The 144,179-nt window shown below is 42.2% G+C and overlaps 3 protein-coding genes and 1 non-coding gene across 10 annotated transcripts; 3 read left to right on the top strand and 1 right to left on the bottom strand.

Moving 5' to 3' along the window:
* Window positions 1-30,473: 30,473 nt before the first annotated feature.
* Window positions 30,474-30,632, bottom strand: LOC136129416 (small ribosomal subunit protein eS27-like). Its single transcript, XM_065885673.1, has one exon. It carries the CDS (start codon window positions 30,630-30,632, stop codon window positions 30,474-30,476), a length of 159 nt encoding a protein of 52 aa, XP_065741745.1.
* A 5,090-nt stretch (window positions 30,633-35,722) lies between these two features.
* LOC136129353 (small ribosomal subunit protein eS10-like) lies at window positions 35,723-36,303 on the top strand. Its single transcript, XM_065885580.1, has one exon. The coding sequence runs from the start codon at window positions 35,754-35,756 to the stop codon at window positions 36,252-36,254; it is 501 nt and encodes a 166-aa protein (XP_065741652.1). The 5' UTR covers window positions 35,723-35,753; the 3' UTR covers window positions 36,255-36,303.
* Window positions 36,304-50,138: 13,835 nt separating this feature from the next.
* On the top strand, window positions 50,139-50,211 carry TRNAR-CCG (transfer RNA arginine (anticodon CCG)). The gene has a single exon. It is a non-coding gene; the product is annotated as a tRNA-Arg (tRNA).
* A 10,807-nt stretch (window positions 50,212-61,018) lies between these two features.
* CNOT10 (CCR4-NOT transcription complex subunit 10) lies at window positions 61,019-124,672 on the top strand. Of its 7 annotated transcripts, none has more exons than XM_065884619.1 (19): window positions 61,019-61,172; window positions 73,091-73,185; window positions 74,123-74,284; window positions 79,302-79,452; window positions 81,908-82,050; window positions 85,160-85,246; window positions 85,801-85,884; window positions 87,372-87,489; window positions 90,640-90,789; window positions 92,557-92,759; window positions 97,457-97,578; window positions 98,532-98,708; window positions 99,875-99,955; window positions 114,185-114,298; window positions 117,753-117,883; window positions 118,445-118,480; window positions 118,677-118,804; window positions 123,175-123,250; window positions 124,215-124,672. In XM_065884619.1, the coding sequence occupies exons 1-19, from the start codon at window positions 61,151-61,153 to the stop codon at window positions 124,364-124,366; spliced, it is 2,232 nt and encodes a 743-aa protein (XP_065740691.1). In that variant the 5' UTR covers window positions 61,019-61,150; the 3' UTR covers window positions 124,367-124,672. The 7 variants fall into 7 exon arrangements, with proteins under 7 accessions (XP_065740691.1, XP_065740690.1, XP_065740692.1 ...); XM_065884618.1 differs by lacking the exon at window positions 61,019-61,172 and adding an exon at window positions 67,948-68,149; XM_065884620.1 differs by lacking the exon at window positions 61,019-61,172 and having other exon boundaries at window positions 73,093-73,185; window positions 99,878-99,955; window positions 124,215-124,366.
* The last annotated feature ends 19,507 nt before the right edge of the window (window positions 124,673-144,179 follow it).

The raw sequence follows: 144,179 nt of genomic DNA, 5'->3' as shown, positions 1-144,179 counted from the left end.
TTCCCTGGTGGTCCAGTGGCTCAGACTCTGCACTCCCAATGCAGGGGGCCTAGGTTCGATCCCTGGTCAGGGAACTAGATCCCACATGCCGCAAATAAGAGCCTGCATGCCACAACTAAAGATTCTGCATGCCGCAATGAAGATCCCACATGCCACAACTAAGACCCGATGCAGGCAAATAAATAAACATTAAAAAAAAAAAATGAAGGCAAGGAAAAGGACGTTGGGTCGGGCATTTCTGCTGCAGCAGTCAAATTATAATCATTAGGTGGTTGAATGAATGAGCAAAGAGAGCTAGGTTTATGATTCATGATTTAAGGTGCTAACATTTAAGGCTGACCTTCCAAACTTCAGTATGCATTTGAATCACCAGCGATCCTGTTAAAATGAAGATTCTTATTCAGAATATTGGAGGTAAGGATGGAAATTCTGTATTTCCAACAAGCTCCCAGATGATGTGGGTGTGTGGACCACACTTTGAGTAGAAGCGTCTAAAGCATCATTCTTAACATTATTGATGTTTTCTCCAACAACTGGAGGAAAGCAGCTGATGCAGCTGGAGTAGTACACGGGAACCCAAAGGCTAGGGGTGCTTTGGTGTCTGAATTTGGAGTGAGTAGAAACTGGCTAAAGTGGAACGTACAGTTTGCTTCAACTGAACCTAATACAGCAACTTTTCCCTTAGAGCATCTGCCCTGTCTGCAGACAGACTGAAATTCCTTACAGGAGAGAGCTGAGAAACAGGGAGCAGTTCAGGGAAAGCGGGTGCCCTGGATGTCATGGTCTTGACTCAGAATTCTTGTCTACTGTCCTGCCTAAGAGAACAGACCTTGGCTGTACTGAGGCAGGAGTTTAACTTTGCACTGCCTTGGGAAGTGTCTATGGAAGCCCCTTGGGTAGGGTCAAGACCATGGCCTTGGGTAGGGTCAAGACCATGACCAAAGGCCTATGGCCCCAAGATATCCACCTTCTACCACACATGGGTAGAACCAAAATTACAGCATCACAGATCTCTTGCTTTGCTTTGCTCCCACCTAGCCCGCAGACTTCCCTGGATCACAGAGAGCTTTTGTTGTATGTGAGGGCCCATATGTTCATCCACTGCCCATCATTACTAGTTAAGTCATTGCAACAGAGCCAGAAAATGAGAGACAGCTAGGATATATTTTAAACTCCTGGGAAAATTTTTTAGTGAAGAAAAGTCAAAAGAGAATTGTGGGATAAAAAGATACTATATATCTCAAATATTTATTTATTTACTATTTTTATTTTTAAAAAAAGATTGAAAAACAAAATTTTGGCTACACCGCACAGCGTGCGGGATCTTAGTTCCCCAAACGGGGATCGAACCTGCTCCCCCTGCAGTGGAAGGCAGAGTCTTAACTACTGGACCGCCTGGGAAGTCCCCTGAAATATTTATTTTTAATAAGTTTATAATTTAACATATACACAAAATGCAATGATTGAACATATATATAAGGTCAAAGGACAAAATCTGAGGCCCTTTGTGACGTTGAGGACAAAGCCAGTGCCCCTGTCTGCTCCCTGCGATAAGCCTTGGGAAGCTTGGGGCCAGACGCCTGCTCCACCGCCCCATTCCCAATGTGCTTAGGTGGGCTCAATGGCATGAGCTAACAATTGTTTATCCAATGTTTACCCTTGTCTTCTTCCTCACTCACAAAACTGCAATTTTGTCTCGGGGCAATGTGCCAGTTAAAATATGTCGTCTCCCAGTCTCCCATACAGGTTAGGGCAGACCAGGTGACCCATTCCTAGCCAATGGGATTTGGTCAGCAGCCTATTGGATGGGGCTTCCGCAAAATTATTATTTCAGTGATAGAGAAGGAAAGACTCAGTTGACATATGGATTTTGCCCTTCTGACTTCCTTCTTTGAATATAGATGTGATGCCTGAAGGTAGTAGTATTTTGTAGTCAAGAGAATGAAAGTCAAATGCTAAGGATGGAAGAGCAGAAAAGTGCAAGAGATCTGGGTTCCTAAGGGCACTGTGAATTTGCTATATTAGGCTTAAACAACCTACCTCTGGACTTCTCGATATATGAGATAAATAATTCTTTATTTGGGACTTACTGTCACTTCCCAAGGAGGTGTTGGGCTGGTCTGGTACTCCAGTCATGATAAACACCAGTGATATCTGTATAATCGTCACTGAAAAATCTCTCTGTGTAAATTGAGCTGTAATCAAGTGTGGCCTCAGTGGCTTCTTCCAGGAAGCTGGGAGTGTCTGACTCCATTGGAAAGCCTGTGTGTTCTCCAAGGACCTGTCAGGAATGGAGTTTAGGTCAGTAGTGAATTCTAGACCAGTGGTCAAGTCCAGGGGTGGTGTGGGGAAAGTCACAGCCAGGGCGAATAAGGCAGAGAGGATCAGGGCTTTCCTGGGCGAGGTGCAGAGGGCGAGTGCGGGGTGCTCTCCAAGGTAAGCAGGAAGGCAGGCAGGCCCTGCGTGTGACCCCCTTTCTGATCCTCTCTTCGTTCTCCCCACTCTTCACCCCTTTCCTTCCCTCCTTGCATGGATCCTCACACGTCCTATTGCATTACCTTGAAAGCCCATCACAGAGCAGTGATTTACTTTGCCAAGCGGAAGACAGTGGCAAGTCATTGCATAATCCTCTCCGACGTTCAGAGTTCCTGAGCAGTTGCTCTGGGGGTGGATGAAGATAACCCACCGTTTCAGTTTTTATAACGCATTCAGGAGTGAGAATGTTATTTTTAGGGCACAATCATTTCAAAGCTCTTGCTGGCTTGGGAGGAAATGTCTCCAGTGCTTTAGGGAAATGACGTAGGTTCTCTTTTCTTTTCCAGCCACTGTCCAGAATGAGTTCTTTCTTTGTAGTAACAGGAAACGATTCATTGCTCATATCCAACTGAGAGTGTTTCAAACCATTGGAATTTAGGGTACTTTCCTGCTTTATGGCCTATGCAGTAAGTGAACTTGATACCCCTAATTCCACCTTGGTTTGGGGAGGATAAAGTTGATGTCTTTTATTCCAAATGGCCCAGAGCATTGTCAGGTATGCATGGAATGAGGCAAGGATTTTGGTGCACGAGGTTTATTGAGGACCACAGTAAGGGAGAGGAGAAAGGAGGGTGGAGAAACAATGAAGCAGATGCTCATCAACAGGTCTCTGTCATGGCCCCTGCGGCTTCATCCTCTGAGGACTCCTAAGGTCCTGGAACATGTCTCAAAACCATCCCACTGAGGGTGGAGAGGTGGAGTGTGTATACACCCACTCCCATCCCTCAGGGACTAAGGGCTGAATGTGGGGCATTAATTATGTGATGCCTCTGGTCTGCCCTAGAGTGGACTGAGCAGCCCCACTTCCCAGGGTCAGAGACTGTCTTGGACAGAGAGACTAGGAGGTTCTCCACGAAGCCGAAGGACATATGGGTGGGACACTGACAGCACCTGTGACAAGGGTCAGGGTCTGATTTGTAAATGAGCCATGTGACCCACATTTAAAATATACAGTATGGGGACTTCCCTGGAGGTCCAGTGGTTGGGACTCCGTGCTTTCACTGCTGAGGGCCCGGGTTCGATCCCTGGCTGGTGAACTAAGACCCCACAAGCCTCTCAGCCAAATACACACACACACACACACACACACACACACACACACACACACACACAGACAGTATGGACTTCTGAACAACTATTTTTGCCTTGCAAGGTCTATTTGCTTTTTTTTTTTTTTTTTTTTTTAATTTTTGGCTGCATTGGGTCTCCGTTGCTGCATGCAAGCTTTCTCTAGCTGTGGCGAGCGGGGCCTACTCTTCACTGCGTTGGGTGGGCTTCTCATTGTGGTGGCTTCTCTTGTCGCAGAGCACAGGCTCTAGGCACACGGGCTTCAGTAGTTGTGGCACTCAGGCACAGTAGTTGTGGCTCGCAGGCTCTAGAGCACAGGCTCAGTGGTTGCGGCGCACGGGCTTAGTTACTCCGCAGCATGTGGGATCTTCCTGGACCAGGGCTCGAACCCGTGTCCCCTGCATTGACAGGCGGTTTCTTAACCACTGTGCCACCGGGTAAGCCCTGGTCTATTTGCTTTTAAGTAAAGAAGCAGAGAATCCAGCTGTAGGTATTGGCTGTGGAGCAAAAGCAAATTGGAATTGAAGCCTTTACCATCTGCAGTTCCCATCCCCCTTCTCCAGCTCCACCCAAAGTAAATGAGGTCACCCTCCCTCTGTAGAGTCAGCACAAGTCTGGGCAGAAGATGACGCCATTGACTCTCAGCTGAAAACCGAGACAGCAGCATTTGCAAGAGTCAGGAAAGAACAGGGCTCAGACTCTATCGTCCGTATCTAGAGAATGCAGGGAACAATGCTAAATACCTGTGATGGCCATGACAATGAAGCCCACCGAGTCAAAGATGTCCAGCGGATGCTTGGTGCCTACACTAGAACTCCTGCAGACAAATAAGAAGTCCCAGATATGTACTGTTTTAAATACTTTTGTTTTCTTTTTGTTCATAAAAATAATACATACTTCCGGTAATTTTACAAAACTTAGAAAATACAGAATAAGGTAAAGAAGGGAAAAAATCAACTGTAATTCATGTTCTGATCTTGTGTATATACATAAACAAGATAGATAAATCTATATATAAAGAAAATTCAGATCTTTTATAATATAATCATATATTAGAGCCTGTTGGGATCCTTTTACATACATGGTTCTATATCCTGTTTTTCATAAAGCATATCATGGGCTGTGTGAATCTGTATGCCTTTGACAAATTCACAATGTCTCTGTCATCTGAATCTTATTCCATCACCTGGATATGCCATAAACCATCTGGCCATTCTTCTATGAATGTGTGGTGAACACCTTTGTGCTGACAATCTGACCTCTGGGTATTTTGTTGGGATGTACTCTCAGGTGTGGGATTGCAGAGTCAAAGGGAATGAGGCCAAGAGTCTGGGGACCAAGTGAAGGGGCGGCCTCCACTCAGCAGTCCCTAGAGAGAATCTGTGACAGAGATGACTCTCTTGGCTAAGGAGTTGCAGGAGTTTAAAGGACCCCCAGGCAGGGTCCTCAAGTTTGAGGGAACCCTAGAGATAGCCTCCTCCCACACCCTCTTTGTTGTTTTTCAGATAGAAAACTGAGTCTCCAAGAGGTTAAGTCATTTGCAATTTTGGGGCATTGTCTACCACTTCTGGCCTATGTGTAAGCTCTCAACAAGCCCCTCTGAGAGCAGCCCAGATGGACCAGACTTGGCCAGGCCATCAGGCTCCAGACTTGGGTTGTTTTTAGAAATTAAATTACATCATGACACAGAAGATGGAATGGCCAGGTGGCTGGCTGCCCAGCTAGAAGGAAGGCTATGTTCTTCTGGTGCTTGAGAGCCTGAAAGGGTACCTCCTTCCCCATCAGCTGACTACATATAATAGGATAAAATATCTCTTCCTTCATTTGGAAAAACCACAAGGCTTGGTGAAGTGCCTAGGGGCAAAAATAAATCAGGAGGAACACCATGCATTGGGTCAGAGTGAGTCAATGAAACCCACACTGGGAAAGGCAAAGACCTTCATGAAGGCAGCTCATTCTTTGCTTGTTTGTTGAATGAAGATTTGGAATCCAGGTATGGTGTGTATTGCAGACACTGTTAGAGTCCTGCTCATATACCCTCAGTACACACCGTTCCCAGATATAGCAACCACTTCCTACTACAAGCACCTGAGAAGCGTGACTTGAGGGCTTTCTCTGGCTGCAGGAGTCTTGCTCAGGCCCATCTGAACAGGCAGGCTAGAAGGGCAGGAAGCCATCTCCTGGAGCAACCATCAACCAGTGACCAATGGGAGTTGGTGTTTAAAAATCCCTGTTTCCTTGCCTTGTGGGTAGGACATCTTTGTTCTCTACCATCTCACACAGGTCCCAGTGTGAGTGGGTCACAGATGCCTGGAGCAGTAACCTGCTCATTAACATACCCTGCATTGGTTGGTTTTCCTTCTGTCTTACTTTCCTACTCCTCTACCATTTCTCCTGGCATCACCCCCAACTCAAATCCTTGTGTCCATGTCTCCTTCTAGGGGAACCCAACCTAAGAGAATGTAGCCCCTTGAGATTTAACTGTAGGAAATCTTGATATGAGAAACTTCGATCAGCGGAGTAGACACAAACTGATACAGATGTTAAAATTGGCAGACAAGGACATTAAAATCATTATTATAATTATATTCTGTATTTTCAAAAAGTTAGAGCATAATAAGATGAGATATGGAAAATATTCTAAAGTCCAATGGAACTGCTAGAGATGAAATAGAGAGAGGAAAGCAACCAAGATAAACATCGACAGTAGATGAAGATCCCAGGCTGACAGGCAGAGGTCAAATTATAATAGCTAGGATTAGGTTCAGTTACATAAAACAGGGTAGGGGGTGGTAATTAGCAGTACCTTAAACAGGAGAGAAGCTTATTCCTCTCTCATGTAAAAGAAATCTGGAGGTAAGCACTGCATAACTAAAAGGGCAGCTGCACTCTGCCATTGGATTCAGTCTGGTCTTTCAACCCTACCATCTTTTGTGTATAGCTTTCATCCTGTCATGGCCCAAGGTGGCAACTAGAGCTCCAGCCATTACATCCACATTCTAGGCGGCAGAAGGAAGGAAGGGCAGGGGAGCAAAAGGAACCCTTCCTAGCAGGTCAATTCCATTTAAGCAGTCTGCCAGGAAACCTCATAGAACTCTTCCACTTAGATCCCATTGTCTAGAATTTCATATGGCAGCCTCAAGCTACAAAAGAGCCCTAGAATTATACAGTCTTAGATGCTAAAATCAGAGTGGTGCTATTAAGTAGGGAGCAAAAGAATGGGCTGTTGGGTCAGATAACCAGCCCTCTCTGCCATACCAAGAAAGATCCAAGGCTTAGAGATGTTTGGTGCAGAGGGCTGCAAGGTGAAGGACAGAAAACAGGGGTTAGTTGAATGTTTTCAGAATAACTGAACCATTTAGATCTCCACTTTGCATCTACCTCGCACATGTGGAACACAGGCAATCCGGACAAAAAAAATTTTAAAGCTCTGTATCAGTTATCATGGCTGTATAACAAACCACTCCAGATTTTAGTGGCATAAAATAACATTCATGTATTATTTCTCACAATTTTATGGGTTGGCTGCAGTCAATTGGCAGCTTCACCAGGTCTGGGGGGTCTAAGATGGCCTGGAGCCTTGGTTCTGGCTGTCGTTTGGCCCCCTCTCTGCATGGTCTCTCATCACTTCAGTAGTCTAGCTCATGCTTCCAAGAGAGAGAACCTGGAGGCTGCAAGGCCTTTTGAGACTGAGGCCCCAGAACATGCATAGCATTACTTCTGCTGCATTCAGTTAGCCAAAGCAAGTCACAAGGCCAGACCAGGTTTAATAGGTAAGAAATAGACTTCATCTTTTGATGGAAGAGCTGCAAAGCCATTGTTAAAGAGGCATGGACACAGGGAGGTTTGATTCATTGGGAACCATCCTGTTAACAATCTGGCAGAGACTCTAAAGAAACTGACTAAACTGCCTGGAGGGCTCCCAGAATGAAGCTGTCCTCATTCTGGAATCTTGAGATCTTATTATCTCAAGGCCTACTCCCTTCTTGTTCATTCTAGAGCAAAGTCTGCCCATAAATAAGCCCTGCCCACTTCACCTCTCAGTTGAGGACCAAAAGAAAGAGCGTGACATATACACCAGCAGAAGGATTCAGTACCAAATACCTTGAAAAATCTATCCAGTCTCTTACTCTTGGGTATGTACAGTTAACAAAGGGCTACGGAAAACATTAAGAAAATTTGAAACATGAAAAAGAAAGACCACGTCAAAGGTACAATTAACCCCAGAGGAAATGGAGATAAACTAGAGAACAGAAGGAAGCATAATTTAAAAACAAAAAAACTTAAGTGACTTCAAAGAGATTTGAGAAGCTATTATATTTATAAAACAAGAACAGAATACTGTGGGGGAAAAGAAACAGTCAACAGCACAAGAAAAATCTTTGGAAGTATAATGGCAGATATAAAAAATTCAACAGGGCTTCCCTGGTGGCGCAGTAGTTGAGAGTCCGCCTGCCGATTCCGGGGACACGGGTTCGTGCCCCGGTCCGGGAAGATCCCACATGCCGCAGAGCGGCTGGGCCCGTGAGCCATGGCCGCTGAGCCTGCGCGTCCGGAGCCTGTGCTCCGCAACAGGAGAGGCCACAACAGTGAGAGGCCCGCGTACCTCAAAAAAAAAAAAAAAAAAAATTCAACAGAGTTTGAAAGAAAAGGAACTCTTCCAGGAAATGGAACAAAATCAAAGAAATGGAAAATAGAAGAGGTAATGAAGATAGAAGACCACCCTAGGAAGTTCAACATCTAAATAGTAGGAAGTCAGTAAACAGTGAAAGTTGAAACCAAAGGAAGGAAATTATTAAAGAACTATGGAACAAAATTTCCTACAAAGATATAGGTCCTTACTTTGAAAGAGTCTTCTGAGTTCCTGGTCTAATAAGTTGTATTTTTTTTTTTAAACCCAAGTCTAGGTACCAAAAGGAAACTTCAGAACATCATGGATTAAGAGAAGACCCTTAATCTTCCTAGGAAGGTAAGAAACAACAGGTCACAAATAAAGGAAAAAATTAAAGCATCCAGGGACTTTCCTGGTGGTCCAGTGGTTAAGAATCCGCCTTCCAATGCAGGGGACTCAGGTTTGACCCCTGGTCGGGGAACTAAGAGCCCACATGCCGCGGGGCAACTAAGCCCGCGTGCCACAACAAAGAAGAACCCGTGCGCCACAACTGAAGACCCAGCGCAGACAGAAAAAAAAAAAAAAAAAAAAGATTAAGGCATCCAACTTATTATCAGACATGAAAGAGCTTAGAAATTTTGCCTCTCAAGTATCCTTTCTGCCAAAGGAAGATGTAGTATATAGGACACAGTGGAACTCCCCAAGGAGTGCTATGAAAAGAAACTCCAGCTTCTCAGCTGTTCAAGCAGCCTGAACACAACCAGTTCACCTTAGATCAAAGACTCAGTGAGCTCTCACAAGAATATTTTTAAGAAACATGGAATACATTTCAAACAATAGGAAAAAGGAAGAAGAAGCTAAATGATATTAGTCATGTAGTAAAGAAAGCATATATTTCTTCTTTCAACAGCAAAAGAGAACCAATTAGAAACATTAGAAAACAAATGTACAAGATGTATGAAGAAACGAAAAATCGCAGCATGATTTTGAGGAACTGGGAATGTAAGTGTAGTAAACTGATTGCTTTAACGACCCAATGGTACTCCATTGTATGATTAATACCAGTTTATTCATTTTTCTGTTGATGTACTTTTGGGTTGTTTCCAGTTTGGGGCTATTGTGAATAAAGTTAATGTGGAAATTCTTGTCTTTGTCTTTTGGTGTGAATCTCATTCTTAACTCGGGTCTTTTTAACTTGCTGTTTCCTCTGCCTGGACCACTTCACCTCTAGATCTTTCCAAGGCTGGCTCTCTCTCACCGTTCAGGCTAGCTATCAGATGGTGGCTGGGGGGGACAGGCTGTGGGCTGGAACACTTGGGGGCTGGCTGGGCACCTCTTTCTCTTACAGTTTCAGCACCTCTCCGTGTGGTTTCTCTTTGTGTGCTGGTTTGAGTTTCCTCATAGTGTGGCAGCTTCAGGGCAGTTGGACTGCTCCCATGGCAGCTGACAGTCTCAAGAAAGTATTCCAGCAAACAGGGGAAACTTCATTGCCTTTTACAACCTAGTCTTGGAAATTACATGGCATTGCTTCTGCTGTGTTCTGTTGGTTACAGGTAACTCACCAATCCACCTCAATTCAAGGGTAAGGAATATACACTCTACCTCTTGATAGGCGAGTGATAAGAATCTAGATGAGCCATGTGGAATGGAAGATATTACTGCAGCCAATTTTTGGAAAATACACTCAGCCATACTGTCCATACCCTATGTGATTTTTTCCATAGTACTTTTTATTATTGGATATTATTTTATTTCTTTCTTTGTTTTTGATCAGCCATCACCCTTTACTAGAATATGTGCTCTAAAAAGGGTAGGAACCCTCTCTTTGTTATTCTCTGTCCTCTTACCAGTACTTGAATAGTGCCTGTGAAACCGAGTCCCCCTAAAACCGAGTTCTCTTGCGTTTATGATTAATCTCTCTATCCAAAACCCTGTTCCTTTAGGATTGAGGGATAGCAAAGAAAATGGAGGACTGAAACCAAGCAGGACCCTGTGGGGCCTTCCCAGGTAAAACTTCCTTCCATATGTCCCCCATTTCTTGCTCATAGAAGAAAAAGGCTTTAGTCTCCTAGGCATTCCCCAAGTTCCAAAGAACAAGCTCAAGCAATTAATGATCAGGACAACAGAGTCATAGGACTCCTAGCTCCTCCTAAAGGGATATACTTAACAACCTGGTGCATATCTTGGAGTTCTTCTGCAGAAACTAAGACCCCCTATGCAAGTGGAGGATGGTGACACTACATGCTGACCACAAGCACACAGATACTAGACTGGTTGGAACCAGAAGCCTTAGATTCCTGAAACATCACCCTGTTACTTCACCACCAACCAATCAGAAAAAACTCCACGAGCTCATCATGCATCCTCCCACCCTCTCCCCTAACACTGTCTTTAAAAACGCTTGCCTGGAAGCCATTGGGGAATTTGGGTCTTTTGAGCATGAGCTGACCTTTCTCCTTGCTTGGCACCTGAAATAAACCCTTACTTCACTGAAAACACTTGCTGTCAGAGTTTGGCTTTCTGCGCTGCAGGCACAAGAGCCCTTGCTTGGTGGTACCTGCACATCATATTCAACATGTTTATTGAATAAAACAATAAGACTTTTGAGACAGGGAACCAATAGATGCCTGTTAATAAACCAAGTAACAGAAGCACAGGCACATTATTTAGGGATGTGGACTTTATCACTCAAAGAAGTAAACTAGAAAGAGTTAAAGGAGTTTGCCTGTAGGGTTCAAGATGGGAAAGAAAGGATGGGACAGAGGGCAAATACTTTACTGCAGCACTTGTGTATATGGAAAATTTTTAAATGCATGTACTTTTTTTTCCATTTTATTATTATTTTTTAACATCTTTATTGGAGTATAATTGATTTACAATGTTGTGCTAGTTTCTGCTGTATAACAAAGTGAATCAGCTACATGTATACATATATCCCCATATCCCCTCCCTCTTGTTTCTCCCTCCCACCCTCCCTATCCCACCCCTCTAGGTGGTCACAAAGCACTAAGCTGATCTCCCTGTGCTATGCAGCTGCTTCCCACCAGCTATCTATTTTACATTTGGTAGTGTTTATATGTCCATGCTACTCTCTCACTCTGTCCCAGCTTACCTTTCCCCCTCCATGTGTCCTCAAGTCCATTCTCTATATACAAGCAGCTCATGAAGCTCAATATCAAAAAAACAAACAACCCAATCCAAAAATGGGCAGAAGACCTAAATAGACACTTCTCCAAAGAAGATATACAGATGGCCAACAAACACATGAAAGGATGCTCAACATCACTAAACATTAGAGAAATGCAAATCAAAACTACAATGAGGTATCACTTCACACTGGTCAGAATGGCCAGCATCAAAAAATCTACAAACAGGGCTTCCCTGGTGGCGCAGTGGTTGAGAGTCTGCCTGCCGATGCAGGGGACACGGGTTCGTGCCCCGGTCCAGGAAGGTCCCACATGCCACGGAGTGGCTGGGCCCGTGAGCCATGGCCGCTGAGCCTGCGCGTCCGGAGCCTGTGCTCCACAACGGGAGACGCCACAACAGTGAGAGGCCCACATACCGAAAAAAAAAAAAAAAAAATCTACAAACAGTAAATGCTGGAGAGGGTGTGGAGAAAAGAGAACGCTCTTGCACTGTTGGCGGGAATGTAAACTGATACAGCCACTATGGAGAACAGTATGGAGGTTCCTTAAAAAACTAAACATAGAACTACCATATGACCCAGAATCCCACTACTGGGCATATACCCTGGAAAATCATAATTCAAAAAGAGACACGTATTACAATGTTCATTGCAGCACTATTTATAATAGCCAGGACATGGAAGCAACCTAAGTGCCCATTGACAGATGAATGGATAAAGAAGATGTGGCACATATATGCAATGAAATATTACTCAGCCATAAAAAGAAATTAAACTGAACTATTTGTAGTGAGGTGGATGGACCTAGAGTCTGTCATACAGAGTGAAGTAAGTCAGAAAGCTAACACATATATATGGAATCTGGAAAAAAAAAAAACGGTTCTGATGAACCTAGGGGCAGGACAGGAATAAATGCATGTACTTTTGCTTGTTTGATAGTAAAATTTTTTAAGTTAAATTTTAAGAGGTTATTGTAGAAAATATGGAAAAATTGGAAAATATGCAAGACTAACAAAGCATTATTTGCAATCCCACCACCCAGAGACAGCCACTCTAAACACTTTGGTCTATTACCTTCCGGTTGAAAATAGTCTGTATCTTGCCTTTTTATTTTCTTTGCATGAATTCTATCATGAGAATTTGCTCTAGAGCAGAAATGCTGGCTGGTAAAGGTAACTTAAGGATTCCTTTACTTCTTGTTTCCCCTACTTAAAGGTCTGCATAATTATGCCCTTTCTTTTCCTCTCTCCACCCTGACAATCGTGTTTAACCCACTCTTTCCCCGCCTCTCCTTGCCTCTTATTCAAAGACCTCGTGAGTTCATCACTGTCTCTTTCTCCTCAGCCACAGGACAGCAGCGTGTGTCTTGGTGACTTATTGCTACACAACAAACTACCCAAAACTCACTGACTTAAGGCAACCATTTTCAGCATTTTTCAACAGTTCTGTGGGTCAGGGATTTGAGCAGGCTCAGCCCCATCATCTCTGCTCCACCTGATGTCTGTTGAAGCATAATGTCCACCACGTCCAATGCCTCAGCTCAGAGCACTGGCAAGGCTGGTGGCGAACAGGAGTGGTTACATTGGGATCACATGTCTGGGGCTTTAGCTTACTCTGGCCCCCTGGTGCCTGGCTTCTCTTCCATGTGGTCTCAGGGCTTTTCCCTCTTCACATGGTCTCTCCAGCAGGGAGGTCAGTCTTCCTGCATGACCGCAGGGCTCCTAGGAGCTTGCGTCTGGAACTCTGCCTGCATCCTGTTGGCTACAGCAAGTCACAGGCCCAGCCCAGACGCAAGGGGAAGGGAACACACAGGGCATGAACACCAGGAGGCATGGGTTACTGGCGGCCACCAGTGAGTCACATGGATATGAATTCAAATCCTGGCTCCTCAGCTTGCTAGCTGTATTTCTTTGGCCTAATTTCTATACTTCTCTGAGCCACCATTACCTTCTTTATCCATAAAATAATCAGGATATAATTCCTTCTGGGCAGAATCATTTTATGCATTGAATAAGAAAAACATGTATTATGCTGCATGTAATCACTGCCTGCAGTTTCATAGGAGGGACTTAAGCATTACAAAGATGTGCAAACCATAAACTTGATAGAACCATAAGAAAATAAGCTCCTGGTAATCTGAAGAAATCTTTGGGAGGGCTTTAGACTTCCAAGGAACCAGAAGTTGGAATCTCAAAAAAATCGCAAAATACGGTGATTCCAGTATGGTTCCATGGGTGAAGAATTTCTTCTCTCTCTTCTGTCTGGAATTACTACTTTCTTCTATTTGCCAACCTCTTGGCTGTATTTTAAGTTTAATCCTTCTCTTCTTTTTTTTTTTTTTTTTTTTTGCGGTACGCGGGCCTCTCACTGCCGTGGCCCCTCCCGTTGCGGAGCACAGGCTCTAGACGCGCAGGCCCAGCGGCCATGGCTCACGGGCCTACTCGCTCCGCGGCATGTGGGATCTTCCCGGACCGGGGCACGAACCCGTGTCCCCTGCATCGGCAGGCGGACTCCCAACCACTGCGCCACCAGGGAAGCCCAATCCTTCTCTTCTTATCTCTCTTGCTGACTAATTTCCTTTGCCTAGTAACCCCTTGTTCTATCCAAAAACCTGGAGCCACAAGAAGCCCTTCCCATGGTCATCCACCTTCCCCTCTAGAAGAGAAATCCCTTTAAGCCTCGTCCCCATAACTGTGCCCTTTCTCCTGGCCTCCTGCCTTGTCACTTCCACTGTGAGGCTCCTCTCCAGCAAGAGATTTGAGAGCAAATGACCTTTAACCCAATGAGAGTCCCCCTCCTGCAATCTCCACTAATCTTCTTAGGTGTTAATATTTAGCCTTACCTGGTAATACCCAGGTGCTGGTAAATGCAGCTGCCCACAGCCTTAGCAGAGAACCTTTTGGAATGCTTCCCTTGCTTCTTTCCCCTGCCTGTTTGATGGAGATTTCTGTTCTGGCAAGAGATCAGCAGAAGTGATACCCCTTTTTCAGTTGAAGGAACACACTTTGAAAGTCAAAGATTTGTTGAAGCACACAGAAGCTGTTTCTCAGAGTTGCTCTGAGGTAACCCACAGGATAATTAGCACATTATCAAAGGCCTGAAATGAATGTACAGTGAGGAAGGTGATCAGTTCTCCTCCCACTTTGGAGGGCAGGTCTGGCGTTGGGGGGAAGCCTTAGTTTCTGCCTGTCTAAGATGCCTCCAGAAGATGCTGATGCTGCTGGTCTGGGGACCACACTTAGCCAGGAAATGCTACTAAGTAGCAAAGAAGGCGAGAGAGAAGCGATGGACATCTTCCTGCAACTCTGAGAGGCAGCAAGCAACCCTCAGTTTTTCCAGGCATTTGCGTGCAGCTAAGACCCTGGGCTTTGGGGCAGATAGAGCTCTCCACCCACTGGGTGGTCTTGGGCAAGTCACTTTACTTCTCTGAGACTCAGTTCCCTCATTTGTAAAGAAGGGGGTGGGGTTCATACCTGCCCCACTGAATTGTCCGGGAGATTTTGAGACACAGTGTGTAGGATGGCCCAGCTGAGTGCCCAGCACATCTAAGCCCTCAGTAACCGGTACCTGGTCTCACTATTGCAAGGGTGAAATCAAGAGACCTAAGCAAGAGTCCAATGTCTTCAGCTTTTCCATGTTGCAAGTGAGGACGTTGCTTTGTCTTCACAGGTCCCAAGTTAATAAACAGCAGTGTTCGTGGGTGTGCTCCCAGCGTTCAGATGGCTGCTCTGCTTTGATGGGTACACTTGAGCCACCCCAGGGCAAAATGAGGTAATGCTCTGGAGTCATGAAGAGAAGCCTTCTTTCTCATGAGCTGTCACACCCTCTGATGTGAAGGTGTCTTTCATAGACTGTTTTCTATTATTAAGTTCATGTGACACCTTTGCCACACACAGATCCTTCTCCAATGGCAGAAAATGAAAACATTTCACAGTTCTTATTGGTTCAAGTCCATTTTCTGCTCCTACACACACAAAGCATTTTCTTTGAGTCTACGTGCCTCATTTCCAAGCCTCTGGTTTTCCCAGACATCCGCATTAAGCAGCAATACCTGCAAGTCCTTCAAAGGACTTATTCTGTTTGCTCAAACCTTCAAATTGCTTTGCAATAACTAGAGACTGCTCTGCTGACAGGCAGGAGGGAGAACAACCCAGATTTCTTTCTCTGGGTTTCTGCTTGTTTTGACTGTTGCAATTTACACCCACATTTTGTCTAACTTTTATTGATGATTCAAGAGAAGCCACCACCAGCAAAACCAGTTGTTTTGTGTCAGAGAACAGCCTTCGACGGAGGTGATTTTCTATGATGATGGCGACAACCTGATTTCTGGAAATGAAATTTCTAGAATTCTCTCTCAAGATGCCTGGGAAGAGCATACAGCTGTATGGTTCATTCATTACCTTATATCCCCAAATTTATTTCTCCTTCCTTACAGAGCTAGTTTGTTTTACCAGTGTAAAAAAAGACTTTATCATGAGCACACTTTCTCTTCATTTAAGCAAAATTCCTAAACTGCAGTTGCTACCCTTTCTAACTTAAGAGATCAAAACTGGGCAGCGGGAAGTGTAGAGTTTAGAGCTGTTAAAGAAAGGCAATCAATGGAGTAAGTAATAGTGACATAGGGACATCAAAGATGGTGCCCAGGGCTTCCCTGGTGGCGCAGTGGTTGAGAGGCCGCCTGCCGATGCAGGGGACACGGGTTCGTGCCCTGGTCCGGGAAGATCCCACATGCCGCGTAGCGGCTGGGCCCGTGAGCCATGGCTGCTGAGCCTGCGCGTCCCGAGCCTGTGCTCCGCAACAGGAGAGTCCACAACAGTGAGAGGCCCGCATACCGTAAAAAAAAGAAAAAAAAAAAAAAGGTTTACTTCACTAGCTGGGAATATGTATTCACCAACATGATATGTATTTCAGAAACCTCCTAAATTCATGTTGAATTAAGATTTTTACCTTAGGGACTTCCCTGGTAGTCCAGTGGTTAAGAATCCGCCTTCTAATGCAGGGGACGTGGGTTCGATCCCTGGTGGAGGAACTAAGATCCCACATGCCGTGGGGCAACTAAGCCCACGTGCCACAACTACTGAGCATGCAAGCCACAACTAGAGAGAAGCCCGTGCACTGCAACGAAGATCCTGCATGCCGCAACTAAGACCCGATGCAGCCAAAAAATAAAAATTATAAAAAGAATTTTACCTTAAAGCTATGTGACACTAATTAGCATACTAAATGTTTTCCATTTAAGAAATAAAGATAGACCATGAGATAGGCTAATTAGTTAGGAGGAAACGTTAATGAAGAAAAAAATATGAGCAAAAGCAAGAGGCATGCAGATTTGTTTTTCCTCCAGAGACCATACATACTCAAGCAATGTGGATGAAATTTCCTCATTTTCAACCCTATATATTTATCCAAATCAGATAGATAGATAGATTCAAGGTGCTCTTCTCCTTCCTACAGAGAGCTGTTTATTGAGGCAGCAAATATTTCTTGAGTGTCTAACCCATGCTGGGCACCATGCTAGGTGCTGGAGGCTGTGAACAAGACAAACGAGTAGTAGTCATTCCACATGCTAATATAGGATATTAGTTAAGAGTCTTCTGGTTACAAGAAACAGCTACTCTAGCAAATGTAAGCAAAAATGGGAACTTAATGGAAAGCTATTACTGGAAGAGTTAAACATCCAAACCCTGGATAGGGCAGAACCAGGAATTCATGGACCTTCCCCTTTGGGCAATGATGTCATTATGGTGACTCAGCCCCAACAAGTCCCAACTGCTGTGTCTTTCAGGTCAAGTTTCTGAAGAAAGAAACTCATTGGCTCAGCTTGGGTGCAGTGTCTATCCCTGGTCCAATTAGCCATGGCCAGAATGGCCAGCTCATGTGGCTTGAACCTGCCCTGACATATTTGAGTCTTCCCAGAAACTGAAAGATTTTGTGAGTAGAGCAGACACTCATTAGCTTCTATATTTTGTAGCCGTAACATTTCAATAGGTTCAGGGTTATATTCAAAATATTTAACAACTGCTATGACCCAGGCAGTGACTAGTCCAAGCAATGCTGGTTGTAGGCTAGAAATAAGGTCCAGGAGGGTCCTTGCTGGGTCAGGCATTAACCCTGTAGTTACTGGGTCATAGGGAGGTATGGGGCATACTATGGAAAGGGCCAGAGTGGCCCTGGAAAGGTGGGGCTTTGGGGAATTTTCCTAGAAGGTCAGGTGCCCTGGAAGTAGATTCCGAGATGCAGATTTACATGGAAGTGATTTATTAAGGAAATGTTCCCAGGGAAGGCCATTAAGAAAGTGGATGAAGCAAGACAGGGGAGGAGAGGAAGCCAAGCAAGGGTGCTATATTGGGGTTCTCCAGAGAAACAGAACCAATGGAATACACAGGTACAGCTGACCCTTGAACAACATGGGTTTGAATTGCATGGGTCCACTTATACGCAGATTTTTTTTTGATAAATATATATAGTACTACATAGTCAGGGGTTGGGTGAATCCACAGATGCAGAAACACAGGGCTGTCTATGGGACTTGAGAATCTTCAGATTTTGGTATATGCGAGGGCTCCTGGATACTGAGGGAGGAATGAATATATATACACATATATGGTTCCGTATATATAGATATGGAATTGGCTAACATGATTATGGAAACTGAGAAGTCCCACCATCTGCTGCCTGCAAGCTGGAGACCCAGAAAAGACAGTTGCAGTCAATCTGAAGACCTGAGATTCAGGAGAATGGGTGATATAACTTCTAGTCAAAATCTGGAGGCCTGGAAGCAAAGACCACTGATGGTGTAAGGCCCAGTCCTTGACAGGAGAAGACTGATGTCTTAGCTACAGCAATCAGACAGAGATAGAATTCTCCCTTCCTCTGTCTCTTTGTTCGCCCTTCCTTTGTTCTATTCAGGTCCTCAGCAGATTGTGTGAGGTGCACTCACATTGGGGAGGGCCATCTGCTTTGCTCAGTCTACCTATTCAAATCCTAACCTCATCTGGACACACCCAGGATAAGGTTCAACCAAATATCTGGGCACCCTGTGTCTCAGTCAAGTTGACGCTTAAAATTAACCATCACAGACGCCCTCAGGGATGCCTCATCCCAGATGCCACAGCCTGGGAATGTGGACTCTTTCACTGGAATAGATTCATGTCTAGCAGAGAACCTTGCACAGTTTAGGCTTTCACTAATAAACAAACGAAGTTCTGGATTGAAGCTATGCTGCAGATATCTCCCAACCAAAGGCAAGGCAGCCAGCCGCTTGTTATCTCAGCACTTCTTGGTCACTGTTTCATGGCCACGTTGGGCAGGGATCTCCTCCCCAAGCACGTCTGGCTCTCTGTGCCTTGGCTGAGCAGCTGCTGCAGAGTAACAGGTGCTGGAGGTGAAACCACCCAGAGAGTCAGGTGGAGGATGAAGCCCTGACATTGTACCAGAGGGATCAGGGCAGTGGCTGCTTACCAACTCGTTCAGAAGTATTTCAACATTTTGACAACCAGTACAGCCAATCAAGTGTGTGCCAGGTGGATGTCAGCCCTAAAAACAATGCAGGGTATGGCAACCCGAGAGTGAGACAGTGAATAGCAATCCAGTCTCTTCAACTGGCTCGATGTCAGTAGGCCACATTCATCTAAGGCATTAGTTCTCTTAACTCTAAAATAAAAGGGTTGGGGTAGATGATTTTACTTCCAATCTTCTATAGACAATTTCTCCCCTAATAACATTAAGAACTGTCTTCACTGTGTCTAGACTCTGCCTAGATTTTGAGATTCAAAGATAAATAATATATGCAGTGGACTCTTGGATCTTTCCCTTTGTTTCTAGACTCTAACTTCACCTTCCTATTTGCTGCTCTCTGTTTGGGGGACGCCCCACACGTGTGGTCTTAGTGGAAAGTCTCGGCAGCTTCCTAAAAGGAAGGTCCTCCCTGATTAGCCCAACACAGACAGAGGGCTTGGCCCTCTGGATCAGCTGGCTGCTTTCTCCTAGAGTTTGGAATTTGGAGTGAATGACACCTGGAGGAGGGGACGGTTTGGAGGTCACTCCTTGCAGGCAGCAGGGACTTGCTGACTACACTCTTCTAAAGTGTGGCCTCTGCTGGGGTTCCCGATGCATGGTCTCCTGGAGCCCCTTAGGCTGCACCTTTTCAAGCCTAGCTGTACACACTTAGTTTCCATTCTGTATCATTGCTCAAGAGTTGTTGGCCTGCCTCTTCCCATTTCTAGACAGTAGATGCCTTGAAGCCTGGGACTGTGGACTCTTCCACTGGAGTCACTCATGTCCAGCAGAGACCTTTGCACAATTTAGGCTTTCACTAAGAAACAAATGAATAAAAAGTAACAAATCATGGTACAGACAAAAAGGAGCTGGAAAATTAGCCATGGAATTTTTTAGAAAACTCTATTCTGAGATTAATACACAAGTACCTGAACAAACAACTGTGTTTCTGCAAAGATTTTTTTTTCAAATACTGACGAAAAGACTCATCTATGTGCCTGTATCTTTGTCCAGCTCTTTATCCAATAATAGTTTGTTTACCTGTGTGCAATGACCTTGCTTCTAGGCCTAAGGCTGAGCTTCCCAGGACTATTGTTTTAGGCAATGTTTATGCGCAAGTTTTTCTTTTGTTCCTTGTGGGTAAAACAACTTAGTAACCATAAAATGAGAATCTGAAGCATCTAAAAATCAACATCTTGAGTGGTCTTCCATCCGTGTCCACTCTTAGCAGGACCCAACAAAAACATCCCAAACAGACTAGCAGATACAAACTATTATATACAGAATGGATAAACAACAAGGTCCTACTGTATAGCACAGGGAACTATATTCAACATCCCATGATAAACCATAATGGAAAGGAATATGAAAAAGAATGTGTGTGTGTGTATATATATACACATACATGAGTCACTTTGCTGTACAGCAGAAATTAACACAACATTGTAAATCAACTATACTTAAATAAAATACATTTTTTTTAAATCCCAAACAGATGAAAACCTGTTTGCTTTGAAGACACACAGCAAAGAAACTGAAAGAAAAAAGAGTGAAACGTGTGCCAAGCAAGAGAGAGATTTCTCCTTATACTTTCTTTTAAATAATAAAAGATGAACTCATTATTATCCCAAAATCTCTTGAGGCAGAAATTCAGGCACCCTATTATTCTATAAAATCAAAATGACAGCATCCTTGGAGAAACAGTTGCCTGGTAACTCGGAACAGAGGGTTGTCTTTAGATTCCTCTAGAATCAAGTGTATCTAATTTGGTTTTTCTGTTGAGCTCATTTCCTTCCCTACAATCCCAGAACTGAACAATTTAGGGGGAAGAATTCCACTCATAAAAAGTCTCTTCTCCTACAGAAGATATTTTTAAGAAGTACAGCTCTCTTCATGAAGTTGAATTGTTCTGTTTTTAGGACTGTTACATGAACATATAAGAAAAGAAAAGGAAAAATGCATTAACATGTAAAAAAAGGAAAAATGCCAACTGAGAGGAGGTTTCAGACAGAGATGTATGTTTTGTGGCTGAAAGCCAGACACCAGTTTTTTTCTTTTTTTCTTTTTTTTTGGCCGCGTTGGGTCTTCGTTGCTGCGCGCACGCTTTCTCTAGTTGCGGTGAGCGGGGGCTACACTTCGCTGTGGTGCGCGGGCTTCTCATTGCGGTAGCCTCTCTTGTTGCGGAGCACGGGCTCTAGGCACATGGGCTTCAGTAGTTGTGGCATGTGGGCTCAGTAGTTGTGGCTCGCGGGCTCTAGAACGCAGGCTCAGTAGTTGTGGCGCATGGGCTTAGTTGCTCTGTGGCATGTGGGATCTTCCTAGACCAGGGCTCAAACCAGTGTCCCCTGCATTGGCAGGTGGATTCTTAACCACTGCACCACCAGGGAAGTCCCCAGACACCAGCTTTCTAAGAGAATAAATTAATTCAGAATCTCACCTAAGATGAAAGTATAATTTACTCAGTTGAAAGATGCTTTGCAAACTCCTACCTCTTCGTTGGAGCAAGAAGATTTGTCCAGGTAGGCTCTTACTCACCAAGCTCAGAAGCCCTAAGTCTCCCCTCTTCTGAATTAGTGATGTGGGCCCAGATCCTTTTCCTCTCTGCACTTAGATAAAAGTGAATGAGGTAATTGTATCGCTAATGATTCTTTTGCTTATAAGCAAGAGAACCTGAGTGAGAGACCTTACACAAAAGGGAAACTACTGGAAGGACTGGGATAACTCACAAAAGGATAACCAAATAGCTTGGGAGTGGGCGGGAATCAAGGTGCTGGAAGTTAAGAGTCAGGAACCACAGAAAGGTCGAGAAGGAGAAACAGGCTAGCAGGAGCCCATGATGAGAAAAATGAACTTCAATATCTTTGTATTGCTCACTCAAGATTCATAATCCCTGGAGAGAATGTCACATTGGTGGAGTTTAGGTCAAAAGCCTGAGCCTGCTGTCCCGAGGCAGTGAGAGGAAGAATCTACTGGAAGGATGCTCCACAAACCCCTTCAGTTTCCAAGATGGAAGGTCAGGTACCTAGCTTTAGTCACGTCAAGACTGTCCACGATAGGGTGATGGGAAAGTCATTTCCCAAGAAGAAACTCTGGTGCTATTAAGAAGGGAGGATGAATGCTAAAAAGCCAGAAAACGTTCACCATTGTCTTAGGTTGGGTTCCCAGAAGCAGAGACCGAGGCAGAGATTCTTATACAAGTGACACCTCGAAGTCATGCTTTCAGGAGAAACTTGTAAAAAGATAAGGGAAGCAGGGGAAGAGGCTAAACAGAGATGAGTTTTCAGCTGAGGTCTAATTTCAGCCTGATCCCAGTTCTGGAGTCTGAATGCCACCACAGTGTTGTCCCCTTTGAGGCAAGGGGACAGTTTTTGTATCCTCGTATCAGTCAGTCATTGGCTGCCTGATGCCCTGAGGGGAAATAGCACTTTCCAGGCATTTCCCAATAAGGTGGCTCCCCCTGGCCAAGGATAAATCTCCAGAGACGGGTATAAGCTTGAGCCAGTATCAGCAACACTTAGAATAGCTGGGAAGAGGGGAGCTAGCACAGTAAACGGGATCAGGGCAGGGCACCAGCAGTGTCTACTACAACCATAAAAGTAAAGGCAAGGTAGTTGGATTTGATTCACTAAATCCAGGGTTTCCCATCTGTAGACTGATGTAATAATCCTGGGACTGCTACTAATTCTGAAACAGATCAGATGAAAGGGATCAATTATTGTGTGACTGTCTCATTGGGGAAAATAATGTAATGAACAGAGAGACACCAACAGACAGAGTAAGAAGAGGTAAAAAATTATTTAAAAGAAACAGATAATGACAACCGAATCAAAAAATGGGCAGAAGATCTAAACAGACATTTCTCCAAAGACATACAGATGGCCCAAAAGCACATGAAAAGATGCTCAACATTACTAATTATCAGAGAAATGCAAATCAAAACTACAATGAGGGGACTTCCCTGGTGGTCGAGTGGCTGAGATTACGCACTTCCATTGCAGGGGACACGGATTCGATCCCTGATCAGGGAACTAAGATCCCGCATGCCACATGGCATGGCCAAAAATAAATAAATAAATAATAAAGATCTTAACACTCTTAAAAAGAAAGTTATTTTTTAAAAAAACTACAGGGCTTCCCTGGTGGCGCAGTGGTTGAGAGTCCGCCTGTCAATGCAGGGGGCACGGGTTCGTGCCCTGGTCCGGGAAGATCCCACATGCCGTGGAGCGGTTGGGTCCGTGATCCATGGCCGCTGAGCCTGCGCGTCCGGAGCCTGTGCTCCGCAACGAGAGAGGCCACAACAGTGAGAGGCCTGCGTACCGCAAAAAAACCCCCAAAAAACAAAAAACGAAAAGTAGAGCTACCGTATGATCCATCAATCTCACTCCTGGGCGTATATCCAGAGAAAATAATTCAAAAAGACACATGCACCCCAATGTTCACTGCAGCACTATTTACAATAGCCAAGTCCTGGAAGCAACCAAAATGTCCATCGACAGAGGAATGGATAAAGAAGATGTGATACATATACACAGTGGAATATGACTTAGCCATAAAAAAGAATGAAATAATGCCACTGGCCGCATCATCATGGATAGACCTAGAGATGATCATACTAAGTGAAGTAAGTTGGACAGAGAAAGACAAATATATGATGAACTCACACGTGGAATCTGATTTTTTTTAATGATATAATGAACTTATTTACAAAACAGATTCATAGATTTCAAAAAAAACTTATGGTTACCAAAGGGGAAACATGGTGGGGAGGGATAAATTAGGAGCTTGGGATTAACCTACACACACTATTATATATAAGGACCTACTGGATAGCACAGGGAACTCAACACTCTGTAATAACCTATATGGGAAAAGAATCTGGAAAAAAATGAATATATGTATATGTTTAACTGAATCACTTTGCTGTACACCTGAAACTAACACATTGTAAATGAACACTGTAAATCAACTATACTCCAATAAAATTAAAAAATAAATAAAGTATCAGCCTTCACCAGTGAATGATGCAGCTTGCCCCAAGATCCAGCACATGAATTATCAGAATGAAACAGAAATGTACCTCAAGCCTCTTATACGCTTTCCTACAAAAACATAACTCTTTGTCAATATAACTAGCAGTTCTTAATTATGAGATAAAATAAGGCGGAACAATATAGAACAATATTAAGAGAAATAAAAATGCCTTCAAATTAAGTACCTTTTCATCTCATCCTCTTAGGTCATTAATTACCACTTTAACTTTATCTTGGCCTGCCTACTCAACTACAAGGAGAATACTTAACTTTCTTTTGGTGGTTCAAGTGTCGAAAATGTCCTTAGCCTGGTATAGAATTTTTTTTTTTTTTTTTTTTGCGGTACGCGGGCCTCTCACTGTTGTGGCCTCTCCCGTTGCAGAGCACAGGCTCCGGACGGGCAGGCTCAGCGGCCATGGCTCACGGGTCCAGCCGTTCCGCGGCATGTGGGATCTTCCCGGACCGGGGCACGAACCCGCGTCCCCTGCATCGGCAGGCGGACTCTCAACCACTGCGCTACCAGGGAAGCCCAGCCTGGTAGAGAATTTTTTCAGAAAATCACTTCTAAGTCTTCTCCTGCTGATCCATCTAATAACCCTACTTAGGTTTTATTGGAGGAGGCAAAGTGTTAAGAGTTTCATCACTTCTCTGATTAGTTCCAGAGGATAATAACAGCTCCTTTACAAAAGTAAACCATTTTTCAAAAAGAAAAAGGTAATGAAACTTACGGATATAGTCAAAGGACTGACACTAAAGGAGAAAGATTTACAGGAAGAAGATCACTGAAAAAAAAAAGAAAAGAAACTAATAGACTTTCTAATGCACTTGAAGGAATGCATAAAAAAAACATATATCAAAGAAGTCTCATAGACCTAATGGGGAATTTGAGAATAATTAGTGATAAATGCACAGAAAACTAAGCAAACAAAGAAAGAGGCTACTGATAATTCCAAAAAAGAACAGAAAGTTGTACAAGAAAAGAAATATAACTATGATTAACATTTACAACGTGAATAAACAACACTGCTCATTAAATTATGATTGACAGCATTAATGAGTAAAGATATCTCGTCTCAGTGACCTAAATATAAATGTAACTAAAATCTGGCAGATACCTCTCTCTCTCTCTCTCTCTCTCTCTATATATATATATATATATATATATATATATATAAAACATTATATATATTTATATATAATGTATAATTTATATTATATAAGATATATTACATTATATATCTATATATTATATATACAAGAATATTATATATAATATTCTCATGAGAATAAGTATTTTGAGCCTCTCTCTTGATTATACCTGGTAATAGAATGGCCAAATACATATATATATGTATATATATATACCCACATACATACACCCATTAGATACCAGTAGCCTCCACACAGTTTTGACAACAAAAATTTCTCCAGACATTGTCAGAACATTGTCAGATGTTCCCTGGCGAGCAAGATCACCCTCAGTTGAGAACTACTGTTCCAACCTTTTTATTACATTTTCTCTACTAAATGGTGAGGGTTTTATTTCTCTGACTTAAAACTGATTCAGAAAGCCATAAATTATGTCAAAATTTGATAAATAAAATATTAATGTAATTATTTAGAAACCTGAACCAATAAAAGAATAAACAAATTAAAGTATTAAATGCAGTTGCTCCTAGAGAGTAGGACAGAAGGACAACAAAGGGTGATTTTGAACTTTTTAATATGATTTTATTTTTTTGATGTGTATATATATATATGTATATATAGCTGACCAGGCCAGGTAGAAAGTTCCAGAGAGAGGCTTGAAATTCTTATTCTCATAAGAGATTAAAGAAGTGCTTATTCTGATCTTTTGTTTCTAACCTCATCTAAGCCATGTTCTCTTATATTTCACCCAGAGGCAAGTATGGCTCTCATCTAGCTTGAATCATATAATTATTTCTTTTCCAAGATGACTCGAGGCTGCCTCGTCCCTAATGGTTCTGGGTGGAGAACTGGCTTACCTGGTTATACTTATGTAGTAGTCAGAGAAGACAGGAAAAAAACACTCTGGTAAAGATTATATGAACATTGGGACTTCCCTGGTGGTCCAGTGGTAAAGAATCCACCTTACAATGCAGGGGATGTGGGCTTGATTCCTGGTCAGGGAACTAAGATCCCACATGCCGTGGGGCAACTAAGCCCACGTGCCACAACTACTGAGCTTGCACGCCTCAACTAGAGAGCCTGTGTGCTGCAAACTACAGAGCCCATGCACTCTGGAACCCACACGCCACAACTACAGAGCCCACGTGCCCTGGAGCCCGCATGCCACAACTAGAGAGAAGCCCGCACGCTGCAACGAAAGATCCCACATGCCACAACTAAGACCCGACACAGCCAAAAATAAATAAAATAAACAAATTTTTAAGAAAAGATTATATGAACATTAAAATAACATTAGAGTCCCTGGATCTGCATGGGTTGTCTCCCTCCAAAAATGAGGCGGAGGAGGGAGTGGGGGCGGTTGAGACCTTGCTTTGCTGATGTGTGTCAATGCTCCTTATTTTATTAGGCTGTCTTTCCTCAATCTCCATCCATCCGTATCTCCCTCACCTTGTAGTCTCCAGCACTACCTCTAACTCATCTTTGCTCCCCCAACCATAGCAACTGAAACAAAGTCTTAGGACTGAATTTCTTAATTTGCTTGATTGACTAGTTGTGATTATGCTCCAACTGTTTTGGAAATGCATTCATCTGACATATGAACAAATAATAGAAGACAGTTTTCAACCCTCCAAAACATAAAGAGATCGAAATGTGTATTTTTACATTTTTTTTTTGATTTGCATTTCCCAGATTACTAATAAGCATCATTTCATGTGCTTGTTGGCTGTTTGTACATCTTCTTTGGAGGAATGTCTACCCAAGTCCTTTGCCCATTTCAGAATTGGATGGTCTTCTTATTGTTGAATTGTAAGAATTCTTTATATATTCTGGATACTAACCCCTTATCACAAAATATTTTCTCCTGGGACTTCCCTGGTGGTGCAGTGGTTAAGAATCCGCCTGCCAATGCAGGAGACATGCGTTCAAGCCCTGGTCCAGGAAGATCTCACATGCTGTGGAGCAACTAAGCCCATGCGCCACAACTACTGAAGCCCATGTGCCTAGAGCCCGTGCTCTGCAACAAGAGAAGTCTTTCAATGAGAAGCCCCCGCTCACCACAACTAGAGAAAGCCCATGTGCATCAACAAAGACCCAATGCAGCCAAAAATAAATAAATAATTTCCCCCATTCTCTAGGTTGTCTTTTCATTTTCTGGATAACGTCCTTTGATGCAGTGTTTTTACTTTTGATGAATCCAATTTATCTATTTTGTTGTTGTTGCTCATGCTTTTGATGTCATATTTAAGAATCCATTACCAGGGACTTCCCTGGTGGCGCAGTGGTTAATTAAGAATCTGCCTGCCAATGCAGGGGACACAGGTTTGATCCCTGATCCAGGAAGATTCCACATGCTGTGGAACAACTAAGTCCATGAGCCACAACTACTGAGCCCACGTGCCACAACTACTGAAGCCCTCAAGCTCTAGGGCCTGTGTGCCGCAACTACTGAAGTCTGTGTGCCTAGAGCCCGTGCTCCACAACAAGAGAAGCCACCACAATTAGAAGCCTGCACACTGCAATGAAGAGTAGCCCCCACTCGCCGCAAATAGAGAAAGCCCACGCACAGCAAGAAAGACCCAATGCAGCCAAAAAAAAAAAAAAGAATCCATTGCCTGTGTTTTCTTTTAAGGGAGTTAAAGTTTAGCTCTTATATTTAGATTGTGGATTCATTTTGAGATAATTTTGTATATGGTGTGAGGTAGGGACCCAGAGTCATTCTTTTGCATGTGGATATCCAGTTGTCCCAGCACCCTTTGTTTTATTTTTTGTTTTGTTTTGTTTTGGCCATGCTTCATCTTGCAGGATCTTAGTTCCCTGATTAGGGATTGAACCTAGGCCCCAGCAGTGAAAGCACTGAGACCTAACCCCTGGACCTCCAGGGAACTCCCCCCAGCACCCTTTGTTGAAGAGACTATTTTTCCTCCATTGAATGGTCTTTATACCTTTGTCAAAAATCAGTTGGCCATAAATATGTAGATTTACTTCTGGACTCTCTTTTCCATTGGCCTATTGTCTATCCTTATACCAATACCACACTACTTTGGTTACTGTAGCTTTGTAGTTTGTTTTGAAATCAGGAAGTTTGAATCCTTCAACTTTGTTTTTCTTTTTCAAGATGATTCTGGCTCTTCAGGGCAAGTATTTCCTTTTAGCTCTAAAGTCAATTTCTGCTTATAGCCAGGTTTGTGACTGTTTCCGGACCATTATGGGTGCTCAGCCATGATGACATTATTTGGAATAATGCCATTTTTCCAAACAAGGCATTATTCCTCTCAACAGAAAGAGATGTATCTGGGTCTTTGTGGAACCACATTTAGTTCCTGAGAAAAAAATTAAGTCAAACAAGATTTTAGTTTTAGTTTTTTGGCATCATACAAGTGAAAACAATACATTTATGGGCTGAAATATTTGTCTAAATAGAAGACACAGAAATCCATTTTCCATAGTTTAGACATAATTCTAGACACTATGGCAAGTCTAACATGGTGGACACAAAGTCAAGGTTTGAATGATATTCTTGCTTTGTGAGGGTTGTAAGGCAGGTCCATTTGAACAAAAACCTTGTGTGTACACTTTTCTTCTTTCGCCCCTCCCTTTCCATTGCCCATCTTGCCTTTTCTTCTTCCTAACTTCCTTCCTGGTCCTATTCTCACACCTCCTTCTCTGAAGAGCTTTCTACCCTCCCTCTCTTTTCCTTGCCCTGCCTTCTCCTCCTTGCCCTTTAAAACTCCCACCCCCTGACTGAATCTCAACTCAACTTTAGGAAAACAAGTTAGTCAAACTGATCCTCAGAAAGTGGTGTCAACAGCTAACCCGCTAACACTCAGCCTTCAGTGTTCATCTGTTAGCCCAAGGAGAAGCCAGCAGGTAGAATAATTGCAGATTGTCTAGGAAAGCCATTTGAGTCCCTCTGGATCTTTCATAAAAGCACTCCAGTGAGCCTATGGTGCGTATATTTTGAGACAACCTAGTACTCTGTCTCAGTTTTCTGTTTTTCTTTAGAGCAGAACCTGGACCATCACATGTGGCGGGGAGTGTTGTAGAGGGAGATCTAGGGCTGGTTCCTTCAGGTCCCACCTTAGTCAAGTCCTGAGCCCTTCCTTTTACTCCATCAGTGGATCCCTCTGGACATCCAAGTTTTCACTTTCTGCTCTGGGCTATTGTGCCATGTGTTGTTCACACAGGGTCATTCTTCTTGGATGACCAGCGTGTTTTTTGTTGCCTGCTGCCTGTGACTGGCCTTCACTGACTCCCATAAGAAGGACTCTGACCTTGATGTAGATTCCCCTTACTTGTGGCTTCCCAGCGGTAAGGAGGGCTGCCTGCAGTTAGAGGTTCTATTCTTGGAACTTCCTCTCCCCAAAGCACTGTGGTTCATAGCCAGCTGCCTGGGCTGGTATTAGACCACCCCTCCTTTTCATTTCACAGGGACAGGACCCCTCACACAACTTCTTGGATTCCATTTTGTTTGTTTGTTTTGTTTTGTTTTTTTAGTTCATGTATATTTCTAATAGGTATATTGGATCCTGTGTCCCAGTCAGCATAACTCTCCCCAGTTTTGAAACAGTTCCGATAATTATCTGACCTCACCTTCTAAACATCACTTAACTCTAACACGAGAGAAACGTCTGCAGTTTGTCAGGAGCAGAACTTGACGGGAGAAGAGAAGAACAAAGCCCATAATTATAATAAATATGCAAGAGCACAGCAGCAGCATTTAGGATCTTTAAAATTATATTCAGGTCCTTTTATGTCTCACTTATTTCACTTAGCATAATGTCCTCAAAGTTCATCTGCAGCATGTATCAGAACTTCCTTCCCTTTTAAGGTTGAATAATATTCTGTGGTATGTACATACCACGTTTTGTTTATCCATTCATCTGTTGATGGATATTGGGTTGTTTCCACCTCTTGGCTATTGTGAACAATGCTGCTATGAACTTTGGTGTGCAAGTATTTGTTCAAGTCCTAAGTTTTGATTATTTGGGGTATATACCATAGAAATAGATCATATGCTTTATCATACCTCCCTATGCTATTCCATTTAGCTGCCTATTCTTTCATCAGAACGATACCTTTCTTTTTTATCCTGCATGTTTTTTGTTTTCTTTTGTTTTGTTTTTTAACATCTTTATTGGAGCATAATTGCTTTACAATGGTGTGTTAGTTTCTGCTTTATAACAAAGTGAATCAGTTATACATACACATATGTTCCCATATCTCCTCCCTCTTGCATCACCCTCCCTCCTACCCTCCCTATCCCACCCCTCTAGGTGGTCACAAAGCACCGAGCTGATCTCCCTGTGCTATGCGGCTGATTCCCACTAGCTATCTATTTTACGTTTGGTTATCCTGCATGTTTTAATAATTTTTTTTCTGTATCCAAAATGTGTTTATCGGGATGGTTTCCCATTCATCTTGATTCAGGGTGATTTTAGTGCTGCTTCTGTCTGAAGGAGCAACCTTCTGTAAGCCTTGCTTTTCCTCCTGTAGGCTGGCAGAGGACGGCAGAGCAGCCAACACACAAAACTACTGTTTGTGCATGGCTAAAGACAGTGGTGATTTTATAGCATCCCGGGCATTTCACATCCATGAAATAAGAACTGGGGCTCTGCACCAGGCACTTCTTCTTGTGTTTCATCTTCTCTTCTGGAGAGGGATGAAGGAAATCCTTTGCAAAAGGCAAGTTCTCATGGGAAGGTCGTCACTGCCGGACAGGCTGTATGTTTTAATATCTGATAGGACTGGTCTCTGAACTCCACCCTCCCTCCATTTCCTTTACTTTTTCTGAATTACATTGAGTATTTTCTCTTATTAATTTATTGGGAACAACTTTAGAAACTGATACATTACCACGCTAACAAAAGAGACACCTTTGTTTACAGCCATTCTTTTTTTATTTTTTGGCCATACTGCGCAGCTTGCGGGATCTTAGTTCCCCGACCAGGGATTCAACCTGGGCCTATGGCAGTGAAAGTGCCAAGTCCTAACCACTGGACTGCCAGGGAATTCCCTGTCTACAACCATTCTTTATATATTCCTTACTGTATTCTGATGTAGTTCATATGTGCTCCAAACATCCATGGTGATTTATACTGGAAGTGGTGTGCATGCAATTTGTGATTTTGTTGAAATATTATTGCAATAGCTTTAGAAAAGCAGTTGACACACATGAAAGTGTTAATTTGAGTCAACTGATACCAAGGGATAATGCTTGATTTATGGTAAGAGGTTTCATCGAAATATTTCTCCTAGCTGTCACTTAGCAAAGGTAATTGCTTACTAAGCTAGTCTCTTTGCATAAATTTCAATTTTCCAGCATTTGATTAAACTTGACAATTGGGATTCTCCATGGAAACAGTGAAGCAAGATGCTACACCTTCCAAAAAACATAAAAATAGTGCTCTCTCCTTTGTTGCCTGGCAGCAATACTCCTTGTTTTTACTCACAGGAGAATTTATTTTTGCTGATTGGCATAACTTTGGCAGGGAAAGGGAAAGGACAAAATAGTTCTCTCAGCAATCAAAAATTGATAGGGCAGTTTAACCTTTTCCTTTTTTTAAAGACCCAGGTGAGGTCTTCATAACTTTAAATAGCATAAAAAGCATATACTATACAGAAGCATAAAGCATATAAAATATAAAGGCAGAGTGAGTACGATCAGAGAGGAGCCTTCAGTAAGAGTCTTTGAGGACAAAGGATCTTTGATTAAGGGACACACTAGATGAAGCAGTTGCGGTTCTCAAGCCGTGTGGGTTCAAACTGCATTTATAAGGCTTAACAATAGGTCTTAGTCTAAATTTCATTTTATCTCCCATCCTGGTTTGTCCCTGTGGTAGATAATATTTTTGTTCATGAGTCTTTCTTCCCTCCCCATCCTCGCCATCGCTTACTACAGACGGAGCACACTTCTCTAACTCACTCACTTTGGGTTTGGCCTAGAGAATGTGGGTGAATGTAACAAACGTCATGTGTGGGTGAATGTAACAAACGTCATGTCTGACCAGAGGCTCTACATGAATTTGTGAAATTTGGCTTGACCTCCTGCACATTTGCTATGAGGAGAGAATGCCCTGCATAGCCATTGCCCCTTCAGCCTGGGTCCTGGAATGAGAAACACGTGGAGCAGACCCAAATCTAAGGTCAGGGGAAGCCTGGCCACCCACATGCTGTGTGCAGACCAGCGAGAGAAAAATAAACATTTGTAGTTATAAATCACTGACATTTGGGAGCTGATTACTATGTAATATTATTACAGCAAACACCTGACTAATATGGTCATCAAAAAAAGAAAGTGGTTCTGAAGAACCTAGGGGCCGAACAGGAATAAAGATGCAGATGTAGAGAATGGACTTGAGGACACGGGGAGGGGGAAGGGTAAGCTGGGATGAAGTGAGAGAGTGGCATGGACATATATGCACTACCAAATGTAAAGTAGATAGCTAGTGGGAAGCAGCAGCATGGCACAGGGAGATCAGCTTGGTGCGCTGTGACCACCTATAGGGGTGGGATAGGGAGGGTGGGAGGGAGGAGATATGGGGATATATGTATATGAATAGATGATTCACTTTGTTATACAGCAGAAACTAACACACCATTGTAAAGCAAATATACTCCAATAAAGATGTTAAAAAAAAAAAAGATTGTTCCTATTAGTGCCTACTGTGAGCAATCATACAGACTTTAGAATGTGCACACTGGGTTCTGATTAGCTGTTCCCCATCTTTCCAGTCATCAATCAGATGGAGCAGTCTGATTAAATGACTGGCTTGGCCTGACGACGCTGAGGGTGTTCTTCTTTTTTTAATTAATTAATTTATTTTATTTTTATTTTTGTCTGCTTTGCATCTTCATTGCTGCTCGCGGGCTTTCTCTAGTTGCGGCGAACGGGGGCTACTCTTCGCTGCGGTGCGCGTGCTTCTCACTGTGGTGGCTTCTCTTGTGGAGCACGGGCTCTAGGCGCACGGGCTTCAGTAGTTGTGGCACGTAGGCTCAGTAGTTGTGGCTTGCAGGCTCTAGAGCACAGGCTCAGTAGTTGTGGCACACGGGCTTAGTTGCTCTGCGGCATGTGGGATCTTCCTGGACCGGGGCTTGAACCTGTGTAGCCTGCATTGGCAGGCGGATTCTTAACCACTGCACCACCAGGGAAGTCCGCTGAGGGTGTTCTTGAAGGTGAGATTCATTTATTCATTTCTAAAGTCTGTATTCATAAACTAGGGACAGATGTTCTAGGAATTCTATTGGTGGAAAAATCAGTTTACAAAACAACTTGTATGTTCTCATTTAGGAAATTTTGAAACATGCACTGGCAGCTCCAGAATTTCTATATAGAATTTCTATATAGGTGGGCTGGATAGCAATCTGATTGGAAGAGAGTTGGGGGTGAGCATAAAGTTTTGACATTTCATTTTTATACCACTTTAATATAATTGAAAAAATTCCCAATGGGCCATATCAAAGAATTACTTGGAGGGAAGCTGATGAAGATGGTGTGGGAACTTTAAGGCCCCATACTCCCAGATACTCCTTGGCCCTGACAGTGCCTATATTAAGTGTATCTATAAATACACAGAGAGAGGGCTGGAAGCATAGACACCAAAATGAATGGGAGTTATAAATGGAAAGTGGAACTTGGGGAAATGTTTACCCTCTTCTTTGTATCTTTCTGTATTGTTTGAATGTTTTGCACTAAATATATATTATTTCCCCCAAAACCAATGAAGTTATTTTGCACAAAGAAAAAGAATCCTACTGACCTCTACTTTTTCCCACATCTTATTTTTTTAATTAATTGATTTATTAATTTATTTTGGCTGCGTTGGGTCTTCACTGCTGTATGCGGGCTTTCTCTAGTTGCAGTGAGCGAGGGCTACTATTCTTCATTGTGGTGCGCGGGCTTCTCATCGCGGTGGCGTCTCTTGTTGTGGAGCATGGACTCTAGGTGCGTGGGCTTCAGTAGTTGTGGCTCCTGGGCTCTAGAGCACAGGCTCAGTAGTTGTGGCGCACGGGCTTAGTTGCTCCACCGCGTGTGGGATCTTCCTGGACCAGGGCTCGAACCCGTGTCCCCTACTTTGGCAGGCGGATTCTTAACCACTGCGCCACCGGGGAAGTCCCCCCACACCTTATTTTAATCATCTAACTGGTGCCCCTAAATTCCCAAATTTCGGTTCTTCCACAACGTCTTACCCACCTTTTAGCTTCAGTCAGTCTCTGAAAACAACCAAGTGTAAAAGAAACAACATGGGTATAAAAAAGAGCCCTGGGGACTTCCCTGGTGGTCCAGTGGTTAAGACTCCATGCTTTCACTGATGGGTCCGGGGTTCAAGCCCTGGTTAGGGAATTAAGATCACACAAGCCTTGAGAGACAGCCAGAAAAAAAAAAAAAAAAAAAAGAGCCCTGCTCTGTCGCGTAAGATTCCAGTTCCAGCTCTTCTCTTCTCTGTAGGACCTCAGCCTCCAATATGCAAAGGGAAGGATTGGAAAAAAAAAAAAAAAAAAGGGAAGGATTGGGATAAGTAGGGGTTAGAAACTCAAATGCCTAGAGGAGCCAGGGAGGGACAAATGATACAGGGAGAAACTGATGCCCAGAAAGATCCTGGGCCCAAATGGGGCTGTGCTGGACTGGAGGAGCCCACCCACCCTCAAGGAAGCATCGCTGCAGGTCCGAGGTTGCCAGGCTTTCCTATGTATCCAGGCACTGGAAGTCGGGTTTTTATATGGAATCTCCTGATTTTTGAATATTAGCAGATGCACTTTAAAACGTTTTGTGAATTCCTTGCAGGCCCTCACCTATGAATCCCTCTGGCACATGGTGAGCTGACCCTGGCTCAGATGCTCTTTAAGGCAGGGGTCCTCAACCCCCGGGCCGCGGACCGGTACCTGTTAGGAACCCGGCCACACAGCAGGAGGTGAGAGGCGGGGGAGCGAGCAAAGCTTCATCTGCCGCTCCCCGTTGCTCCCCATCGGTCTTACTGCCTGAACCATCGCTCGTATCACCGTCGGAACCATCCCCCCCACACACCCGGGACTGTGGAAAAACTGTCTTCCACGAAACCTGTCTCTGGTGCCAAAAAACTGGGGACTGCTGCTTTAAGGCCCACTGTTTCACGCTCCCGTAATCCACTCAGGCGCCACCTAGTGACGGCGACTGTCACAGCTCCCAAGAAGGCAGGGCAGGAAAAGGACTTTCATTTTTTTGGCCTCGCTTGGTGTAGCATGCGGGATCCCAGTTCCCCCACCCCGAACCCCAACCAGGAATCACACCCACGCCCCCTGCAGCGGAAGTGCGGAACCTTAACCACTGGATCACCAGGGAATTCCTGAAAAGGACTTTTTAAATAGATCGATTAGGAGGTAATTTATTTGTATGCCCCCAAAATTAATTTTCTAAATGACTTCCTAAATGGCCTCTCAGGTGTAATTAGAATATAACCGGATAGATCAAAATCATACACGATTTACTCACAGCTAATTGGGAACATAGGATTATGCAAGTGAATAACATTTATTACTTATTACATTCCAGGCGCTGTTCTGCTTTAAAGTATTATTTCATCTAATCCTCACCATAATCCTATGAATTAAGTACTATTACTACCCTGATTTTATCAGATGGAGAAACTGATGCCCAGAAAGATCCTGTAACTTGTAACAAAGTCACACAACCGATACCCCTTCCTTTCCAGCTCCGACCCCGGACACAGCAGCCGTCGCGATGTTGATGCCCAAGAGGAACCGGATTGCCATTTATGAACTCCTTTTTAAGGAGGGAGCGATGGTGGCCAAGAAGGACGTCCACATGCCTAAGCACCCCGAGCTGGCAGACAAGAATGTGCCCCATCTTCACGTCATGAAGGCCATGCAGTCTCTCAAATCACGAGGGTACGTGAAGGAACAGTTTGCCTGGAGACATTTCTACTGGTACCTAACCAACGAGGGTATCCATTATCTCCGGGATTACCTCCACCTGCCCCCGAGATCGTGCCTGCTAACCTGCGCCACAGTCGTCCTGAGACTGGCAGGCCACGGCCCAAAGGTCTGGAGGGAGAGCGACCTGCAAGACTCACAAGAGGGGAAGGCGACAGAGTCACCTACAGATGAAGCACTGTGCCCTCTGGTGCAGACAAGAAAGCCGAGGCCGGGGCTGGGTCAGCAACTAAATTCCAGTTTAGAGGCAGATTTGGTCGTGGACGTACGTGGTCAGCCACCTCAGTAAAGTCTGGAAGAGATTGTTTTGTGTTGAATTAACGTGTAGCCAGAAAAGATTTTTAAAAAAAGTCACACAGCCCCTTAGTAGTGGAGCTGGGATTGGAACCCAGGCAGCCTTAGTCAAGAGGGTATGCTCTCCTAGATAGAAGCTAGATTAAGGCATCATGGTTGTAATAGTCACTTCAGTTGCAAATGACAAAAAGTAAAGCAAAAACAAGGCAGGGTTAGGGTTTCTGGATGTAGAAATACCTGGAGTCCAAACAGCGGCATCTCTCCCCTCTGTCCCCCACTAGATTCTGCCTTCTTCTGGTTTGTCTAATCTCAAGAAGGCACAGGACAAACATGGTACCTTCTGGCACCACAAAGCAATAGGAAAAGAGCAGTTGTTTAGTGAAAGGTCCTGAAAAAAAAGGCTCACGTTTTAGAGAAAAAAAAACTGGATCCCTACCTAATACCACGCACAAAAGTGAGCTCCAGACAGATTAAAGACCTACATGGGAAGATAAATATATAAATTTAAAATGAGAAAATGTGAGAGACTGTCTATGTTGAGAAGGACTACAGTGAAACTCAAAAGCACACGCCATGGGCTTCCCTGGTGGCGCAGTGGTTGAGAGTCCGCCTGCCGATGCAGGGGACACGGGTTCGTGCCCCAATCCGGGAAGATCCCACATGCCGCAGAGTGGCTGGGCCCGTGAGCCATGGCCGCTGAGCCTGCGCGTCTGGAGCCTGTGCTCCACAACAGGAGAGGCCACAACAGTGAGAGGCCTGCGTACTGCAAAAAAAAAAAAAAGCACACGCCATAGGAAAAAATTGATAAAACTGAGGACCTATTTGTGTTCAATGAAGAACACTATGGAAAAAGTTAACAAATAACAAAGATAAGAGAAGACAGTTGTAATGTCTAAAACTGATAGCTGACTAATATCTAGGATGTAAAAGAGACTCTTGCAAATCAACAAGAAGGAACCCCATGGGAAAATGAGCAATTAATAGGAGACAAAGCAAAAAGGCCTATGCTGGGATGCTCAAACTCACTAGTAACTAGAGAAACACAAAAGGAAACAGCATTGAGAGTTCACTTTACACTTTTTAGACCAGCAAAAATTAGAAAGATGGATAATGCCACGTGTTGGCTGGGATTAGGGGCATAGGGTCCTGCAGGCCCCGCGGGCAGGAGTGGTGCAGATGTTCTGAAGAGCAATCGGGCATTTCTTAGTGACATAAGAATATACACACCCTGGGCCACAGAATATATCCCTGGTTATATGTGCCAAAGGATTTTTCATCTTGGCCCATATGGAAACCAGGATGAGAGCGTTTATCATAGTATAGTTTGTGTTGACAGACAATTGGACACAATCTAAGTATTCATGCTGTGGGAGTGGAAACAAAAAACACAGCGGAGCCCCACACAGCTGCCCCCGGAGCAGAAAGAAAGAGAGACTCAGGGCAGGTGAGGCAAGGTGCAGTCAGGCTACACTTGCTCTCAGCAAGTGCCTGCAGCAACCTCTGGAAGAAGAGATAGGTGGGGAGGGGAAAACCGGGGCAGCCACTGCCTGGGGTTGCCAGACTTAGCAAATTGAGATGAACTTGTTTTCACCCCGAGAATGTACTCAGAGTTATGGATTTTCAAGGCTTTTATTTTTTATAAAAAGCACCAAGGAGCTTTTTCCCCCTGCATGTACAAACCCCCGCAGAGAGAGCAATGATGTGTTTTATCTGCACAGAGGCTCCCACTTGGACAAACTCCCCAAGGCAGCGGTGAATTCCCAGGATGCAACGCCCCTGGAGCAAGGTCCTGGCTCCATAAACCAAGACATAAGTGTCTGATGACTGTCTGTGATGATCTCGCTCTTTAGTGACATTGGGTTCTACCCTCCTTGTGTTTCTGGATATTTTGATGAAAAGCATGAACTTGCCTGAGTTTGAATCGGCCCCACCCCTTACTAGCTGTGACCTCTCTGTGCCTGAGACTTCAAGTCTCTAAGACAGAGATCAAAACACAACCTACATCATAGGTTTTTGGTAAAGAGTCATGAGTTGGTTCTGTAAAGTATTTAAACTGCCAGGCACAGGGTAACGGGTATAAAAAAAATACTGGCCATTATTATCAAGGCCACTTGGGATTTCTGATTCTTGGTCCAGATTAACCCAGATCTGTTTTATATCCACCAACACCACCTACCTCTGGTAATAACCTAGTTCTATGTTACACACATGCACAATCCAGTCCAGCCACCCTCCTTGGATGGGAGGGAAAACTGTGTGCGTCCAGCTCCTGGGGATTTAACAAAGCCAGAACCTGTTGCCTTTTTCAAATATCCCACAGGGCAACATATAATAAATACTAGTATTAATATTATTCCTTTTTTTACAAATGGGGAAACTGATGAACCAAAGAATGATATAAATAATGAAACTCAAAGCATTCTCTGACATAAATTGTACCAATGTTTTCTTAGGTCAGTCTCCCAAGGCAATAGAAATAAAAACAAAATTAACAAATGGGACCTAATCAAACTTACAAGCTTTTGCACAGCAAAGGAAACCATAAACAAAACAAAAAGACAACCTACAGAATGGGAGAAAACATCTGCAAACAATGCAACTGACAAGGGCTTAATTTCCAAAATATACAAATAGCTCATACAACTCAACACCAAAATCAAACAACCCAATCAAAAAAATGAGCAGAACGGTGCTGGCCAGAGGCCTCTGGCTGGCCATCTGTCCTCACAGCACTGGCTATTGTGGACAGAAATGTGGGAGAGCTTTCCCTGGCTCTCTGCGTTTGATTCTTCCTGGACTTGGAGCCCTTGGGTGTTCTGTACAGTAAGTTGTGCTGTGGGCTGCCTGGCGCTCTGGACTGTGGTGTGAGGCCAGAGAGAATGGGGTTCAAGAGCCACCTGGTTTTTCTTCTGTGATGCCGACCTCGCCTTACTCCCTGGCCGTCATCTCTTGGGGCTCCCACATGCTGGGGGTTAAGGGAAGGTCCCCAAGGGGTGTAGAGCTCCATGGAGACGCCCGGTGGGGGCAGAGGCTACGCCTCATCAAAGGGCAGCAAGCGAAGTTTGCCTTTTCCTGAAATGCTGTTGTGAATAAAGAGATTGATCCTTGACAAAAAAAAAAAAAAAAAAAAAAAGTGGGCAGAAGACCTAAACAGACATTTCTCCAAAGAAGACATATAGGCAGTGTCATGTGTCAATAGGCACATGAAAAGATGCTCCATGTCACTAATTATTAGAGAAATGCAAATCAAAACTACAATGAGGTATCATCTCACACCAGTCAGAATGGCCATCATTAAAAAGTCTACAGGGACTTCTCCGCTGGCGCAGTGGTTAAGAATCCACCTGGGGCTTCCCTGGTGGTGCAGTGGTTGAGAGTCTGCCTGCTGATGCAGGGGACACGGGTTAGTGCCCCGGTCCGGGAAGATCCCACATGCTGCGGAGGCCGCTGAGCCTGCGCGTCCAGAGCCTGTGCTCCACAATGGGAGAGGCCCCAACAGTGAGAGGCCCGCCTACCACAAAAAAAAAAAAGAAAAAACCACCTGCCAATGCAGGGGACATGGGTTCGAGCCTTGGTCCGGGAAGACCCCACATGCTGTAGAGCAACTAAGCCCATGCGCCACAACTACTGAGCCTGTGCTCTAGAGCCTGTGCCCCGCAACCGTAATGAGAAGCACACGCACCGCAACAAAGCCCGCTGAAGCTGAAGCCCGCTTGCTGCAACTAGAGAAAGCCTGCATGCAGCAACAAAGACCCAACGCAGCCAAAAATAAATAAATAAATAAATCTATTTTTTTTTAAGTCTACAAATAATAAATGCTGGAGAGGATGTGGAGAGAAGGGAACCCTCCTACACTGTTGGTGGGAATGTAAGTTGGTGCAGCCACTATGGAGAACAGTATGGAGGTTCCTCAGAAAACTAGAGTTACCATATGACCCAGCAATCCCAGGATATATATAATCTTGGGCATTTATCCAGACAAAACTATAATTCAAAAAGATACATGCACCCCTATGTTCATAGCAGCACTATTTGCAATAGCCAACACATGGAAACAAACTAAACGTCCATTGACAGATGAATGGATAAAGAAGATGTGGTACATATATACAATGGAATACTACTCAGCCATAAAAAAGAACAAAGTAATGCCATTTGCAGCATCGTGGATGCAAGTAGAGATTATCATACTAAGTTAAGTAAGTCAGAAAGAGAAAGACAAGTGCCATATGATATCACTTATAGGTGGAATCTAAAATATGACACTAATGAACCTATCTACGAAGCAGAAACAGACTCACAGACATAGAGGACAGACTTGTGGTTGCCAAGGGGGAGGAGGGTAAGGGAAGGATGGACTGGGAGTTTGGGCTTAGCAGATGCAAACTATTATATATAGAATTGATAGACAACAAGGTCCTACTGTATAGCACAGGGAACTATATTCAATGTCCTGGGATAAACCATATGGAAAAGAATATGAAAACATACACACACACACACACACACACACACACACATATGGCCAGGAATGTCTCCTGAGCCACTAGCTTCCTATATATATATATATATATATATATATATATATATATATATATATCTGAGTCACTGTGCTGTACAGCAGAAATTAACACAACATTGTAAATCAACTATACTCCAGTAAAAAAAATAAACAGTAATGAAACTCACACCACTCATTCCCAGGAGGTGAGATTTAAACCCAGATATTTTGATGCTACAGACACTCCCTTACCATCCTTCTAGAGCTGGAGCTCTCCTGCCTGCATTTCTGTCCCTCCCAGGGCTCTGCTCTCTAAGGCAGCACAGGAGGTGAACATATCCTCAGGCCTTTGCCTTTTAATTGGCAACACCTGGAGCTACAAAGCCCTTCAAAGCCCAGACAGGCTGAGGCTACACTGATGAAATTAGTAGGCAGTGGTATTAGGATTTTAGGATTGAGCATCCAGCCTGGCAACTTAGTCTTCCTCCTAAAGCAATCACTGCAGTAACGGCTGCCCAGTTAAGACCACTGAATAATGATAATAATAACAAACATTACAGAGTACTTAATTAGGTGCCAACCCCATACCTAGTGCTTCACCTGTCTTATCTCATTTAGTCAGCTAAACAATTAGTTGGGTACTATTATTATCCCCTCCCACTTTTCAGATAAGGAAACTGGGGCTTAGAAAACTGAAGTTAAGGTTGTCTGTAGCCAGGAAGCAGTGTGCTGAGACATGCATCAGTGAAGTCTGATCACTTGTTCCTGTAGCATTTTATTTCCAGAATGTCTCCTGAGCCACTGGCTTCCCCAATATCTGCACCCACCATCACCAGGACTACCAAAAAAGGAAATCAAATGATGGGCTTGATAAGACATCGAAAACATTATTTTACGTTTCCAAAGCTGTACTTGTTCCAATGGGTGCTAAGTGGGAAGGAAAAAATAGTGTTAACCTCTTCATTAGTGAGTCCTCCCCACCAGCCTGATTCAGCCCCCTACACAATAGATACAATTACACTGAACAACTGTGTGTTTATTTCCATGTCTAGACACAGAGGTTGCATTTGAAAACAAAAGAGAAGAGAAAAAGGAAAGCACCCTGCTGTTTTTTTAATTCTTTTTGTCAAACTTTTTCTCTGCCTGGATGCCCTTCTTGTGATCAGGAGAATATCAAGACTTTTAAAAACAAACAAACCCTATTGTAGAGGAATTGGTATTAATTTAGGAGTAAAACAACAATTATTTAAACAGCCTCTAGTCTGAGTAGAAACAAGTCATTTTAAACCTTAGAGGATTCACCACCTGCCAATGCAGGGGTCACGGGTTCAATCCCTGGTCCGGGAAGATCCCACATGCCACGGAGCAACTAAGCACGTGCACCACAACTACTGAGCCTGCACACCACAACTACTGAAGCCCCCGCACCCTCGAGCCCATGCTCTGCAACAAGAGAAGCCACCACAATGAGAAGCCCGTGCACCGCAACGAAGAGTAGCCCCCACTCGCTGCAACTAGAGAAAGCCCACACGCAGCAACAAAGACCCAACACAGCCAAAATTAAATTTAATTTAATTTAATTTAAAAACAAAACAAAAAAAAACCTTAGAGGATTCAGAAAATCGTGAATGGATGCTAAAGCTAGTGATATAGTTTCACGAGGAATAGGTTTTTTACATAGTGTCAGAGTACCTCCCCACAAATTACATATTGATTGTAAAGGGGCAAATAGTAACTTGACAGTGGCAAGACCTGCCAGACAGCAGCTTTAGCACCCAATCCAAGTTCACATCACCAGTATTGAGACAAAGTGACACCAGGAAAATTGACAGCATGTGCCTCCTGAAATAAGGCTCTGAGAAAGGCAACATCATTTCTGCCCCAAAATGCATGACCTGAATCTAAACATGAAGGAACTGCAGACAAGCTCAAATGGAGGACAGTTTACAAAATAACTGGCCTATATTCTTCAAAGGCATCAATGTCATGAAAGACAAAGACAGATTGAAGAACTCTTTTCAGATTAAAGAAGAACGAGGTACAATTGAGTGGATTTTAGTTTATTCTCAGAGGTTTGCAATCCTCATTACTCTCTGATTCCAGGACATTTTCATCATCCCCCAAAGAAACTCTCAAACTCATTAGCAGTCACTCCCCATCCCCCTCCTCCCAGCCCTGCAACCACTGATCTACTTTCTGTATCTATGGATTTGCCTATTCTGGACATTTCGTATGAACAGAATCATAGAGTATGTGATCTTTTGCGACTGGCTTCTTTCACTTAGCATGTTTTCATGTTGTAGCATGTGTCAGTATTTTTCTCCTTTTTATGGCCAAGTGACGTTACATTGTATAAGATACACCACATTTTGTTTATCCATGCATCAGTTGACAGGCTGTTTTCTTTTTTTTTGGACATTTATGTATAAGTATTTGTGGGAATATTTGTTTTCCCTTCTCTTGGGTGATCCATCTAGGAGTGGAACTGCTGGGTTTTAAGTTTTTGAACTGCTTTTGAAAGTGGCTACACTATTTTACATTTCCAACAACAATGTATGTTCCAATTTCTCCACATCCTCACCAACATTTTCTATTGCCCATCTTTTTTATTATAGCCATCCTAGTGGGTGTGAAATGGTATCTCATTATGGTTTGACTTGCATCTCTAATGACTGATGACGTTGAGCATCTTTTCATGTGCTTATTGGCCATTTGGATATCTTTGGAGGAACTTCTGTTCAGATCCTTTGTCCATTTTTAAATTGGGTTGTCTTTTTTTTTTAACATCTTTATTGGGGTATAATTGCTTTACAATGGTGTGTTAGTTTCTGCTTTATAACAAAGTGAATCAGTTATACATATACATATGTTCCCATATGGGAACATATGGTTTTATGGTTGAGTTGTAAGAGTTCTTTTTATATTCTGGATACTAGACTTTTACCAGATACGTAATTGCAAATATTTCCTCCCACTCTGTGAGTGATCTTTTAATTTTCTTGATAGTGTCTTTTGATGCACAAAAGTTTTTAATTTTGATGAAGTCCAACGTATCTGTTTTTTCTTTGGTTGCTGTGCTTTAAGTATCATATCTTAAACCACATATCTATGTAAGACACCATTGCCTAATCCAAGGTCACAAAGATTTATACCCATGTTTTCTACTAAGAGTTTTATAGTTTTAGCTTCTTTGGATTTTGAAGGCAAAATTATACCACCTTTGAATGTGCTGCTCCAGACCACTTGCCTTAAAGAAGCCAGTTTTAAGTGGGGTCCCAGAGCAATAAAACTGCAGTGAATCCAGGCTGCAGTACAAGCCACCCTGCCACTTGGGCCTTTTGACACAGCGTAGCACTTGAATGTTTTTGGTAAATAAAAGTACCAGACAAAGCCCCAGTAGGAAAATCATAGTCTAAATAGGTACAATTTTGGAGCAAAGACATGCCCTCTTCTGCTATTAACTATTCTACTTTTGAGAAAAAGTTTCTGGTTTGTTACTAAGCCCTGATAGGACCAGATGCTTGGCTGTGAGAAATCTGGTAACTCTATAGACTGGGTGCTCTCTGACCTGCCAAGCCATGAGGTCAGGTGTGTGCAGCAGCATTGCATCCTCAGATGGTGGTGGTACACGTACACACGAGAGCAGATTGGAGCAGGTCTAAAAGGCATACGCAAGGTGTATACGTGTATGGCTAGGACTTATTCAACACCTATTTCTCCTTTGACACCCACTCCTGTTGCATTGCCGCCCCTCCATCAAGCCACACCATGACCTCGTGGAGAGTTTCCTAGGACCAGGTTTGGATAAAGAAAAAGCTCATACCTGGATTACAGATAGATCTGTACACGTGTTGACTGATTTGTGAAGATCCCTTCAGAATTCCTTCTCCCATATGTACATTTCCTCTCAAGGCTGCCCACCCCAAATCTTACTCCACTATCATTTCTTGCACAATGGTCTTGCTTGAAACCACCCCAGTGTAGTAAGCTGTAGCTGCTTCTGTCAACAGAAAGCCCCAAGTGGACATAGATGGCACATGACAAAGGCATACTTACCAAAGTATAGCCGAGGCAAAGGCTGGAAGAGTCTCTACTCTGAATGATCTCAGGTACAAGCCTGGCCAATAAAATTTCTGTTCAGAAAACACCTTGAACCAATTAGCTTCTACATGACTCAGGCATACACTTGGGGTATTTGGTAAATCCATTACTCTCTAGTATTTGATCTTTTTTTAAAAATTGAAGTATAGTTGATTTACAATGTTGTGTTAGTTTCAGGTGTATAGCAAGCATTTGATCTTTTTAATCTATATCTTTCTGGTGTATAATTATAACCACAGGCTAAATTAAGCAATTTTGGAAGCAATTCATCACTTTCACCACAGTATCCTCCTAAAAAAACTATGGTTTTCTACCAAATAGTTTTGTGATCATTGGATTTTTGAGCAATTGTTGTAAAGGATAGTTTTTTAAACACGGTAAAATCGTGACACTCATCAAAATATAAAATAATAATAGGTCAAAGATTTTATTTAACTCGTTAACAAATTAGAGGACTAATAAGATATTATAACTGGGTCAAAGGATAATACAAAGAACCACATATATAAGCAATTGGTAATAATGAACTTACAAATTGATACACAATTGTAAGAACGTGGGGAAAGAAAGAATTCAATTGCATTTCCACCTATCAAACTTTACTTGCATGCCTATGGACAAGAATCATTTGCATTGCCATCAGTTATCTACAATTTATGAATTTACAAAAGAGCTCAAAGACAAGAAAAGGCACAGATACTCCATAGAATTAGATGACCCAGCAGGGTGTGTTCAGATAGTGTCTGCCTATTTTTCCACTGAAGACACCCAGTAATCATTTTGCTCCATTTCAATGATTTTCACGGTTTCCCCTACATTGTCTAGTTTAACCTCCTTATTTCACAGATAAAGAAAAGGAGGCCCAAACAGACTCGCAGATATGGAGAATGAACTAGTGGTTACCAGTGGAGAGAGGGAAGGGGGGAGGGGCAAGATACAGGTATGGGGATTAAGAGATACAAACTACTGCGTTTAAAATAAATAAGCTTCAAGGATATATCGTACAGCACAGGGAACATAGCCAATATTCTATAATAACTGTAAATGGAACGTAACCTGTAAAAATTGTGAATCACTATGTTGTACACCTGAAACTTATTTAATATCGTAAATCAACTATGCCTCAGTGGAGTTCCCTGGTGGTCCAGTGGTTAGGACCTGGCGCTTTCACTGCCGTGGCCCAGGTTCAATCCCTGGTTGGGGAACTAAGATCCTACAAGCTGTGCCGTGCAGCCAAAAATTTTTTTAAAAATGTTTTTAATTAAAAAAAATTATGCCTCAATAAAAATAATTAGGGGCTTCCCTGGTGGCGCAGTGGTTGAGAGTCCGCCTGCCGATGCAGGGGACGCGGGTTCGTGCCCCGGTCCGAAAAGGTCCCGCGTGCCGCGGAGCTGCTGGGTCCCTGATATATATATATATTTTTGTTGTTGTTGTTGTTTTGGTTTTTTTTGCGGTACGTGGGCCTCTCACTGTTGTGGCCTCTCCCGTTGTGGAGCACAGGCTCCGGACGCGCAGGCTCAGCGGCCATGGCTCACGGGCCCAGCCGCTCCGCGGCACGCGGGATCTTCTCGGACCGGGGCACGAACCCGCGTCCCCTGCATCGGCAGGCGGACTCTCAACCACTGCGCCACCAGGGAAGCCCAATAAATGATTTTTAAAAAGAAAAAGAAAAGGAAGACTCGATGAAAATAGCAGTCATTATAATATATTTGCCACAAAGAAGGGCAATCATGTTGGAAGCACTGGCTTCTCCAGACAGTGCTGGACCTGTGCTTCTGACCTTCTCATAGCCTCCTTCTGTCACTGTGTTCGTTTATTTCTACATGGACTCTAACCCCTCCCATTGACCTCTTCCTTTTCATTTCCTAATATCATCAATTAACCAGCCTCCATCTTACCCTGGGTCAGGGTGACTGTCTAGTTTGCCTGGTGACTTCACATAGCTAAGCTCAACCACTGTCATTTTATTTGCCAACTCTGGATAAAGCCAAAACCTTATATCGTTGCTGCATTGTGTATATGAATTACTATCTACAGATAAACCTGAGGTTTATGATCAGAAAACGAGAATTGTTTTTAATCCCACAAACCAAAAGTAGGTTAGCCCTCAGTATCTTTTCACACCTTGCTGGTTTCTCACTTTCTGTTTTCTCTCAAAATAGTTAAACAGAATACAAACCAGCAGGGGTTGCCCACAGTTGTTAGCAGGACTGCTACCTCTCACTGAAACTGACCTGTCAATCCTTCCCTCCCCTTTCCCTACTTTAAAGTCCTCTGCCTCCTATAATACCCTGCTGGGGGCAAAGTCCTTCACAGAGTGGCCAGTGTACAGTACAAACAGAGCCTTGACACATACTGCGGGCTGAAATCAAGAATGGTAGGGACGTGGAATGCAAATCAAAACCACAATGAGATATCACCTCATACCTGTCAGAACAGCTATCATCAAAAAGACCATAAATAACAAATGTTGGCAAGGATGTACAATAAACTTGAAAATCTTGTACACTGTTGGTGGGAATGTAAATTGGTGCAGCCACTGCGGAAAACAGCATGGAGGTTCCTCAAAAGCTAAAAATATAACTACCAGGGACTTCCCTGGCAGTCCAGTGGTTAAGACTCCGAACTTCCACTGCAGGGGACATGGGTTCGATCCCTGGTCAGGGAACTAAGATCCTGCATGCCGCACAGTGCGGCCTAAATAAATAAATAAATAAGAACTACCATACGATCCAGCAATTCCACTCCTGAGTATATATCCAAAAAAAATGAAAACACTAATTCGAAAAGATACGTGCACCCCAATGTTCATAGCAGCAGTATAGCCAAGATATGGAAGCAACACAAGTGTCTATAAACAGATGAACTGGTAAAGAAGATCTGGTATATATATATATACAATAGAATACTACTCAGTCATAAAAAAGAATGAATTTCTGCCATTTGCAACAACATGAATGGATCTGGAGGACATTATGCTCAGTGAAATAAGTCAGACAGAGAAAGACAAATACTGTATGTCATCACGTATATGTGAAATCTAAAAAATAAAACAAACACATCAATATAACTAAACAGAAGCAGACTCACAGATACAGAGAACAAACTAGTGGTTTACCAGTGGGGAGAGGTGAGAGGGAGGGAGACAACAAGGGGTAAGAGATTAAGAGATACAAACTACTATTTATAAAATACATAAACCACAAGGATATATTGTATAGCACAGGGAATATAGCCAGTATTTTATAATAACTTTAAATAGAGTATAAGCTATAAAAATTTCAAATCACTATATTATGCACATGAAACTAATATAATATTGTAAATCAACTATACTTCAATTAAAAAAATTTTTTTTAATGGTAGGGACATGAGGTAAAGCAAAATTGTCAGGACAGGAAATCAGATAGCAAGCCTTGTCCGTTTGCAAGTGCACAGGACAAGGTGTATATAGAGAGAGCTGGGTCTGATTTCCCAGCACTTGCTGCAGTTGAGCAAGGTCCAGCTGCTGGCAGGGTTTATAAAATACGGCTACAATCACCAAAGGAAGTTAAACAGTAGCCAGGAGCCAGAACAAAGTTACCCACAGGAGAAAATATCTTGATTTATTTCCGTTTGCATTACTTGCTATAAATAGCATGGCCTTGGCCTCCTTGTACTGCCTAAGGAAAGGGATTTGTGGCCCTATTGTTCTTCCTCCTGTTTTATTGATAAATGAAAGGGCAAAGGTGGAAGACATACTCCCAGTTGGCAAAGCTGTGAGACTAAACCAGCTGGACTGAGGAAGAGAGACTTGAGATTGGCGGGCACCAGGGTCTCCGGTACTCCGGAGAGAAACAAGTCATAGAGGAGACGTTTCTGTATAAAGACAGTGGCTAATCCATGCAACAGATACATCCTTTCAACAGATACAGACTGAATGGAGGAGCAGAGTGAGAGATCACAACCAGTCTCTCTATATGGTTACTTGTGTATATCATTCAGTCAAGCTCTTGAAATTCATATTGGAACTGGACCCACCATGTTCAAACTTGACAGTCCAAAGGGAGGTACTATCTTGGTCAGATCACATATTCTCAAAGCAAGCAGTCTTGAAATGCTGAGCCTAAATGTATAACTTGTAATGGGATGTCACCTGGCAGATGTGGGAAATTTATGTTTTCAAGTTAGGGATGTAGGTATGTACACCAATCCCAAAGGTCTAAACTCACGCTAATACACGTGTAATGAGAGCCACATATGTGGGAGGTGTGTAGAGAGTCGGGGACCATGAAGGCCATGTCCAAGGCCAATTCTGAGGCTTAGTATGATGAGGTCTTGGAAAAGGTGCAGCAGTGGCTGTGGAAATGGGCAAAGGTTGTAAGAGGCATTTCCCAAGAATGGATGGTGAAAGACGCTTCTAGCTTTTGAACCTGTATGCAGGCAGCCAGGCCGTTCATCTGGTCTAAGGATCTGCTGGACGATCCCAGAGACTCCAATGCACTGAGCCACGTCCTGTGTCCACAACTCTGAGTTCAGGAACTTTGTAGACCAGGCGGCTTACCTGAGGTTGGGCAGGGTGATGATCAGCCATGCTGAGGGTACGTAAATGGTGCCCCAGAGTGAAACCCCATAGTGTTTAGCCCCAGGACTGGTGAGGGTCACCTGGCCCAGCACATACCAGGTTGATACATACACACAGCAGTCTGGGCCCAGGAGGGGTCAGTTGAGCTTCCTGGAGGCTGAATGTGACCCTGGAGACTCAGATGTTCCCATCTGCATATTAACATATTATTATATCATAACAAATATATACAATCAAATGTATATACATACATATGACTCTTCGTTAATATCTATAGCCTTATTGGTTTGTAAATAGACAGGGTCTGTGTTCATTTTCATTCTCCATTGAATTGACACTTTAGCACAGTACATTCCATAACTATTTGTTAAATGTGCAAATCAGTGAATGCAATTCTTATTTGGGGTGATTTTTGAAATATTTAGTAGCAAATATGGCATAGGCACTTTTCATTCAGTACTGGAGTCATCTGTAAACAACCAGCATAACCATACACATGAACACTAACCATATATCAGTATTAGCCCTGACGACATCACAATACCAAAATTTCTAATGCAAACTTATGGTTTTCATTCTGAGTTATTACAGGATTTACGTGGGACCATAAATAATGAAATAATAAATTTAAATGACACAAGCAAAAATAAAATCAGATCTATTTGCTTAATTTCATTTAGAAACTGAAGCAGTTAAGATTAGTTTCAGGGACTTCCCTGGTGGCGCAGTGGTTAAGACTCTGCGCTCCGAATGCAGGGGGCCCAGGTTCGATCCCTGGTCAGGGAACTAGATCCCACATGCATGCTGCAACTAAGAGTTCGCATGCCAGAATTAAGGAGCCTGCATGCCGCAACTAAGGAGCCCTCGAGCTGCAACTAAGGAGCCCAAGAGCTGCAAATAAGGAGCTCACTTGCCACAACTAAGACCCGGCACAAGCAAATAAATAAATTAATAAAAAAAAGATTAGTTTCAGCTTTATGTGATAGAACACCCAAATTAACAATGAATAGGGGCTTCCCTGGTGGTGCAGTGGTTAAGAATCTGCCTGCCAATGCAGGGAACAAGGGTTCAAGCCCTTGCCGGGAAGATCCCACATGCCATGGAACAACTAAGCCTGTGCGCCACAACTACTGAGCCTGTGCTCTAGAGCCCGCGAGCCACAACTACAGAGCCCACTTGCCACAAGTACCGAAGCCCGCGTGCCTAGAGCCCGTGCTCTGCAACAAGAGAAGCCACCACAATGAGAAGCCTGCCCACCGCAACAAAGAGTAGCCCCCACTCGCCGCAACTAGAGAAAGCCTGTGTGCAGCAACAAAGACCCAACGCAGCCAAAAATAAATAAATAAAATAAATAAATTTTTTTAAAAACCAAAAAACAATGAATAAGCCTTGCATGCAACACACACACAAATGCAGTCTGGAACTGGTATGGAGCGTCTATGATATCATCAGGAATGCAAGCTCTTTAAGCTTTCCACTCCTCTATCCCTTGGACTCTTGGCTTCAAGATCTAAGATAGCTGTTAGAGTTCCAGCCATCACATTTACATTCTAGGCAGCAGGATGGAGAATTGGAAGAAAAAGAAAAAAGAGAAAAAGAAGACATGTAAAAACCTTTTAAAGCAGTAGTCCTGTGACTACACCTAGCTGCCAGGGAGAGTAGGAGAAGGGAGCATTTGATGAGTGAAAATTATAGATTGTATGACTTTTTAAAAATATTCAATGCTTTATTTTTTTTATTGGACTATAGTTGATTTACAATGTTGTGTTACCTTCTGCTGTTCAGCAAAGTGAATCAGTTATACATACACAAATATCCACTCTTTTTTAAAATTCTATTCCCATACAGGTCATTACATAGTATTAAGCAGAGTTCCCTGTGCTATACAGTAGGTCCTTTTTAGTTATATATTTTATACATATCAGTATGTATATGTCAATACCAATTTCCCACTTTATCCCTCCCCCCACCACTGACTGTATGACTTTGGAAGATGAACTCATCTGGGGTAGGTGACTAAGAGTCTCTACTTCAGAAATGTTCACATTTTACATATTTCTAAAAGGTGGGGGGTGGTAACTGAAGTTCTCAGGAACTTAAGAAGTTGATTACCAGGGGTGGGTGGGTGGAAAAGGGTAAAAAGAGAAGATAATGGGAATGGGAAGTGCAGGTGAGGATAGGGCTACAGTTCTCTGAGAATGCCTTTTTTTTTTTTTTTTTTTTAATTTTTGGCTGCATTGGGTCTTCTTTGCTGCATGCAGGCTTTTCTCTAGTTGCTGCAAGCGGGGGCTACTCTTCTGTGCGGTGCGCGGGTTTCTCATTGCGGTGGCTTCTCCTGTCGTGGAGCACGGACTCTAGGCGCACAGGCTTCAGTAGTTGTGTCACTCGGGCTCAGTATTTGTGGCTCACGGGCTCTAGAGCACAGGCTCAGTAGTTGTGGTGCACAGGTTTAGCTGCTCCGTGGCATGTGGGATCTTCCCCGACCAGGGCTCGAACCTGTGTCCCCTGCGTTGGCAGGCGGATTTTTAACCACTGCACCACCAGGGAAGTCCACACAGGACTTTAATTTCAAAAAGATTAAGGACTGCAGTTGATTAAAACATATCGAACATATAAAAAATATATGAGTTCAGAACAATTTTTTAGAAAAGAAATAGTCCTAGAGATTGTTGGGACATCAACTTACTCCTCGGAACATCAATAATTATAGGGGAAAGAACTAAGCATTCATCCTACCTTTCTGATATAAACTGAATTTCAGTGTAACCAAATATCACTGTGGACAAGGGAAAGTTTTTCACTGCAGAAGAATTCTAGCTAGGGCTAAGACTAAGGTAAGGCAAGGGAGATGCCTAGTGTATAAAATTCACGGAGGCTCTCAGCCCTGATTCTAGTTAACGGAGGCAGGAGTGTTGAAAGTCGAAAATTGTTTCAACTATTAGTGAAATAACTGATTAAGGCAGTGAGCATTAGTGCTTCAGAAACCACTAGGAGAAAGGCTGGTAGGAAATGTATAAAAATCAGACTGTCAGGGACTTCCCTGGTGGTGCAGTGGTTAACAATCCACCTGCCAATGCAGGGGACACGGGTTCAAGCCCTGGTCCGGGAAGATCCCACATGCCACAGAGCAACTAAGCCCGTGTGCCACAACTACTGAGCCCAGGTGCTGCAACTACTGAAGCCCACATGCCTAGAGCCCGTGCTCTGCAACAAGAGAAGCCACTACAATGAGAAACCCGTGCACCGCAACGAAGAATAGCCCCCCGTTCGCCCCAACTAGAGAAAAGCCTGCGCACAGCAATGAAGACCCAACGCAGCAAAAAAAAAAAAAATCAGACTGTCACTATCTGAACCCAAGGATCAATCTTAATGTCACCAAAAATGAGACAGAAAGTATAACCTGCCTCCAGACAGTGATGCAAAAAGTACACAGCACCACCTAGGAAAGATTCTCAGGGAAAAGTTTTTTTGAATCATAATATAATCAAGCCTTTAAAGCTGATCTCCAGTCCACAGGAAATATTGAGCATAAAGGATGTAGTCCACAAGGAAGCAATATACCAGATCTCAAAGGAGGGATCTTATATTGGACTCTAATTTCATCAACCAGTCAATGAAAGAAAAAATAAAAGGGTAGGGGACTGTTCTAGATTAAGAGAAACATAGGACTTAAAAGACTTATAAGAAACACAAGAGACATAACCAAATAAAAGAGATCTTGTTTGATCCTGATTCTAAACAGAAATTACAGAAAGAGTATTTTTATACAATAGAGGAAATTTGAGTATGGCTTGGTAATTGAATGATATTAAGGAATTATTTTGAATTGTGTTAGATGTGATAATGGCATTGTGGTTATGCAAGAAAGTATTTTGGATATTCCTTTTGGGGTGCATACTGAAGTGTTTAGAAGTGAATGGTATGATGTCTGGGACTTGCTTTAAAATATTCCAGCAACAAAAACATAAGAAGGGGACAGGGGAGATGAAATAAGTCTATGACGAAATGAAGCTAGGGGATAGACACATAGGATTCGTTATACTTTCAAATAAATTCCACCTTATAGTATGTATCCTAGAGAAGCTCTGGTAACAGTGCACATGTCCAAGGGTGGTTCTGCAGCTGTGTTTGTAAAATGAAAATTGGAAATGAGTCTGTCAATAAGAGAAAAACAGTGATAAAGTGATAAGGGACTGTCCTTTCAGCAGTCCGTTCCTGCTCCTCCTGTTTAATAAAATCCTGATTTTACTTATCCCCCACATAAATGTTTTATGGATGCATTGTGATGAATCCAAGGCATAAGTTGGAATCTCTTTTGCCAGTAATTGATCCAGTGGTGGGCAGGCTACCAACTTCACCGAGGAGAACTAAGGGGAGATTTTGGTGAGAGACTTCTGAGAAAGATTCACTGTACTTCATTGATTCTAAGACACACACTCTTTTGTTTCTGAAATTATCAGGATTCTCACAATCTCTGTCAGATGGCTGCTATGGTGTGATTGTCGTTCCCCACGTGTGTGCAAACGATCTGAAAACCTACCATTCGTGACTTCTGGTAAGATCCAGAAAGTGCCAGAACTGAAACCTGCAGAATGGGCCTTCTTGAGACAACAGTGGTGATTCTGTGAGGAGACTGCTGTCCCGCCAGTGTTCCTGAGGGCACAGAGGGTGATGAACACAGACAGGGAAGGCACTGAATTGAAAAGTAATTTAGAGTGGAACTCTGGCGGGAAGACGTTCTGAAAATACCTTAAACAATTTAGTTCATTTCTATTTTCTTGTTTTGTATACTCAGGAGTAATATATAATTTAAAAAATTTTATGTCTAGGTCTCGAAGAGCTATTTATTTAAACATAAATTCTAAGGGATAAGAAAGCATTAAGTCAGTTTAATTGTCAGCACTCTTTATTTTTAGTAGTAAATTGATAGGATCTTGGGTTTGATGAAATGTGGTACCTATTTGTTAGAGAATAAGGCTGGAAAAGGAAAATTCTTTTCCCCCTTCCTCCACTTCCTTTGGATACCGCGACAGGCAAGGGTATGATGCTCAGAGCTATGGCCATTATCTTGGGACCACAAGAGGAAGATAGAACTCCAGGGATGCCCAACTGCATCTTGACACTGCTGAGTCACTGACTTAGCAATGGAACAGTCTACCTGCAGATTTCTCATCAGTGAGATATTTAATGCCTTTATTATTTATGAGACTTTTCTTTTTTAGCTGCACTGCGAGGCATGTGGGATCTTAGTTCCCCGACCAGGACTGAACCCAAGCCCTGTGCGTTGGAAGTGCAGAGTCTTAACCACTGAACTGCCAGGGAAGTCCCTATGAGACTTCTATGTAGGGATCATGCTACAAAAGTATACTTAAGTGATCATCATTTAATGGAATACTATAAACTATATATGTTGTTTAATATATATATAATACATTTATAATGTTTATATAAATATATTATATATTTAAAATGAATATTATATATTATGAATATATATTTCAATCTCAAAAATGTAGCATTGAGTTGAAAAAGCAAGTTTCAGGGAATTCCCAGGCAGTCCAGGGGTTAGGACTTGGCGCTTTCACTGCCGTGGCCCGGGTTCAATCCTGGTTGGGGAACTAAGATCCCACAAGCTTCATGGTGTGGCAAAAAAAAATTTTTTTTTAATTTAAAAATTATTTTAAAACATTTTATTTTATTTTTAAAATATTTATTTATTTACTTACTTATTTGGCTGTGCCAGGTCTTAGCTGCAGCACATGGGATCTTTGTTGCCATGTGCAGTATCTTTTAATTGCAGTATGCAGGCTCTTAGTTGCGGCATATGGGATCTAGTTCCCTGACCAGGGATCAAACCCAGGCCCCCTGCATTGGGAGTGCAGAGTCTTAACCACTGCACCACCAGGGAAGTCCCTTTTTAATTTTTTTAAATAAAAGAAATTAAAAAGCAAGTTTCAGAATGACACTGTCAGTATGATATTTAAAGTTGAATGAATAATAATAAATGTTGTTTATGGGTATATCATGTTTTAAACATGGACTACAAGGACACATACCATCTTCAAAGAAGTGGCTACCTCTGGGAAGAGAGTAAGGGAAATGCAATCAGGAAGGGAATATAAATTGGGCTCATCTGTACCAGTAACGGTTTTCAAAAGAAAGATCTGAAGCAAATGTGGTGAACGTTGACATTTGTCAAATCTGAGTGGTAAATAAACTTGTCATAATATATCTGTACTTTTCTGTGTTCTGAAATATCTCATCATGATGATGATAAAATTTTAACTACTCAATTTTCCCATTATTTATAGTTGAATAATCTTTCTGAATTCAGGTTTTAGAGAGTAATAAAAATATGTTTAACATACATATTTTTTTCTTCACTTATAAATTGGAAATGTCCTCAAGGAGAAGGCACCAATGAGTCATTAAAAAAAACAAAAAAACAAAAAACAGGACCGGTGGTCCAGTGGTTAAGACTCCATGCTTCCACGGCAGGGGGCACCGGTTTGATCCCTGGTGGGGAAAGATCCTGCATGTCACAAGGTATGGCCAAAAATAAAAACCCCAAAAAACCCCACTCTACCTTGCTGGTTCGACACAGAATTAGATATTGGTAATGTCTGCACAACTTTGTGAATATACTAAAAACCATGGAATTATATACTTTAAAATGGTGAATTGCATGGTATGTGCTCATATCTCAATTTTTTAAATTAGTCATTTTCCAATAACAATAACTTATTATTTTTCACCATTCTGGGGGTTGACTGAGCAGTTTTTCTTTTCTTTTCTTTTTTTTTTTTTTTGGCTGCATTGGGTCATCATTGCTGTGTGCAGGCTTTCTCTAGTTCTGGCCAGTGGGGGCTACTTCTCATTATGGTGGCTTCTCTTGTTGTGGAGCACAGGTTCTAGGTGCGCGGGCTTCAGTAGCTGCAGCACGTGGGCTCCGTAGTTGTGGTGCACGGGCTTAGTTGCTCTGCAGCACGTGGGATCCTCCCGGACCACGGATCGAACCTGTATCCCCTGCACTGGCAGGTGGACTCCCAACCACTGCACCACCAGGGAAGCCCCTGAGCAGTTTTTCTGCTTCATATGATGTTAGCTAGGATCACTCATGTGACTGCATTCAGCTGGCAGCTGGATTGGGCTAGAAGGTTCAAGAAGGCTTCATTCTTATGTCTGGAACCTTGGTGCTGGTTGTCACTTGGGACATCTTGGCTCCCCTTCTCATGGTCTCACTCCAGCAGGACAGCCTTATAGCCTTACAGCATGGTAGCTGAGTACAAGGGAGGAAAAGTGGACACTGCCATGCCTTTCAAGGGCTAGAACCAAAACTGGCTCAGCATCACTTCTGCATTCTGTTGGTTGGAGCAAGTCACAACTCATATTCAAAGCAAGGGGAAGAGCAGCAATGTTCACATTGGGATGGGAGGGACTGGTGACAACCATTCTTGGAGACAATCTTCCACAAGTGGCAAGGACCACATCGGGTTTGAGGCACTGTGGGTACACAGTGGTACCATCACTAGCTGGTACCATCACTAGCTGGATGCGAACTGACTCGCCATGGCTGGTGACCAAGCAGAGTCCCACTGAGATTTTTTTACCTCCCACTTTTTTTTTTTTTAATAAATTTTTATTTATTTATCTATTTATTTTTGGCTGCGTTGGGTCTTTGTTGCTGCGTGTGGGCTTCCTCTAGTTGCGGCGAGAGGGGACTACTCTTTGTTGCGGTGCATGGGCTTCTCATTTCAGGGGCTTCTCTTGTCGCAGAGCAAGGGCTCTAGGCCCACACGCTTCAGTAATTGTGGTGCACGGGCTTAGTTGCTCTGCGGTATGCAGGATCTTCCCGGACCAGGGTTCGAACCCGTGTCCCCTGCATTGGCAGGCGGATTCTTACTCAATGCGCCACTGGGGAAGTCCCACACCTCCCACGTCTGAATTAACTCTTCTCCCTCCCTGTAAACGAGGGAGAGCTGCCAATATGGAAAGGTGAGAGAAGAGACCCAAGACGTTTTCCACATAGGCGAATTCTAGAACCTTTAAAGCTGAATGTAACAGTTAAGATAATAGTTGTTTGCTAGTCTTGTTACTTGGGAAAGTGGGTTAACACCTCATTTTCCATATCCGTGAAATGGATAACGTCCAAGAGGTGGGACCACGTGTGAGAAAGTGAAAAATGGCTCTGCTGACAAGCCTGGAGACTTAAGAGAAAAACAATTCTTCTAGCAGAACACTCCCAGCAGGACATACACTACACTCACAGAATATGAACATGTTCAGAGAAGGTTACACCATAATTGTGTTTGGGACAAGACAGAAATGAAGCCCTCCATAAGCACAAAAATGAGGGAACACCTCCTTCTTCTAACATGACTGATGCAGCTCCTTGACCAATGACAACTCTCTAGCCTTGCTTTAATCCTCCTGCCTCCTAGATAAAAACTACTGGATAAAAACTAAGACTCAATCACTGAATTGTCTGTTTCCTGACTGCCTCCAATCCAAAACTGCCAACCCCTCAACTTCCCTAATTCCTCTTTAAAATCATCCAGCAAAAGCCCAAATTCTCTCAATTTCCTTTTAATTCCTTTTTTATTGAGAGGCTCCTTACAGTGACTAGATCAGTAAACACTGCAGGTGTCTTTTTATGTGGGCTCTAACATACTCATCAAAAGACATACTAGGGCTTCCCTGGTGGCGCAGTGGTTGAGAGTCCGCCTGCCGATGCAGGGGACACGGGTTCGTGCCCCGGTCCGGGACGATCCCACATGCCGCGGAGCGGCTGGGCCCGTGAGCCATGGCCGCTGAGCCTGCGCGTCCGGAGCCTGTGCTCCGCAATGGGAGAGGCCACAGCAGTGAGAGGCCCGCGAACTGCCAAAAAAAAAAAAAAAAAAAAAAAAAAAAGACATACTAGAATATTCATATTGGGCTTATTCAATATAGACAAAATACCCAAATACTCAACAAAAAAATGAATACACAAATTATGGTACATTCTCATAATGCAACATTACATAACAATGAGAAACTAATTTCACTCAATGACACGGATGAATCTTGTAAGGTTGAGCAAAAGAAGCTAGACTCTAAAGAAAATATATTGTGATCCACTTTTATTGAGTTTAAAACTCAATCCAATGGTGTTAGCCATCGGTTCGTAACTACCCTTGGGCAGGGATGGGAGGAGACATAAAGGGGGCTCCTGCATGCGGGTAATGTGTTGTCCTTCCTCTGGGTGCTAGTTATGTAGATATGTTTAGTTGATGAAAATTCAAAAAACTGTGCTTATGCTTTGTGCATTTTCTGTGTATATGTTAATATGAATTTTTTAGAAGGTTTTTTTAAAACATGAGCAACCATGTCAAAGGGACATAGGAGCAAACCTGAAAAGGTTTCCAATTAGCAAAGCTGAAACAATTTGAGCAACGAAATAATGTAGTATTGGATTATAACCACAATATAAAATAAATGTCCATGTAAAGAAGATGTGGTGTATATATGCGATGGAATAATATTCAGCCATAAAAAGAATGAAATAATGCCATTTGCAGCAACATCGATGGACCTAGAGATTGTCATACTAAGTGAAGTGAGTCAGAGAGAGAAAGACAAATATCATATGATATCACTATATGTGGAATCTAAAATATGATATAAATGAAGTTATTTACAAAACAGAAACATACTCACAGACATAGAAAACAAAGTTATGGTTACCAAAGGGGATAGCAGAGGAGGGATAAATTAGGATTTGGGATTAGCAGATACAAACTACTATGTATAAAATAGACAAACAGCAAGGCCCTACTGTATAGCACAGGGAACTATATTCAACATCATGTAATAAAACATAATGGAAAAGAATATGAAAAAGAATAAATATATGGATAACTGAATCACTTTTCTGTACACCAGAAACTAACACAACATTGTAAATCAACTATACTTCAATTTAAAAAAAATACATAAGTCCATACAGACATAAATATATAATTGAATAAGTAACTAAATGGAGAAGAGACGAACCTCCCTTAGAGAATATAATTTATGCACAGACCCCCCATGGCAGGAGGCAGAGCTTAACACTCCCCACCATTCGACTGTGAGCTACATTTAATGATTCCAAAGAGTAGTGTGTGGAGGTGACTTAAGAGCAGAGAAGCCTGGCAAACACTACCTGAGCCAGGTGATCAAGGTCAACATCATCAGTAAGTCATTCTGTTAGCTCGTACTCTTGATTTGATGTGATGAGAATGGCAGGTCACCTCCGTGGTCTTTCTCCTAAAAACCTGTAACCCTAGTCTAAACCATGATAAACACTGGATACACCCAAATCCAGGTCCATTCTTCAAAAATCTTGACCAGGGCTTCCCTGGTGGCGCAGTTGTTGAGAGTCCGCCTGCCGATGCAGGGGACACGGTTTCGTGACCCGGTCCGGGAAGATCCCACATGTCGCGGAGCGGCTGGGCCTGTGAGCCATGGTCGCTGAGCCTGCGCGTCCGGAGCCTGTGCTCCGCGACGGGAGAGGCCACAGCAGTGAGAGCAGTGAGCCCGCGTACCGCAAAAAAAAATAAAAATAAAAATAATCTTGACCAGTATTCTGCAAAGCTGTTAAAGTCATCAGGAACAAGGAAAATCTGAGAAGTGATTACAGACGAGAATAGCCTAAGGAGGGAATTCCCTAGCGGTCCAGTGGTTAGGACTTGGATGCTGGCCCAGGTTCAATCCCTGGTCGGAGAACTAAAGATTCTGCGATTCTGCAAGCGGTGCAGCAGAGCGCAAAAAAAAAAAAAAAAAAAAAAGCCTAAGGAGACATGAATAATTTAATGTGGTATCTTGGACAAGATCCTGGAACAGAAAAGCGACATTGACTGAAAAAAGTTTTTTTCATTTTTTTAAATGTTGAATTTAGTTAATAGTAATGTACCAACCAAAGTTGTTTCTTAGATGTGACGGATGTACCACAGTAATGTAATAATTATTCAAGATGATCACAACAGGGGGAACTAGGTGAAGAGTATACAAGAGCTCCATGTATCATTTTGCAATTTTCCTGTAAATCTAAAACCTCTACAATAAAATGTTTCGTTTTGTTTTCAAACGGGGAATCGCAACTGTGCCTTCTCACAGAGCTGAGAGAAATCATTAAAAGTGTACAAGCCAAGTGCAAGGCTCAATGCTTACCATATAGATGTCAGGTGCAGTTACTGTGGTTTTATGTAAAATGAGGGACAAGAGCTCGGATACTCGAGAATTCTAACCAGGATAAGCACACAGCAGCGGCCCGCACCTCCCACCCGGCCCACCCAACACACGCGCAGACGCGCGGGTGAGCGCACGTCCGGCCGGGCGCGCGCGCTCACGCCGCAGGGGGCGGGCCGCCGGGGACGCCAGCGTGGGGCGGGGCCAGCCGCAGTTCCCACGCCGGCCAAGGCCCCCGGAAGTAGTGTGTCAGGGGACGCGGCGGGGCGGAAACCGTGCATGGCTGGAGGTAGAGGCACCGCCTGGGGCGGAGACGCTGCTGCTGTTGCTAGACGACGCAAACTAGTCTTCGTCACTTCCTCAGCCCGCCGTCTGCCCACTCCCCAGGCCGGAACCCAGGGGCCCGGAGCCGGAGTGGGCGCAGGGTCGTCCTCCGAGGTCCAGGATAGCGGTAAGCCGGGCAGCTGGAGTGGAGGCCACGCCACCTGCGGGGAAAGACCCGAGCCGAGGCGGGAAAATGGCCGCAGACAAGCCTGCAGGTAAGACGCGCGCCTCGCGCGCTGGGGCGGCGGGACCCGCGGGGGCGGGCAGACCCTATGCTGCGGTGGCGGGGCCCCGGGTGGGGACGAGGGATGGGGACTCCGGGGCGACTCTAATTGGGGCGTGCATTTCTCTCCCCCATCCCCTCCCTTGGCCGTCGCTACTGTGTCTTTGGGCCCAAGGTCCGATAGTTTCTTACCAAGAGCAGTATGAAGCCGCTTCTGGCCGCCTTTGCCCGGCTCTCCGGAATATTTCAGATTTAAAAAGCTTAAATCTAGGTGGCCGCTTCACAGACTTTTCGACTTCCCACTGACGAAGGCAGAACAAGGAAAGTTAACCCCGGAGATGCGGCTACCTTGATGCCCCCGGCTCGGGCTAGGACTCATCTGGGTGGTTTCGGCCGCATCAGCCTGCCTATGGTCAGCGACGACTTGTGTAATTAGCTTTGTAAAAACAACTTATTGAAATAGGCATAACATTATTGTGTCTCACTTCGAGCTGTGCTCTCTATAATATCTTGCGTTTAGAACCTCTTTTCCCCTTAAGTTTAATCTCGACGATTTTCTTTATGGATTACTGCTCCATTCCTAGAATCTTCTCCATTGAGGAATATAAAATTCTTTCCTGCCTACTCTGGGACGGTCTGGCGTATATTTCCTGTAAGAAAATAATGTTCTCTGTGGCATCCATCCAGGTTTTGTTGGATGGAACTTAAATGACAGGACTTAGAAGTGGTCAACAGTTAGACTTTTTACAGTAAAATTAATTTTTTTAAAAAAGGAAAAGAGGGCTTCTCTGGTGGCGCAGTGGTTGAGAGTGCGCCTGCCGATGCAGGGGACACGGGTTCGTACCCCGGTCCGGGAAGATCCCACATGCTGCGGAGCGGCTGGGCCCGTGAGCCATGGCCGCTGAGCCTGCGCTTCCGGAGCCTGTGCTCCTCATCGGGAGAGGCCACAACAGTGAGAGGCCCGCGTACCGCAAAAAAAAAAAAAAAAAAAAAAAAAGGAAAAGAAAATCTCAATGTTCTGTAATTCTTTTATTAGGTCCTGATCTCAATAACTGACGAACTTGATTTGAAATTAAAGTGAGCCAAGCCTAATATAGGTACAGATGAATGAAATTGTCAGAGCATCTCTTCAGTAATCTACTAAGAAGAAAAACAAGAGAAAAGGTTTAGAAAGTGAGGCTAAACCTTTAGAGGGCACTAGAGAATTTTAGGTAGGCTGGTCAGGGAAAGCCTCTGGTGAGGTGATATTTGAGCAGACACCCCAACAAAATGAAGCGGTGAGCCATACGGAATGAGGAGGGGTGGGTGGGAGAAAGTTCCAGGCAGGGAATAAGCATGGCCTCTGCAAGGCTGGACCAAGAGGACCAACATATTCCATCTTAGTTTAGGACATTGTCTCTCCCCCAGGTTTACCATTTCTATTCATCCATACCATTGCACTTGCCTGGAATGACCTTTTTAGGCCTAAAACCTATGTTGTTTTCAAGTCCTACCTCAGTCATAAAGCATTCTTCTACTTATTCATTCATTTGTTCATAAAAATTGAGTGCCAGGCACTGCCTTGGATATTAAAGAAATGGATATGACACACTCCCTGCTTTTGAAGACCTGCTATTCAGTCTGTTAGAGTCAGCCCTATTATAGTGGCACTCCCATTTGGGAAGAGCTATGTAATATATGTAGTAGAAGAATAAGGTCCAGAGTGATTTGGGACCTTTCTTTGATTGGTTTAAGCTTATAGGCCACAGTGTAGGAAACTTCCTACCTAGAAAATAAGGTTGAATTTGTATTAAGTAGATGAGTGTATAGTGTGGCCCCATGAATCTCTCCGCTCCTCCTCTCCATCCCCATTTCAAGTGCTGTTGTTCTGGCCTTTATCTCTCTCTTTTTTTAAAAAAAATTGGAGTATAGTTACTTTACAGTGTTGTGTTAGTTTCTGCTGTACAGCAAAGTGAATCAGCTATACATATACATCTGGCCTTTATCTCTTGATGTGGTCTGTTTCACATTGAGCATCCTTCTGAATGGTTTTGTCTCTTCCTATCCAGTCCATTCTCACTGCTTCGTTTTCACTTTATTTCTAAAACACTATTTAGATCATACCATTCCTTGCCTATAAACTTTCTAAAACTGTGCCATTTTTTGTGCATCAGATCCTCACTCCTTAATGTCATTTATGAGGCTCTTCACAATCTTTTTCCATCTGATACTTCTATATCATCACATCTAGCTCTTCACACCAGAAGTGATTCTTAGAAAGTATCATGTTCTTTTGAGTTTCTGAGCAGTAATGCGCTTCTTTCTCTTCTCTATCTGGTGAACATGCTTCTCATTCAAAATCTAGTTTATATGCTGCTTCAAGTCTGAGCTCCTGAGCCCAAGACCCTTTTCATGGAGCTTGTTCTTCATTAGGTAAGAAAGAGGCCCATGAAAGGATTTAAGGAGGTAAGTGACCTGATCACACTGACTGTGGTAGAGAATGGATTTTTTTTTTGGCCTCACCTCTCAGCCTTTAGATCTTAGTTCCCCGATCAGGGATCAAACCTGTGCCCCCTGCAGTGGAAGCGTGGAGTCTTTTTTTTTTTTTTTTTTTTTTTTTTTTTTTGGAAGCGTGGAGTCTTAACCACTGGACCACCAGGGAAGTCCAAGGATGGATTTAAATGAAACAAGACTGGAAGCTCAGAAACTAGCTGAGACCAGCTAATGTTGTGATATTAATTTATTCATTAAATATTCACCAATAGCCTGCTCTGCCAGACACTGCGAAGTCTCTGTCCATGAGGAGCTTGTAATGTAGTAAGAAAGGCAGATAAACATGTAAACAAAGTAAGAAATAATTCGGATTTCAAGCTGTGATAAATATTGTGAAGAAAAGAAAAAATGAGTAAAAGGATAGAGGATAACTGAGAGCAGGGACCCTACTTTGAGTGGATTGGTTAGAGAAGGAAGGGCTCTCTTAGAGGTGATGTTTGAACAATGTCCTTGCTCCTTGGGAAAGGTTCTGAGTTAAGCCTCAGTTTCTTCATTTGTAAAATGGGGGTCCTAATAATCTGTTTACCTCCCCAGGTTACAGCTTGTGAGGATCAGCTGAGGTGAGGTGTGTGTTTTAGCCCACACCCTCTGGGAAGCAGAACCCGATTAAGGCGTTCACTGTTTGGAAGGTGCAAGCCCAGGATAGTGAAGGTGAGGGAGAGAAGGAAGGCAAAGGAAGATGAACTACATTACAGCCCTAGCTACTGTTCCATCGTGACCTGTGAAGAGACGTAGCAGGTCATTTGCATATGGGACTTTTCTGTAAGGTTTTCGAGGAGAAATTACACTTCAGAATAGTCCATATGAGAGAGAAAGAAGGGATGATTTATTTGTCCAGCTTTCTCCCATTTCCTGTTTCCAGCTGGTCAAGACTCACCTACTGGAGAATTTACCTGTGCTTCTAGGTTACGTGGCTTCTTAGTGATTGATCAGCCAGCAGTTCTCACACCCTGATTTGTATTTCAACCAAATCATAAAGGGAGGGGGTTCCCATCCACCCTGATCCCATCCTCCCTTTATGATTCAAACATAAACATTGAAGGGGCAGTTGAAAGTCCTAAGGTTCATGTCCCTATGTAACATAAAAGTGGTGTGAAACACCAGCAATATTTTAGGGTGATTTATTTGACTTTACTTTTGATAGTTATTTGAAAGGAGAAAGTGGCTGGAGTTAGGATGCAAAATCCTAGATTTGAATTTATCTGAGAATTTGGACTATGAGGATGGCAGTAGTAGGCTTAATAGGAAAAAGTTGATGACATTATGAATATGGGAAAGACAGGACCAGATGAGTAATATGAAATCGGGAGAAGAGTACTTGAAGATGGCTTTGAAATTTTGAGCCAGAATGACTGTAAAAATGGTAGGAAGGGGCTTCCCTGGTGGCGCAGTAGTTGAGAGTCCGCCTGCCGATTCAGGGGACATGGGTTCGTGCCCCGGTGTGGGAAGATCCCACATGCCGCGGAGCGGCTGGGCCTGTGAGCCATGGCCGCTGAGCCTGCGCGTCCGGAGCCTGTGCTCCGCAACGGGAGAGGCCACAACAGTGAGAGGCCTGTGTACTGCACAAAAAAAAAAATGGTAGGAAGAACAAACAAAATGGGAAAACTTTAAGTTAAGGATATTTTTATTTTATTTAAAACACCCCAACCTTTTTATCGTTATTAACTGTATGAGGTAAAAAACATGAAGTCCTCTATCACTTCTACCTACCCAGTCTCACTGTCCAGGTAACTAATACTGAGTTTGTGTGTTCTTCCAGACTTTTTCTATGCCTACCCAAGCTTACATCGACTAAAAAATATATGTGTGTGTATATATACATATATATATATATATACATACACACACACACACGTGCAAATGAGGAAATAAACTGTGCAATACTGTCTTGCCATTTGCTTTTTTTCAAGGTCCAGTAAAGAATCTGTGCATTTTAAAAATTGAAGTATAGTTAATGGAGTCTGTACATAAAGTATCTTCTCTAAGTGACCTACGTTGGGTATTTTATTTTTTTATAAATTTATTTATTTATTTAGTTTTGGCTGCATTGGGTCTTCGTTGCTGCATGCAGGCTTTCTCTAGTTGCAGAGAGCAGAGACTACTCTGCAATATGCAGGCTTCTCATTGCAGTGGCTTCTCTTGTTGCAGAGCACGGGCTCTAGGCACGTGGGCTCAGTAGTTGTGGCTCACGGGCGCTAGAGAGCAGCCTCAGTAGTTGTGGTGCACAGGCCCAGTTGCTCTGTAGCATGTGGGATCTTCCTGGACCGGGGCTCAAACCCATGTTCCCTGCATTGGCAGGCAGATTCTTAACCACTGCGCCACCAGAGAAGTCTCTACATTGGGTATTTTAGGTGTTTTTAGTGTTTAAGAATTTAGAGTCTTATGATTCCAATTTAAAATGAATAACTGATTTATATTTGTGAATATAAGTTGAGGCCTTACTATGTTATTGCATGGACATTAAAGAGTCACTGTTTTCAGTAAGCTTAATTTTTTAGATTTATAAGTTATTTGAATTCTCAGAAATTTTGTCTTTTTAAGTCAAAGGTTGTACTTAAAATGTTTTAAGGGGGCTTCCCTGGTGGCGCAGTGGTTGAGAGTCCGCCTGCCGATGCAAGGGACACGGGTTCGTGCCCCGGTCTGGGAAGATCCCACATGCCGCGGAGCGGCTGGGCCCGTGAGCCATGGCCACTGAGCCTGCGCGTCCGGAGCCTGCGCGTCCGGAGCCTGTGCTCCGCAACGGGAGAGGCCACAGCAGTGAGCGGCCGGCGTACCGCAAAAAAAAAAAAAAATGTTTTAAGGTTGTAGTTAAAATGGAATATATTAAATTACTTAAGGTGGTTATAATTTTGTTTGAAGGTGTAAATGAAATCAAACATTCATCATGGCCCTTTAAAATGAAAACTCCAAATAGAGTAAGAAGTCGACGTTAAATGTAAAAGTTTGAGGAAAATCTAGTCATTCTGAACTTGTAAATTAATAACTGTTAATATTTGAAAACTGGAGTAAATCTCTTCTCCATGCATAAAAACTACTATTTTTTTAAACTACTATTTATGAAAATAAAAACAGTCATCAGCACTGGTAGCGTTCTGCTTTGCCTGTCTTTCCCAAAGTGTGCTGATATTCTTGAAGCTTGGTATTCTGTTCTTTGTTTCTGCACTGCTGGACAGGGTGCTCAAGTCTATAGCATTGCCGGTCACATGTTAGTCCTCTGAGCTGTGGAGAAATCAGCCATTGTATGTAGGGCTTTGCTAAGGCAGGTGTACTTGGTCATGTGATAGAAAACCAAACGTGAGGTGTGTGAACATTAGCTGGATGGTGGCTTTAGTAAACCTGAATTCTTTTTCTTTGAAATGGCATCCTCATTTAAACTTTTCCTTCACAAAGGCATCAACGCTATTTTGCGAGAGTAGCAGTAGATTTCCTTAGGCCTGCATTTCTTTTACTTTGGGGAAATTTTTCTTTTCTTGAACATCATTGGAGCTGTATTTTGAAAAGTGTAGCTTGTGTGGAAGATCCTCCAATCAGATTTTTTAAAATAAATTTATTTGTTTTATTTATTTATTTTTGGCTGTGTTGGGTCTTCCTTGCTGTGCGTTGCTTTCTCTAGTTGCAGCGAGAGGGGGCTACTCTTCATTGTGGGGTGTGGGCTTCTCATTGCGGTGGCTTCTCGTTGTGGAGCGTGGGCTTCAGTAGTTGTGGCTCACAGGCTCAGTAGTCGTGGCTCACGGGCTCTAGAGCACATGCTCAGTAGTTGTGACGCACAGGCCTAGCTGCTCCCCGGCACGTGAGATCTTCCCGGACCAGGGCTCAAAACCATGTCCCCCACATTGGTAGGCGGATTCTTAACCACTGTGCCACCAGGGAAGCCCCTCCAATCAGATTTTTTTTTTTTTTTTTTTTTTTTTTTTGCTGTACGCGGGCCTCTCACTGTCGTGGCCTCTCCCGTTGCGGAGCACAGGCTCCGCACGCGCAGGCTCAGCAGCCATGGCTCACGGGCCTAGCAGCTCCACGGCATGTGGGATCTTCCCGGACCGGCGCACGGACCCATGTCCCCTATATCGGCAGGCGGACTCTCAACCACTGCGCCGCCAGGGAAGCCCCTCCAATCAGATTTGAATTGTTAACATTCTGTGTTGGAATGTGTCTGGGCTTTCCGTTAACTGACTTTTTCCAGTTTTGGAAAAGCAGTGTGTTTCTTTTCTACTTAGTTTAAACCTAATTGGTTAGAAATGAAGCCCGTTGGCTTAAAAAGCATCAAAGTCTGTGCGCGGAAGAGCTCTGTTCGCCTAGATGGTCAGTGCTGTTCATTAGGCCAGAGTAGAAGGAAGGTCAGGCTTGTGGATGAACGGTCATATACTCTTTCAATTGGCAATAGAGACTATTTTCGGACAAATAAAGACACGTTGTGGAATTACATGCAGCCTCTTTCTGGTAAGAAGTCAGTAGTTACGAAGAAAATGAATGTTTTAAAGACTGATTGTCAAAATAATACCTGTTCCTTGCAGAAAACTTGAAAAGTGCAGAAAGATAAGGAAAATAGGAATAGTAATCCTACTGGAGTGGGTTTTTTTCCCCGTAGTTTTATCTTGAAGTAAAAGAATGTAGGTAAAATAATAGCTGGTTAACATGTAAAAAGGCTGTTTACTGAGCTCAGTTCTCTAAAATGTCTATTTCAGAGACTCTTGTCATCCTTAGAGTCTAGCTTATTAAAGTTGGCTTCTTTCCTTATTTGGAAGATTTTAGGAGACTTTTACAGTTCCTAGAGAATAATGATAGCAGTGGCCACATAAGCCAGTCTGCTTCTGGTGGGAAGTAGAAGCTTAAACTCTTCAGTGCCTTGGTGAATTGTTGGATGTTTCCCTCTGCCTTGTATTTATAATCACAATTTATAAATGACAGTTGGGCCAAGAAGTCCCATTAAAGAATGTCATCTAATTTAGAGAGGCTATATTTTAGAAGAAGCTATGGAGATAACTTGATGGCAAACTAAGAATTTTGGGCATTTGGTTTAAATTTAGTGTACTTCTTTATGAGGGGAGAGAGTTTTTAAACACTTTAGGTTTCCTAAAAAATTTCAAAGTATTTACGTTCATTGTTAAAATTTTACGGTGAATATACCTAGAGTTGAGGTTCTGTCTCAATCTAAACTCATACCTGGCTTTCTGGGGTCCTGAAATCCTGTGTCCCCATTTTTACACATTTTAAAGAAAATGGTCCTTACTGTCATTGTGCACCTGAAAGTTTTGCAAAGCAGGTGCATTGTGTAAACAGTTGAGTTAACAGTAACTCACTGTTACTGGCTTTCTAAAGAAAAAGCTGTTTGACAGGGTCCTCTTAAACCAGTGAGCTCTCTCACTGGTTTAAACTGTTAAACTATTAGTTTTTGTCCTCCCTGTTACGAATCAATTCTTATTTATTTGTATGCAAAAGTGGAAATGCAATACTAATTTATCTAACTTTAATTATCAGAGGTAACACTTCTAATAAGCCCCAATGCCAGGGACTTCGCTGGTGGTCCAGTGGTAAAGAATCCATCCTGCAATGCAAGGGACACAGGTTTGATCCCTGGTCGGGGAACTAAGATCCCACATGCCGTGGGGCAACTAAGCCCATGTGCCACAACTACTGAGCCTGCACACCTCAACTAGAGAGCCCGTGTGCCTCAAACTACAGAGCACTCGTGCTCTGGAGCCCGCGCGCCACAACTACAGAGCTCATGCACCCTAGAGGCCGTGCACCACAACTAGAGAAAAGAAAACCCGCACACCACAACTAGAGAGGAGCTCACGTGCTGCAGTGAAAGATCCCACATACCACAATAAATATCTCGCATGCTGCAACTGAGACCCAACGCAGGCAAAAATAAATAAATAAAATAAATATTTTTTAAAAAACACTGTGAATAAAATTTACCTCTAAAAAAACAAAAACACCCCAAAAAACCCCAAATACCAGAATACCTTTTTTTGTAGGGCAGATCTAAGTCTTAGATAAGTTCACTTAAGCACAGGTTATATTTTGTTTCTAAGTGTAAGCGGTGATTCTCAAGAGTATTGTAATAATAGGGGTTTTGCAGTGATCTATGGAGCTGTTCACACTAAATCTAATTTCATGGTTTATTTGTATGTTTAAAGTGCAGAAATAAGTATTTTATAAAAAAACAAACAAACACAATGGAATCCTTAGTTCTGTCAAAAGGAAAGGGGAAAGGAAGCTAATATCTAGTTAAGAGAGTTAGATGGTGAAGGGGAGACCAGACTGAAGATATGACTGATTCCAAGACGTATGTTTTCATTGTACCATGATGTCATCTTGACAGAGGGAAATTGGGGGTCTTTGCTTACTGCTTATATGTGCCAGGCCAGGGCTTCCCAAAGTCAGCTCTACTGAGGACTCATTCGTTGAAATGATCCTGGAAAACAGGTTTCTAGGCAGTTATCAAAAAGTGCTCACATCATAAGTGTACATACAGTTTAATGAATTCTCACACACCCAGAAGCACCCCCCACTCTCCACCCCATGCATCTTGCAGTCACTAGACTACTGGAGGTAACCCCTTATCTGAATTCTAAAACCTTGTATTAGTTTTAGGCAGGCATTTAAAAATAAAACTTAAAAAAAAAAAGTAACCCATGTAAATTATAAAAATTTAAACAAGTGTTGTCAAATGCAAGTTTATGTGCCTGAAGCACAGTGAGGCCAAACAAACCGAAATGTCAGAGTTTGGAGCAGGGAAAGGTTTACTGCAGGGCCAAACAAGGAGATTGGGTAGCTTGTATTTAAAAAACCCAAACTCCCTGATGGTTTTTGGAAAAAAGTTTTTAATAGGCAAAATTTGGGGTGAGAGCTGCAGGGTGTGTGGCTTTCTTCTGATTGGTTGGTAGTGAGGTAACAGGGTGGTGTCCAGGAATCTTGAGCTCAGACTGAAGTTACTATCCTCCACCTGTGTGGGGGCCTTAGTTCCTGCAGAAGAACTCAAGAGATGTGTTATATATATTCCTTGAGGAGGAACCAGTACTCTGCACTATTGTTTCTTGACTGCTCCACCTTTGTTTCTGCATTCTCTCCCTTCTCTAATTACTGTTTGAATCTGCCCTTTGGTACTCAGGAAAGGTCTAGGAGCCTGAAGCTTTTTTCTACAAAGAAGAAAACGGGGTGGGAGGGGTGTTTGGAAGGGTTTTTGTATCCAGGAGGGCCCCACAGACAGGGTCCTGCTCAGTTTCACAATTGAGAGGAATAGGAAGGGAAGTAAAATCTCTCACTCTTCCATCCCACTCCCTGAAGGTAATCACTGAGTTTGATGTATATCCTTCCAAAGTTTATTCTGTACATATTCAGAAGTACATATCTATGTATATATCTTTACAAAACATGAAGTTCAGTTGTATAATACTGTTTGCAGGACTTCCCTGGTGGCGCAGTGTAAGAATCCATCTGCCGGGCTTCCCTGGTGGCGCAGTGGTTAAGAGTCCACCTACCAATGCAGGGGACACGGCTTCGAGCCCTGGTCTAGGAAGATCCCACATGCCGCGGAGCAACTAAGCCCGTGCGCCACAACTACCGAGCTGCACTCTAGACTCCCATGAGCCCCAACTACTGAAGCCCTCATGCCTAGAGCCTGTGCTCCACAGCAAGAGAAGCTACTGCAATGAGAAGCCCACACACCTCGACGAAGAGTAGCCCGCACTCGCCACAACTAGAGAAAGCCCATGTGTAGCAACAAAGACCCAACTCAGCCAAAAATAAATAAATAAGGAAGGAAGGAATCCATCTGCCAATGCAGGGGACACGGGTTCGATCCCTGGTCCGGGAAGATCCCACATGCCGCAGAGCAACTAAGCCCGTGCACCACAGCTACTGAGCCCACTAGCTACAACTACTGAGCCCACACTCCTAGAGCCCATGCCCCCCACAACAAGAGAAGCCACTGCAATGAGAAGCCCACGCACCACAATGAAGAGTAGCCCCCGCTTCCCACAACTAGAGAAAGCCTGCCTGCAGCAACGAAGACCCAATGCAGCCAAAAATTAATTAATTTTTTTTAAAAAACTGTTTGCAATCTGTTCCTTTAAGATGTTGAAGATATTTTTCCATGTCAACACATGTAGACTCAACTTCTTTAACAGTTGTTTAGTGTGCCATTGTATTCCTATACCATGCTTCAGTTAGCAATTTTTTTAAATTGGAATATATAGTTAGCAATTTCTTAACTGAGGGATATTTAAGGATATCTCTAGTTGTGTTATTTCTAGACATTCACTTTTATAAATAGTGCTGCAGTGAGCATCTTTGTGTATTTGTAGAGTGAATACCTAGAGGTGGGATTGTTTGGTCAAGGCTATGTACATAGACAGGTATTGGCAATTCCTTACCGGGAGGTCTTAACCAGTTTACGCTCAGACCCAACAGGTGTTGTCCTTGAGTAGTTTAAGACTTGGTTCAGCTGAGATTTTTATGTTTATGTTTTTAATTAAAAAAATCTAATTTTTAAAAGAGTAAATTGGGTAGAAATTGTGAATATTAGAATGTACATGGACAGTTCTGTTAAGGAAGCTTTTTAAAAAAAATTTTTTTTTGGCTGTGCCAGGTCTTAGTTGTAGCACACAGGATCTTTTCATTGTGGTGCACGGGCTCTTTGTTGGGCACATGGGCTTCTCTCTAGTTGTGGCACGCAGGCTTCTCTAGTTGTGGCACACGGGCTCCAGAGCGCATGGGTTCAGTAGTTGCAGCGTATGGGCTCTCTAGTTGTGGGGTGCAGGCTTAGTTGCCCTGTGGCATGTGACACCTTAGTTCCCCAACCAGGGATTGAACCCACGTCCCCTGCATCGGAAGGTGGTTTCTTAACCACTGGGCCACCAGGGAAGTCCCAAGGAGGCTTTTTAAATGTATTAATCTTGGCTTTTGGATTTCTTTGCCTGGAAATTACCTATGAGTTCTTATAAATGTAGTTTTCTCATTGTTAAATGTTGCTGTGTTCCAACTGGATTATAAACTTTTTGAAGGCATTGTATATGTATTTATAATCTCCTTGTGTCTGCAGGGCCTGGCATATTTTCTTGAATATGTGGGATTTTTGGTATATGGCTGGGGGACAGATCTAATATTTTTAAGAGAACACAATATTCTCATCCTGAATGACCTGACAGACAGAAGTGTAATCCTTACATAAGGATTTCCACAGCAAAAGGAAACATTTCTTAAGTTTTCGAAGGAATGGCTTCTTCCTCACTTATGACACTAATAGCCATTGTGTTTGAGAGAGGTCTAACTTTGGCAACTTCATTAAGAAGAAGACAATTAAGAAGAAAACTAGGGATACATTCACTGCATTACTGTTATTTCTAAAGAACTATAAAACTTGTATGTTTGCAGATCAGGGAGCAGAGAAACATGAAGGGACAGGTCAGTCCTCTGGGATTACTGATCAAGAGAAGGAGTTGTCCACCAGTGCTTTCCAGGCTTTCACAGTAAGAAGTGGTTTCTCTTAATCTGTTCCATTTTTAGTAACTGTCAAGCATCAATATTTTCACAGTGAATTTTTTAATTTATAATTTTTGTTCTGTACTAATTCAAGAGTTTAAGTTTATAGAGTAGGTTTAGGTTTAAAAATTTTTTTTAATTTTAGAGTTTAAATATGGTGAAAGGAATGAGAGTAATTTGAGCCATTCCCAAATTTTTGTGTTTCCATAAACATATTTTAACTGTCAATGTTGTTATTAAGTCTCTTAAATTTAGATTTGTAATATGTGAGTCAGTCTTTTCATTTTACTACTCTCTTCAGTTCTCTTCCTTGACTGTACTTTAAAGTGGAACCCCAAAAGTTTATTGTCAAAACTTTAACTTTTCTGACATTAAACGATATGAAAGAAAACATTATTTGATTATCAAGTTACATACATGTAAGTGGAAGAACTTGATACTTGGGTATTCCAAGTATACTAGAAATTAAAATTTGGAGTAATTATATTACCTTTCTTGGCTAGCCTTGGCTATTATACCTTGCTAGCAATGTGTACTAATATATATTATATCTGATTATAATATATATTATATATAGGTATATTACATACCCATATATGTGTCTGTGTCTTGTAGATATAATGCACATGTATCACTGTTAGAGTTTCATTCTTTGGAAATAAATATCCACAATTTTTTTTTCAGTTTTATTGAGATATAATTGACATATCACAGTTTCTTTTTTTTTTTTTTTTTTTTTTTTTTTATCACAGTTTCTTAATTGGCATGACTCTTACTTCAACTAGTGACTTTAATTAGTATATTTAGAGGAATTATATCTGTCTTTGTAAGAATTTTTAAATAAAGATCAATGAAATATATTTGGAAATGAATGTATAGTTCTTAAAGTTGGTATGTAATTTTGTTTGTGTGTTTTTGTTTTAGGCTGGAAATTATGATGTCTGTCTGCAACATCTTGCCTGCCTACAAGACATAAACAAAGACGATTATAAAATAATTTTGAATACAGCAGTAGCTGAGTTTTTCAAAAGTAACCAGACAACAACAGATAGTTTAAGACAGACACTTAACCAGCTGAAGAATCAGGTGATACATAAATGAATTTCATTATAAAAATATTGTGGTGCTCTCTAGACTGTGAAATAAAGTTAGTTAAGTAAAATTAATTTCACTTCCTATCTGATATTAATAGCATAATTTCTAATATAAAACATTTGTTGGTATTAATTTTATTTGTATAAAATTCTTATTCCAGGAAATGAAAGGTATGTTGTGCGATTTTATTTTCTATTGGTTTTTTTTTTTTTTGGCTGCATTGGGTCTTTGTTGCTGCGCACAGGCTTTCTCTAGTTGCGGCAAGCGGGGGCTACTCTTCGTTGCGGTGTGCAGGCTTCTTCTCATTGTCGTGGCTTCTCTTGTTGCAGAGCATAGGCTCTAGGCGCTCAGCCTTCAGTAGTTGTGGCACACGGGCTCAGTAGTTGTGGTTTGCAGGCTCTAGAACGCAGGCTCAGTAGTTGTGGCGCACGGGCTTAGTTGCTCCGTGGCATGTGGGATCTTCCCGGACCAGGGCTCGAACCCATGTCCCCTGCATTGGCAGGCGGACTCTTAACCACTGCACCACCAGGGAAGTCTTTCTATGGGGTTTTGAACTTGAACAGAATAAGCTAATACACAAAATTTGAATGAGCTTTGGAGTTTTGAGAAAGAATTAAAATAGAAATATATGAGAAGAGTAGCTGCTGAGACTTTATCTTATTTATAACTGCAAAGATCTGATTATTAATAATAATGTCAAACTGATTTAGCACTTTGGATTAGGAGATGATTAACTGATCAAATAAAAGATATTCTGATTTATATATGGTTTGGGACTTGCCTTGGTCATTGGGCATAACAGCATCACAAGGGTAGACCTTTGATATTCAAGAGGGCTAATAGCAGACCTTTAGTGCTTACTGTGTAACAGACCTTATGTAAGTAAGAACCTCATATAGGACATCTCACTTATTCTTCCCAGTAGTCCTGTGAAGTAGCTACTATATTTTTTCTCATTTTACAGATGGGAAAGCTGAGGTACAGATGGCTTGGATAAATTGTCAAAAGACACAAAGCTTTTAAGTAATAAGAGCTACATGAACCCAGTTCTGTTTGTGTTTTTAGTTACTGCTTCATGCTGTACAAGGTCTTGAGACCTTTTTGAGCCCCCGTCCTGGATTCATGAGTACCACCATACTGTGGAAGCATCACCTAAAATGTGACATGGTTAGAAATAAGAGACCCCTTCAGGCTCTTCATGACTTTATAGGAGTAAAGTAATTTTTCAACCCTATTAAAATTCATCAATGAAAAGGAGAATAATAGCCAACATTTATTAAATGGTTATTACTTGATTCCATATTTCATATTAAGTGCTTTTTATGTCATATCTCATATAATCCTCACATTCAACCCTTGTGGTAGGTATTTGTTATCTCAATTTTTAATTTTTAAAATATTTTATTTATTTATTGGGCTGCACTGGGTCTTAGTTGTGGCATGCAGGATCTTTGTTGCAGTATGCGGGATCTTTCCTTGTGGCACACAGGCTTTCTACTTGCAGCACATGGGCTCTCTAGTTGTGGTGCACAGGCTCCAGAGCGCGCAGCCTCAGTAGTTGCAGCGTGAGGTCTTAGTTGCCCCTTGGCATGTAGGATCTTAGTTCCCCGACCAGGGATCGAACCCGTTTCCCTTGTGCTGGAAGGCTGATTCTTAACCACTGGACCAGCAGGGAAGTCCCCTATCTCAATTTTAAATTGAGGTTTAGAGGGCCTACTAATTTTAATTTTTACAGCTAGGAAGGGGAGAAGCAGGATTTGAACCAGACCCTCTGACTCTTGAGCCTGTTCTCATAACTGCCTCAGTCTTTGTAAATGTGTATGTCATCACATTACATCATTGCTCTAGTCTTATTAACCATGATTTATCTGGAGCTCCGGAATCAGAGGAAAGATGATGTTTGCTGATGTCTAGTACTTGTGCCCTACAACCCCACAGACAGTTTCTTGCAGGGAACATTAATTTGGGCTTTGAGTACAAGTTCATCCTGAAAACTTTTTTTAGAATAAGAGGCTCCTGGGGACTTCCCTGGTGGCACAGTGGTTAAGAATCCGCCTGCCAGTGTAGGGGACACGGGTTCAATCCCTGGTCCAGGAAGATCCCACATCCCACAGAGCAACTAAGCCCGTGTGCCACAGCTACTGAGCCTGCTCTCTAGAGCCCGAGAGCCACAACTTACTAAGCCTGCGTGCCACAACTACTGAAGCCCACGCGCCTAGAGCCCATGCTCCACTATAAGAGAAGCCACCACAATGAGAAGCCCATGCACCACAACAAAGAGTAGCCCCCACTTGCCACAACTAGAGAAACCCCGCATGCAGCAATGGAGACCCAGTGCATCCAAAAATAAATAAAATAATTAATTAATTTTAAAAAATAAAGAATAAGAGGCTCCTGCAAACTTCCTGTTAAGCCAAGACAATTGTTTTTTGAAATCCTTTCATCAGCCTTTATTATTGTTATTTTTTAATTTAATTTTTGGCTGCATTTGTTGCTGCTTGTGGGCTTTCCCCAGTTGCACCAGGCGGGGGCTACTCTTTGTTGTGGTGTGCGGGCTTCTCACTGCAGTGGCTTCTCTTGTTGTGGAGCACGTGCTCTAGGCGTGTGGCCTCAGTAATTGCGGCACATGGGCTTAGTTGCTCCGCAGCATGTGGGATCTTCCTGGACCAGGGATCAAACCCATGTCCCCAGCATTGGCAGGCGGATTCTTAACCACTGCACCACCACGGAAGTCCCAGCCTTTATTCTTAATAAGATTGGTTCAGTAACTAACACACAGATACACACCCAGTGCCTTCCAACTCTCTTGAGTTTCCTACAAGTGTTTGTACTTGTGTCTCCTTGCTTTCTCTAAATCATACTTCTGTTCAGTCACATGTCCTGGGCATAGTGACACACCTTGTCAGTTTATTCCACTTTCAGTGACTTTTTATCTCATTTAGTGAGTAGTTTTTGTTCTGGCTGGAGCAATTACTAGATTATTTTGGTGAATCATAGAAAATGTGGCAAAGTTATTCATATCGTAAGTTCAACCTTTGCTGAAAGCAAAACTCCTTAATTTGTCCAAAACCCCTTTTTCTGGCTGAGAATTATCCCTTCTTAGCTTATTCTCTCTTCATTGCATAACTACCTAGAAGTGTTATCTTTCTTTGGAAATTGAGTTTTCTCTATTTAAAGAGACTATTTTTAATCACTTGAAGATAGAGACTTGATAAGTGAACATTATAAAGACCCCAAACTCATTGAGATGCACATGCTATTACCTAGCTAGGACCAATTGTTAACAATTGAATCCTCCTATCAGGCTCACCGCATGGGTGATTGAAATCTGCAGAAGTCTGATTACAAATCACTATGTATCATGAACTTTCTGTTTCTTATCATTAGCTAGACCAAGGTTGTTAAGTCCCTGTACAGTTGAACCTGGAGGTCCACGGGGGTTTGATTCCGGGGACCCCCCCCCACCGCGGTAGCAAAATTCACAGTTCAAGTCCCTTATATAAAATGGCATAATATTTTGATATAACCTACACACATCTTCCTATCTTCCTGTATACTTTATTCATTTATTTTTTTTTGCATTACGCGGGCATCTCACTGTTGTGGCCTCTTCCGTTGCGGAGCACAGGCTCCGGACGCACAGGCTCAGCGGCCATGGCTCACAGGCCCAGCCACTTCGCGGCATGTGGGATCTTCCCAGACCAGGGCACGAACCCGTGTCCCCTGCATCGGCAGGCGGGCTCTCAACCACTGCGCCACCAGGGAAGGCCTTCCTGTATACTTTAAATCATCTCTAGATTATTTATAATACCTAATACAATGTAAATGCTATGTAAATAGATGCCAGCGCACAGCAAATTCAAATTTTGCTTTTAGGAACTTTATGGAATTTTTTCCCCCAAGTGTTTTCAATCTGTGGTTGGTTGAATCCACAGATGTGGAACCTGTGGATACAGAGGGCCAACTGTATGTCAAAATTCCACTGCTTAATTTAGGAAAATGTCAGTCTTAGAATTAATTACTTAACATTCCTCAGTAATTTATTGCAGTCTTTGTGGTGGCAAAGAAAGATAAATTTTAATACAGGTAGAATTCCATTTTAATGTGTTCCATGGGATTATAGAATGGTTGTAAAACTTGATAAAAATTTAAAAGCCTATTACAGAAAGTGGGTATACAGATCGTCATTAGCTTTAAAATGCTAAGTGTTGTGACTTTTCTTCTTTTGGTATCAGATGTGGATGTTAGGGTTCTAGTAAAGCCATTAAAAGCCGATTTTCACCACCATGTGTGACAAAGTGTATTTTTGTTCATTACTTTGAAAAATCTTTTTTTTTAAATTGTGAGAATAAAACCGGAACATAATAGGAAAATCAGAAAATATACTTTCTAGCCATATGACCTCAGGCAAGATAATTAAGCTTTTTTTCGCTTGTTTCCTTATTTATAAAAAGGAAATGATAATATCTATGTCCTTGAGGTATGAGGATTAAATGAGGTATTCTCTGTAAAGGGTTTAATGTAGCAGGCCTGGCACATAGTTAAATAGTATTATTTGTTAATGTTTAAATTTACTTTGGTTTTTACAAAATGGAATCAAGTTTACGTATATGTACCTCATAAAATCCTCATAGGAAAGGTCGTTTTGAGTTTTGCCCACTCCCTATGTAGCCTCTTGCTACGTGAGGCTGGAAAGTAGGAATCCAACTCAGAAGCCACACTGGCTTTTAGAAAGCATTGAGGATACCTTCACAGTGGCAAGGAAGAGACTCGCCTTGCCTTGGGCAAGGTACTTAATAAAGTCCCATCAGAATGTTTTACTTAGCAGAATTTTATATGAATGAAATAATTTTTAGTATGTGAGAGTAATTAAAATCTAGAGGTCCTACTAAAAATGTGGAAAATTTTAGAGTAAGAAATGTTGGCCTGTGTTCCTGTTTATTCATTTAGTCTTTCACTTTTGCTCTTTAGTACTGTTAGAACATAATCCCTGTTGATTGTTTAATAGGTGCACTCGGCTGTTGAAGAAATGGATGGATTAGATGATGTTGAAAACAGTATGTTGTATTACAATCAAGCAGTCATCCTGTATCATCTCCGGCAGTATACAGAAGCCATATCCGTTGGTGAAAAACTTTATCAGTTCATAGAACCTTTTGGTATGTTATCTGTCAAATCATAAATTTGCCTATCTTCTCATACCTGTGAAGGTCTCTGATTCTTTCATCTAGATAATAACCTGAATCAGAATTACATAAGAGTGTTTAAAGAAAGAAAAAAAGCTGTGTCGAGTTTTCTTAATGGTAAGAAAAAATAAAAATTATATCACTTTTAGATGAATCCAGGTTTTCCTTTAATATCCCAGTTACCCCCACCCCAGTTTTTGATGATAACTGTTAGAAATGCTATTTCTAATTGAAAAGATTTACTGATTTTTTTTTGTTTGATGTTTAAACACCACCTCAGTGTACCTGATCCTTTCTTTCTTAAGTAGTATATTAAGGAAGGAGTGTTTTGGAATGTTAGGGGACAATGTAGTATTTTATTTTGTATATTGCCTAATTGAAATTTCTGTGGGTAATCATAGAGTAGATAGTATAGAACACAATTAGCTTTTTTGTTAACTAGCTTACAATTACTAGCCTCAAGTGAGAGTAGTAAGACAAGTAAGGGCAAAGAAAGAAGAGGGAGCAAATAAAGCAGCAAAGCTGGACCCAGGAAATGTTTGAGGGGGCTGTTAGTTTCCAGCCTGCAAGCAATCAGATTTCAATTGTCTTTTTCTCCATGGCTCCTTTCTTTTAAATTCAAAACACTGGGGCAAATTCCTGATTTATAAACCCCTTATTGCTGTTATGGTCACCACAGGACGGGTGGTGGTCTGTACTTGCTCTGGTACTTTGGGAAGGTTCCAGGGTCCCTTGTGCTGACGGCTGGCTGGAGAGCTCTCACTGTGGCTCCAGGGAGGCCTTTTCCGGGTGCTCTTCTGCCCCTCAGCCCTGAAGATGCAGTGGTTGACAGACTAGGCAGGAGACATCAGTGGTGAAGGATTGTGTGCTAGGGACCAGTTCCTTTCCCCTGTAAAGCTGGAAATCAGTTATACTTCTAGGATGGCACAGATGTGCTTTTGCTAGAAAGCTGGTTTTTAGAATTTCCAGAACAGTTAATGAAATGATGTTCATCTTTACTATGGCTGAGCAGAATATAGCAACCAACTAGTCAGTTTTTAGATCCACTTTTCCTCCTTCTTTGAAAACTTTTTTTTTTTAACTTTATTACTTGGCTCTTCATACAACATAAATTATTGAGCATACCCTATGGAGCAGACACTATTCTAGGGTCTAAAGATAATACAGTGAATGAAAGAGAGAAAGTCTTTACCCTCATTAAGCTTATGTTCTAATGGCAGAGAGAGGCAATACGATAAATACATCTGGCGAGGTAGTTAAATGCTGCAAAGAAAGGCTAAAATTGGGTAAGAGGATTGACTGGGGATGTTATTTTTAGATAAGATAATTGAGGAAGGCCTGGGATAAGACAGTATTTGAGAGACGCTTGAATGAAGAGAAGAGGTGAGCCATGCAGCTGGGGGAAAGCATCACAGCCAGAGGTAATAGTGTGTGCAGAGGCCCTGCGGTGAGCATGGTCCTGGCAAGTGAGAGAAGCAGCAGGAGCGCCGTGGTGACTGGAGCGAGGTGGGAGCACAGGGTTAGCATTTTAGCCTAGGGAAGGACTCACTCTTTTTCAGGTGTGGTGGGCAGCCCTTGGAGATGTGTGACCTTTGCACGTCAACTGCACTGACTTTAGTTCTAAATGGATTCTACTCTGGCTGCTGTGTAAGAGCAAGAATGGAATCAGAAAGACTTGTTAGGAGGCTCTTAAGGGCTTTTGAAATGTTCAGTTCTTGATTATAGCAGTCTTCTTTTAGACGCTTTCCATTTATCTTCTCTTTTGAAAGGAAAGGAAAATAGTGTTATGTCATATACCAGCTTAACCCTCCTCTCTTCGCTGGGCTCTTCTTCCTTTGAAGTTCTTGTCTTTATATTTTCCTCTTGGCTGTTTCAATTTTCTGGTATACTCCAGTCCACACCTTGTTTCTTTTGTGTCTGTAATCACCCTGTTTCTTTTCCCCATCTCTGTGCCTAGAAAGGAAGTCTTTTTCCTTGAGTCATAGACCTTTTTAGAGTTAGAAGGAACCTCGGGATCGCCTGGTCCACCACCTGCCTTCAGGCATGTGAAGTATTCTCCCCATTTTACAGGTCAGCCAGCTGAGGTCTAAGTAGTTCAGTGATGTGCAGAGGCTGCACATCTATTAAGTAGCCAAGCAGGCACTGGAACTAGGGTTTCCTTCCACCTAAAGTAATACTCCTCATTTCATGTGCTGGTATTTGGTAGATATTTTGCCAAAGGAATTTCAGACAGTAGAATCCCTGATATGAGAGGCCTTGAGATGCCTAATAGAATGACACTGTGGCTTCCATCCACAGCTCTAGGTAATAAACATTCCTTTAAGTCAAGACTCAGGCTTTGCTTTTAGAGCTTTTTCTGTGGGGAATGGTCTGAGATACTTGCTTCACTTTGGATTGTGACTTTTCTTTTCATGTTTTTTCCCCCCAGAAGAAAAATTTGCCCAAGCAGTGTGTTTTTTGCTCGTAGACCTGTATATATTAACCTACCAAGCTGAGAAAGCTTTACATCTTCTTGCTGTTCTAGAAAAAATGATTTCACAGGGCAACAATAACAAAAATGGAAAGAATGAGGTGAGTGTTCTGAGGTGATCAGACTAAAATGTAAAGTATGATTAATATTTGTGGTTATTAAATATTATTTTAACAGCTTTATTAAAATATAATTTACATACACAAAATTTATCATTTTAAAGTGTACCATTCAGTGGTTTTTAGTATACTCACGGAATTGTGCAACCATTACCACTACATAATTTCATCACTCCGGAAAGAAACCCTGTACCTGTTAGCAGTGATTCCCTTTCCCTCCTTCCCTCAGCCTCTGGTCACCACTAGTTTACTTTTCTATCTCTGTGGATTTGCCTCTTGTGGACGTTTCATATAAATGCAGTCATACACTATGTGACCTTTTATGATTGGCCTCTGGTATATTATTTTCAGTTTACCAGGTGTAGCCTGTAGCATTCCTTTTTCATGTTATTTCATTCTTTTTTATGGCCAAATAATATTCCGTTATGTAGATATGCCACATTTTTTTTTTTTTTTTTTTATGCGTTACGCGGGCCTCTCACTGTTGTGGCCTCTCCCGTTGCGGAGGACAGGCTCCGGACGCGCAGGCTCAGTGGCCATGGCTCACGGGCCCAGCCGCTCCGCGGCATGCGGGATCTTCCCAGACCGGGGCACGAACCCGTGTCCCCTGCATCGGCAGGCGGACTCTCAACCACTGTGCCACCAGGGAAGCCCCACATTTTTTTTTTTATGCCACATTTTTTAATCCATTCATCAGCTGATGAACGTTGGGTTGTTTTCCTCTTTTGGCTGTTATAAATAATGCTTCTATGAACCCTGATGTACAAATTTTTGTGGGGGCATGTTTTCAGTTCTCTTGGGTGTGTATTTAAGAGTGGAATTGCTGGATCATTTGGTAACTCTATGTTTAACTTTCGGAGGAACTACCAGACTGTTTTCCAAAGTAGCTGCACTATTTTATATTCCTACCAGCAACTTTTGAGGGTTCCAGTTTCTCCACATTCTCACTAGCCCTTACCCGTCTTTTAAAAATTGTAACCATCCTAATGGGTATGAAGTAGTACCTCATAATAGTTTTGATTTCCCTAATGACCAAGGATATATGTTCACATCTTTTCATGTGTGAGATATTAGTTTTACAGAATGTGAAGATTAGAATGAAGACCACAAAATTCCATTATCTGGGAAAATTTCATCATTAAAGTTCTTCAAAAAGAGGACATACTTATGACAATTAAGCTTCACCACATTCTGGAGACACTTGGTGTAAATTAAGAACACATCTTCGTTCTTGTGATTTTCATTTTGCTTGTGCTTCTGGCTGCCAAGGGATGATCCTTCTTTCTTCCTCTTCCTGCTTCTTTGTTGAAAAAGGAGTGTTTGTAGAAAACAGATTATCAATACATTTCTTTCTGCCTGTATAAGTTCTTGAGGTTTAAAAATAAACATTTAGCGTTACTTTTTACAGGCGTGTATATCTGAGAGTTCAGTTAAATAATCTTAGCATTATTCCCAAACACTGTCGTGTAGTAAAATATTTTGTTTTTATATTCAGTACTTGTAATAGTTGATGAAATATAACTCATTTCAGCAGATGCTGTGTGCTCTATGAGGTGGTACTAAGGTGACAAAAATGAAAACACTGCAGTTGTTGCTTTTCAAGGAACTCACGTCTGTGGGAAGAGAAAGATGGAGCAAAATCTGTTCATGACAAGGAGCAAGGAGGTTAGGGAACGTTTCAGAGCAGTTTGGATGTTTGATTTGAGCCTTGAAAGATGTAACAGTTCAACAAGTCAGAAGAGGAAAGATGGAGCAGGATGACCATCCTGGCAGAGTAGAGAGTACAGAAGGAGTGAGAGTGGTGTGTGGGAGGATTTCTGGTCATCTGACCTGGGGAGTACCTGAGGGATGTGATGGAGATCATTGGGGTGAGGGTTGGCATCTCAAATATGGGTCAGATCGTGAAGGACTTTGAATACTTTGCTAGGTATTTAGGGTATGATGTTGTTGGCAGTGTTGATACCAGAGAAAGTTTTGTTTTGTTTTGTTTTGTTTTTTAATTTATTTACTTATTTGGCTGCACCGGGTCTTAGTTGCAGCCCGCATTATCTTCATTGCTGCGTGCGAATTCCTAGTTGTAGCATGTGGGATCTAGTTCCCTGACCAGGGATCGAACCCAGGCACCCTGCATTGGGAGCGTGGAGTCTTAGCCACTGGACCAGCAGGGAAGTCCCCAGAGAATGTTTTTAAAGAGGGAATGACATGATCTATTGTGGGTTGCAGAAAGACAATCTGAGTTCTGACCAAGTAATATCCAGGCTTTTTTTTTTTTCTTTTTAGTAAATTTATTTATTTATTTATTTTTGGCTGCATTGGGTCTTCGTTGCAGTGCTTGGCCTTCTCACTGAGCTGGCTTCTCTCGTTGCGGAGCACGGACTGTAGAGCATGTGGGCTTCAGTAGTTGTGGCACACAGGCTCTAGAGCACAGGCTCAGCAGTTGTGGCACACAGGCTTAGTTGCTCCACCGCATGTGGGATCTTCCCAGACCAGGGATCAAACCTGTGTCCCCTGCATCGGCAAGCGAACTCTCAACCACTTCGCCACCAGGGAAGCCCTATCCAGGCTTTTTAAACCTAGCCCATCTCTATACTAAACTATGAGCTTCGTATAAGTAGAGTTTCTTGTCATCCACTCCAAACTATTTTTGTTTTTTAATTTTTATTGGAGTATAGTTGCTTTACAGTGTTGTGTTAGTTTCTGCTGTACCGTAAAGTGAATCAGTTATACGTGTACATATATCCACTCTTTTTTAGATTTCCTTCCCATTTAGGTCACCACAGAGCATTGAGTAGCGTTCCCTGTACTAAACAGTAGGTTCTTATTAGTTATCTATTTTACATATAGTGGTGTATATATGTCAATCCCAGTCTCCCAATTCATCCCACCCCCCCGTTCCCTGCTTGGTAACCATAAGTTTATTCTCTACACCTGTGACCCACTCCAAACAATTAAACCTGAATCTCTGGGACCTGGGATTGAGAATTTTGAAAATGTTCTCTAGGTGATTCAGATTAGCTCACTTGGAAATCAGTGATTTCAGTTATGATCAAAAATATTTAATTTTGGTTAACTTTGTTTCACCACCCTACAGACTGGTAATAACAGCAACAAAGATGGGTCTAATCATAAAGCTGAAAGTGGAGCTCTAATAGAAGCTGCGAAGTCAAAGATACATCAGGTAGCATAAATTTTAAGAGAAGTTATATGTGACATGTATTTACTAGTAGTTATGAATGATGAAGAATGGGATAGATCATTGAGAGCAGTAAATAATTCAAGGCATGTATGTCTATTTGGCTTTGAAGTATTACAGTTTAGAAGCACATTTATCCTTCTAAATATATTTTGCTCAAGATGATAATGCAATGTTATTTCTTTTACTTCTCTGTAGAAAATTGAGAGAAATGGCCTGGGAATGTATTGGATGATAAAAATCAGTTTGTAGAATTTTAAAATTCATTGTTAGTTAGCCATATGCAGTTAAGAATTAATCGGATTTTTGCTTGGAACTTAGTTATAAATTGCATCCTGCCATGTTTTAGTTTTTAAAAGTATATTCCAAGAGTACAATAAAAATAGATTATTTAAGATAATTTTAAACTCGCTTTTGCAAGTAACTGGTATAACTGTTGTGAACAGATTGGGCTTAATTTTCTTAACTAGAAAGTAAAATTGCTTCAGCATCTGTAAATCCACTACAGTTCCTACATACTAGTGTTTTTCCTTTGACAGTATAAAGTAAGAGCGTATATCCAAATGAAGTCCCTGAAGGCATGCAAAAGGGAAATCAAGTCTGTCATGAACACAGCTGGGAATGTAAGTTTCTTCTTGAGTTTTCTCTTTTTCTTTTCAATTAGCAGCTTTTATGTCGTAAATTTTCTTATTTGGACAATAGGTATTATCAGTTTTAAATAATTTATCACAGTCTATTATAGTGTATATATACTGCCAGCTGTAACCCTTTATACTGAGTTGTGAAGTAGTGATCATACTGTGTCTATAATTTAACATCATACTTTTCTCACTTAAAATTATAACAAGCATTTCCCTTTGGTATATAGCCTTCAAAACCACCATTTTGAATAGCTGTCCAGAATTCTTTGAGTGGTTTATCACAATTCACTTAAACATTTACTGTTATTAGACACTTTAGGATTTTTTAGATTATACTCAAAACATTTATTAAAGATAAACAGTTTGAAAAAAAAAAAAAAAAGATAAACAGTTTGGTTGTAGCCCAAACCTGCCCCTTCCAAATGATCTTTGGCTTGACAATACCTTCAGTTTGATTAGTGCCAGAGTACTTGAGTTATAATTACTCCTTCATTTCCCTCCACCCCATCCCTCCACTAATAAGTAATTTTTTTAAAGACAGTAGAGGGAAAGTTTAGGAAAACTGTTAATTAAAAGTGTGAAATCATAAAGAGATACGGTTTATAGAAGGAATAGTTCAGGAAAATTGACCTAGAAATCTCAGGCAGGATCTAGATTGGCCACTGGGTCAGTTTTACTCAGGTGATTTTTGAGAACAGTCGTAGCCTAGACCTGAAGGGTAGACTTGAGGCTAAGAGGGAAAGGCTTAAGTATAAGTAGCCAGCCAGCCGTTATCAAACCTTTTTTGGGAGAAAAGACATGATTCCCTTCCTTAAAGCATACCATCATCAGAGGGGAGAGACAAACAGGAAAATAAATAATTGTTAGTCATACCCAAATCAGGGAAAACTTCAGGAGGAAGTTTTAGGAGAAGCAAAAAGTGGTCTGTGATCTAAAGCGTGATTTTTGTAACAGCAAGATTAGCCCTTGAAAATAAGGAATTCTGTTAGGGAATTTTTCCATTCATAAAATGACACTTTTTTCCCCCACTTGGAAAAGCATTTGATTATTTGTACTTCTTTGGGTTCTAATGGAGGTGTATTTATATCCTAAAAAATAAGGGAGATCACCAGTCTCTGTAATAACCATTAAAATGAAGGACTTAGTTTCTCCTGTTACACTGGCTTTCAATTAATAGTGTAATAGATGAAGACAGTCAGTGGATATTTTGCAGACTGTATTCTTACTCATATATGTTATATGTATTTTTTTAGGTAGACCTTTAATAATTCAGTTTGTAAAGTGCTCTCTGCCAGGTTTCATTATTTTAGATTGTGAGAGCGATGGAAAGCTCAGAGACCATAGTTTTTGTGACCGTGGCTTAAGTGACTCATGTATGCCCTTGACCACATGCCAGTGCAACAGTCTGATTATGATCTCACATTAGACATCTGAGTACAAACTGTAAGAAACTTATGTTTTCTTTACAGTCTGCACCCTCCCTGTTTCTTAAAAGCAATTTCGAGTACTTAAGAGGCAATTATCGAAAAGCTGTGAAGCTGTTGAATAGTTCAAACATTGCTGAGCATCCAGGATTCATGAAAACAGGTAAAAGAAAATTGTGAAGTTTTGGTATTTTCTTCCTGACTCTTATGCCTTGTTTCTTGGTTTTTTTCCCTAGACTGCTGTTCAGAGTGATTTTTGCTAATTTTTTAAATGAAAATGTTTTATTATTGCTGCTTCAGAAAATTCCTGGTATTTTATTACTCATTTCCATTTTAAAAGAAACCTCCCTTCTTATTTTACTTTTCTTTCACTTCATATGCTCTTTCTATCATTTTGGTTTTAATACCAGCTTAGAAATTCTGTCCAGGGCATAAGGTCCTTGGTCTTTTGCTTTGTGAAATGAGTCCTTTTAAGGAAATGCGATCATAATGTTTTTACTTTTCCCTTCTCTCCCATAAAAGCAGTGAATAATATGATACTAAAATGAAAGGTAGAATTTGTAGCTGTCATTTAAGTTCATATCATTGCTCTTTTATGGGGAAGAAGGAAAATCAGTTTATTCAAGAAATGAGGTTAAACTATTTTTTTTTAAGATTTTTTTTTTTAATGGGGCATATTTAAAAAATCTCTGTTGGGACTTCCCTGGTAGCACAGTGGTTAGGAATCTGCCTGCCAATTCAGGGGACACGGTTCAAGCCCTAGTCTGGGAAGATCCCACATGCTGCAGGGCAGCTAAGCCCGTGTGCCACAAATATTGAGCCTGCGCTCTAGAGCCCGCGTGCCACAACTACTTAAGTCCCGCGTGCCCTAGAGCCTGTGCTCTGCAACAAGAGAAGCCACTACAATGAGAAGCCCGCGCACCACAATGAAGAGTAACCCTCGCTTGCCGCAACTAGAGAAAGCCCACACACAGCAACAAAGACCCAACACAGCCAAAAATAAATAAATAAAATAAAAATTTTTTAAAAACAAAAATAAATATATTTTTTTAAAAAAAGAAATCTAATTAAAGTCTCTATTGAATTTGCTACAGTATTGCTTCTGTTTTATGTTTTGGTTTTTGGCCACGAGGCATGTGGGATCTTAGCTCCCCAACCAGGGATCGAACCCACACCCCCTGCATTAGAAGGCGAAGTCTTTAACCACTGGACCACCAGGGAAGTCCCCAAGGTTAAACTATTGAAAATATTTTGTACCAAGTTCAGAATGCAAAGGATGAATATAGTGTTTGTTTCGTTTGAGATTCTATTCAGACCAATGCACAGAACACACATGCAAACATACTCAAACCTTCCCGCATTCACCCCTGCAGTTCAGTGGAGTCATAGAGGATGGAGAAAGTCAGTTTTTTCCATTATAATTCTCTTGGGTACTCCATTTGTTCTGAGTACCCATTTCTGATTCTGTTAAATTTTTATTTTTCATGTTTTTATTGTCATAGTTTCTCCTCAGAGACCCTCTAACACCCAAACTGGAACGGTCTCTCAGACTAAAAAGGTAATATACATTGCAGAAATTTTACTTAGAATTGTCTTGACACAGATTTCAGAATTTCAGATATTGTCAGTCTTTAAAATGGAGCAGGACATGTAGTCGACTAGTCAACAATTATGATAATCTAATAGGATAGATTTTATATATAGTTATATACTTTAATGTATTGATATTTTTCATAGTATTAATTTTAAAATCTTTAATTTGCTTCCCACACATAAAATCCAGTGTTTGCTGCTGATAAAATAGGCTTATTAGAGAAGATTTGGGAATAGAATTTCTCCTAAATTGTTCATAATGCCACTCGGAGAAGCAACCTCCTTTAAAACATATTAATGTATTTCTTACTCTTTTTTCCTCCGCCTAGTTTTTTTTTCTTTCTTAAATATTCTCATTGTTTAATTTTAAAACATATCAGAGGCCAACCTTTAATTTTTAGCATTGAATGAATCTTCTGATTATTAATTTTATCAATCTAGTTCGGTGTTTTATATCATTGAGGAAAAAGACAGACTGTCAGTAAATTGTTTTGGAATTTTTGGGAAACCATTTAGAAAAAAACAGTTTAGAGGGCTTCCCTGGTGGCGCAGTGGTTGAGAGTCCGCCTGCCGATGCAGGGGACATGGGTTCGTGCCCCAGTACGGGAAGATCCCACATGCTGCGGAGCGGCTGGGCCCGTGAGCCATGGCCGTTGAGCCTGTGTGTCTGGAGCCTGTGCTCCACAACAGGAGAGGCCACAACAGTGAGAGGCCCGCATACCAAAAAAAAAAAAAAAATTTGGAAAAACCTGGATTGCTTTCATTACACCAAAATAAAATCTAGAAAGATGCAGGATTATAATGTAAAAATAAAATCATAAAAACAGCAAAAGAAAACTTGGATGAATATTTTGTTTTTGTGGTGGGGAAGCCTCGATTAAACATTATCCAAAATCTAAGAACCATACAGTTTAGAAAAGATTACCAAATTTGACCACATAAAAATGTAAAACTTTTTATGATTGAAAACATAAGCATACACACACACTCGGAACCAAGTCACAAGACAGATGACAAACTGGCAGTGGAGGGAAATAATTGAAACAGATGTGACAGAAGGTTTCTATAACATACACACTAGCAGGTAATCAATAGGAAAAACATCTGTAACCAAATTTTTTAAATGGGTAAAGAGCAGGAAGAGCCAAGTGTACAGGATAAGAAATACAAATGCCCAACACACATGGGAAGATAGATGCTCAGCCATAGTCATATTTAAAGGAGTGTGAATGGAAAGAAGAGTGGAAACTTAAGAGTTGAACAAAGCAAAGCAGGATTCTACATGTTCTGTTTATATACACTTGCTATTCTTCATTTAATATATTTTGACTGTTTCTGTAGCTTGCTGCATTCCTTCCAGTTTGTACATAATATTTTGTTGTGTGGATGCAGTGCATACATATTATGTTACTAATAAATACTTCTTGTCCTTTGCATTTTTGTATTATTTGCCTATGATTATTAAAAGTTAAATCAGAAGAAAAATCTAAACAGGCTAACAAAATCAATATGCAGGATTGATTTATCACCTTTAATAAGAGATTTTAAGAGAAAAGGAATTTACAAAATTTTCATGTTTCCTAAATTTCAAATGCCTTGTAAACTGTTCTGTAAGGAGTAGAAGTGCATATATAATTAACTCTTGCTTGCTAAGCCTGATTCTTGTATGATATGTAGCAGCAGTAAAATTTGTGGATAAACTTATGTATGTTTTTCTCAGGTGAATGCTTGAGGTGCATGTTCTGGAATAATCTTGGTTGTATCCATTTTGCCATGAGCAAGCACAATTTGGGAATTTTCTACTTTAAAAAGGCTCTGCAGGAGAACGACAACGTCTGTGCACAGCTCAGTGCAGGTAGCACTGATCCAGGTAAGCCCATTAAAGGGGGACAGTTTATATTTTACTACTTGAGGAAAATATGATTTTAAAGAGCAAGTATCTGGTTATAAAATGCATGCCATGTGTTCTTACCACTTAACACTGATCCTGCCCAAAAATTTGACTTGGGATTTTTAGTAGATGTTGCTCCTTTGAGTAATAATTAAAGAAGTTTAAGCTACATTCATTTTTTCATGGATTTGAAAGTCAGTAATCCCATATGGTAATGCTATAAAGCAAAATATTTTGCTAAGATTTCTTGACTGTGCCAAACTAGTTTTATTCTAGCTTCCTTTCAGAGTTTCAAATGTGATACTGTTGACAGCACCTGACAATCTTTAAGCAAATTCCTGGAGTTTATTCCTTTAATATTCATAGGATGTGGATCCTTGATCTGAAATGCTTAAAATCAGGCAATTATTTAGCTTTTTAAAATATTTAAAATTTTTTTAATTTTTAAAAAATTATTATTTTTAAAAATATTTATGTATTTATTTATTTGGCTGCACCTGGTCTTAGTTGCAGCACACGGGATCTTTGCTGCCTCGTGTGGGCTCTCAGTTGCAGCATGCAGGACCTAGTTCCCTGCCCAGGGATCGAACCCAGGCCCCCTGCATTGGGAGCGTGGAGTCTTAACCACTGGACCACCAGGGAAGTCCCGCTTTTTAAAATATTTTAAAGACTATTTAATTGATGGAAAATGTATCCCAAAAATCACAGTCTCTTTTTTTCTTTTTTTTTTTTTTTTTTTTTTTTCTGTGGCCACGCCACTCGGCTTGTGGGATCTTAGTTCCCCAACCAGGGATCAAACCTGGGCCCTGACAGTGAAAGTGCCAGGTCCTAGCCACTGGACTGCCAGGGAATTCCCTAGTCTCATTTTATTATGGCCTGCAAATGTTAGAATAAGTGAGTGGGACTTCCCTGGTGGTACAGTGGTTAAGAATCTGCCTGCCAATGCAGGGGACACGGATTCAATCCCTGGTCTGGGAAGATCCCACATGCGGCAGATCTACTAAGCCCGTGCACCGCAACTACTGAGCCTGCACTCTAGAGCCCGCGAGCCACAACTACTGAGCCTACGAGCCACAACAACTGAGTCCGTGCACCTAAAGCCTGTGCTCCTCAACAAGAAAAGCCACCGCAGTGAGAAGCCCGCGCGCCGCAACGAGGAGTAGCCCCTGCTCGCCGCAACTAGGGAAAGCCCGTGTGCAGCAACCCAAGACCCAACGCAGCCAAAAATAAATAATTAATTTTAAAAAAAAAGAATAAGTGAGTGAACAATAGTCACTGTAGGTATATAGTACATTAATTTTTTATTTCCGTGGTAAAGTTCCCTAACACCCTAAGATTAACTGAATGCTTCTGGTTAAGAAAACACATAATGATAACATGGCTAACTGAACTGAAAGTGAAAAAGAGTGGAATCTTCTTGCAGGCTCTAAAAGTGTGGAAAGGTAGTGTAAGGTTCAGTGGAGTTAGAGTGGGTCTTTGCCTTCCTGGAACATTGTTGCCTGAGGAGCTGGTAATGAGAAGACACATCTCTGGCCCCACAAACACAGACAACTGAGATGCCTCTGGAGGATATTTGTGGGGTTGGGGATGGAGATCATCACTGTGGTGAGAGCTGTTTACAACTTCAGATTGGGGATTGGGGTCATTGGTGTCAAAAAGGCAGTAGTTGAGTACTTGGTGGAATAAATGTTTTCAGTGGAGCTGTTATTTTAAATCTGATGATTCTCATCTGCTTTTTATCATCAGGCAAAAAATTTTCAGGAAGACCCATGTGTACATTACTAACCAACAAGAGGTATGAGTTGCTGTATAACTGTGGGATTCAGCTGCTTCACATTGGAAGGCCTCTTGCTGCATTTGAGTGTCTGATTGAAGCTGTTCAGGTTTACCATGCAAACCCCCGCCTCTGGCTGAGGCTGGCTGAGTGCTGCATTGCTGCCAATAAGGGGGTGAGTCTCTGTCTTTTTGAACCCCCACCCCACCCCCACTTGTTCCATAGAGAGCAATAAATACTTGGTAACATAAGGACCTCCTCCCCTTTTTAACTCTTAGGGAATTGTAAAGATAGTCTTCTGTTCTTTATCAGTTGGACAAAATTTAGTTTCATGAAGTCATGTGTTCACTTTCTGACTCTTGGCGAGCACGGCAACATGTGTCAGCAGTCACGTTGAAAAGTTGAAGCCATTAAGAAGGTCATATCTGTTGAAATAGTGGTCTGCGAGCTGCTGGGGCAGGGGCCACGCCATCAGCTGGCGTGAGAGTGGTGTGTGCGCCCAGTGATTAAAGGAGGGCTGCTGATAACACAGTGAGTGTGGAAAGAACTGCATTATGCTGTGCTTCCTCCAGTGCCTGCAGGGTTTACTTTTGATTCAGTAAATGTTGTCGAGTTAGTGGATTACCAGGCTGTTTCTCTCTGACACGTGTTCATCCACGGTGGCCGTGAGAAATAGGCCAGTTTACACTAGTGTCCATGCCTAGATTATCTCCAAACGGCAGTTGGTGAAAGCCTTTTGAATCTCAAGTGGGGAGGGGTCAATGGGAGGTAGGGGAAAGAGAGGTTGTATCAGAATCACCAGACACCCCATTTCCTAGCCACCCCCTACCCCCCGCCGTTGCCGGGCTCAGGCTCATCAGGTCTGTGGAGGTGGGGGGTATGGCAGTCTGAGGTTTTGCTTGGCATGCTTGCCATAGGTGATAACACTTCCTGAAAAGCAACTACAGGAACTAAAGGGATTAAAGAGGTGTGTTTGCCTGGCAGTTTTCACACTTGATACTTAAAGTAGCTTATGATTTGAGTATGCCACTGGGGGAAGAGATGAATGTTGTCTTTGAGGCGTTAATGGTTTATTTCATTGTCCCTTTTAAGGGACAACGTTCTTATTAGATAATTCTTAAATTAGCTGATAAAAAACTCAAGGCAGAATTTACACTTTTTTAAAACAAAAGAATCTGTAGAAATTGCTTATTCTCTTTAATGTGATGAATTTAATCAGTGTTGGAGGCCTTAGTAAGGTTTAACACTTTCTTTTAAAATTACTTATTTTTAGAAATAGTACTTTTAGGATTGTCTTTCTTCTATGGATTTCATTCTGATGGTTTTTTCCTCCCATTTTTTCTGGAAAGTTCTAAATTTGTAACTTTTTATTTTATTTTATTTTTTGCGGCGCGCGGGCCTCTCACTGTTGTGGCTTCTCCCATTGTGGAGCACAGGCTCCGGACACGCGGGCTCAGCGGCCATGGCTTACGGGCCCAGCCGCTCTGCCGCATGTGGGATCTTCCCGGACCGGAGCACGAACCCGTGTCCCCTGCATCGGCAGGCAGACTCTCAACCACTGCACCACCAGGGAAGCCCTAAATTTGTAACTTTGTAACTTTTAAACGATGGTAAAGATGACTTGGTTGCCATAGCTTGGTGGATACCAGAACACTCACAGTCTGTGCTACTAATAGGAAATTCACTATAAATAATTATGTTTATCTTTGTGCTTCTCCTCTTTCTAAAACCTGAGGTGGGGAACTCCCTGGCTGTCCAGTGCTTTCACTACCAAGGGCCCACTTTCAGTCCCTGGTTGGGAAACTAAGATCCTGCAAGCTGCGCACAGCACGGCCAAAAACAAAAAAAGGACAGAAAAATAAAGTAAAATAAAACTTGAGGTGACCGAAAAAACAGTAAAAACAACCCCAAAATACACTTGAGGAAAATCCCAACAGGAGAAATTATGAACTCCAAATAAAATTTCGTAACATTTATTTACTCAGGACAAAAGGGATGCTGAACAGAGCACTTTGTACCTTCCAAAATAAATTCATTTTTTAATAAACAGAACCAATTTAATTATTAAATTGGTGATGCCAAAGAGGTCATTTTGTCCTCATTATCTGATGCATGTTGTTTCAGACCTCTTCTGGCAGATGCAGAGTTTATGTTTACCTGGGCAGTGTATGATATATAAGAAAAGATTTGCTAGATAAAAAACATAGACTCAGGGACTTCCCTGGTGGCGCAGTGGTGAAGAATCCATCTACCGATGCAGGGGACCACGGGTTCAATCCCTGGTCCGGGAAGATCCCACGTGCCGCAGAGCATTTAAGCCCGTGTGCCACAACTACTGAGCCTGTGCTCTCGAGCCCACAAGCCACAGCTACTGAGCCCGCACACCACAGCTACTGAAGCCCACATGCCTAGGGCCCATGCTCCACAACAAGAGAAGCCACCACAATGAGAAGCTCGCATACTGCAATGAAGAGTAACCCCTGCTCCCCACAACTAGAGAAAGCCTACACGCAGCAACAAAGACCCAACGCAAGGCTACTTAGGACTTCCCTGGTGGTCCAGTGGTTAAGAATCCACCTTCAGTTCAGTTCCTGGTCGGGGAACTAAGATCTCACATGCAGGGCAACTAAGCCCACGTGCCGCAACTACACCGCAGCAGAAATCCCACGTGCCACAGCTAAGACCCGATGCAGCCAAATTCATTCATTCGTTTAAAATGGTAGAATTTCCTTCTTTCTAAAAAAAAGAGAGAAGGCTACTTAAAAAATCACCATGAACCATTTACTGTTCTGAAACTGTGCCGTTTATTTTTCTGAGTTCTGAAACTCGTATTTCTTGAGTGCAGTTCCTACTGCCAAGACACTATAAAATTGCAAATACTTTAATTACATATCATTATTTTACATTAAGACTGTTCTGGGGGCTTCCCTGGTGGTACAGTGGTTAAGAATCTGCCTGCCAATACAAGGGACACGGGTTCGAGCCCTGGCTCTGGAAGATCCCACATGCCACGGAGCAACTAAGCCTATGTGCCACAACTGCTGAGCCTGAGCTCTAGAGCCCACGAGCCACAACTACTGAAGCCTGCGCGCCTAGAGTCCGTGCTCTGCAACAAGAAGCCACAACAATGAGAAGCCCACGCACCTCAACGAAGACCCAATGCAGCAATAAATAAATAAATAAATAGATAAATAAAGACTGTTCTGGCACACTTTTTTGGCTACTGATCTATTATTGAAGCTATGGTATATTATTGTGGAATTTTAGTTCCATCCAGATCTAGCCATCTGATCAGCTTCTACAGCCTTAAGGATCAGGGAAGAGAGTATGGACAAACCATCACAAATTTATCACCCCACCAGGAAAAAAGGTCAGAAGAGAAGGCCTTCCAATCATGGTTCAGAATATCCACTCTTTCTTATTTTTCACCAATGTTCCTTAGCCACCTCCTCAAGACAAAATAGTTCCAGTCAGTTTTATTGTATTTTTTGTGTTATGTAATACTTTCTTTCTAAAATGAATCTACAAATGAATCCTTGTTTTGCTTAAAGTCATACATATATGGAAGTACAACTATAAGAAAGTTCGGTTACGGAGCAAGAAGTAATAAGTAGTACAGAAACATTTGTGTTTAGAGATGGACTTTTTGCAGGGCAGAGTTTATCTCTGCAAGTTCCTATGAATTGGCTCCATTTTGTTCCTGTGTATGAGAATCTGCAGGACTTTACAAAATGCAGGTAAATCAGAGACTTAGAGTGAAGGGGGAAGATAAAGGAAATTGGCATCACCAGGCTCCTGTAGTGAGATGATGTACTGTAGTGAAAAACAAAAAACAAAAAAACTATATGTATAAGTAGCTTTTACTATTTTCAGTTTAATGTTTACAGGGCTTTAGAATTTTAATTTTCTAGAAGGTAAGAATTGTGCCCACGTAAATTTTGACATATATAACTTGTTAGTGTGTATATGTTGTTGACACTTATAATTAATACTTTCAATTAAGAAGGAAAAGATCTGTGTTTTAGGAAGTGTAGCTGCTTCCCTTCTCTTGTTCACTGTGTTTTTGTGGCTTTTATTTTCCTTACTCTGACATCGACGTGCCCATCACATGCAGCCTGGGGCACAGAATGGTCCAAATAAATGATTCTAAATAAATGCTTGAGTCATTCTTTTTTTTCTTTAATACATTCTTTTTTTATATATATTCTTTTCCATTATGGTTTATCATAGGATACTGAATGTAGTTCTCTGTGCTGTGCTATATAGTAGGACCTTGTTAGTTGAGTCATTCTTTTTTTTTTTGGACGCACCTTGTGGCATGTGGGATCTTAGTTCCCTGACAAGGGATCGAACCCGCACCCCCTGCAGTGTAAGCACAGAGTCCCACTTGAGTCATTCTTTTTTTTTTTTTTGCTGTATGCGGGCCCCTCACTGCTGTGGCCTCTCCCGTCGTGGAGCACAGGCTCCGGACGGGCAGGCCCAGCAGCCATGGCTCACGGGCCCAGCCGCTCCGCGGCATGCGGGATCCTCCCGGACCGGGGCACGAACCCGCGTCCCCTGCATCGACAGGCGGACTCCCAACCACTGTGCCACCAGGGAAGCCCTTGAGTCATTCTTGAATTGCTTTTTTTCCTCAGAATTACCTCAGACCTTATACTAATAAAGTGTAGTGTATATTGCAGATTTTCAGACTCATGTACTCTTCTCTTCACTACCAGACATTTCCTGTATCACCCAAAACTCCACATTGATCTTAAGAATCTTAAGGATCTTAAGAATTTTATTAGAGTAATTGTAAAAGGTACTGGATTATTTTTCATACCCCATCTTACAATTCCATTAAATTAATTGGAAATTATTTGTATTTTGTAGACTTCTGAACAAGAAACTAAAGGTCTTCCAAGTAAAAAAGGAATTGTACAGTCTATTGTTGGTCAAGGCTATCATCGTAAAATAGTTCTGGCATCACAGTCCATACAAAATACTGTATATAAGTAAGTATTTTGCTAAGAGAAAGTGTATAATAATATTTCATAGTAATGTTATGTATAAAAAATATGCTTAGGAATTACTTCATAGGAGGAGCCACTTTGTAATTAGATTTTATTGCTACTTCAAGAAATAGACTCCTATACGTAGGTATGTGGTGAATGTTATTTGACATACGATTTTGGTTTATTACATCCATGGGTGCTGAAATTGTTGATGCCCTAAGAAACGCTGGTCTATTCAGTGCCATTATTCAGAATGTCCAGAAGAGGGCATCTTGATGTTTCCTTTTTATATCGGTTATCATGATACTTTTCATTTAGTTATTTTTATTTTCTCATAGTCCCTAAAGCTAATTCTTAGTATCAGAAGAAAAAATTACTAACACATATATAAACAAAAGTATTATAAAGCTGTCACTTGTAGAACTACTTTTCAATTGAACAACAACTGCTCACTTTGTGTCTCTGTGTCACATTCTGGTAATTCTTGGAATATTTCAAACATTTTCGTAATTATTTGTTATGGTAATCTGTGATCAGTGGTCATCAATGGTACTATTGCAAAAAGATTATGACTCGCTGAAGGCTCATGATGGTTAGCATTTTTTTTAACAAGTATTTTTTAAGGTATGTACATTGTTTTTTTAGACATAATGCTATCGCAGACTTAATAGACCACAGGGTTGTGTTTTATTGCAATCTTTGCTTTATTGTTTTATTGCAATCTTTGCTTTATTGTGGTGGTCTGGAACCGAACCTGTGATATCTCCAAGGTATGCCCGTATAATATGTAGGATTTGGGTTCTTTAGCATTCTCTTATAACTGCTTATATTAAAATCTCTACCTCTTAGATGGCAAAGTTTTTACTTACAGTTATATTGGTTTTATTCCTGATAATAGAAAAGTTTTATTTATTGTTTTTGTTTTCTTAGCTAACTTGGTTTTGTTCTTTTAGTGATGGACAGTCTTCAGCCATTCCTGTAGCCAGTATGGAGTTTGCAGCCATTTGTCTCAGAAATGCCTTGTTGCTGTTACCTGAAGAACAGCAAGATCCAAAGCAGGAAAATGGGTCTAAAAATAGTAATCAATTAGGTGGCAACACAGAGAGCAGCGAAAGCAGTGACACTTGCAGGTATTCTGACCCCTTTGACCTCCCTTGGTGAAATCTTTAGGACTTCATTAGTCAGCCTCTGTCTTGTAGTTGAATTCCTGAAATCTGCAGCCTGAATTTCCAAAGTTCTCTGTTTTGAGTAATAAGAAAGGAAAGTATGAATGTTTAAGTATTTCTGGAAGAGAGAAATAAGGTGAAGCCTAAGTGAGGAAAGAACCTTAAACGAGACAAGTTGAAAGTCACAGCTTTTCACTGCCAGGAGGAATCACTGCAAGAAATCTGGTTGCTGTCAGAAATGGCTTTTTTTTTTTTTTTAACTTTTATTAAAATAAATACTTAAGTCCCTAAAACTTCTCTTTTCTTACTATCTTCTGCCTTTTCTCTTAACATACTGTAAACCACTGACCTCCAGAACATTTCTATACATTTCTGGTTTCCTACTATCAATTAAATATTATGCCAGTCTATAGAAATAGGGAGAGTTTATCTAGTAATAAAACAAACACCATTATATGTAGAGAGTTCTTTTTTCACATGGCACCTTTAAACTCAAGTCTTCCATCAGCATTTTTTCTTGATTATAGTAGAAAAACATGTTTATTATAGAAAATTTGAAACAAAATTGTGGAATGGTTTTTCCTCCATCAAGGGGTTATGCTTTACTAAGTAAAAGACAGAAGAATGAGAAATGTGTGAAAATACTGGAGTGGTTTCCTTTGTATAGTAGAGATATTTTTTCTGTTAAGAGACTTTTTTTTTTTTTTTTTTTTGTGGTACACGGGCCTCTCACTGTCGTGGCCTTTCCTGTTGCGGAGCACAGGCTCTGGACGCGCAGGCTCAGCGGCCATGGCTCACGGGCCTAGCCGCTCCGCGGCATGTGGGATCTTCCTGGACCGGGGCACGAACCCATGTACCCTGCATCGGCAGGCGGACTCTCAACCACTGCGCCACCAGGGAAGCCCTGTTAGAGACTTTTTAAAGCGGTATCATGTACTGGGAAAAAGAAACTCATATGCAGTGTAGCTTTAACATGTTAGTGATACAGAGTTACTACGCATTTTTCAATGTTTTGGTTCTTTTACACTTTTTTCATAAAAAGTTGCATGGGAGTGGGTATAGGGAAACAAAATTTTACATTTAATTGTTTATTCGTGCGCTTCATAATTAGCAGTCTGTCTTTATTTTAGCAGTAAAAGCCACGATGGAGATAAATGCATTCCAGCTCCACCTTCTTCCCCATTGAGAAAACAGGAATTAGAAAACTTAAAGTGAGTATCTAAACAAAATTAGCATTGTATCTGTTAAGTAAGCACATTGTTTATCTCCTTTATTTTGTTAATGTTATGAATTATGCTGATTAAATGTCAAATATTAAACCAACCTTTCAATCTTGTGACTAAACCATACTAGTCAGGATTTATTACCTTTTTTATAAATTGTTAGATTGGATCTGTTACTATTTTGTGAGGAATATTTGCTTTCATGTTCACAAGGAAGGGTGGTCCATGCTTTTCTTTCTTAAGGTGTCTTGGTTAGGTTTTAATTTCAGAGTTATGCTGAACATATGAGTGAGCTGGGAATTGCTTCCTCTGTTTTCTGAAAGAGTTTATATAAGATAGGTATTGCTCCTTCCTCAAACGTTTGATAGAATTCATCAGTGAAACCATCTGGCATAGGTTTTCTTTGCGGGAAAGTTTCGATAATGAATTCAAGTTCTTCAATCGATGAGTGCTCTTCAGATTTTCTATTTCATCTGTGTCAGTTTGGTTAAGTTATATTTTTGTCTGTGTAGATTATAAGCCCCATTATTTTTGCTTTGAACAGTCATATATATGTTAAAAGGAACAGAGTAGTCTTTTATGTTTAGCCACATGAGTACCATTTCCTGATGATTCTAGTTTTTATATAAGGTAGCAAGCATTTCCCTTCAGTCTGAAGATCTCCCTTCTGCATTTCTAATAGTACAGGTCTTTGTTTTTCTAAGGTTTTGTGTTTTTTTTGTTTGTTTGTTTTTTCTTTTTTAAATCTAGAATTGTCTTTATTTCATCTTCATTCTTGCAGGATGTTTTCACTGAATACAGTATTTTAGGTTTTGTTTTTGTTTACTTTTCAGTCAGCTCTTTCAGGATGTCACTGCATTATCTTCTGGCCTCCACTGTCTGATCACAGCCATTGTATTGTAGGTGCCATTTTTCTGTCAACATAGATTGTCTTTGTTTTTCAGCAGTTAGACTATGATGAGTCTAAGCGTGATTTTCTTTGTTTTTAATCTTCCTTGGGGTTATCTGACTTTCTTAAGTCTATAAATTTATCTTTCAACAAATTTGGGGTATTTTGACCATGATTTTTTCATATATTGGAAGTAGGATTGATTGATGGTTCAGCATTACTTTTAAGGATGATTTCAATAATAGGACTGCAAATTAAAATGGAAAGAAAACCATCATTGCTTATTTTTTCACCTATTAAGTTGCAAAAAGTGAGAAGAGTATAGTTAAGACATTTATATATTGCAGGTAGCATTGCAGGTAGTTCATTCACGTTTTTTCCAACAAACATTCTTGTGCTAGTTGCAGAGGATTCAGAGGTAAAAGAAAAAGCACTGCCCTCAAAAGCAGATGGCAAACACTTAGGAGAAAATTATATTACTTAGTAGATTAGCTACTAGGTGGTGAGATTCGGGGCATCTTTTCTTCTTATGATAATCTGATCACCCTGAGAAGTGGAAAACAACCTCACTTTAAAATTTTGCATTTCTTTCAGTCCATTCAAGGTGCTTAGTCTGATGCCAAGGTTTATTGATCACCTATATTACTTTTTCTATGAACGTTCTGTTTGTAGGATTTACCATTTTCGTATTGGGTTTTTCATCCTTTTTGTTTTTATAAGAGTTTTTCTATATTAAAGAAATTGGCCTTTATCATTTGTCTTGTAATATTGTTTCTGGTATTTAGTTTTGTTTTGTTTTGGCTGCACTGGATCTTCATTGCGGCACACGGGCTCAGTAGTTGCGGTGCACAGGCTTAGTTGCAGTATATAGGATCTTAGTTCCCTGACCAGGGATTGAATCTGGGCCCCCCGCATTGGGAGCACAGAGTCTTAACCACTCGACCACCAGGGAAGTCCCTCCGGTATTTTGTAAAGCAGAGTTTCATTTATTATCATATTTATCAATCTTCTTTACTTTTTTTTTCTATTTTGTGCAATGTTTGGAAAGGCCTTCTGGCCTCCAAGATTTAAAAAATAATTTAGCCATGTTTTCTAGCACTTATACTGATACACTATCACAACCACCAATCTAAATTTTTGTTTCATCTAGAATTTATTTTATATAAACAAATAAGGTATGGCTCTATCCATAATTGTGTAATTTTTCATAATAGTACATTTGATTAACGTCATTTAACTTTCCAAATAAATCTTGGAACAGCTATAAAATGCTAAGATTTGTGTCTAAACAGTTTTAAATTACATTTTTATAAAATAATGTACATATATTTTTTTAACGTCTGTTTGCATAAAAAAAGTCTGGAGGGATCTATGTCAGAACCTTCCTAGTAATGGGATAACTGATGATTTTTATCTTCTTACTGGATATCTGTTTCTTCCAACTTTTAAAAAATGAAGTTACTTCATTAATCTTAGTGAATCCCTTTGGAGGAAAGACTGCAGCAGATGTGCCCTTTTCTGGTCATGTATTGTCAGGTCAGTGTGTTCATGGCACTGCATTACTGTCAACGAGCTCAGGGCTTCAGGCACCCTGTTCAACAAAACAGCAGCTTTTTAATCTCTTTATTTTATTCTGTCAGATTCCTACTTTGCAGTAATAACCTTTCTTTCCTGGGTTTTATGTATGTGTATATTCCCCCTGTATCCTATTGTCAGGAGGAAAGCATTAATCTTCTGATTATATGGAGGGAAATCTAAGATCTCAAATTTAGTTAGAAATGAGGAGTTGGTAATATAAGGTTTTGAAAGCAGTGTTTTGATTTTTTAAAACTTGACAATGGTAATTGTTTTTTTCAGTAATCTTCAGTTATATTAAAATTTCTTGAATTCTTATTTCTTGTATGAGTCATAAGATAGCAAGAAAATAAAAAAATACTATGACAAATTACTGGTGAAACAATGGCAAAAACAAAACATACAAAAGAATATTGTGGGACTTCCCTGATGACACAGTGGTTATGAATCCGCCTGCCAATGCAGGGGACGCAGGTTCAATCCCTGGTCCAGAAAGATCCCACATGCCACAGAGCAACTAAGCCCATGCACCACAACTACTGAGCCTGTGTTCTAGAGCCCGCGAGCCACAACTACTGAAGCCCATACGCCCTAGAGCCTGCGCACCGCAACTTCTGAGCCCACATGCTGCAACTACTGAAGCCTGGGTGCCTAGAGCTGGTGCTCTGCAACAAGAGAAGCCACCACAATGAGACGCTTGCGCACGGCAACGAAGAGTAACCCCCACTCGCCACAACTAGAGAAAGCCCGCATACAGCAACGAAGACCCAATGCAGCCAAAAATAAATTTAAAAAGTTTTTTAAAATTCCATTTTATTTCACTCCACAGCAATATTTTTTTTTCTTTTTTTTTTTTCTTTTGGCTGCATTGGGTCTTCATTGCTGCCCACAGGCTTTCTCTAGTTGTGGCGAGTGGGGGCTACTCTTCGTTGCAGTGCACAGGCTTCTCGTGGTAGCTTCTCTTGTTGCAGAGCACGGGCTTTAGGCGTGCAGGCTTCAGTAGTTGCGGCATGAGGGCTCTAGGGTGCGCAGGCTTCAGTAGTTGTGGCACGTGAGCTCAGTAGTTGTGGCTCGCGGACTCTAGAGCACAAGCTCAGTAGTTGTGGTGCACGAGCTTAGTTGCTCTGCGGCATGTGGGATCTTCCCGGACCATAGCTTGAACCCGTGTCCCCTGCATTGGCAGGAGGATTCTAAACCACTGCACCACAGGGGAAGTCCCTAAAATGGAATTAAAAAAAAAAGAAAAAACAGTCAAATTTGGGGATTCCCTGGCTGTCCAGTGATTAGGTATCTGCCCTTCCACTGCAGGGGGCACAGGTTCAATCCCTGGTCAGGGGACTGACATCCCACATGGCGCAGCCAAAAAAAAAAAAAAAAATCAAATTCCAACCATATAACTAAAATAAACTCACTATGCTAGATTTTCATCCGAGTGGAAATGTGTAAAAACAGAGCAAATTAAGTAAAGCTAAACTGGGTTTGGTATAGTGAGCTGATGAGAAGGGGTGGATTGTAAATTTCAGCCAGGACCATATTTGGGAAAATGCTTTAATTTGCCCCAAAAAATGTACCATTTCTTCCCTAATATGCCTAATATTTTCTATACATTTCTCTGTTTATGGAGCCACCTGCATTTTATAGCTATCTCAAGGTTCATCTATCTTTAATAGGTTATTTTATATGGTAAAAATACAAGTAAGACAAAAGGTTCTGCAGTGTAAAGTGAATATTGGCCAATCCCAGTACTCTGCTTCCTCTCCCTTGAGGGGCAACTGCTGACCAGTTTCCTATGTGTCCTTCCAGTGAGATTTCTCATTATCATCCCAGTATATGTATATATGGGAATTTTACACTACAGCTGCAGAGTTCCACACTGCTCTATACCTTACTTTTTGCATTTGACAATATGTCTTTAGAGATTGTTCTATATCAGTACAGAGCTCTGTTTCATTCTTTCTAATGGGTGCATAGAATTACATTATATGGATATGACAGTTTATTTAACACTGATTTATATTTAGCTATTTATAATGTTTTCAGTCTCTGCTATTACAAATAATGCTGCAGTGAATATCACTGTGCACAGTTTTTAAGGGGAATCCTTAATGATGAAGGTATTTGAAACGATATTTAAGTTTAACTTAATTTTTACAAATATATTTGAATGAATACTAATCTTAGGGTTGCTTTATGTATGCATATGCAATTTAAGAAGTTTATGATTCCACACTGGTTGAACAGCTGCAGAGTTGTGTAATTTAACTTTACCTTCTGTAAGTGGCATTAAAGAGAAGGGTATGTGCAGAGTGGCATACCTCCTCTCAGAGTTTTGTGCCTTTCACAACTGTTTTCTTTCCACACACCCTAGTAGGAGGATTGGTGGTTTTCAGAGAAAATAAAACTACTTCCCTATTTTTGTGGAAAGGGGCAAAGGGTCTCCATAGGGAATTCCCTCATCATAAAGTGAGGTAAAGATGGGTTTGCTGATATATATTAACCTTTTCTTCTTATGGAGCAGATGGGAGAAGGGAAATGGAACAAGACAGAAGGAGCCTTGGGGTAGATTTATAAAAAGAACGGCTCCACAGGACAGTAGTAATGGTAATGTGGAGACAAATGGTGTGGGGGAAGGAGTCGTAAAAGATTTGTGTGGTAATTTTCAAAGCTATAAAAGCTCCCAGCGCAGTTGGGTGTGTTAAAGGGCAGTTCCGTGGCAGGAGCCAGCTGTCTTCTACAGAAAGGGGTCTGAGCCCAGTGGTTCTCCGTTGAGATCCTGGAATTCTTAGAGATTTCATCCATTTCTGACCTGAATTCTTTTATGTGATTGGAAATGTGTGTGACTAGTGTATAGTTTAGTTTTTATGGACTATTATATTTGACCCCTCTGTTCTACAATACCCAAGACACTAGTGCAAAACCTCATTTCCTATTTCCAGCATAACTAATATGCTGTAAATTATCAGGACTGTTCTAATGGCCACTTCTTAGCATATGGTTCAGAGCTTCTTGACTATTTTCTTTTTTTTTTCATTTGTATGTAAAAGAAGATGGGGCCAAAAAAATTCATTCTAACCGAGTTACATGTTTTCAGAAGGCATAGGACACCTGAAGCAATTGTGAGATTCCATATTAAAATCAAGGTAGCTTTCAGGGCTTCCCTGGTGGCGCAGTGGTTGGGAGTCCGCCTGCCGATGCAGGGGGCTTGGGTTCGTGCCCCGGTCCAGGAGGATCCCGCGTGCCGTGGAGTGGCTGGGCCCGTGAGCCATGGCCACTGGGCCTGCGTGTCCGGAGCCTGTGCTCTGCAAGGGGAGAGGCCGTGGCGGTGAGAGGCCCGTGTACCGCAAAAAAATAAAAAATAATAAAAAATAAAATAAAATCAAGGTAGCTTTCAGAAAAATATTCTCACAATTAAAACAGAAATTTGTCCTCCAAACAGGAAAATGTCTCAGAAATCAACTAAATAGTTTAATTGTGAGGCTCAGATGAACTTAGAGATACCAATATAATGGATGAAGAAAAGCATATATATAATGACACTGTGAGAATATTGCTTCAGTTCCTTAACCACCTAAAGCTCTGCAAAGCCATTGGTTTCATTCAATTAAGAAAACACACACAGGGACTTGCGTGGTGGCGCAGTGGTTAAGAATCCGCCTGCCAATGCAGGGGACACGGGTTTGAGCCCTGGTCCAGGAAGATCCCACATGCCATGGAGCAGCTAAGCCCGTGTGCCACAACTACTGAGCTTGTGTGCCACAACTACGGGAGCCCACGTGCCTAGAGCCTGTGCTCTGCAACAAGAGAAGCCACTGCAATGAGAAGCCCATGCACTACAATGAAGAGTAGCCCCCGCGCAACATAACTAAAGGCTGTGCACAGCAACGAAGACCCAACACAGCCAAAAATTTAAATTAATTAATTTTTAAAAAAAAAGAAAACACACACACACTCTGTAGCCTTGAGTTAAATAAATGCGATGACTTTAAATTTTTAAAATAGAAGATTCTATTTCTAGGTTCTGTCTAAGAGAAATGAGAACTTGTCCATGCAAAAATTCCATAGCAGCTTTACTTGTGACAGACAAAAAGTAGAAATAGCCCAGTCATGCATCAGTGGGAGAATGGATAACTAAATTACAGGCCAGGAATTCCCTGGCAGTCCAGTGGTCAGGACTTCACGCTTCCACTGCAGGAGGCACGAGTTCAATCCCTGGTCAGGGAACTAAATCCCGCATGCCCCGCAGTGCAACCAAACTTTTTAAAAAAAGAGTTAAAAAAAATAAAAAATATATTGCAGGCAACTCTGTGTATTGGAATGCTACTCAGCTGTAAATAGGAACAAGCTGCTGATGCACAAGTCAACATGATATGAAACTCGAAACATTTTGTGTTTCTTCTTTTACTCAATATAAAGTACATGCTGTATGATTTTATTTATGCTATTTATACGACAGGCAAAACTATACAAAACTAACTTATGTTCATAGAAATCAGAACAGTGGTTGGGGAACTGACTGGAAGGAATCTTTCTTGGGTGAAAAATATTCTGTATCTTAATTGGGCTGGTGGCTACTTGTATATATTCAAACTGTGCAGTTAAAATGATGTATTTTAAGGTATAAAAATTATACCTAACTTAAAATTTTCAAGGTATTTTGAAATATTTCAAAGTTAATATAATTTTAAATATATTATTTGGGGAAATATAATTTAACCACTAATGATTGATAAATGGTCAGTTTCTCTTACATATATATCACTTATGGGGTGATATGACATGGAAAACTTGGTTTCTTGACAACAGCAAAAAAACCCTTTCTTTGTATTTTACGTGTATTCCTTAGACCCTAAGACTGCAGTGTCCGGTACCAGGACCACTCATCACATGTGGCCCCTGAGCACATGAGATGTGGCTGGTGAAAGGTCAGATGTAGGACACACACTGGATTTCAGAACTTTAAAAAATGTAATATATGTCAGTAATTTTTTATATTGACTGTGTTGAAATGATATATTGGATTAATTTAAATCTATTAAAATTAATTTCACCTGTTTCTGCTTTTTTTAATGTGTCTACTAGAAAATATAAAATTACACTCGTGGCCCCAATTATATTTCTGTTGGACAATGCTGCCTCTAAGGTTTTAGAACTGTTTGAAGTGTTTGTATTTGTTGATACATGGTTTCTACAAATGTATAATATTGTTCCTATGCCAGTTTTCTCACATGCCACAAAATTTAGCTGAATATCTCTTCTGAAAAATTTGTCTTTAAAAGGCCTAAGGTCCAAATGAATCTTAGAATGTAGAAGCATGTGTGGGATTGATATGTTGGCCATTTACTTTGATTTAAATATTAATGTTGCCACATGCATTTGGGAGATAATGATTGTCACATAGTGATTGGTTATAAGGATGTACTTTTTTTTTTAAATAACTTTATTTATTTTTGGCTGCATTGGGTCTTCGTTGCTGCGCCCGGGCTTTCTCTAGTTGCGGCAAGCAGGGGCTACTCTTCGTTGCGGTGCGCAGGCTTCTCATTGCAGTGGCTTCTCTTGTTGTGGAGCACGGGCTCTAGGCATGTAAGCTTCAGTAGTTGTGGCACGCAGGCTCAGTAGTTGTGGCTCACGGGCTCTAGAGCGCAGGCTCAGTAGTTATAGCACACGGGCTTTAGTTGCTCCACGGCATGTGGGATCTTCCCGGACCAGGGATCAAACCCATGTCTCCTGCATTGGCAGGTAGATTCTTAACCACTGTGCCACCAGGGAAGTCCCAAGGATGTACTTTTAATATTTTTTTAAGTCAAACATTTATTGACTGTGTCACTCATATCTTATATTTTTAAAACAGCTTTATTGAGATATAATTCACACATACCATACAATTCACCCATTTAAAGTGTACCATCCGGTGTTTTTTAGTATATTCACAGCATTGTGCAGTCATCAGCACAGTCCATTTTAGAACATTTTCATCACCTCAAAATGAAACCCTGCACCCTTTAGCTGTGACCCCTTTATCCCCAATCTACTCCCCAGCCTTAATCTACTTTCTTTCTCTATAGATTTCACTGTTTGGGACTTTCCTATGAATGGGATCATATAATACATGGGCTTTTATGACTGACCTCTTCCACTTAGGATAGTGTTTTCAAGATTTATCCAAGTTGTAGTCTGTATCAGTACTTCATTCCTTTTTATTGCTGAATAATATTCCATTGTATGTATATACTACATTTTGTCTATCCATTCATTGATAGGCATCTGGATTGTTTCCATCCTTAGGCTATTAAGAATAATGCTGCTATAAACATTCATGTACAAGTTTTTGTGTAGACATATGTTTTTCTTTTTCTTGGGTGTATACCTAGAAGTAGAATTGCTGGGTCCTATGGTAACTGTTTAATCACTTGAGGAATTACCAGGCTGTTTTGTAAAGTGGCTGCACCATTTTACAATCCCACCAGCAGTGTAGGAGGGTTGCAGTTTCTTCACATCCTCACCAACACTCACCTCACTTTGAATATACATTGTAGTGGATATGAAGTGGTATCTCACTGTGGCTTTGATTTGCATTTCCCTGAAGACTAATGATGTCAAGCATCTTTTCCTATGCTTATTGGACATTTGTATCTCTTCTTTAGAGAAATGTGTATTGAGATCCAAGACCCTTATCAGATATATGACTTGCAAATATTTTCTCCCATTCTGTCGGTTGTCTTTTCACTTTTTTGGAGGTGTCCTTGAATCGCAAATATTTTTCATTTTGATGAAGTTCAATTTATGTTTTATTCTTTTATTGATCGTGCTTTTCGTGTCATATCTGAGAATCCTCTGCCAAATTCAAGGTCATGAGGTTTACCCCTATATTTTCATCTAATTTATACTTTTAGCACTTAAGTTGAGGTCTTTGATTCATTTTGAGTTAATTTTTATATACAGTATGAGCTAAGAGTTCAACTTATTAATTCTCTTGCATACTAGTGGTATCTTATGATAAAGAAATAAGTTCATAGGATTAGTCACATATTAACATTTTAGGGAATTCCCTGGTGGTCCAGTGCTTAGGACTCGGTGCTTTCAATGCGTGGCCCGGGTTCAATCCGCAGTTGGGGAACTATGACCCTGCAAGCCAAGTGGTGCAACCAAAAAAAAAATTTCGTTGTCGCATAGTGTTTTAATAACTGTCATGGATATGTACGAAGTCTTATATGTTGCATAATATAGGACATCTTTGTTATTCATTCTGAGATTATGATATTAGCGAACTTTTAGTTTCTAAAACTAAATTGGAGGCTTCTCTAGAACCTGGAAAAGAGTATAACAACTAGAAAAGGGTAGGAAATAACACTGAGGCCAGACTTAAAGCATACAAGATAAAAATGAAATTTCAATTTGTCTTTTTTTTTAATAAGAGGCTCAAAATGGATAAAAGGGAATGTTCAGACCAAATTTAATTAGGCCCAGTTATTCCACAGGTATAAATTATGGAACCTTAATTAGTTCTTTTAGACTCTGATGTGACACTCAGTGAATTATTTCCCATTCAGTTAAAAGGGACCTCCCTTGGGCCAGTGTTTATAAAAGAAGATGAGTCAAACAAATGGTTGATAACATTAATATTACAGGCAGTTTTAGTGTACTTAAGGAATCATATTTCTTTTGGTCCTACACAAGTGGTTCTGTTATAGCTCATGAGACATTCCTAAAACAGGTTTATAGCTAATAATCTTTTGAATCTCATATTGCTCTTGCTAGAGACTTGACCCCATTTCAGTCTTACAGCTGGGTCTGGTCCTACTGAAACTTTTTTATCTAATAAACTCTGCCAAAGCGGGAACCTGCCTGTGTGACACATCCTTCACCTTATCAGCAGTTTGTGTTCACATCGGCATGATTCACACCTGAGTCCCAGGACCCCATTCAGCTGAACTGATGATCACATTGATCACAAGCGGGGGTTAGAATAATTCTTCAAGTGGGGGTTAGAATAATTCTTCAGTGGTCTCCCACTCTGGATAAACCCCACAGGGCTCCTGCTGACATTGAACAAATCATTTAACCCCTTTGGGCCTTTCACTCCTCTTCTGTCAAATTGGATTGCATTGTCTTAAGGTCCTGTCCATGTATAAAATGCAATGTCTGTGACTGTTGCATTTTATTTGCCACCAGGGGTAAGACTGGGTTCCTTGAGATGCTAGATTTGGTTGAGGAGGAAAACTTCTTCAGCTTCTTTGAGCTGGGCTTATATTAGTGTTGGATTTGGGGTGTGTTTGTCAGTAAGATTCTTTTTGCACAGAACTGTTATTAGAAAGCAAAATGTTAAAAAAAAAAAAAAAGCAAAGTGTTTACAGAAGACATGAAGTGAAAAACTTATCTAATTTAACTTTTTAATTTTCTTGAATGGGAAGTTGACAGCTTTAACATTTTGTAGATTTTTGTAGCTAAATGGGAACAGCTTGTATATTTTTTTAAATTTTAAAATCCAGTACCATGTTCAGTTTATTGGAAGAAATTCTTTATAGGATTTTTTAAGCCAGTTTTTCAAATAACATTTGCCATGAAGTTACTTTGTGAATTTATTTTCCTTTGACCGATGGTGACTGACTGGATTTACCCCCATTTTAGCCTCTTTTGATATGGGTTGAGCTATTTCAGACACTTGGTTCATTTTACTCACAGAATAAATGGCTTGACAAATTTTAATGCCCAGTCTTAACATAGCTTGTTGCTGTAGTTTGGTCCTTTAAGGAAAATTATTTCCCCATTTCTCTTTCTTCTTCTTCATCTTTTTGTTCCTTTCTTTTCCAAGGGTTGGCATTCTGTGGACCTAAAGCCAGCTCCTCCAGCATGTGGAGGAGAGGGTGGGGCTGTGTCAGATCCACCACAGTGGGGGGGAGAGGCTAGCGTGTCCTTTCCCTTGAGGTATAGTTCTTCCAGTCTAATGAACTGTCAGATCCACTGAGTGGCTGGTAAAGCAGATTGGACAGTGACTCGAGGAAGTAAGAAAGTAGTGGGGCAGGCTGGTGGGTGGGGGTCAATATTTTAAGTAGCAGCTATCAGAAGTAAAGTGATTTCTCCAGAGGCTCAGTAGAGAGAGCCGTGCGTGTTTCTAGTGTGACTCGTCTGCAGGAATTACGTAGAGTGGAGTGTTGTTTTCTAAGAGGAAAAGGAGGATGAGTGAGAGGGTGGTGAGAGATGAGTTAGGGTGGGTTGGAAGGCACTCTGAGAAGAGGAGCATAAATGCCCCAAAGTTTTGCATTCACATATTCAAATATTTTTTAATAGGAGGCTTGTATTATTAGTATAAATCTTTCACCCTGTTCTAATTTGATATGCTATCTTATGGGGAAAGAGGTAAAAGCTAAGGAAAACAAGATCTTTACCTTATACATAATTATAGTTTGGGAAACAGAATCCTGCTGCAAATCTTACATGACTGATTTCTGGACCCAAAGTGGGCTTGACAGTGGGCTGGAGCAGTAATAGCCCCCCTACTGTCACGAGAGGCCAGGGCAGGCTTTTTCCAGCAAGCCTGCCTGAGGTGAGGCCTGTCCTAGACTCTAGGACCTAGAGCGTGCAGGGTGACTCCCCTGTGTTTGGGAGCCGGGAAGGAGCTGGCCTGGTCAGCAAGGTGGCCTGCCAGCAGGACAGGTGGGGGTCTGGGTGCCTGGAGAAGAAAATCTAAAATGTTGAAAGCTGTGGTCTTCAGTGATTACCTATTAAACACCTACTGCAGATGGTGAGAAATTGCTCTCATCTTTGTGTAGGAAACAAAAGATGCAGGCTTCTGCTTTTAAGGAACTGTGTTTTACCCTGGCCTTTGGCAAAGTCACAGATGAAAACGGATATTAAATTGTATGACTGCCATGAGCTGATGGTGGTCTTGGGCCTCTGGAGACTTAGGCCTTTAAACGTCATTCTTTGTCTTCATAATGCATATCTGGCTGATGAATGAATGTTTATTGCCATTTAAAAATAAAACTACAAATAAACCAAAAGAGGAAATTAAGTCACCTAATCTTACCACACAGAGCTTAACCACTGAAGTGCTCCTGAAAATGGGAGATAATTAGCCAGTGCCTCCATCCTGTGGGCCCTGGAGTCTTCCATCAGGGAGAGGACTTCCCCCAGGGGCTGTGGCTACAGGGTAGCCTTGCTAAGTGAAGACAGCTCTTGGAGACACAAGGATGACAGTCGGCTTGTTAGGAAAATCCCTTTGGAAATAACACTACTTGCCTGCTCTTAAATTACTCTCTTCTATGAACAGGGTTCAGATTTTACATTAGGTGCTCAGTAACAAAATTTAAACTTGTAATGTTTCAATTAAATTCTGTTTTCTTCCTTTTTAAAAAGACAGATTACATATGCGTCCATAGTTATGTATGCATTAGGAAAATCATAATGTAATCTTTTCTTTCTGCTTTATTTTTAGGGCAATCTTATGAATTGACAGAGAAGCAGTGTGATAGGATGGGAAGAACTGTGAATTGAGAGTCCACAGTGTTGCCCGTTAGTTAGTCCAGACTTTAATCACATACTCTAAGCTAGTGAATATATTTAATCACTTTGGATCTCAGTTTCTACACTGATATAAAACAAGGACCCACAGTGGGCAATCTTCTAGCCCTTATCATCATAACCTAAGGCCATAAATACAATTTCCTCGTGCCAGTCTACTTTTCTGTGTTGTTAGGAGTTGAGGGGCTGCTTTTCATTTAGTAGATAATTTTATAAGGTTCCAGCAACCAGGAGTGAGCCAGTAAGGAGGAAACGGCAGGCTGCTTCTGAATTTGCCTGGCTGTGCTTTTACCAGAGGGGCGTTTCTGGTCAGAGGATTTCAGAGTGTTAGAAAACTCTGTGTTGCCAGGATGGTTACATTCTTCCTTAGACTAAAATTACAACCCAAGTGCATTTCATGATATACATATGTATTGTAATTTGTAAACATAACTCAAAACCCTGTATCTAAGTCAGGTCATTTGTGGTCGGCCATTCAGACCTCATTTCTATTTGACAAGGGTTTATTTTAAGATTGCTTTGTGGAGCGGTTGTTTAACATTCAAATGATCTATTAGTGTCAAGTCTTTGGCTAGACTTGTTTTAAATGAGCTGCCCCTTAAGTAGAAAACAAAACAGAAATTTAGGTTTCCAACCCAACCTAGCAAAATCGGTGTAACTTAAATTTTTTACCTTCACATGTATTTATTCAGCCTGTTTTTTTTCTTGAATATTCATTTAGGATAATAGTACCTATGTGAATGAAATTCTTTTAGTTACTCTTGATACTGTTGCTTAGCAAGACCTATAGACTTCTTAATAGTTTCAGAGAAGAACACTTTACAGTAAGCTGAGCTAAATGGATTTTTTAGTAAGTTAATTGTGTTTCTTAGCAGAGTCGCAAATGTGCTTCCATAGCGTTTCCAGGATATTAAAAGAAATGTTCTATGGAAGCAAGTTCTCACTAGGCCATTAACTATATTATTTTTTTACAGGCTAAATATATATTGTAACTCCATTTGGTTATTTTGTTGGAGATGGGATGGAAGCTAAAGATGATTTAGGTAAATAGCTAAACTGAACCTCAGACGGTAGTTTACACATCATTCTAATTCTTACCATTAGTACCGTGGCTTCCTCTCTCCTTTCCTGGTGTCCAGATTGCCACAGCTATAATTAGGGAGCTCTTTCCTGTTTAACAAATATCATCGTCACTTTGTAACTCAGGTCTTCAGCCCTTGCCTTTTGTGTTCCAGGTGCTCCATACTCGCCTGTAGTGCTTACGTGGCTCTGGCTTTGGGTGATAACCTTATGGCTTTGAATCATGCAGATAAACTTCTTCAGCAGCCCAAGCTGTCAGGATCCCTGAAGTAAGTGTGACTTGCCCTGTGTGTCCCTGGTTTGTTTTCTTTGGAGGGTTTCCGTTAGTTTGTGGTGCATATTGCTTCTTTTACTCCCCCAGTGGAAAATTATCTTAGGGAAAGCAAAAAGTTTCTTTCTTAATTTGGTAATTGTGTGTTTGGTAGTGAAATTTTTTTCACTTGTTGCACCTCAAGGGTTATTGGAAATGACATTTGCCGTTCTGAGCATTAGGAAGCAGAATCTTTGGGCTCTGTAGTGTCCACTGCTGGGTCTGACTGGAACATGTTATCATATATTAGCTCCCAAACAAGCTTAGTCCTCAGGGAGAAGACCCACACAAAAAGGAGTTTGGTCAAAAGGATAAATCTGCTTTGAATAATTAAATTAAAGTAGACAAATAAGAATTTTTAAATATTTTTCCAGACTACTGTACCATTTCCTGAGTACATGAGTTTTATTTAAACTCTTCAGATGCCTCTTCAATATTAGTGTCATTGTCATGCTAAACTTTTTCTAAAGCACATCATCTTTTCTTTTATGGAAATTGAGGAAGATGCAGCATTCTTTGAATCTTTGTGTGATGCTGATGCTAGAAATTTTACCCAAGACCACAAGTACTCTGCATAGCATTAGGACAGTTGTTTTTTCATTCATCCTGTGGGTATATAGTTATAATTTCCAAAATATGTTCTTTTGCCTTTTAGCACCCTTTGTTTGTAACATGCAACATTTAGAACTGTGAGATCGTACTCTGAGGAACAATTCTATAAATGTTTAATTATTTTTGTCTTTTAAAAAAGTATTACTTTATATAATCATCTAAAATTAACATTGATTAAGGTTGTTTCAGGTCAGTGTTCCCCAAACATGCCTTGTGTTTTATTATTTTTTGTTTTTTTTCATGTTTTGTGTTAAAAAAAAAAAAACAAAATTAAAAGAGCATCCAGGAACATAGGAGAATTTGTCACAATTCAAGTGTGAGCGCTCCTGCTTGCCTGTGAGAAAACCTTGTCTAATATCCAGGCCTGGAGGGTCCTGAGCTCGAGGTCAGGGCGGTCGCGTTACCTCTAAGGCATCTTCTCTCCTCCCCGTGGCCCAGCCCCGTGAAATACCAGTCAGGAACATCGGCCTGCGCCGCCCCACTGGACATGCGCTGCTCAGATGTGGTGTGTGTGGCCGTCAGTAGAGCAGAGTTGTGTGTGTTTTTTTTCTTTTTAACAAAAATGAAACACGAATCCTCTCTGCTTTTTTTAATCCTCTGGCTGACATTGTGATCACTATTCTAAAACAATCCCAATTAGATTCTTTACTTGGCATTTACTGGAGGGTTTTTAACCTCATTTATCAACTTCTTCCCTCTGAATGTCAAAACAATAAAATTCTTAGATTTTATCATTTCTTAGCCAACCCTGAGGGGTTGGCCAAGCCATGTCTGATAACTTCATCTTTAATTCTCTTAACTATTCTATCCTAAGCATTGGTTTCTAATTACTGGCCAGACCACTATCTTTCCAGTGAGGATGAGCATTTTCTGCCCATGGCAGCCCAGATACCACAGCAGCTTTACCCAGCTGCTTGTTGCCTTCCGTACACCTCATCTGGAGTTCTGGGCTCTGAGTGTCATGAAGGCATTTAATTTGATTTTTTAAAATTTTTAAGTAAATTCACAGAAAACAATTTGAAGTCGTTCTTTGAATTTGTGTGTTTGTGTTTCATAATGATTATTGGCTTATAGAGACTGCTTTAATGAAGTTTTTAAAAATATCTTATTTCAAAATACATTTGAGGTTACTGATTTTTTTAAAAGCTGTCATTTCTTTTAGGGTATTTGGTAGGGAAGCAAAATAGAAGGGCATTACAGCTCCTGCTAGTTAGAAGAAAGAAATTGCTTAATAAAGAAATAGCTCTTGAGTGATTAATGTGCATAAATCCCAGAAAATGGTCAAACTGAAAAGAGCCTAAGATTTGAGGACCCAAGATCCATGTGGACAGATTCAGTTGGGACAGGCCAACTAAAGGAAGTGAGAACTGAGCTGGCCTTTAAAAGGAGTTGGATTTTGGCCTGGCTTTGCACCCCAGGAGGCAAGGCCACAGGGAGCACAGTGGGGTGTCCCGCCCAGGACACTGTGTCTGGTGGGAACAGAAGAATCTTTGGGGGAGTGAGAATGTTGACTGAATACAGGAAAGTGGGACCAAATTGTGGAGAGCTTTAAATCTATAAGTTTAGCTTTGTTTGTCTTATTTTGTTCTCAAGTAGAAAAAGTCATTAAGATTTTGAGCAAGGTGTAATATGGCTGAGGCTGTTTTAATTTTGAAAAATCAATCAGATGATCATGGGGAAAATGGCTCAAAGTAAGACTGGAAGAAGCAGGCTGTTGTAAACCTGGGGAAAGCACATCTGCCCAACATCAGTGGACATAAAATAGATGATGTGAAAAGGAGGACACCTTTGGAATAGAAGTAAAGCTGATCCAACCCAGATCTGGTCTGGCGTCCTGGTGCCTTTTGACTGTTCCAGCAGCAGAGGCTGGAGGACCCTAATTCTTTTTTTCTTTCTTTCCCTCTTTCTTTTCTTTTGCTGTGCTGCACAGCTTTCAGGATCTCAGTTCGCCGACCAGGGATTGAACCCTGGTATAGCAGTGAAAGCCCAGAATCCTAACCACTAGGCCACCAGGGAACTCCCTGGAGGACCCTAATTCTGATCCTCCGCTCCCGGGGAATCCATCCTCGGATCTGCCTCTTATTTTAGAACTTCATTACCTTCTTATGTTATTTTCTGTATAAACAGAACAGTGTAAATTTGCCAACTTTATTTTCTTTTAAATTTTTATTGAAATATAGTTGATTTACTGCCAACTTTAAACTGCTCTCTTTTTTTCAAATTAATTTATTTTGGCCGTGTTGGGTCTTTGTTGCTGTGTGCGGGCTTTCTCTAGTTGCGGTGAGCGGGGGCTACTCTTCGTTGCGGTGCACGGGCTTCTTATTGTCGTGGCTTCTCTTGTTGCGGAGCACAGGCTCTAGGCACACAGGCTTCAGTGGTTGTGGCACGTGGACTCAGTAGTTGTGGCTTGTGGGCTCTAGAGCTCAGGCTCAGTAGTTGTGGCGCACAGGCTTAGTTGCTTCACAGCATGTGGGATCTTCCCAGGCCAGGGCTCGAACCTGTGTCCCTTGCATTGGCAGGCAGATTCTTAACTGCTGTGCCACTAGGGAAGCCCCTAAACTGCTCTCTTAGTTGATGTGTCATTTGTTCCTACTTAGCGAACATAAAAATTATTATATATTTAAGATATTTTTAAAGAGATAAAATTTAAATGACTCTTAATCCATTTATAAACTTAGATTTCAATTCAAAGACTTGAAATATGTGAAACACACATACACCAAATTCTATTATACTTGGGTATTTTTGTGATGACCTACTTTTCAGTTTGGAATCTGGTTGGTTTTTTTTTTTCATTTTAGGTTTCTGGGCCATTTATATGCTGCAGAAGCCCTCATCTCTCTGGACAGAATCTCTGATGCTATTACTCATTTGAACCCGGAGAATGTCACTGATGTTTCCTTAGGGATCTCTTCAAATGAGCAGGACCAAGGTTAATGAGGACACATTTGATCAGAACTCTTCACCATTTCCACTGCCTTTCCGTTGTAACTCAGGATGTGTGGAAATTTAACGGCACGGTTGTAAAGGGAAGGGAGTTTTAGGCGGCACTATACGGTTTTGGCTGTACTTACTTTATACTAATTGTTTGCTGAGGAGACCTAGGAGTTGATTATCACATGGTCTAAATTCTAACTTTTGAAAGGCTGATAGTGTTAGAACAGTTTGTTTTGATTCTTATATTTTTCTCTTCAGAGGGATTCCACAATCCAGGGGAGAGTAAAAGTATCGCATTCAAAAGTCAGTTTTAAATCATGGCTAAGTTTTTGAGGGAGTGAGACTAGTTTTCACTTTATTCAGGGTTATTTCTCAGGCCGTGGTGGTGGTGGTAGGTAGCATTCTAATATCTTTTATTAGAACCTCTACTACATGAAAAGGAAATACTGTGGTAGATTGCTTTAATATTAGATTTCCATTTCATAAAGAAAATTAGGTTTTTAGAAAATATACTCTGTTGTCCGACCCCCTCAGATTTATTTTCATGTCTTTGTAGGATCAGACAAAGGTGAAAATGAAGCAATGGAATCCTGTAAGTAAGACGTTTTGTAAAGACTTAAGTAGCCTGGCCTGCTTCCCAAAGACTCACCCTTGAGCCTCTGTGTCCTTCCTTTGTCCGCCTGAGGAGTAGAGCTAGGCTTTATTCTGAGCAGCTCTTCAGGCAGTAGAGGGGGTTGCTCCCTGGCCCTTGGCCTGGCCTCTTCACATGTGTCTGGTCTTCTCCCCAGCTGGGAAGCGGGCACCTCAATGCTACCCCAGTTCCGTCAACTCAGCCCGGACTGTGATGCTGTTCAACCTGGGCAGCGCCTACTGCCTGAGGAGCGAGTATGACAAAGCACGGAAGTGTCTCCACCAGGTGAGGCTGGGCCAGTGCCAGACCATCTTGTGAGGCAGCCAGCAGAGGGTTTGGAGTTTCTAGGCTCTTTTATTTTGTTTGAGGCTTCTGATCAGTTTGTTAAACATTGGAATATTACTCCTCCAGACATATTCTTGGAAGGTACACAACTGATTGTTGTTGCAAATGAACCTAGGCACCTAATGGAGAGTTTTCCTGAAGATTTTAATCATTGAAATTTCAAAAGATTGGAAACCATCTAAATAAGGGCTCACAAAAATCAATAATGGTGTGTCCATATAGTTGAACACAATGCAGCTGTAAACCCTATATACTAAAATGGTAACATATCCAAGACATATTAAGTGAAAAGAACAAGATGCAAAACAGTTCTTATATAATCCTGTATATGCAGAAAAGATCTCCAAATGAACACACCACAAACTGTTAACATTGGCTGCAGGGCTGGCAAGATAAGTACTGTGTAGATGGAGCACTGAACTGGGAGACTTTTCACTGGATACTCATATGCTTTTTAGCTTTGAATTGTATAAATCTCTGTCCACTCAAAAAGTTAAATGACAAATAACGTCTTTTAAGAAGAAGGGTTCACAAAGTCAGTACCAAAGAAACTCTATATACAATAAAGAAAGCTCCTGACAATGTGTAACTAAAACAGACCTCTGACTTCTACCACTGAGAGGGGCCTCATCAGCAGGTCTCAAGGAAGGTTCTGATTGAGCCTCAACTGAAGTTGCAGTGTGTACACTCTAGCTCAGGTTCTTGTGCAGCAGGTACCCATCCCTGGACTGATCATGGGCAGGGACCCATACCTGCAGTAGGAGAACAGGTACTGCCACTGGCAGCCCCAGAGGAGTTTCCCAGAATTGGAAAGGGGTAATTCCTCAGAAGGATATTAATTCAGGACCTCCCTGGCAGTCCAGTGGTTAAGACTCCATGCTTCCAATGCAAGGGGCGTGGGCTCGATCCCTGGTAGGGGAACTAAGATCCCACATGCCGTGCAGCACAGCCAAAAGAGTTAAAAAAAAAAAAAAAAGAAAAAATTAGGGGGAAGAAAAGGGTATTAATTCAGCGCATGTGCTTCTGGGCTAAGCCAAGGGAATAAGACAGTAGTAAATAAGTGGACATGATACAACCTTGCCCCCATGGACCTTACAGTTAGGAGATGTCTTCCTAAAAAGGGAATTGCAAGATCAGGGGTTATGTAGAATTTTCAGACTTCTAATATAGAAAGTTTGTGCCAGGGACTTCTCTGGTGGCACAGTGGTTAAGAATCCACCTGCCAATGCAGGGGACACAGGTTCGAGCCCTGGTCTGGGAAGATCGCACATGCTGCGGAGCAACTAAGTTCATGTGCCACAACTGCTGAGCCTGCGCTCTAGAGCCCATGAGCCACAACTACTGAAGCCTGTGTGCCTAGAGCCTGTGCTCTGCCACAAGAGAAGCCACGGCAGTGAGAAGCCTGCGCACCGCAATGAAGAGTAGCCCCCACTCGCCATAACTAGAGAAAGCCTGCATGCAGCAATGAAGACCCAACGCAGCCATAAATAAATATATAAATAAATTTATTAAAAATGAAGGGAAAAAAAAGAAAGTTTGTGCCAGATGGTGTATTCACCAGCAGCACATAAGAGAACCCACATCCCCGTATGTTTGCCAGAGTAACTGAAACTGAAATTAAACCTATTCTCAGAAGGTAAGGTGGCTTCCTATGAAGGTGACCTTGTTGTGTCTAGAAGTGAAGATTTACCATGTGGAAAATAACCATGAGTGATATTTAGTCGACTTAGTGGCATCTGGTCAGCATTTCTGATCCAAAATCAGCAAAGTGAAGTGATGGACTGTCCAGGGAACATGTTTGATCTTATCTAGGAGTTGAGTGCAGGAGTTAAATGGGAAGAGTTAAAATGTTGCGCTATTCTCCGTGGCAAGGCTGGGCTATTGAACAGCCCTTTGGAAAGTGCCCGTGGACCTCAAGGCCTGCAGCACACAGGCTTTGGATGTGAAGTTGCAGTGTGTACACTCTAGCTCAGGTTCTTGTGCAGCAGGTGGCCATGGCGGCAGCCACGCCGGGAGAGACAGATGGGGTCAGGCCTGGTTTGGGGTCTGAAGGGGGTTTTGTTTTGGTCCCTTGGTTTTTAGGTTAATCCAGTGGCTGGACCTTGTTAATGGGGAGGCCCACCATGCCTGGGAGGGAGAACAATGATGTGTGAAGAGTTGGAAAGGGCTCAAGTAGAGGTTTCTGAGGTTGCCTGCCCACCACTAACCATTATGAACAGCCAGTAAGCAAAATACCATTCTCTCATAAAGTTGTTGCCATGAGTTCTTGTATTTTAGAAAAGGCTGCAGTCAGTGCAAAGGACAATAGATGACCTGTGTTAACTAGCCAGTTGGAAGGAAAATGGAGATTTTAATATCCACAAAATAATGTAAAGGTGGTCTTGCCTATTTGAAGCTAGGCCAGAAGTATAAAATCTCATTTTCTGAACTGAGCTGTGGTACATCAGTGATGTGGTAGGAGGAATGAAAAGCCTCCTTGCTTCATTCACGAGGAACCTGGGAGCATGTGCTCTGGACGAGAACGCCCACTAGTCTGAGATTTCTTCTGATGCTGCCCGGACCCGACCTTGTGCCCGTTTCTGGTCCCCCAGATGTCTCCCACACTCACCCCATGGCCTGCACTGCCGTGCCTCCCCGCTTTCTGCCTCTCAGGTATCCACCCTTGGAGGACAGAGACAGGCTTCCCTTGCCCAAAAGCTCTGCACTCGAAGAAACTCTTCTCTCGTTGTATTCATACTACGTTCACTTTCCTCTCCCTAACAGTAAATTTGTTTGGATTACTGTTAGTTATTTGCATGCTGTTTATTATCAGGGTAAGTCCCTGTCTTACACCCACCTCTGGTCAATAAATATTTGTAAAGGACACTTTCTGATTAGATTAAGGGAAGACGCAAAGCAGTCTGGAAGCATGAGCACCTGAACCTGGATGAGGGAATGCCAGTTGATGGTAAGACGAGGAAGAGGCTGTGGCCCAGAGGGGCCCAGAATGAGGGAATAAACCTACAATCTCAGCACCTTCAACCAGAACAGGACTAAATCAGAAAACTGCAGGCTGCTGTTATGGCTCTCAGATCTAGGAAAGGACAGCATGTTGCCTAAACAAATAATTTTATTTGACTAAATTGTACTATTTCAGTCCTTAAGAATGGAGACATCGAACATGCTTTTTGTTTTTTGTTTTTTGTTTTTTTTTTTGGCTGCGATGGGTCTTTGTTGCTGCACGCGGGCTTTCTCTAGTTGTGGAGAGCGGGGGCTGTTCTTCGTTGTGGTGTGAGGGCTGCTCTGCGGCATGTGGGATCTTTCTGGACCAGGGATCGAACCCGCATGCCCTGCATTGGCAGGCGGATTCTTAACCACTGCGCCACCAGGGATGTCCTGAACATGCTTAGTGGTATATTTTTTGTCTATTTCCAGCTTTTTAAGTTTGAATTCTTATTCCTGACATTGGGAGTTTGCAGCTTACAATACTAAGCTGTTACTTAGGGAAAAAAACAGACGTACAGATTTGGATAGAGGTGCAACTGTGTGTGTCTGGTGAAGAACTACCAGCAGGCCTGGATGGGTGACTGGAGTGTAGAGTCAGGAGTGTCTGATCACCCATCTCAAAACCAAATACAGCCAAGAGATAGAAGAAAACCAAGAGGGAAGGAAAGCTTTCTCCTATTAAGAACTCATTATGGATTAGGCAAGGGAAGATAAATATTTAACTAAAAATAACATGTCTAGTTTAATGGGGAGGGATCAAGACAAAGACAGCTGGACTTCCCTGGTGGTCTAGTGGTTAAGAATCCACCTGCCAGTGCAGGGGATACGGGTTCGATCCCTGGTCTGGGAAGATCCCACATGCCGCAGGGCAACTACTGAGCCTGCGCCACAACTACTGAGCCTGCGCTCTAAGGCCCGCGTTCCGCAACTACTGAAGCCCGTGTGCCTACAGCCCATGCTCTGCCACAAGAGAAGCCACTGCAATAAGAAGCCCATGCACTGCAACGAAGAGTAGCCCCCACTCGCCACAACCAGAGAAAGACCGCTTGCAGCAATGAAGACCCAGCGCAGCCGAAAACATAAATATTTAAATTAGATTACATAAAAAATTAGAGTTATAATGAAGTAGCTTTAAAAAAAAAAGACAAAGACAGCTGAGGACCATCCAAGCAGAACTGTAGTGTCCCAGTGAGGTTGAGTAAGTTTGCTAATTTGTCATTGGTAGGTTGACATTCCTTTTTTTTTTTTTTTTTTTTTTTTTGACATTACTTGGAGTTTGTATCTTAAGCTGTTTTTCATGGGTCTCTTTTTTGTTTTGAGCAAAGGCGGCCTCAATGATCCATCCTAAAGAGGTTCCCCCTGAAGCCATCCTGCTGGCTGTCTACCTTGAGCTGCAGAATGGTGAGTGATTCTTCTCTTGAGTTAGGACTGGAGCCCTGCAAAGAGCCCGAGATTTTTGGTGTCTGCTTTTTCTCTTTGAAATTTAAGAGGTATTACCCATCAAGTTCTTCTAGACAAAAATGTAGCGAGGGAGTTTTTGGTATCTTGCAAATTCCTACTTCTTGCAGGTTAAGCATATTTCCTTTTATCTGTGAAAATGGAGAATAGCATAACTTCTGACAATTATAATTAATCTCTACTAATTAACCTTTCTCTTAGGCATCCAAATGACTCTAATTGAGAACCTGAGTCAGAATGCAGTGGGTTTGAGTTGTATACCTTAGTGTTTTAAACATAGGTGTCGTTAATGAGTTTTACAGTAAGCCAGTTCCTGCTGAGAATTTTTTATTCAGACCTAAATCCAGGTCATGCCTCTGGGGCATATACAACCTCCAGGATGTAGCTTACTGGAAGAAAGGCTGTGGGCCCTACATAAGAGAAGGCGTGAAGTAGAAAAGGAGAGCTGAATGGGGGAAATGAGAGGGGACCGAAGTTTTAAGAGTTCTTAGTCATATCCCCTTGCTGAAATCCTTCCAAGGCTCCCCTCTTTTTATAGCTGAAGAAGGAGCATTAAGTGCCTGGCACCCAGCAGGCCTTGTCCTCCTAAAAGCTGTAGTAGGGTTAGTGCATGGTCTTAGAGCCCTTCTTTTGCGCAGTCCACCTGTAGACAAGTTCTCAAACTGGGCTCCACCTTAGAATCAGTGCAAAGCTTTTAAATCCCATCACCCAGGTCACACACGAAATTTCTTAAATCAGAATTTCTGGGGATGGTACAGCGGGCATTACATGATTCCAGTGTACAGCAAAGGTTGCAGACCACTGCTCTTCTCCATCACCTTTTACCCCCTTGCGGGATTCTGACGGCTTGCTTTGTATGTGGTGGTATTGTTATATGCTTTTTTTGTGATGGGAAGTGTTTTTATAGGTAATACCCAGCTGGCCTTACAGATCATCAAAAGGAATCAGCTGCTCCCTACAGTGAAAACACTCTCTGAAATGAGAAAGAAGCCAGTGTTCCAGCCTGTCCACCCGATCCAGCCCATCCAAATGCCGGCGTTCACTGTACAGAGAAAGTGATATTTTGCTCTTGGAAAACTGTCACCTGAGACCCAGGGGAGTATTTGCAGGCCTTTTTAGTTGTATCACAGCAAAATGAATAAAAGACAGATGGTAAAGGATACTAGTTTTGAAGACACAATTTTGAAATGATTCTAATCCCTGATTTTTTTTGCCGGAAGCTTACATCAAATTAAGGATTCACAGCTCATTTTCATCGGTTTTCCTTTAATCTTTGCTAGACTACTATTTTTGAGCCATTATGTGATATATATATGTGTCATAGGCAATTAAAACACAGTCTTACCAGAACAGTCTCGTATAATACATTTTGTCTTTCTTGCAACGGTTAGAGTATTTTGGCATCTGAGATTTAGTGTTAAAGTTTTTAAAATGGAGAGAACAGTATGAGCATATAAGTAGCCAGTCCAGAAGCCGATCAGAGGGGAGGGGAGGGGAGGAGAGGGGAGGTTGGTGTGTTGTACACCTAGTTAGGACTAAAAGGGCCAGAAAATGCATAATAAAACCCATAGGGCTAGTCAAATTGGGTTAAGAAGAGATGACTGATCTGATAGGAATCAATCATTTGCTTAAAAACTACAGATGAAGACAAACAGAGTTGAGGGCACTGGTCTTGTTCACCCTCCTGTACCCATAGGCAGAAGCACCGGTTCTGGACCCTGTTAGCAGGGAGTTCAAGGTTCATTGCTAACCCCTTTGGAAATGCAAACAGGAACTTAAAAGCTTCTTTCCAAGACAGGTATGTGTTGCAGGATTGACATGGCCAAAATTTGTCCATAGGGTCGATACACTAACTGTAATTAGGAAAAACAAAACACACTACATACAGGCTTGCTTTAGAAAAACTGGGTGACCCCTAGTCAAGAGCACATTTGGTAGATTCATCAGAGCTTGCCGTTTAGGATCATCCCTTGCTGTCAACATCTCTTCAGTTCCCAACTTTGGAGAACAAGTTCAGATAGGGAAACACACTAGCTGAATCTACATGGTTACTCGGTTTCATAACTGGAGAGGGGAGTGTTTGGATAAGCACATGAATTTATCTGAAACTTTATCTGAATTATTCTGTTGCTGATATCAGTTTAGTTAGGGATCTACACAAGAACAGAGTATTTGTGATGTGACTAGACATTGCCCACAGATGACTCAGAGAAAGGGAGCAATTCTTCTTTCACTTGAACACGGGATGGATGTGCACAAGGGCTCGACTGCTCTTTTGCCACGTTGCAGTTGTTTATATACAGAGCAGATTCTTTCCAGGAGGATACAGGAAACAGAGGTGGCCTAGCTCCCTTGGGCCTCTCAAAGGCTTTTCCAAATGGGATGGGAGTAGGACCCATAAGCTGCACTGGTGCTGGTCCAAGTCTGCAGGTGCTGCTTTCCCAAGCCCCAGACAAGCAGCAGCACCGTGGGACCCCCTTGTGTGCTGCAGGGTGGTAGCGTTGCTTAGCCAGGGCATTTCCTGGACAGAGTCCACATGCTTCATAAACTGCTGGGAACCCACAGGGTCTTGGGCAGTGTATGGTGGTAGAAGGCCTGTAATTGTACTTGAGGGCAGTACATCTTTGGAGAAATCTCAAAAAAATTAGAACTTTCCCTGCTTGCGGGTTGGTTTTGGGGGGAAAGCAGTAATAGCTATGAGGCAGATTAGGCCCCACGTTGCTGTGTTAAATAATACTCTTGGCTGCAAGTAGCACAAAATGGATCCATGATTTAAACAAAGGTAGTTTTTCTCTCACTTGAGAAGGTGGTACGTAGGCAGCTGGTGGCCTTTGCTCTAGTGCTCAGTGATGCCATCAGGGACTCAGCCCTGTTTTTCTCACACCACTGTCTTTAGCATTTGGGCTTTTGTCCCCGTGGTCACAGGATGTTCCAGCATTACATCGCACTGAAGGCAAGAAGAAGAGGGCAAAGGCAGCCTATCGTGACAGGAGACCATCAGGAACAAAGTTTTCTCAGAAACCCCCAGCAGACCTCGGCTTCCCTCTCCTTTGTAGGGCAAGTCATGTAGCTATCCTTAGCTGCCGGTGCTGGGACAGCCCTGCACATCTTATGGGGAAGCCAGTGAAGTGTTTTCCCAACTGGAGAACTCTATATATGATGTGTTGTCAAATTATGATCCCAGCAGCCCAGCTTTGCCTTCCACGGTGGCCCTTGACAGATCTGAACACAGTACATGTAAGCTCTTCACCTCTGTGACTTGTCATATGGAGTCCATCAGCCAGATGGCTTCTCTCACCTGTTTTTCCTGCCCCAATCCTTTAGCACCACGTCTGCTAACAGAGATAATCCTAACTGTGCTGAGGTTTAGGTTCCACGACCCTGAAGTTTTTCCTAGCTGTCCCAGTTTCTCCCCTGCCTTTGTGTCCCTTGATCGTACCTTTTCTTCTATGGTATAGGGTATTCTGTAGTTTAACAGGTGCAGGTGCTCAAAGGGTGGTGTCATATCTGATGGGGTTGTGAATTCTGAGACAAGCCTCGTTAGCTTCTGTTCAGGCTTGATCACCAGCAAAATGGGGCAAAATTCACTGCATGGGTCCCTTCACAGACCCAGAGAGAACGTGATTATGAGTGTCCCCAGAACTGCAAGGCATAAACTCTCAGAAGAGCTGGAGTAGTCTTTCATTTTGCCCAGGCCCTTACTCCACAAGACGACACCCCTGCGGAGCCAGCGCCTTCAGGGGCCTCTCCTGCCCCGCCTGCACCCCAACCCCACTCTCAGAACAACACAACTGCTGTTCTCACCACGCAGAACCCCTTATCGACTAAAGCTGGGAGCTCTGCCCCTCACCCAACCCAAATGACTTGATCACTCTCGAGGCTTTTGATGGGTTTGCACAACGAGGCTAACTTTCCTCAGGGCCTCGTGTGAAGATTAAGATGAGATGATGAATGCTAAGGGCACTGGGTGGGCATTCACTACAGGTGAGTTCACTTACCCTCCTGTTGCCCAGAGGACCTGCTCAGCCCAGTCACCCTCGACACTGCCTTCCTTTCAGCCTTGCCTCTCTCAGGCTCCCATCCAGCCCCCTACTTGGAAGCCACCTGGAGAAAGGTGATCGACGACATTGTGGACCCTGGAGCCAGGTTCTTGGACTGGCTTCAAATCTCAGCTCTCTCACTGGGACAAGCTTGATCTGGAACAAGTTATTTTGCTTCTTTGTGCCTCAGTTTCTTCATCTGTAAAAGGAGGACACTGACAGTACCTACCTCACAGGCTTGGAGTGAGGTTTAAGGTCCTGGACATTGTTGTTGCTGGATATGAACTCCAAATGTACAAAGGGGAACTCTATAATTTTTTACTGTTTAATATAAGGGATAACCAAAGCAGAAACTGTTTTCTGAGCCACTGACACTGTGGAGTTGGGTGGTAGAGAGCAGGGGGACTCCTCCAGGTAAATGGCTGTCTCCTTCACTCTGGATACATCCAGTGTCTGGGCTGTAGTTGTTGTTCAGTAGATACTGGCATCCTGTGTTCTCATCCCATTCTTACCTGCCTCACCCAGGCCCTCATCCTTGGATGACAAGAGGTCTCTTCCCCACCCTTTCCTCCTCACCTCGGCCTGTGGCCTGTGACTGCCTGCAGCACAGCCCTGACTCCCGCTGGGGGCCTCTTCATGGTAACTGCTCCCCTTTTCCTACTGAGCTTCTGTTGATCCCTCCCTTACACCCCATGTGTTATCAAAACTGGAATCTGCTGTCTCCCAAAAGTGGTCACCATTTCCCATCCCCAGGAGTTTGCTTCAGTCTCCTCCACTCCCTAGAACTTTGTTCCAGTTTCAGTGTGTACACATCCTGGCTGTCTCACACTAACTCCCAAGGAGATACCTGTTACAAACCAAGTCTTCATTCATTCCACATATGCTTACTAGAGGCGTGTTCCGGGTTGGTGAGCTTTTCACAGAGCCCTGTGGTAACCTAGCAGATCTTCAGGCTCAGTCTATGTTCTGTTCTTTGTCATCTGTTTCCTTCCCCTTCCTGGATTGTGAGTACTTTGAAGACAGGGCTGTGCATTATACAGTGTGTGGATTGTTCTAGATAAACAGTAAAGTCTGCAGAACAGAACTTTGGGTGCTTGCTTTCTAGGTCTGGCAGTGTCACAGGAACTACTTCTTTCAAGGTGGGATGGCTTATTGACATAATCCCAGGGTTCACGGGGCCTCAGCATCCTTGACCCTCTGAGCCTCATCAAGTGAGTTAAATACTGACCCAGGATGGGTGGGTTTACTGGTGAAACTCAGCTGGCCCAGCCTAAAGTAACCAAACCTATACCTACACACAGCAAGCAGTTTACACACTTGGCTTCCCTTCCTCCCTGGGAAGAACCGGGCCGAAATGCAGGCCCTGGGGTGGGAGTGGGAGTGCCCGGGGTGGGGGAGGCAGCGAAGTTCATTAGTCCCCTAATTTGGGGCAAAGGGGATCCGTGTGGTGACAAACAATCGTCCTGGAGGATTTAGGCGGATTTGGCCAAGTGTCCCTGTGGGCCCCAAGCCTCGTCCTAATCCCGTCCACATTTCTGGCTACTTAGTATCGCATTAAATGTCAAAGCCAGCGTTTAGGGAAATATCTACATTTCGTATGCATCGCCCTAGTCAAAAGAAAAGCTGGAGCGAACCTTCGAGCAATTGGCGCGAGAGCCGCTCTGTGTGGTCCGGAGGGTGAATGGGGAGAGGGGGGCAGCGCCCTCGCGGCCTCCCCGCCCAGGAATGCGGGCTTTTCACATGTAGAAAATGCTAACGCTTTGTTCCAGCCTCGGCCTCCCGGAGGTACGGAGGCGCCCGACCGGATTGTCACTGCTGCATTTGCATGTGGGCGCCCCGGTCCTGTCCCCACCCCCAACGCTCCCCTCCCCTTCCCCCAGCACGGCTTTCCTGGGGGCTTCTGAGACTGAGCGTGTGGGAAGGCCGCCTGTAAATGTCCTCTGCCATCACTTGAGTCCCCGCTAAAGCCACAGGTAGCTATTCTGGAATTCTCTGAATGAATATCCTTTCCCCTGAGGCACCAGGCAGGTGAATTTTTTTACTCCAATTTCAAGATGTTATTTTACACTTTAAGTTATATGACACAATTTATTCCATCGAGGAAGATCAAGGGGTTGCATTGAACCATCCTGCAGTCCCGTTTCACACTAATGTGCTTGTGGCAAGAACCCTGCGTTTGATGTGACACTGCATGGGCTCCAAAGTAACCACTGTGCGGCTCATCCTCCGAGGGAGCAGCCGAGAGCCCTCAGGTGGCTGGGGGAGGGAAGAGTCCAAAGGGTTAAGCAGGGCCGGTGGTCCCGCGGGCACGCCTCGGGGCCCAGAGCGCCACCTGCCGGTAGCAGTGTCGGCGCAGTGAACCAGCCCCCGAGGAGCTGAGACAGTGCCGACCCGGGGGACCCCTCGTCCCCGGCGAGACAACACGTTTACCACCTCGTAAAGCCACCCCACCCGAGGGCGCCGCGCGTTAGCTCTGGCCGACACCCAGGGCCCTAGAGATGCAGGCAGAAAAACGAGATCTGGCTCAACATACTGTTTCCTCCGATCGCTACGGTGTTTCTTTAATTACATTCCTTTTCATTTTACTAATTTTCTTATTGTATTAGCTTTATTTATTTTTATTTTAGTTATTTCCTTTTATTTCGTTTTTATTTCGCTTATTCCACTTCATTATTTTACTTATTTCATATTCATTTTGTTTTACTACTTTTATTTCATTACTTAATTTCATTTATTTTGCTTTGTTTTTATATTCTCTATTATTTTATTTTATTCATTTTATCTCATTGATTCATTTCATTTGTTTTTATTTTCTCTTATTTTACTTTATTTGTGGTTGAAGGGAAAAGATATCTTTTTCATCCTATTCTAAGGTTTATGTATTTTCCTGCCTCTGAGTTTTGAGAAATAGTGAAAATGAATACAATCTCAGCTAATTATTCAGGGTGTTTGCCTAATCTCCACAACTAAACTGGAAGCACCTGAAAGTCAGGGACAAGGTTTGATGTCATAATTGGACCAGGGAAATGTGTTCACCAAAAGCCATTAATAAATATTTCTCCAGTTGACACAATGTGAAACGCTCGTTGCATGTCCAGTCAATCAGATATTTAAACTCCATCAAGGTACCTTCTCTGGATAGCTGCCTCTAGAGCTCCAAGCCAACATGAGGATGGGAGACAAGGACCCAAGAATTCGAAAAAACTTCATGGAGGAAGTGTCACTTCAGGTGGGCAGGTAGAGGGGGCAGGAGACAACTACAGGTGACTGGACCATAGGGGGCATGTTACAGATAAAACTAGGAAAGAAGTTCCTGTGGTGTTTTTGTTTGTTTTTTTTTTCCTGTCACACTGCGGTGGGTCTCAGCTGCTAGAGGAAGAGTGGTCTGTAATTTGAGGTAGGCAAGGAGTCATTTGTCAGGGAAGTCTCAGCTCTCAGACGCTATGGTTCTTTGGGTTCCATGGAGGCCATAGCGCTTGTGACCCACCCACCCTCAAAGACCCTGTGCATATGGTGTATGTAATTTCAGAGAAGGGGAGAATGAGTCACTATTTATTTGCTATTGTCTGGAAAGCACTACGAATTGCATTTCTGAATTTTCACCTTATCATCCCTCAACCTTTTATTCTGAAAAAGATTAAATTTATGGAAAAGATAAAGTGGTTCTGTGAACACCTTTATACCCTAGATCCACCAGTTAGCACTTTGCTAACATTTGCTTTACCTTTCTTCCTCTCTTACTCTCTCTCCCCTACACACACTACACACACATACACCTCTCCCCTCTCTCTCTCTGTCTCCCTTTCTCTCTATTTTTCAAATGAACTTTTGAGAGTAAACTGCAGACATGATGATACTTCACCACTGAATACTTAAGCCTGTATCTCTAAGAAGAGGGCCATTCTCTGCAAAACCATAATAATTTTATTATAATAATTGTCTTTAATAAGACACAGTACATATTTCAATTTTCTCAGTTGTCCTCAAAACGCCCTTTGTTGCTGTTTTTCCACGTCAGGATCCTGCATTTCATTTGTTTGTCCTAAGTCCTCTTTAATTCAGAGCATTCCCCCAACCTTTATGGTCACTCATGACATTGATGGCTTTGAGGGTTCCAGGCCATGCATGGTCTTGGAGAAGATTCCTCCATCTGGATTTATCTGATTATTTGTTGATGACTACATGCATCTTTATGAGGAGGGGGCCCATTGCTTCCGTTCCTGACACCTCCTCCCCCCAGCTGAAGGACGTCTCCTCAAAAGCCTAGACCCTGGTTTCTTAATGTTCTGCTCTTGCTACCCTGTCTGTTGAGATTCCAATACCCCTATTCTTACACCACGCCCAAAACAACCCAAAAAGGAAAGCACCAAGTCATCCAAGTTTCCCTTTCTAAAAATGGCACTCTTCCTGGATTGAGAAACTCAACTTTGTATTGCTGTTTAATGATTGTGGCTTTCATTAGCACTGAGCACTGGAAAGGGAAGGATCTGGGAGGTATGGTAAGTGGTTGCAGACCCAGAGCCGTGGCCAAGACGCTGGTTGGAGGAAACCTACTAGAATCAGAAGAAGTACCACAGTGGTAAGAAGGGGTTGGCCCGGCTTCCCACAATGGCTAAGAATCCGCCTGCCAGTGCAGGGGACACAGGTTCGAGCCCTGGTCCGGGAAGATCCCACATGCCACGGAGCAACTAAGCCCGTGACCCACAACTACTGAGCCTGTGCTCTAGAGCCCGTGCTCTGCAACAAGAAGCCACTGCAATGAGAAGCCTGCACACCACGACGAAGGGTAGCCCCTGCTCACCGCAACTAGAGAAAGCCCACATGCAGCAACAAAGACCCAATGCGGCCAAAAATAATAAATAAACAAATAAGTTGAAAAGAGGAAAAAAAACAAAGGGGTTGGCCATGGCTATTCATGCCTGACCCGCATATGGAGAAACACAGGGTGGACAGCAGTCCTGAGTTGGGGGTTAATCCATCTGCAGGTGGGAACAGGTCTTTGGGGACCTCCACTCACATAAGGCTTTTAGAACTGGCATGGGTGGGAGGGGCAGAAAGAAAGACGCCTCCTTTCAGCCCTTGGACCTCGTGGCTCCTGTTGCCACAGTCAGTAGTAGGGCCAAGGGGCCTGCGTGGACAAGAAAAAACAAACAAACACACACAAATTCCAGTCTTGTACCAGCTTACTATTAGTAACAAAGTTTATTTACCTAATTAAATCCAATCTAATCTTAATCGCTCCTGACAACTTACAAAATTCTTTTCTCAAAGTTCCCTTTTTTCACAAACGTTTTATCACTTTTTGTATCCGTATGATTTATCCCTTATTTTTCCCCCATCCAGAAACAAACAGCTCTAGGACAAAATTATTATCATCATTTTTCCTCAACAAAAATATCTCCATTCTTTATACCTTCCCTTGCCGACGACATATATCCTACTTGCTTTACACACTGAAATGCTTCCCTTATCATTTTTAGTAGCTTTAATTACATATTACAATTTTTAACCCTTAAAAGCCTTAACAAAACCAAGAAACAAGTAATTGAACTATTATACCAGCATTTACTGACTGGCAAACTTATGAATATATTCTATAACCTCTAAAAACTCACATTTTTCTCGTATCATAATTTCTCTTTAATGTGGTACAAGATACATATTTAATAAACCCAAACATCTTTTGACATTCTACTAATTAACCCAAGGCTGAAGTATCAGTCAAAGTGGGCTTTGTTTATATTTTAAGGACATGATGAGAGTTAACTTCAAGCTTTTTTCTAGGCATATTTTTGTTCTCTCAGGGTCAGAATTCTGAAAACAGTATTTTATCAAACTGGCTTTCTCTAAGTGTACTTCCCAACACAAACGGTCCTCAACGTCCGACACACATCAGAACCAACTGGCAAAATGCCCAAACAGCACTTCGTGCTCAAAAGAGAAGTTTGCCGGGTGCGCACCACTGGACTTACTTGGTCTTGGAGCTCGTCAGCTCGTTCGGAGGCATCTTTCCGTTTCACCAAGGAAAAGCGTACATTGGCAGCCAGTGCCAACCAGGGGAGAAACAGGGAGGAGCCCCGAAACAAATGGTTTGGGCAGCCGCTAGGGATGTCCCCGCCAAAACCCTTTCAGGGAAGGGCCAGGGAGCCACGACCAGGAGGATCCTCGCAGCCATCCCAACACGTCTTCATGGCGGCTGCCCCGCTCAGGAAAACGCGGGAGCCAGATATCGCGAGAGCCCAACCTCACGCTGGGAACCAAAATCTGTTAGCAAAAGTAGGTCCAGCTGCCCGCTGCTCAAAAGCAAAGAGACAAAGCTGGTGGAAAGGAAGGCTTGCTTTATTTTGGAGGCCGGAAACCTAGGGGGATAGGCGAACTCCTGTCCAAAGGCCACTCCCCCACACTGACAATCAGTGGGCAAGAGCTTTTATAGAGTGAGGGAGGGGGCTACATGCAGAAACAGCACAGTCAGCTCTGACCATCATCTTGAAATTGGTCATCGGTGGTCTGAACACCATCATCTTTTTTTTTTTTTAATTTTATTTATTTTTAATACAGCAGGTTCTTATTAGTTATCTGTTTTATATATATTAGTGTATATATGTCAATCCCAATCTCCCAATTCATCCCACCACAACCACCACCACCCCACCACCACCACTCTCCCCCCTTGGTATCCATACATTTGTTCTCTACACCTGTGTCTCTATTTCTGCCCTGCAAACCGGTTCATCTGTACCATTTTTCTAGGTTCCACATATATGCGTTAATATACGATATTTGTTTTTCTCTTTCTGACTTACTTCACTCTGTATGACAGTCTCTAGATCCATCCATGTCTCTACAAATGACCCAGTTTCATTCCTTTTTATGCCTGAGTAATACTCCATTGTATATATGTACCACATCTTCTTTATCCATTCACCTGTTGATGGGCATTTAGGTTGCTTCCACGACCTGGCTATTGTAAATAGTGCTGCAGTGAACATTGGGGTGCGTGTGTCTTTTTGAGTTATGGTTTTCTCAGGGTATATGCCCAGTAGTGGGATTGCTGGGTCACATGGTAATTCTATTTTTAGTTTTTTAAGGAACCTCCATACTGTTCTCCATAGTGGCTGTATCAATATACATTCCCACCAACAGTGCAAGAGGGTTCCCTTTTCTCCACACCCTCTCCAGCATTTATTGTTTGTAGATTTTCTGATGATGGCCACTCTGATGGGTGTGAGGTGATACCTCATTGCAGTTTTGATTTGCATTTCTCTAATAATTAGTGGTTGAGCAGCTTTTCATGTGCTTCTTGACAATCTGTATGTCTTCTTTGGAGAAATGTCTATTTAAGTCTTCTGCCCATTTTTGGATTGGGTTGTTTGTTTTTTTAATATTGAGCTGCATGAGCTGTTTACATATTTTGGAGATTAATCCTTTGTCTGTTGATTCATTTGCAAATATTTTCTCCCATTCTGAGGGTTGTCTTTTCATCTTGTTTATGGTTTCCTTTGCTGTGCAGAAGCTTTTAAGTTTAATTAGGTCCCATTTGTTTATTTTTGTTTTTATTTTCATTATTCTAGGAGGTGGGTCAAAAAAGATCTTGCTGTGATTTATGTCAAAGAGTGTTCTGACTATGTTTTCCTCTAAGAGTTTTACAGTATCTGGTCTTATATTTAGGTCGTTAATCCATTTTGAGTTTATTTTTGTGTATGGTGTTAGGGAGTGTTCTAATTTCATGCTTTTACATGTAGCTGTCCAGTTCTCCCAGCACCACTTATTAAAGAGACTGTCTTTTCTCCATTGTATATCCTTGCCTCCTTTGTCATAGATTAGTTGACCATAGGTGCGTTGACCACCATCATCTTGATTGTTTTAAGTACAGTTAATTTTCAGCTCCAGGGTCTGTTTGTTGCCATTTCCTTGAGGCCAATTCTTGGAATTGTGGCAGCTTATGTCATGGCTACAGTCTGGTCATCATGTAGTTAGCTTCTTCCACCTGGTGGGGGTTTCAGTATCTATAAGGCAGCTATAGATAATATTCTGAGCCGTATCTTATAGATAACGGCTCAGAATATTATCTATAGCCCCTTGAGAAGGAACTAAAGGTCCTTGACTCTGCTTAATGATTAATCTTATTATTTAGACTTGCTGGACTGTTTTCCTTTGTTTCTGCATTTTCTCACTTCTCAGATTAAACTTATTCTTTGGCTAAAGTTTTTCCATAGACAAAAGGCAGGCTGGGGAATTCCCTGGCAGTCCAGTGGTTAGGACTCCATGCTTCCAATGCAGGGGGCGCAGTTTCAGTCACTGGTCGGGGAACTAAGATCCCACACGCTGTGCAGTGCAGCCAAAAAAAAAAAAAAAGGCAGCCTGAGGCCATGGGGGGCAAGGATCATAGGGTCCTACTCTGGTTTAGGAACGTGCTTTCAGGGAAAGGACCTCACCTGGCTGCCCCTTGCTTGGAGCCTCTGACTTTTCCAGGCCTTCTCTCTCAGAGAAGGAAATAGGTGTTTTCTTCCTTTCTGGCCTTTCCCAAGAACAGTGTGAAAACCCCTGAAAAACCCAACAGTGGCTAGGAATTCCCTGGTGGTCCAGTGGTTAGGACTCAGTGCTTTCACTGCTGTTTCCCGGGTTGGATCCCTGGTCAGGGACCTAAAATCCCACAAGCTGCATGGCATGGCAAAAAACAGGGCTTCCCTGGTGGCGCAGTGGTTGAGAGTCTGCCTGCCGATGCAGGGGACATGGGTTTGTGCCCCGATGCGAGAAGATCCCACATGCCGCGGAGCGACTGGGCCCGTGAGCCATGGCAGCTGAGCCTGTGTGTCCAGAGCCTGTGCTCTGCAACGGGAGAAGCCACAACAGTGAGAGGCCCGCATACCAAAAAATAAAATAAAAAAATAAAACAAATACAAAAAGAATAGAGTGGCTTTGTGGATCAGGAATCTGAGGTCACTAGCAGCCCCTCATTTGGCCTCAGTCAGCCCCTCAGAGTCCATAGAAGCAGAGTGGCTGTTGGCTAGCCTGGTACTTCTGTGATAATTGTCCTCTCCACTTGATGTCACAATGTTTTATAGAACTCTGAATATGGGTTGTCTTACCCATCTGTCTCTCTGTCTATTCATCTATCTATGTATCTATCTATCTTTAACTCAAGTCCAGACCAGGCTGATGAGGAAAATAATAGGCAGGATTCTTCTGGGAAGAAATAACAAGCTTTGGTCCCTCATCCATGGATTCATGCAGTAAAATTCATACAGCAAACGGGTTCAAGTCCTCTGGAAACTGGCTTAAGCCAGAAACAACTATGGACGGTTGGGGTTGAGGCCAGAATTCGGGAGAGAAAGTCTAGACTTCTCTTGTTATGGTCTTTTGTATTTTGGGAATTTCAACTATGTTTAGTTGTTTAAAAAAATTTTTTAAAGGAAACAAGGGGACTAATAAGAGGAGCCCCGGGGCTTCCCTGGTGGTGCAGTGGTTGGGAGTCTGCCTGCTGATGCAGGGGACACGGGTTCGTGCCCTGGTCTGGGAGGATCCCACATACCGTGGAGCGGCTGGACCCGTGAGCCATGGCCGCTGAGCCTGTGCATCCGGAGCCTGTGCTCCAAAAAAAAAAAAAGAGGAGCCCCCCCCCCCGCCCGCCCATTGAAGGCGGGAGCCTTAAATATGAGAGGCAACCAGATAGAGCCCAGAAAGCCCTGGTGGTTGGCTTCCCTTCGTAGGCCATCCAGGTTTTCCTTAGCTGAGAAGGAAAAGGGAATTTCATTTTCTTTGTCTTTCCTTTTTTTTTTTCTTGGCCGCACTGCACAGCATAAAGGATCTTGTTTCCCCAACCAGGGATCCAATCCATGCCCCCCCCAGCTGTGGAAGCACGGAGTCCTAACCACTGGACCGCCCGGGAATTCTAAAGGGATTTCTTCATTATGATCCAAAATAGAGACGAATTTAGGGAGCTGCATGGCTGGACTTTCTAACCTTCAGAATCCCACTCTGCTCAAGAAAGGTCTTAATTAGGTTGAGCGGCCCTAACTTGACCTGCAGAGCCTGTGTCGCCCTTTTTAGAGGGTGATCCTACTGAATTAAAATTCAATTAATCCAACTTTAAGGGCAAGAAGGACGATTTGTGAAAAATCATTAAACAGCACATAAAACCCTTTGAGGAAGGGGGAATACAAGTGCAGCCTGGCTTTTGTTAAGATACTTTGGGGCCAATGAGTTAACTTTTTTGAGGAATTTTAACAAGATAGCGGTCAAAGTGGAATTTGTTCGTGTCGTTTATTTAAGGTTTTACAAGGCCCTGCAAAGAGTCCTCCCCTGAGTCTGGACAAGAAGAGGGTTTGGTAACAATGTGGTGAGAGGTGAAATCTTAGGGGGCATTTTGAAACCTGTGAGGAAACCAAACAACTGGCCTGAATGCTTCAAAAATGTCAGGTCCTACGAATACCTGGCAGTCCATTGGTTAGGACTCCAGGTGTCCATTGCAGGGGGTATGGGTTCGATCCCTGGTCTGGGAACTAAGATCCCCCATGCTGCACGGCGTGGCCAAAAAAAAGAAAAAGAAAAAAGTCAGGTCCCAAAAAACAAAGGAGAGCTAGGGGTCTGCCCTGATTAAAGAGGATTGGAGAGACAGGACCATGGACGGCGGCCTGTGATCCCAGACTGGGTCCTGGGAAGGGAAAAACAAATGTGCCTGCAAAGGACATAATTGAGACAACTGGTGAAATGTGAATACAGTCTGTGGATTAGATAGTAGTCTTGTAGCAATGCTAAACTTCCTGATTTAGATACTGTACTTTGGTTACATAAGATAATGTTTGTATTCTTAGGAAAGGCACAGGAAGTGATTAGGAATAGAGAAGGGCATTGTACCCCCTCCCAAATGGTTCAGAAAAACAATTTTTAATCTATATACGTATTTTATTTAATAGATATCTGGGGCTTCCCTGGTGGCGCAGTGGTTGAGAGTCCGCCTGCCGATGCAGGGGACACGGGTTCATGCTCCGGTCTGGGAAGATTCCCACATGCCGCAGAGCGGCTGGGCCTGTGAGCCATGGCCGCTGACCCTGCGCGTCCGGAGCCTGTGCCCCACAGCGGGAGAGGCCACAGTAGTGAGAGGCCCGTGTACCGCAAAAAAAAAAAAAAAAAAAGCTAAGAAAGAAAGGAAGGAAGGAAAAAGGAAGGGAGAGAGGAAAAGAAGGAAGGAAGGAAGAAAAGGTGTGGTACTAAAGGAAGTAGACAAAATGTTCATGTCTAATGGCAACATTTATTGGTTTCCTCCTGCCTGAAAAAAGCCCTAAAATGGGTACCAACAGACTGCACAAGAAATAGGAACCTCCTAAGAGAGGCTTGTAACTAGACTGGGAAGACTGAAGGCATTTGTCTACAATCACTGAAAATCCATGGTCATCCATGCGTCCAGAGCCAGCATTTACCCAAGAGTCCCTGAGGGCCACCGGTGCCCAGACCAGAGCTGATGACTTAGCCTCGCCTCCAAGGAGCTAGCAGTTGTATATGGGAGACAGACATGTAAAATGACCGCAGTGTGGTTTGCCAGGAACCGGGACAGCAGCAGGAATGTGGGAGTTTGCTTCTCTTCTCGGTCTGGGGAGGAAACCAGCCAGAAATTACTTACTCCCCAGGTGGGACACTTGAAGTAGGTTTTGAAGACTGAGTAAGAATTTTTCAGTAAAGGGAAATTGTGAGCAATGGTAGAGGGGCCATTCTGCTGAGCACAGAGGTGGGAGACAGGATGCAATACTGAGCAATTTGTCAGCAAGTGATTTTTTATTGAGCCAAGGCCACAGGCTGGAGGCTGAACAGGTGAGTCATTGGTGACAGGCTTAGAGGAGGCCACGGGTTCTGAGCTGGGGTTGGAGCAGGGATTGCCTCGGATATGCAGAAACCGCATTTTGCACACAGATGGAGGGAATGTCTGGTACAAAAGTGCAGAGGTCAGGAATGAGCAAATCCCAAGGTGAAGGTCTGGTAAACACCTTGGAGCCTGGGAGTCTGCCCCAGGTGGGGCTGGGCAAGGTGTTTGCCGCTCACTGGAGCCTGCACACTTGCACTTGGGTCCTCAGCCTAGAGTGCCACGGTCAGGGGCAACCCAGCAAAACAGAAATGACTTTACATATTTATAACAGAGGGAATTGAATGGAGAGTTTTGATTGGACAGGTGATAGAACCCAGAGGTCAGCTAGAGCAGGAAGCTGCTACCACACCTCGGCTGGGTGGAGGATCAAAGGAGGGGATGGAGTTATCAGAACCCAGGAGTCCCCTGCTGGAAGCTGAAATCACATCAGGCCTGGAGATGGAGTGAGGAAGAGATGCAATCATGGCTGGAGACTGGAGTTGCCACCCAAGGCAGAGAGCGTGATGGGGAGAAACCCCTGGCCTTTCCCTTCTTCCAGTTCTCTAATCAGCTGCCAGCCTCCTATTGGCCAAACCCAGCCAGAAGCCAGCTGACTCAGGAACCTGGGGAGTAGGGCTGCAAGGATCAGGCCCTCTGAGACTCAGAACGGAGCTGGGAAGGGCAGGGAACAGATCTGAGGGCACACAGGTCCCAAAGCAGCCCGGTCAGGACTTCTCCAGGAATTGTTTTCTGTCCTACACGTAAGTTGCACATTTTTAGTGCCATGATCAGCTTAAACTCATTCAATCCCCCAGCATTCTGTAGCTCAAGAAATGGTTTCACCATGTATCCAACTGCCCAGGCCAAAAATTTTGGAATCATCCCCAATCCAACCTCTTGATTTTTATCATTCTCTCATCCAAGCCATCAGCACATCTTACTGGCTCTACTTTCAAAATACAGTGTATTTCATTAATTTGAATAGGCACATTTTTTCATATGGTAATAATGGTATATGCGCCAGTTATCCACTGCTCCTTTACAAATTATTCCAAAATGTCGTTATGTAAACAACGACCATTTTACTATGCTCACAGATTACATAGGTCTGGAATTCAGACAAGGTACAGCAGAGGTTGTTTGTGTCAGCTTCACGATGTCTGAAATCTCAGCTGGGAAGACCTGAATGACTGGGGTAACTCCAAGGGTTTGAGGGTAGAATCATCTAGAGATGACTTCACACACGTGTCTGGTTCCTTGGCTGGGATGATATGAATAGTTGGAGCTCTCTGGATTTCTATCTATCTATCCATCCATCCAGCTATCTATCATTCATCATCTACCATCTATCTGTCTGTCTATCTATCCATCCATCTATCTATCGTCTACCATCTGTCTACCTATCTGTCTGTCTCTCCATCCATCATTATAAATGTTCAGGGCCTCTCCACATGGCCCCTCTATTACAGCAGCTCAGGGTTTCCGGGGTGAGTGTCCCACTGAGCAAGGTCTTGTCACAATATTGTGTTAGTTTCAGGTGTACAGCAAAGTAATTCAGTCATATATATATATATATATATATATATATATATATATATATATATATATACATACATATTCTTTTTATATATTCTTTTTCAGATTCATTTCCATTATAGGTTATTACAAGATATTGAATATAAATTTACTAGCATCTATTTTTATCCCAATTTTATAGAAAAGGAAAACAAGGCCTAGAGAAAGACTTTTTAGATACAATAACAAAAGCACAATCCCTAGAAGAATAAACTGACATGGCTATAGCTTCTTCAGCATTCTACTACTAAATTCAAGCACTGGTCCTTGGGTGTCTGACCTCGACGTTCTAGTTTACACAGTGTCTTTAGAGAATTCTGTGCACTGGCCACTGTGATGCAACCATTGGGCCAGGAATGCTCTGAGTTTATTAGTAGTGATTCTGCCAAAGTTGATGCTGTAACATGAATATGTAAATGTCAAAAAATTAGCAAAAGTCTTACTTAGTCTACATATCGCAGACAGTTTTGTCAGCATATTTTGTAGTCTTGAACTCCTCAGTGGCAAGTTTCTTCTGATGTGTTCTAATTCCAGTGTTTTAACCCTTTGCATCTTTAATGTTAAGACTTGTCTGCTAGAGGGCTTTATTCTTTAAAACTTTTGTTTTCTGCAGAACTATCTGTGGTTTACAAAACAGATACTTCTTCCACTTTAATATTTGATAGCTTACATCTAAAGGGAATTTTCAGGCTTCCCTGGTGGCGCAGTGGTTGAGAGTCCGCCTGCCGATGCAGGGGCCACGGGTTCGTGCCCTGGTTTGGGAAGATCCCACATGCCGCAGAGCGGCTGGGCCCGTGAGCCATGGCCACTGGTCCTGCGTGTCCGGAGCCTGTGCTCCACAACAGGAGAGGCCACAACAGTAAGAGGCCCACGTAGCACAAAAAAAAAATAGAATCCGCCTGCCAGTGCAGGGGACATGGGTTCAAGCCCTGGTCCGGGAAGATCTCACATACTGTGGAGCAACTAAGCCCGTGCGCCACAACTACTGAGCCTGAGCTCTAGAGCCTGTGAGCCACAACTACTGAACCCACAAGCCACAGCTACTGAAGCCTGCGCACCTAGAGCCCATGCTCCGCAACAAGAGAAGCCATGACAATGAGAAGCTCGCGCACCACAACGAAGAGTAGCCCCCACACGCCGCAACTAAAAGAAAGCCCGTGCACAGCAACAAAGACGCAACACAGCCAAAAATAAATAAATTAATTAATTAATTTTTTAAAAAATAAATAAATAAAATAAGCTGTGTCTTAATGTATGTGATGAACACATGAAACTAATCCATGAGGTCCCATTTTTTGCTCTGTATGTCAAACATGCTAGTTCTTTGGTGCATGTGTAAGATTTAATGGTTCCATTGTGTTACTTGACCATGACATTTTGGAGAAAAATTCCCAGCTGTAATGTTGTGGATGGTAGTTCTCACCGGATGCTAGACTTTTCAGAACCACTCTTCTTTTAATAAATTTTGCTGTGAAAACTGTTAAAAAAACAATAAATTGATAAACTGAACTTCATCAAAATATAAAATTCATTCAAAAGGAAATGAAAACACAGGCTACAGACTGAGAGAAAAATCTTCACAAAGCATGTATCTGAAAAAGGACTCATATTCAAAATATATAAAGAACTCTCAAATAGTAAGACAGCAAACAACACAATTTAAAAAAGACAAAATCTATGAACAGACACTGCACCAGGGACTTCCCTGGTGGTCCAGTGGTTAAGAATCCTCCTTCCAATGCAAGGGATACAAGTTCGATCCCTGGTCAGGGAACTAAGATCCCACACGCCGCAGGGTAACTAAGCCCAGGCACTCTGGAGCCCACGTGTCACAACTAGAGAGAAGCCCGTGTGCTGCAAGAAAGACCCCGCCTGCTGCAACTAAGACCCGATGCAGCCAAATAAATAAATATTTTTAAAAAAGACACTACATCAAAGAAGATCTATGATTTGTAAATAAACACATGAAAAGAAGGTTAGACATCAGAGAAATGAAAATTAAAACCACGATGAGAGGGCTTCCCTGGTGGCGCAGTGGTTGAGAGTCCGCCTGCCGATGCAGGGGACACGGGTTCGTGCCCCGGTCTAGGAAGATCCCACATGCCGCGGAGCGGCTAGGTCCGTGAGCCAGGGCCGCTGAGCCTGCGCGTCCAGAGCCTGTGCTCCGCAACGGGAGAGGCCACAACAGTGAGAGGCCCGCGTACCGCAAAACAAACAAACAAACAAACAAACCACAATGAGATACCACCATGCACCTATAAGAATGGCTAAAATTAAATAAAAAAACATAACTGACTATACAAAGTTTGGTGAGGATGTAGACAAAACTGAACTCTCATACACTGCTAGTAGGAATGTAAAATGGTACAACCACTATTTAAAACCACACCTGCCATGTGATCCAGCCATTTCATGAATAGGTATTTTTCCAAGAGAAAAGATATACGTGTCCAAAGAAAGATTTGTACATGAATGGTCAGAGCAACCTTATTTTTCTTTTTTTAAATCTTTATTCAATTTGTTACAATATTGCTTCTCTTTTATGTTTTGGTTTTTCGGCTGCAAGGCATGTGGAATATTAGCTCCCCGACCAGGGATCAAACCTGCACCCGCTACATTGGAAGGCAAAGTCTTAACCACTAGACAGCCAGGGAAGTCCCAGAGCAACCTTATTTGTACTAGCCAAAACTTGAAAACAAACCCAAATGACCCATCAACCCAAATGATCCCTCAAACAGGTAAATCAGCAAATTGCATATATCCATACCATGGAATACTACTCAGCAATATGAAGAAAGGAATTACTGCTCTACGCAACACCATGGATTAATCACAAAGTAATTATGCTGAGTGAAAGAAGCCAGAGCCCCACCACCCGAAAAAAAGTACATATTGTACAAAAGAATACGTATTATATGGTTCCATTTATGCAAAACTCTAGAAAATGAAAACTGATCTATAGTGACAGAAAGCAATGGGAGGTTGCCTGGGGAGAGGTTACATGGAGGGTTTATCAAGGGGTCCAGGAAAACTTTTGGGGGTGAGATGTATTCATTCTCTTGGTGTGGTGATATCCATATATCCAAACTTATCAAACTGTATACTTCATTATTTATTTATTTATTTATTTTTGGCTGCACTGGATCTTCGTTGCCGCGCGTGGGCTTTCTCTAGTTGCGGTGAGCGGGGGCTACTCTTCATTGTGGTGCGCAGGCTTCTCCTTGCGGTGGCTTCTCTTGTTGCAGAGCAGGGGCTCTAGGCGTGTGGGCTTCAATAGTTGCGGCACGTGGGCTCAGTAGTTGTGGATCACAGACTCTAGAGCACAGCTCAGTAGTTGTGGTGCGTGGGCTTTGTTGCTCCATGGCATGTGGGATCTTCCCGGACCAGAGTTCGAACCCGTGTCCCCTGCATTGGCAGG

The sequence above is a fragment of the Phocoena phocoena genome, chromosome 10 (assembly GCF_963924675.1).
Source record: "Phocoena phocoena chromosome 10, mPhoPho1.1, whole genome shotgun sequence".
NCBI lineage: Eukaryota > Metazoa > Chordata > Mammalia > Artiodactyla > Phocoenidae > Phocoena > Phocoena phocoena.
This window is presented reverse-complemented; position numbering and strand designations above follow the sequence as displayed.

What these genes read in the sequence shown, in the direction of transcription:
- LOC136129353 (XM_065885580.1), top strand. Translation starts at nt 35,754, where the DNA reads ATGTTGATGCCCAAGAGGAACCGGATTGCCATTTATGAACTCCTTTTT.
- LOC136129416 (XM_065885673.1), bottom strand. Translation starts at nt 30,632, where the DNA reads ATGGATGTGAAATGCCCGGGATGCTATAAAATCACCACTGTCTTTAGC.
- CNOT10 (XM_065884618.1), top strand. Translation starts at nt 67,948, where the DNA reads ATGAAGCCCGTTGGCTTAAAAAGCATCAAAGTCTGTGCGCGGAAGAGC. An exon ending in TTACATGCAGCCTCTTTCTG is followed by an intron (nt 68,150 to 73,090) that starts GTAAGAAGTCAG and finishes GTATGTTTGCAG; the next exon opens with ATCAGGGAGCAGAGAAACAT. An exon ending in CGAAGTCAAAGATACATCAG is followed by an intron (nt 85,247 to 85,800) that starts GTAGCATAAATT and finishes TTCCTTTGACAG; the next exon opens with TATAAAGTAAGAGCGTATAT.